At 40.7% G+C, this 127,140-nt stretch overlaps 1 protein-coding gene and 1 pseudogene across 3 annotated transcripts; one reads left to right on the top strand and one right to left on the bottom strand.

Moving 5' to 3' along the window:
• The first annotated feature begins 36,425 nt into the window (after positions 1-36,425).
• Positions 36,426-103,988, top strand: CD38 (CD38 molecule). 3 transcript variants are annotated; one of them, XM_050791666.1, is made up of 9 exons: positions 36,426-36,551; positions 40,682-40,964; positions 76,190-76,319; positions 84,267-84,402; positions 94,480-94,565; positions 97,098-97,171; positions 99,006-99,098; positions 99,422-99,508; positions 102,918-103,988. In XM_050791666.1, the coding sequence occupies exons 2-9, from the start codon at positions 40,729-40,731 to the stop codon at positions 102,979-102,981; spliced, it is 906 nt and encodes a 301-aa protein (XP_050647623.1). In that variant the 5' UTR covers positions 36,426-36,551; positions 40,682-40,728; the 3' UTR covers positions 102,982-103,988. The 3 variants fall into 3 exon arrangements, with proteins under 3 accessions (XP_050647623.1, XP_050647622.1, XP_050647621.1); XM_050791665.1 differs by lacking the exon at positions 36,426-36,551 and adding an exon at positions 40,261-40,484; XM_050791664.1 differs by lacking the exon at positions 36,426-36,551 and having other exon boundaries at positions 40,261-40,964.
• Positions 63,825-64,585, bottom strand: LOC126955276 (cell division control protein 42 homolog; annotated as a pseudogene).
• Positions 103,989-127,140: the final 23,152 nt, after the last annotated feature.

Raw genomic sequence — 127,140 nt, 5'->3', positions numbered from 1 at the left:
CAGGAGACCCCACTGCACTCTCCATGAACTCTCAGAATACTCTCAGTTCCCTATTCTCAACATAAGCCTTTGGATCTGGTACCTTTGCTCACCTCCTCCTTGAAGCCTTACTTAGTTCTAGATCCATTTGTTTTTATATCTCTCTTGAGGACAGCAACTTTACCTCTTTGTCTTTGTGTCCGTCATAATGCTTTACCCTGACCAGCCACGACCTCATCGGCATTTGATCAGATTGAGTGAGATCCTTGGGTTTAGGGAATCAAGACAAGGGAAATGTGGAGGCAGCCTAACATTGTGGCAAAGAGCATGGACTCTGGCACCTAACAGGTTGGCCCACGTCCTGCCTTCAGCACTTGCTCGCTCTGTGGCCTTGGGCAAGTCACTTACCTGACCTGAGATGTATCACCTTGTGTGTAAGCAGGGAATATAAGTACTCATAATTCAATGAGTGAATGTGCATAAAGAACCCAGAACAGTGCCAGGTGTATAGTAGATCAGCCCTGTGTAAGTGTCATTTGCTAGTATTGTTGTTATTACTACTAGAGTTGTTTGATAGCTGTCTAAACACCATCTGCAATACAGCACTCTCTGCAGATCAGAAGTTACTGTGCACTGGGCATTCTGTGAAGTATTTTCATACACGGCCCCTTTCAATCCTCACTCGACCCCATGGAATCAGTTCTCTTATTATTCTATTTTACAGATGAGAAAACATAGACATAGAAAGCTTTTCTTACGTGGCCAAGGTCACCTCTCTTGGCCTCGGTTCCTCCCTGGTCTGGGCAGCAAGGGTGGGTGGCAGGGAGCCTTGGCAAAAACAGCTAAGAAAACCAGCCTCGTGTGTCTTCAACAAACAGGTCCCAGCACCAGCTCCATGCCTGGCACACTTAATGGGTACTTAATGTTTTTCTACCAAGTGAATGAACAATGCTAAGCATTTGACCAAAAGAGAAATGCACATGGAAGACCCCTGAGCACAAGGACTATGTGGGCACATGAAGAACTGAGGTCTACTCTTTCCTCTCCTGCCCTAGGTACCAGGTACTTTACACTTGGCTGTATTCCCTCTAGCACGATAGACTTGGTAACAAGGGACTTTCTGAACCTGAAGAGGAAACTGTTCAGGTGAGGAGTCTATGATGTTGGTCAATATAAAAGGAGAAAAAAAATCCTAAAAACATTCCTAAATATTGGTTGATTTAAAAATATATGTTGGAAGGTATAAGAGTTTGATAAAAATAAAATTAACTAAAAAATCCTTGATGACCTTGATGGGAAGTGGGAATGGCCACGCCTTGGCCAGCTGATGGCTTACCTGTTTGAAGTTCACCTTCAACACAATTGTTACAGACTGAACTGCGTTCCCTCAAATTCATAGTTCGTTACGGCACCCTACTAAGCCAACATGACAATGAACATTTCCAAAGTAAAGACTAGAAGCAGGCATGTGCCAAGTGAACACTAGCTTTTTAAAATTTCTTCAGCTGTGAAAATTGAGGTTTGCCAAAAGGTGCCAAATGAACATGGCTGATTGAGAAGTAATCCCGGTTCCACTAACCTGAGAGACAGCCCAGGCAAGCTGACCTGGCTCCTAAGGCTCATTTCCATTTAGTCAGTCTTTCTGAAGTTTCCCAGGGTGAGAAAGTGGAACTCAGGACAATGAATCGTCATTGGAGACTCTGCAGTTGCTGGAACTTAATTCACAGGCATTTGAAACCCAGAACTCAGCTTTACTCTTCTCAGGAGACTTTTGGCACCAAAGAGAAGGGCAAATTGAAAGCCCATGCTGGAGAACAGGGCACAGCTGTTGCTGAGACTGGGAGCTTGTTTTTAAAGACCTGGTGAGGGTTTCAAACACCCACATGCATAACCAATGAAGCAGGTTGGAAAATCTGAGCTATGCTTATTTCACCATAATTACTCATTACTTGAAGTCTTATGTATTCGTGTTTTCTTGGTAGTCTCTTTAAAACATATTTCAATATGAGACGTATATGTATTAAATCACTCCACTTAACATTTTAGGAATACAGTTTTGTTTTTCCCCTAAAAGATGTGTAACACAGCAGGTTCTCTAAAGCACATGTACTCATTGTTATGTGATTTGGGCCTTTGAAAGTTCTTTTATCATGTAGCTATTAAAGGGTAGCTGTCAGAATTACCCAAACTCTTCACTGAAAGGACTTACTTATTTGAGAAAAATACATGTTAAAAAGCCAAACCAAGTGTGTGTGTGTGTGTGTGTGTGTGTGTGTGTTTCTCCCCTGCACAAAAGTAGAAGGGTTTTCATTTGGCTTGTGCCAGCTGTACCTTTATGACTTTGCTATAGGACATGTGACATAGTAACTCTAAGACGGTGCTTGTAAAATTTTTAAATAGTTAACATACAGTGGCAAGCTCTCAGGGGAACACATTAAACTTGATTGAATTTTGTAGGGTACAATGATCTGTACAGAATTATAATCAGAGTGAAGTCATTGTTCACCATTGCTGCTATTAATAAAATTTGGTGATAGGAGGGGGAAGGAGAAAGGGAGGGAGGGAAGTGGGTGAGAGGGAGAAAAGGAGAGGGAGAGACAGAGAGAGAGAGAGACAGAGAAAGAGAGGGAGGAAGGGAGAGAGAGAGAGATAGAGGGAGGAAGGGAAAGAGATAGAGATAGAGAGAGAGAGGGAGAGAGTGTCTCTCCTGACCCTCACTGGCTGATAACTAAATTAGTTGGGGGAGGGGGGTACTGAGTCTCGTTCTGTCACTCAGGCTGGAGTGCAGTGGCACCATCTCGTCTCACTGCAACCTCTGCCTCCCAGGTTCAAGTGATTCTCATGCCTTGGCCTCCCTAGTAGCTGGGACTACAAGGGAGGCGCCACTATGCCTGGCAAATTTTTTGTATTCTTTTTACTAGAGATAGGGTTTTGCCATGTTGGCCAGGCTGGTCTCAAATTCCTAACTGCAGTGATCTGCCCACCTTGGCTTCCCAAAGTGCTAGGATTATAGGCATAAGCCACCATGTCGGGCCTAAATTAGTAGTTATTATCTACTTTCATTTGTGTGATGAAGATGAAACAGAGTCCTTTGGGATTGTGCACTAGGGGAAACCTTAGATAGTCTAGCATCAGGAGAGGAGGCTTTCCAGAAAAAGTGTTCCTTAAGTTGAGCCTGGAAAGATGAGGGCTATTAGCCAGATGAGAGGTGAGGCTGTGAGGGAGTGGACTGGAAGTATTTTCAGGTAGGGAGACTCATCTACACAAAGGTTTATGTTCCCAACTACTGAGTTTGTCTTCAGCATTTGCGCTTTATTTATTTAACAGATTTATTAATTTGTTAAATTATAACAAATATGTGACAGCAGAGCTGAGGATATTAAAATAAAATGTAATTTTATTTCTTATATCATATGTTGGTGAAGAAGGAGCAGCAACAGAGGCTGGAGCATTATTTACAAACCAGATTATTTGTCTGGAGATTCCCAGGGCAGCAACTGGGACAGGGGCTCCTGAATCCCTCAGACTTTAGGCCATAAGCCAATGACCATTTTCTGTAAAAGGTGAAATAATATTTTCAGCTTTGCTGGCCATGCAACCTCTGTCGCAACTACTCACCTCCACGGTTCATGAGGGGTCCACAGGGTTCATGATCCCTCATGAACGGCAGAGTTGAGTAGCTGCGACAGAGGTTGCATATATTTACTCAGTCAATATTTACTGATGATATTGATTAGGAGTCTTGGGAAGAGCAGTGACAGTGTTTGGCATTATATCCAGGGACAAAAGATTGGATTTGGCCCTGTTACTTACTCCTCCTCCAACAAAGTTGTCAAACGGGGTTGCTACAGACAAGTCGAATCACAGATTGGAGATCAGCTCCCATTATGTAACAGCTGGATTGTCAGGCTTCCCTCTAGGGGCCATCCCTGTCTACAGCTGGGGTGGACAGGCCAGGGAGGACACCATACTTGGAGTAGAGTAACCTTGTCCAGGAGTAAAACATGGTCCAAGAATTCTGTGCTCCTAGCAATCCTATTATTATAGCAGTGCTTCCTGATGAGAGAGGAAAGGTAAGAAGAGGAAAGCTGAGGCAGATAGATGGGGAAAGTACTGAAACATTCTGTTCACGTCCTCAATAACCTTCATGAAAAATCAGTCATAGGTGCTCCAAACCTCCAAGGGGCTTCCAACATTGTGTGCAGGGAAAGCTGTAATTCACAGCCTTATTGAGAGCACGTGTCAATGGCCCGTAGCAGGGGTCCATTCTGGCTTTTGTACAACCCCAGAGACACACGTGGGTTTTCCGTTTTTAAATGGTTGAAAAAATCAAAAGAAGAACATTATTTCATTGCATCTGAAAACTACATGAAGCTCAAATTTTAGTGTATAAAGTTTTACTGGAACTCAGCCATGCTCGTTTGTTTATGCTTATCTACTCCGCTTTCGAGCTACTGCAGAGTACAACAGAGGTTGCCACAAAGCGAAAAGTATTATCTCACCTTTTAGAGCAAATGTTCATTGGCTTATGGCCTAAAGTCTGAAGGATTCAGGAGCCCCTGTCCTGGATGCTGCCCTGGAAATCTCCAGATGCATAATATGGTTGGTGCATAATGCCTGGGTCTCTGTTGCTGCTGCCTCCTTCACCGGCACACAGTATAAACAAATAAAACTCCATTTTATTTTAACATGCTCAGCTCTGCTGCCAAAGCTGTGATAAGCTCAGAAGCAGTGTTTCAGGGTTTGGGATGGAGAAGAAGGTGGTCTCTTCTCTTGCGCATCAAGGGATCCTCTATATTATTTAAGCCAGATTACATTTGCTATGGTTTGAATGTTTGTCCCTCCAAACCTCATGCTGAGATTTGATCTTCAATGTGGCCACGTTCAGAGGTGGGGTCTAGTGGGAGGTGTTTGGGTCATGGCGGTCGATCCCTCATGAATTCATTACTGCTCTCCCTTGGGGGTGGGTGAGTGAGTTCTCACTCTGTTAGTTCCTATGAGAGCTGATTGTTAAAAAGAGCCTGGCACCTGTCTCCCTCCCTCCTTGGCTTCCCCTCCCGCCACGTGATCTCTTTGCACACTCTGGCTCCCCTTCCACTTCCACCATGAGTTGAAGCAGCCTGAGGCCTTCACCAGATGCAGATGCCCAATCTTGAACTTTCCAGCCACCAGAATTTTGAGCCAAATAAACCGCTTTTCTTTATAAACTGCTCAGGCTCAGGTATTCTGTTATAGCAACACTAAACAGGCTAAGACACAGTTTTTGACTGACTTTGAATTTCTTTAGAAAGCAGACCCTGTGACAGAGAATAGGTCCAGGGAGCTTATTTGGGAGGTGATAAACTACCTGAAGATACAGGAAACACTGACGAAGAAGTGGGAATTGAGTTAGGGACGGCAGGAAGCCAATACAGTGTTATCAGGCTGTTAGCACTGAAGGAAACTAGGGTTGAAGCCTGCCGGGGAACTAAGGTGTACAGTGCAGAATGTACCTCAGACTGATTGTACCTGAGACAGGAGGAGGTTGAGATATTTATCCATTTGTCAGTCATGGGTTCAGGACTGTTCCCAAGAGGACATGGGCCTGCCCTTAGATGGCAACTGGCACCAGCTGCAGCAGAGATGGGATGGACAGAAAACAAATTCATATGAAGTTTCAGATGAACCACTTATTTACAAGGAGGACAGTTTTGAAATTAATTTTTCCTTATAATTTAAGGTACATAAAGGATGCATAAACAGACCTTTTGAAGTATGTGCAAATCATGAACCCACTTTCAGTTTGTTGCACCAACTTCCACAAGTTACAATGTCAGAGGAAACAACAAAATTCCCTTGCATAACTTTACATTTAAATTAAATTCAGACACCAAGATAGTGACCCCCATGGATCTTCACAGAGCTTCAAGCCAAAGTTTTTGACACTGAACACAAGGTGAAGCTTACAGACATACCGACTAGGCAGCTAAACAGAACAAAAAAGCATGCACATCTTACAGATGCAGAGATCATGACTTCAGTGGATGAGACTAACCTGTATGAAGGTGTAGGATATATGTATGAAGACAAAGAATGTTTATTCTTCAATCCAAGGAGGCAGTTCACAATAAGCTGTTAGAAAGTCAGAAAATAGAAGAAGAAAAGAAAATTAAAGAACCAAAACAGAAAAAATCCTACCTAGAGCAGAATGTTAAGGAAGCTGAGGGCAACATCTGGGAGATGCTGATGGCACAAAACGCCCAGTTAGGAGCCTCTGGGGGAAGCTCTTCCTCTTGCCCCTCCTATTCCTGGCAAGGGCAGAGAGGTCTGTGCAGGGAAACACTCTCTCTTCTGCCCTGATGGATGTTTTACCTAGATGGCCTAGCAATATCACATGTCCTACATAATCCTGAGCCCCTCTTGTATCCCAATCCTGAGATTTTTACCCTGGCTTTGCCTCCCCTGCTCAGAACACTCTTTTCTGTTGGTGTGAGTCATGAGCTCCCAGGAAAGGGAAGATGGGAGCCAGGACTGATAGGAGGCTCTGTCTGAGGCTTCCATTAGGGACGTTGGTCAGGCCAATAAACGGCATCTGTCCCACTCTGCTACATCTGCTTTTCTTGAGCCGAGGGATAGGAATGGAAGGTGAGAGAGGCAGTGCTTATCTCCATCACAGCTCCTGCTCCCTCTGCATTGGAGTCTTTCTTTCCTTGGAGGATGGGATCTTGTCCTCTTACTTTTCCTTTTCTGGATCTTTGACTGACCCCTTCACCTTCTGGGCCTCTGTGTAGTATACAGATGAGGAAGAAAGAAGACTTATACCCGTAACTGAATTTAAGTGAAAAGAAGAGTGGTTCCTTTATGGCAGTCTGCCTACAGATTCCTTTCCCTGCTTTCTCTCATACCTTCTGTATTAGTCAATTTGAACACTGCTATAAAGAGCTGCTCGAGACTGGGCAATTTCTAAGGGAAAGAGGTTTAATTGACTCACAGTCCTACATGGTTGCGGAGGCCTCAGGAAACTTACAAATCATGGTGGAAGGCCAAGGGGAAGCAAGGCACATTCTTCACAAGGTGGCAGGAAAGGGAATGACACAGAAGGAACTACCAAACACTTATAAACCCATCAGATCTTGTGAGAACTCACTCACCATCAGGAGAACAGTGTGGGGGAAACCGCCCCCATGATGCAATCACCTCCACCTAGAGTCTCTCCCTTGACACATGGGATTATGGGGATTACAATTTAAGATGAGATTTTGGGTGGAGACACAGGCAAACCATATCACATTCCAAAAGAAGGTTCAACAATAAGCAGCACTTCCAAGACTCTCTCCCTCTGGCCAATATTATAAGATGGACACTGTAATCATGAGGCTTAGGGGCAGAGTAGTGCTGGAGCTGGCTTATACCCGCTCAGGAGGGCTGGTTGTTCAATTTACATGAATTTTGTTGCAAGCCACTTGTTAAATACACCCATTACAAAAATTACATAAATTTGAAAACCGTGTTAAAAACAAGGATAATGAATGTTCAAAGCTCAAAAAAAAATTCAGACTAACACAGAACTGATTTGTATGAAGAGTTAAATTTTTTGGAAAAAATTTTCTGTAAGTCATTGCTTCTAGATGTACTAAAATTTATATAATGAAATATTTTTTCAGATTTATTCCAATGCTATAAAACATGTTTAGCATTTCAGTAGCAGTTGTATTAGCAGAAAATTCTTCTAAAATTTAAAATTATTAAAATTATCTTCAACTTTGCAGGTTATAAAAGTGTTTGATATAACTTTCAATTATATTGATCAATAATGAAGTTGCAAAAAGCATAAATGTTGATACCTAATAAATAAATTTACAGAACAATGAATTAGAGAAATCTCATAATAAATCAAGGTGTCACATTAAGAAAGTATTATTGTTTACTATATCATATAAAATTATATATTATACATTGAATTATATACAAATATAAAATTATGACACCAATATTTTCTTGCAATTTGTAAGTTTGTGTTATTATTCATGATCACTATTACTCTGATTACATTTTATTAGTAATATAATATTTTTAAAGGAAAATGTATTGTTTTAGTATATTTAGCTTAGCTGTACTTTTTTTTCTGCTTTTTGAACAAAGTGCTTCACATTTTCATTTTGCATTGCCTCCAAAATTATGTAGTTGGCCCTGCCTTTAAAATCATGGTTTCTTCTAGGTAATATAGCTGAAATGTCAGGATCCAGGTTGTGCACTGTCTGCAGAGCCCTCTCTTGTTCTTAAGGTCGTTCAAAATCAAGAGCCTTCTGAATTACACGATTAATGGATCAGAACCATATTCCCAAATGTGGTTTGTGCTGTCTTCAAAATCCAGAGAACCCTTCCATGGGCTGTACTTCTTTCATAGTGGTAGGAAGATGAAATAACATATCCTTTATTTTGTAGGGGATACTCTGGAATGTCCCCAGACCACTGGCTCACTATAATCTCAGTCCCAAATCTGTGTAGGGTTTATCTCCCACCCTCTGGCCTGCATGTGTTTTAGTAGGGCATCTCGAAGCCTTGCCACCTTATGATTACTAATTTTACTTAACATGATGTTATCAATATAAGGGGGCCAGACTGACGTTACATAGAATGTTTAGACAAAGATTAAGGTTCTTTTAGACTACACAGGGATGGAGGAGAGTAGACCTAACATAGCCCTTGGGCAAGATGGTGAGTTACCTGCATAGTCAAGGTGAATGAACTGCATCTTATTCTTCTTCCCAAAGGAGACTGAAAATCAGGTATTTGCAGTATACCAAGAGTCAAAGGCTGTTATAATTTGCTGTCATAAAATACCACCATCTGGTACTGCAACTGCAAACTGGGGCTACCACTTGGCTAAATTATCTGACATAGTCCATTTAGTGTTTGGTTTTTTTCCAGGGGTTAGATTGATGAATTAAAGGAGGATATGATGAAATCACCACACTGTTCTTTCTTTTTGAGTCTCTAAGGGTGGTTCCAAGCCCTTGCATTACACTGTGTCTTAGTTTATTTCCTACTGCTGTAACAGAACACCATAGACTGGGTAATTTGTAAAGACAAGAAACATTTCTCACAGTTCTGGAGACTGGGAAGTTTAAGAACGTGGCACTAGCAACTGGTGGGGCCATTCCATGGCAGAAGGCATAGCAAAGTGAAGAAACATGTGCATGAGGCAGGGAGAGAAGTGTGCCAAACTCATAATTTTTACCAGGATTCCTGCAATAACCAGCCCACTCCTGTGATAACACCATGAATCCCTTCATGAGGGCTCTGCCTCTTAAAGGCCCCACCCCTTAATATGGTTACTGTGACAATTGGATCTCATCATAAGTTTGGAGGGAACAATCAAGCCATAGAAACCTAGGATGTGGTATTGCTTTGGAACGGTGGTCACCTTCAGGGTGTTTACTACATCTTTCCTACCATAATGGCTCTTACTCCACAGGTCAAAGAACAAATGTGAGAGGGGGCTAGGGAAATTATCACAGGATGGGTCCTGACAAACTTAGTCCTGGAGTCCATTTGTCATCTAGCCTCAGTAAGTCCTTATTTGACTGAGCGGACCCATGACTGTGTTTTGGGTCTTGTAGCACTGACAGCTCGGACTCTGTGATCAAGTCATTAGAAGATCTCAGTATTTCCGTTCCTCCAAATATGCAGGAACTCCAATAAATGGGTATGGGTCCCTTTGGGGAAGGGTTGGGAGAATCACTATGTTATATGCTTGCTGTGGCTTACAGGACTCTTCTTCTCCCATAAGTGATTAAATCTGGGCCTGAGGAAGTCTGGGAACTGGGTATCAGACTGTGATCGTCCATTGTGGTAGCTGACATCATCAACATTTGGCTCTCTTGCTCTTGACCACTTTTGATTGTAAAGGTCAAGCAATATCCTTATGAACTGCACATCTGAGAGCTCTTAGGAACCATGGGATATATTAACCACAGTTTCAGATTCCTGTCTGTCAGGCCCCTTTTTGCCATGTTGCTTTTGTGCCATTATGGTAGTCATGGCTGCCTTGCTACCACCAAGCCTCCACTATTCTGGAATCCTATTTTGCTTTTGGTACTAGGAATCCCAGTCCCATGATAATATCGCTATCATCAATCCTGCCCTTCAGAATATAAACCACTTTGGAGCTTTTCCGTGAAGCCAGTACCCGCATCACTATCACATTCTTTTTTTTTTTTTTTTTTTTGAGACGAAGTCTCGCGGTGTCGCCCAGGCTGGAGTGCAGTGGCGCGATCCCCGCGCACTGCAAGCTCCGCCTCCTGGGTTCACGCCATTCTCCTGCCTCAGCTTCCCGAGTAGCTGGGACTGCAGGCACCCGCCACCGCGCCCGGCTAATTTTTTGTATTTTTAGTAGAGACAGGGTTTCACCGTATTCTTGATCTCCTGACCTCGTGATGCACCCGCCTCGGCCTCCCAAAGTGCTGGGATTGCAGGTGTGAGCCACCGCGCCCGGCCACTATCACATTCTTTATTGTTTTAATGAAGAGCATCTTCTTGGACTCTCCTGGAAACATTGTCAACTGGTATGTTATTCTATGTCATTCTTTGGAGTAAGCTTATCTCCCTGAGCCAAAGCACAGTAGTAAATAAATCTCATCTAGTTTTAAAAAACATTTATTTATTTATTCATTAGAGACAAGTTCTCACCATCTCCCAGTCTGGAGCACAGTGGTCCCATCATGGTTCACTGAAGCCTGGAATTCCTAGGCTCATGTGATCTTCCTTCCTCAGTCTCCTAAGTAGCTAGGACTACAGGCACAAGTCACCATGCCCAGCTAATATTTTAAATTCTTATTTTTTGTAGAGATGGGGTCTTGTCATGTTGCCAAGGCTGGTCTCAAATTCCTGGCCTCAAGCAATCCTTCTTCCTTGGCCTCCCAAAGTGTTGGGATTACAGGCATGAGCCACCATGTCCGGCCAATCTTATCTAATTTATTTCAGGCTAGCTTTTCTCCAGATTTCAATGAGCCATTCCTACAGTTTTATTAGGGCCAGCTCTAAGTGCCTTGCCAGGTCACTAAATTTTGAGTCATGAGAGAGTACCCTTTTATCAATTCATTCTTTCTTATCCAGCCTTGTATACTCCATACCACCATTACCAGTCCAACACTATACTTACGCATGTTTTTCCAATTCCTGACATGTATTTAGGCAAATCCTACAATTCTTTTGGTTAACAATCCCTTTTCTCCAAAATAAGGGACAGTATTTCCCAGGAGCATGATGCCGATACTAGAGCTTAGTTATTGGTCTAGAAGCAGTGAAGGGAGCCAGGTTCTGAAGAGGGCAAGTGTCCTCTTGCAATGCAAGGCTGTGCACAGTTTCCAGGCAAAGGGAGCTGCTATCCTTCAGTAAGACGGGGAGAAAGCGACTCCTGCCAACTTACTGGGGGGTCATGGGAATCTGGGGGTTCAAGGTTAGCCATTACATAGGCAAAGATGTCGCTATCCCATCTCAGAGTCTTACTCCTTCCCCACCAAGGCCTTGACTTTAATGAAGGATATCTGCCAGGGCTGGGAATAGGGAGCAAGTTTTCTTGATTATTCTGCCGTGATCACAATGAACATGCTGTGCTTGTAGGATTTTCAGTCTACCCTCTGGCTGCAGGCGGTGAGGGCTCGTTCAGTGTTGAGGGCCATTGAGGTCTTCTGACTTCACACTACACCCGAGTTGATAGTTGGTAGTTGATCTGATCCTGTTATTTTCTTCCCTCAGCACATGATGGTAGTGGAAAGCAACAGCTAATTCCACATTCCTTATCATTACCATTTTATGACATCTCTCAGTTGCTGTAAATAGCATGTGAGTCAGTGCATCTCTTCCTCTTTTTTCCATCATAGTTCACTTCATGCAAGAGTCACAGTAATTGAAATGCCACAGCACACCAGAGGAAGGCAGGATTGAGACAAGAGAGGGAAGCGGCCCATGAAGGATGCATTACCAAGTAAGTTGTCACTGAGGGCAACTGGAGCTTAATCCTGTGGGGACCTTTGGCTGGCAGTGTAGCACATTTCTCAGAGTTAATTAATCAAAGGCATGGGGAAGCTGAGGCCTGTATCCTGCATTCCTGCCAGTCATTGGTTGCTCCCAGGGAGGATATTAATTCCTGACACTTCCAGGCTGCCCTGTGTGGGGGCAGAACAGGTGTTGGAAGTCAGAGAAGGCTCTCAGGCAGTCACAGGTGCTTCCTATTGGAAGCTGGGAGGATGTGTCCAGAAATGGCCATTGCCAAGATGGATAAGCACGAGACACCAGCACTTTCTGCTACAAGTGGGTTTTCTGTCACTTGATCCAAATGCTTCCCAGTTGAGAGTCTGGATTTTATTGTTGTTGTTGTTATTTTACTTTATTCAGGGGATCTTTTCTGGGATCCTTTCAATTTTGCCTCTACCTCACAATTCATTATTGCTACAGATCTCCCTTCATTAATGAAAGAGTTACTACTCTATCACTCTCCTGGTCATTTTTTTATTTTTTCAAAGCAAAGAATACCTCTGGAAATAACTTCTTCAATTAGGATTAAAGAGCTTCCCTGTTTAGTAGCATAACAAACCTGAAAGGTAGCAGATGTGGCATTCATGAGCAAATGACAGTAAAGAGTATTTTTCATTATTTGAAATTTCTTTTTTGTGGGTACATAGTAGCATATATTTATGAGGTACATGAGATGTTTTGAAACAGGCATGCAATGTGAAATAAGCACATCATGAAGAATGCGGTATTCATCCCCCCGCCGAGCATTTATCCTTTGAGCTACAAACAATCCAATTACACTTTGTAAGTTATTTTAAAATATACAATTAAGTTATTATTGACTATGGTCACCCTATTGTGTTATCAAATAGTAGGTCTTATTCATTCTTTTTTTTTTTGTATCCATTAACCATCCCCACCTACCTCTCATCCCCTCACTACCCTTCCCAATCTCTGGTAACTATCCTTCTACTTTCTATGTCCATGAGTTCAAGTGGTTTGATTTTTATTTTATTTTATTTTTGGAGACAGAGTTTTGCTCTTGCTGCCCAATCTCCACCTCCCAAGTTCAAGCGATTCTCCTGCCTCAGCCTCCTGAGTGGCTGGGATTACTGGTGCCCACCACTATGCCCGGCTAATTTTTGTATTTTTAGTAGAGACGGAGTTTCACTCTGTTGTCCAGACTGGTCTCAAACTCCTGGCCTCAGTTGATCCACCAGCCTCAGTCTCCCAAAGTGCTGGGATTACAGGAGTGAGCCACTGCGCCCAGCCTGGTGTGAATTTTAGATCTCACAAATAAGTGTGAACATATGATGTTTGTTTTTCTGTGCCTGGCTTATTTCACTCAACATAAGCAAAGAGTATTTGAAAATCCATTCCCATCCCTTCAGGTGGAAGACTTTTAATATGTCTCTGCTTAGAACTAGAGAGATGTTTATTAATTAACTGTGAAAGAGAGCTGGGCGAATAAGACAGATGTTGCTCTCAAGGAACTACTATCCAGAGTTATGCTGTCCAGTATGGTAGCCACGAAACACTTGCAGCTACTGAGCATTTGAGATATGGCTAGTGCCAGCTAAGATGGGCTGTAAGTGTACAATGAACACCGTATTTCAAAGACTTAGTACAAAGATAAAAGAATATAAAATATCACATTAATAATTGTTATATTGGCCGGGCGCGGTGGCTCAAGCCTGTAATCCCAGCACTTTGGGAGGCCGAGACGGGCGGATCACGAGGTCAGGAGATCGAGACCATCCTGGCTAACACAATGAAACCCCGTCTCCACTAAAAATACAAAAAAATTAGCCGGGCGTGGTGGCGGCGCCTGTAGTCCCAGCTACTCGGGAGGCTGAGGCAGGAGAATGGCGGGAACCCGGGAGGCGGAGCTTGCAGTGAGCCGAGATGGCACCACTGCACTCCAGCCTGGGCGACAGAGGGAGACTCCGCCTCAAAAAAAAAAAAAAAAAAATTGTTATATTGATTATGTGTAGAAATGATCATGCTTCTTTTGTATATGTTGGGTTAATTAAAATATATTTTAACATTAATTGTAACTGGGTTTTTTTGTTCCTTAATAATATAGCTACTTATAAAAATGTAAAATTTTATACATGGCTCACATTATATTTCTATTGGTCAGTGCTGATCAAGAAAAAATTATCAGGTGGTCCACCATGAATTATAATATCAGTCAAAACTCATTATAGTAGGTTCTGGAAATACAAAGGTATTTGTATTTTCTATCCTCTAGTAGCTCTCAGCCTAGTGTTTGGAGAACACAAACAGTAACATTTAATTGAGAAGACAGGCCTACCAGAGGTGTGAATCAGGTGTAACAGAGTTCATGTTCTAAAGAGACTTACACTAGGGTGGGGGTGCATGGAGTGGATAGACAGGTGGGTGAGCAGGTTAGAGAAGATTTTAAAGAGGAGGGGATATATGAATTAATTTGTCGCAAGAGTGGGGTTTTACAAGGTAGAAAAGTGTGTAGTGTGTGTGGTGTTAAGCCTGTGAGTTGAAATAACTTCCCCTTACAATCCCCTTTAATTGAAAAAAATCTCAGGGAACATTCTGATTGGCAGGGCTGGAGTCACATGATCACCATGGGCCAATGACTACAGCTAGCTGAGTTGACTATTATAATTGACTAGCTATGACCAGGAAGGTGGTACCATGAAAGAAGACAGGTATTTTTATTCAGAAGAGAAAGAGAAGAAATTCCTCAAAAGAAAGGTAGCACTGGTCCATAAAAGGAGGCTGCTGGGAAGATTCAATACTCTTGCTACATAGTGGAGATCTAGATATATACATTATAGTCACTACTGTGTATACAGTATATATAGATATACACTATATCCATGTATGTAAATCTATGTGCATACACTATATGTATATCTATAGATCTATATTTAATTACTGTATGTTTATCTTATAGATATACATAGATATAATGTATACATCCACATATAGTATGCATACATCTATGTATATACATCTATGTATAGATGTACTGTGTATAGTGCATATAAATATACACTGTAGTCACTATTTTCTTTATCTTAATATGTTTATGTCTTAGTCTCTTTTCTCATCACAGCACACAAAATCCAGCACTTCTTCTCCTTTGTGTATTATGACAATTTATTTCTTGCAACGACTCATGGCAGTGGGGAATGTGGCTTGCGTAAGACTAGAAAATGAATTACTGCCGTTTTATAAACATGTTAAGGAGAGTTAGTTTTGTCCTGAAAGCAATGGAAAACCATAAAAGATTTAAAAACTTTGACAAGAGAGATGTATGATCAGATTTGTGCTTTGATCCTTAATTCATTAAACAGATATCATTGTTTGTTTATGAGTTCCAGGTGTTCTTCTAAGTGCTAAGATCTACTCAGTAAATGGGCAATTGTGCATATGTTCTTGTAGCGCACATACTAGTGGGTGGAGATAATAAATAGCTTGTATAAGGAATAAATTGTATTTTCGAAGGTGATGCATGCTCCAGGAAATAATACAACATGGAAAGCTAGGCTGGGGGCTATGGTTTTAAATGAGAAGTCTGGATAGGCCTCATCAAGAAGATGATGTTTAAACAAAGATTTGAAGGAGTGAAGGAATCAAGCCTTTTTTTTTTTTTTTTTTGAGACAGAGTTTCGCTCTTGTTGCCCATAATAGAGTGCAATGGCACAATCTCGGCTCACTGCAACCCCCGCCTCCGGGGTTCAAGTGATTCTCCTGCCTCAGCCTCCTGAGTAGCTGGGATTACAGGCGTGCACCACCATGCCCAGCCAATTTTGTATTTTTAGTAGAGACAGGGTTTCTCCATATTGGTCAGGCTGGTCTCGGACTCCTGACCTCAGGTGATCCACCGACTTGGCCTCCCAAGCCATTCTTATATCTGTAGAATGAACATTTCAAGCAGAGGGAGCAGAAGCAAAGGCCCCGTGGTAGCCACGTGTCTGAACTATTTGAGGAACGGCAAGGAGGCCAGGATGGCAGGATCAAGGTGAGGGAAGAAAATAGGCTAGATCAGGTCAGGCCTTGCAGTCTATTTCACTGTCTTTTGTTGGAATGAGATGGAAAGCCAGTAAAGGCCCATTGGAGACAGCCTTCTGGCCACTGTACATTGATGCTGGTTGACAATGTAAATAGTAAATATAAATCACTAAGAAGATATAAATCACTAAGAAGATAAAGTGATTTAAATATAAATAACAAAGAAATATTTAAATATAAATCACTAAGAAATATAAATATGAATCACTAAGAGATATTTAAATATAAATCACTAAGAAGATAAAGTGGCTGTTCTCTTAGCATGTCATCTGGCAATATATCACCCTCCATCTTCATCTCTCTGATATAAATGTCATATCCAAAATACACCACACTGCATTCTTCTCTAAAATTTCAGATTAGATATGTTCCGGCCTTTGTCTAAGCTGTCTCTATCTCTGGGGCTCAGATACATCAGGGCTAATAGCATGGGGCTTTCAGAAGTCCATTTGTGGGAGGGACAATTTTCAGATAAAGGCGGTCTGGAAAAGGGAGAAGAATTAGAAGGTATCCATCATATCTGTAGCAGATATTTGTTATGTATGTGTGTGCTCCTGTGTGTATATGTAGAAACCAAACATCCTGAATGGCTCCTGATCGCGCCAGTGGGTGTCCTCTGTCCTTGCATCATTATTAGTAGCATCCCTCTCCATTAGGTGAGGAGATGGAGTAGGGTCTTTAAGAATGTTACGAGACACAGAGCCACAAACAGTATTGGAATAAAACCCGGCTCTCAAAGTGTGGCCCAGCCATGGCACAGCTGGAGGTTCACAGAGATGGTGCCCACCCAAGGCAATGATGGGACATACATAAACTGCCTTGCAGGCAGGGAGAATCCAGTTCGGTCAGGCCCTATCCAGACACACAAAAGGCACACTCAAATCAGGAAAATTGGAGGAGGTTTAATAGGGACTATCTGCAAAGCACTGATGTGTGCAGAGATGCACCAACGCCTCACGGAGTAAGGCATCAGGCAGGTCGTGGGAATCTGGAAGGAGAGAGTCCCACGAAGAGGTTACCTCGAGAAGAGCAGTGGCCTCTGTCAAGGAACCCAGTGGCCTGAGGCAACCCTGCAGGGAGGAAGCCAGCTGAGGGAGTGGATAACGGGACTTCAGCCACCTTCCTTCCTCTGGGAGAGCCTGCTGGGGCTGGATCCAGGGCAGAGAGCCAAAGGGAGAGGCTGGAGGATCTGGAAGGCCAAGCGGGGGGTGTGAAGTCACAGCTTCTTCGTGTGTATCACCAGTGGGGATTGAGAGGAGAGGAAAACCACGATGGAGGCCATGGGACTGTGGGCAGCTTTTTTGAGCACAGGTGAGATAATCCCTGCGATGACTCCCAGAAATATTGAGAGGGAGGCTCTTTGAAAGGGGATGGTGTTCTGCAGAACAATACAGGCTTCATGAGCCACTGAAATAGAGATTGTTGGATTAGTGTGACCCCATTGTGAACCCTGGCCTAAAGGGACCCAAGGAAACAGGGGTATGTTTAGTTTAGGAACATTGCTGAATTTCCAGATGTTCTTCTCTGAAACATGCACAGATCTATGATTGTCTCCTCTCTAAGGGTTGTGTGCAGTTTCTCACCTTCTGTGAACCGGCTGTGAACTCAGTGCCCCTGGGTGGTAGCAGAAGCATGAATGCTGAGAGGAAGGATGTGGCCGTCAGCACTGTGTGGTTTTGAATGAGATAAAGAATCAGCGACGGATGTAGCTGCACACATACTTTATTTTGTTGATTTTCCAATTGATGAAGTATTTGATAAGCATGCCTGATAAGATGGAAAAAACGGGCTCTTTCCCAATGGTCCATTTTTGTAATTTAAGTACATCGATTTGTTTTAGATTACATTTGGTGATTTTTATGTTGTTTCTGAAAAAGGTAATATAGACACATGGCTTAAAAATAAAACACTATGAAAAAATCTCATTCCCACTCCTGTCCCCTGTTCTGTTCCCACACCTCTTATTCCGATGACCATTTGTTTAAAGATTCATGTAGATCCGTCTAGGGTTTCTTTGCAAAAAGGCAAGCACATAAACACATGTTATTACTCCCTACCTTTTCTTACACAGAAGGAAGCATTCAATACAAAATACTTTGTACCCCTTAATAGTACATCCTGGAGATTATTCCGTATCAATACATACAGAGATCCCTCACTTTATTTTTTACAGCTGCATAATATTCCATGGGAGAGATGTTTTGTAATTTATTTAACCCACCCCGTTAGGAACATCATTCAGGTTGTTTGCAATCAGTTTTTCTCTTTAAAAAAAATTTTTTTTGAGATGGAGTCTCGCTCTGTTGCCCAGGCTGGAGTGCAGTGGTGCAATCTCGGCTCACTGCAACCTCCGCCTCTCAGGTTCAAGCAATTCTCCTGCTTCGCCTCTTGAGTAGCTGGGGTTACAGGCACGTGCCACCATGCCTGGCTAATTTTTGTATTTTTAATAGAGACGGGATTTCACCATGTTGGTCAGGCTGGTCTCAAACTCCCGACCTCTCGATCTGCCCGCCTCAGCCTCCCAAAGTTCTGGGATTACAGGCGTGAACCACCGTGCCCAGTGCCAGTTTATCTTATAAACAATGCTGCAATGACTAATCTGGTATATTTATTATCTTTCATGTGGGCAGAGATATTTGTAGGTTGAATTCCTAGAAATGGGGTCAGTAAGTCAAAGAGTAAATGCATTTACAATATTAATGTATTCACTTTTCACTGAATCTCTGTAGTTTAGCAATGAATTGAACAACTGCATATTATTTATGGGTGAAAATCCCCAAAGAAAAAAGAAATGCTGTGTCCAGATGTAACTTTCAGTCAATGTAGAGTGATGGTTACCACCAGTGATGAATGTCTCGGAGTGTTTGTGCATCTGTGAGTGTGTGTGTGTGCTCACTTGTGTACTCTGAAACCCTATTTGGAAAAAAAAAAAAAAACACTTCACCATCGGGTTATTAGACAGATAATCACTTCACTCCACTTTCCAATCAATGAGTTTCTTATTCCAGCTTATATTCCGATAGTCCAGAGTTTCCAGGGAATAAACGTAAAACAATCCGAGAGCTCTGAAGTTCTCCACAGGGCAAGTACCATGTAAACTGATAGATGATGTTAAGGTTCTCAAGGTGGAGACTAAACAGTTCTCCCATTCTCTGCGACATAAACGTAAACTTAAAAATTACATGGTAAGCTAGATCTTCATTTTGAAAATAACCATGGAATTTAAAAAAATAAAACTAAAACAAAACATACCACCATGAACAAAAAAACCCACAACAAAACAAGGGGAAAAACCGACTTTCTGGTGTTTTTGCTAAAAGACAGCAGGGTGGATTGGGGGAAGCTCTTCTCATAAAAGTGCTAGACAATCTGGCCTTTTAAAGGGTCTTGAAACAGAGTATGCAGTAAAACTGAGCTGTCGAAGACCCTCAGAGATGGTCTCACCTGGCTAGTTCTATGAAGCGCCTAGCAAGAGGAAAGTTTTTCTTTCTCATTTTCGCTAATGTGGTTTGTGGTTAAAGAGGTGCATACCAACAGCAGGTCTGGGATGTGAGATGTGTTCGAAAAATTGTTGAATTTATACAATAAATTGTATTTACCAGGCAATACCAGCCTGACTCAGGAAATGACACTCAACTGCATTTTCTTGACCTGAGTGGAGATTAGTTGAGGATATGTTTGATAGGTTAACAAATGTCGAGAAACATTTTGACATAGGCCGTGTTACATGTAATTAGTTTTGTGAAGAAGATGCCCTTAATGGGTGTATTTTCTCTGAATGACTCAGGCCTTCATCATGGGCTTGGGTTATTGTAACATCCAGCAGGTATGTTGGGCTGTGGAGAGCTGTTTTTCCCCTAGTGGCCTTGGAGGGTGAGGTTTGGAGGGCTATTCACATTTTTCTGTGCACGGCACAGCTGTGCAGTGGCCAACCATATCTTTCGAAGATGCTCATTTGTTGGGGTTCAGGATGCACCACCTCAAAACATACTGTGGGACATAAGATGTGCCACCCCAAAATACACTTCTTGGCATATTTCAAGCTGGTTACTCAGATAAACTGCAGACGCAGGAGTATCTCTGAAAAGCTGCCCTTTGTAAAAGAAATTTTTGCCTATTGTAAATTGAAAGTTACGTTTCTTGTAAAAGAAATCTACATTAGTAAAACTAGCTGTATCAGGAAGAGGGCTGTTCCTAGATAATTTTTATTACCTGAGATACTTCATTTGCATAACAAGACAAACTTTTACTCACCTTATATTTCCTCCCTCCCCTTCTCATAGCTTGTCTCTACCACCCCGGGAAGCCCCAAGCTCCTCCTATTCCTTTCTGTAGCTCAGGCTACTATATAAGCTTCAATCATCTGGTCTTTCTTCAACTCTCACATTTTCATGGGATCCCTGTGCCAATGTATGTAGTTAGACATAGTTTTTTTCTTGCTAATCTGTTATATGCCGATTTAATTCATAGCCCTGCCGAAGAACCAAGGAGGGTGGAGGAAGACAATTTGGTTCTCCCTGCACGAACTGCAGTGTATTTTTGTGGGCACAAGGTCAAATACCAGCTCCACTGTCCTAGACCTGTGACCTTGCCTGAACGGAATAATAATCCTCCTGTCTAGAAAGAGGACAAAAGCACACGCCTCCTAGACTGTTCTGAATAGTGGTCCCCTGTTAAAGAAAACTTCTTCTCAACCTCACTCCCTCTTCACCACTTCTTTCCATTAATATTACAGAGAATCCTTTACAGGGAATTTCTTTTTTTAAAAAATTATTTATTTATTTTGAGACAGAGTTTCACTCTTGTTGCCCAGGCCGGAGTGCAATGGCGCGATCTCGGCTCTCTGCAACCTCCATCTCCTGGGTTCGAGCGATTTTCCTGCCTCAACCTCCCAAGTAGCTTGGACTACAGGCATGGGCCACCACCCCTGGCTAATTTTTGTATTTTTAGTAGAGACAGGGTTTCTCCATGTTGGTCAGGCTGGTCTCGAAGTCCCGGCCTCAGGTGATCCGCCCTCCTCGGCCTCCCAAAGTGCTGGGATTACAAGCATGGGCCACCACGCCCGGTGGGAATTTCTTAAATATTAAATGTTTAATGTTTTAAAAACCCAATAACATCAGCATTTTTAATAATAATTTTTATTGTAAATTGATAATTTATAATTGTGTATATTTCTGGGGTACAAAATGATGTTATAATTTATAAATACAATGTAAGAAAATTAAATTAAGCTGGTTAACATATCCATCACCTCAAATATTTAGCATTTTTTTTCAACTTTTATTTTAGTTTCAGGGGGTACATGGGCAGGTTTGTTACACAGGCAAATTGTGTGTCACTGGGGTTTGGTATGCTACTGATCTTATCACCCAGGTAGTGAGCATAGTACCTGATAGCTGGTTTTTCAACCCTCCCTCCCCTTCCACTCTCTCTCCTGTAGTAGTCCCCAGAGTCTATTGTTTCCATCTTTATGTCCATGTGTACTCAATGTTTAGCTTTCACTTAAACGTGAGAACATGTGGCATTTGATTTTCTGTTCCTGCATCAATACACTTAGGACAATGGCCTCTACTATCCTAAGCTGCATCTTTTGCAGCTGTATCCATGTTGCTGCAAAAGATGTGGAATACTATGCAGCCATAAAAAAGAATGAAATCATATCCTTAGCCTTTTTTGTCATGAGAACATTCGAAATTTACTCTTAGCAATTTTGAAATGTACAATACTGTTTATTAACTATATTCACCACACTATGCAATAGATCTCAAAAAAACTTCCATATTCCTCCTGAGATTTTCATATCTTATTCGTCATCTCCCTAATACCCTTACCCTCCAGCCTCTGTAACCACCCGTCTATTCTCTGTTTCTATGAGTTTGATTGTTTTAGATTCTTCATTTAAGTGAGAATATGCAATCTTATTTAAGATCAATTAGTTAAGTTTCAGTGTGTATAAAGTATTTGGTGTCAATGCCTATACATTTCTATAGAATGAAACAGGACAAAACCTTTCCCACCTGAGCCACAACCTGAATGCTGGTGTTGTCTTCACTGCAGGTGGGCCATGGAGCTACGGCCTACACACCTCACTGCCTTTTGTAGGGAATCATGGCTAAGAGTCAATGCTTGGAATCAGGTGCACAGGGATCAAGTCCCATTTCCACCACATATATGTGTGTGTCCTCAGTTAAGTTACCTGACCTCTGTCTGCTGTAGGCAAAATTCTTAGTTACAAATTCTTAGTATATCAAAACCATCTCCTGGTGCATATTACAGAATATTAGGAAGCTCAAGCATCTCAGGGATGGGGAAGGACTAAGGAAATAGCCAAGAATAACATCCAGATTATACTACTGGTCCGCTACAGAGCCCACTACCCAGATTTCTGGGTGAAAGAACATGATGTGCTGCTCAGGGTCTGACTGGTAGAACTCCCAGCAGTGGTACCTCTGAAATGCTGTGTTCACCACGCTCAAGTTTTCAAATCTGTAAAACGGGTATAGTAATAATATTTACCTCATGGGGTTATTTTGAAGCTTTAATAACATGGTGTACAGAGACCTCAGTATGGTGTTTGGCACTTAGTCAATGCTCAGTTAATGTTTCCTCTTCATTTCCTCCTTCATTTTCTTCTACCTAAACTTCTCTATTTTCTTTTTTCTGCTTTTCTTTTTCTTTCTCTACCTTCTTCCTCCTCCTCCTGTTTTTCTCACTTTTTCACTTCTCTTCCATCCCCTTTCTTCTTCCTCATTCCTTCTTTCTCTTCCTAAGAGTTGGTAAGAGGCAGCGTATGACTATTCTGCCAATGGAAACAATTTTCCCTGTTTCTGTGACAGGGGGTGTCATGGGGTACAGCGCCAAAGAGCTACTATTTAGTTGGATAGTACCATAAATTAATAAATGCTCAATACCCCGCTTTCTCCTTTTCTTTCCCCCCTCCACTCCCAGTATTTACCCACTGGCATCAAATCTGGAATGGGCTATCTTCATATCAGAACCAGGAAAAATGGTAGGGAGTTGCACCAGAAACTATAAACCCTATGCGAGGAGGGATTTTGTTTAACATCTTTTTTTGAGATTGAATTTACAAACATAAAATTTACCCTGAAAGTATATGATTCAGTAGTTTTTAGTATATTCAGTTTTGTGACTATCACACACGTTTACAACATTCCTCTCAACCCCAAGAAAATCCCATTCCTGTTGGGCTGTCACTCCTCATCCACCACCATCCAGCCCTAGGGAACTTCTAATCTACTTTCTGTCTCTATGGATTTGCCTATTCTGGATATCTCATGTAAATGGGATGATACAATATGTTACTTCTTGTGACTAGCTTCTTACACTTAGCGTGTTTTCGAGGTACGCCCATGTTGTGGTATGTGTAAGCACTTCATTTTTTTTTTTTTTTGGCTCAATAATATTTCACTGTGTGGGCAAATCACATTTTGCTTATCCATTCATCAGTTAAGGACATTTGGGTTGTTTCTGTTTTTCAATTATTATAATTCCTTTATGAACCTTCATGTACATTTCTGTGTGAACATATGTTTTCATATCTCTTGGGTAGATATCCGGGGATGGAATTTCCAGGTCATGTTCACTCTGCTTAACATTTTGAGGAATTGCCAGATTATTTTCCAAAGCAGCTGAGGACAGAGATTTTTGTCTGATTTGTTCACTGCTGATCAAGTGCTGACATATGGTAAACTTAAAACTATTTATTAAATAAATTGAATAAATGAATTAATAGTTGTCTGCTAAAGATATTATTTTTCCTTATAATATGTAAGCATGCATAAACAAATATATACATATATAAATATAAATGTAAGAAATATAAATACATATAAATATATATGTATATTTTTATTTATTTTTCCAGATAAGATCTCCCTCTTTTACCCTGGCTGAAGTGCAGTGGTGTGATCTTGGCTCACTGCAGTCTCCGCCTCCTGGACTCAGGTGATCCTCCTCCTTCAGCCTCCTGAGTAGCTGGGACCACAGGTATGCACCACCATGCCTACCTTTTTTTTTTTTGGTATTTTTAGTAGAGATGGGGTCTCACCATGTTGCCCAGGCTGGTTTCAAATTCCTAAGTACTCTGCCTGCCGTGGCCTTTCAAAGTGCTGGCATTACAGATGTGAGCCCCTGCACCCAGTCAACATATTTTTGTTTAAACATTACATATGACATATAGTTTTGTTTTGTTTTGTTTTTGAGATGGAGTTTCACTCTTGTTGCCCAGGCTGGGGTGCTGTGGCGTGACCTTGGCTCACCTCAACCTCCGCCTCCTGGGTTCAAGTGATTCTTGTGCCTCAGCCTCCTGAGTAGCTGGGATTACAGGCATGCGCCACCACGCCTGGCTAATTTTCTGTATTTTTTAGTATAGACGGGGTTTCTCCATGGGCATATAGTTTTTTAAAGTGGCAATTGCTGTTTGTTAAAAATGGAGTTTTAAAATTCTACTGTAGCTGTGCATTTCTAGGAAAGAGGTTTTTTTTGGCATGTTGTCCTGAGTGCCACCTTCTCACTCGGAAAGGAAAAGAAATTAACTGAGCATGAAACTTAAGTGAGATAAAATTGTATGTGGCAATACATGTATACAATAAAACAGGGAATGTATTGAAGTGCTAAAAAATAAGAAAGTAGTTCCTTTATTGTTATCTTCCAGTCTGTTGCTAGCTTGGTAGCTAGAAAACCAAGCTTTAGGACATAAAATATGATAAAATAATTTATGAATGAGAATCTGGATGAAGTTGTAATTTTAGTTCATTCACCATTCTCTCACGTTTGCCACCACATTTCTGTGCTTGAGCTTGCATGATGGTGTGCACAGTGATAGATTATTTTTATGTGATAGAAATTCCTTCTCCTGGATAGAATATAGACATGCACAGAACAGACACCTTGTCTTGAAGGTCTTTATATTCCTGGAACCCGGCCCACAGCCAGGTAAATAGCAGAGGCTCAACACAGGTTTTGAGTGTATAAATGAATGAATGAGTGAGCTTTTGTTACATGATTTTCATGTTTATGTGCTATTTTCTTTTTTTGTAGATGGTTTTAAGAACTTAATTTGGCTGGGCACAGTGGCTCATGCCTGTAATCCCAGCACTTTAGGAGGCCGAGCCAGGCCGAGGCAGGCAGATCAGGAGCCTGGCCAATATGGTGAACCTCCGTCTCTACTAAAAATACAAAAATTATCCAGGTATGGTGGCATGTGCCTGCAGTCCCACCTACTGGGGAGGCTGAGGCAGAAGAATCGCTTGAACCCAGGTGGCAGAGGTTGCAGTGAGCCGAGATCGCGCCACTGCTCTCCAGCCTGAGCGACAGAGTAAGACTCCATCTCAAAAAAAAAAAAAAAAAAAAGAACTTAATTTCAAAACTGTGCATACATATGCGTGTGTATGTATGTATACAACTTTCCTTTTATACACATATACCCATATATACATATATATACACACACACACATAAGTAGAAGGATAAGTAAAAACATAATTTTCTCTAGGTACTATGATTATGGGTGGTTTTTATAATCTTATTTGTAACTGCTTATATTTTATTATATTTAAAGTTTATTTCATTTAAAAATATTTAATTAAAAATAAAGATTGAATACATTCAAAACATACAAGCTTACAACAATCAAATGAACACATCCATCACCACCCATGTTGTATATTAGATTCTCTGAACTTAGAACTGAAAGTTTGTACTTTTTGACCATTTCTCCATTTCTGCCAACCCCAACCTGCTGACAATCAACATTCTACTCTCTGCTATGAGTTTGGTTTTCTTAGAGTCCACATATGAGTGCAATCATACAGTATTTATCTTTCTGTGTCAGGCTTATTTCACTTAGCATAATGTACTCCAGGTTCATCCAAATTGTCACAAATGGCAGGATTTACTTTTTTTTTTTAATGGCTGAGTGATATTCTATTGTATATATGTACCACAATTTTTTAATGTATTCATCCCTTGATGAATACGATGGATACTTAGGTTGATTTCAAATCTTGGCTATTGTGAATAATGCTATAATGAACATGAGGTTATTTTCCTATTACTTTTCAAAAAACCACGCATTACACTATTGATCTGGAAATGTATAATAAATGCATTTTTGAAAAGAAAAAATGATTTCTAGGTACTTGATGATGTTTTTGACAATCTAATTTAAAGAGCTGAGTTACTTTTTTCTACATGAATTTTAAAGATTATAGCTTTAGAATATGTTTTTAAATCAAATAAATAAAAATGCTATTTCAGAAGAATATTTGTCCATGTATGTATAGAGGAGGAAAAACAATCAAAAAGGAAGGATATTTAAAGATAAGCTAAAATATGTATCATATAATGTGGAGTTAAAATCTTAGCATATAAATTCCAGGAAAAATGTATATATAATACACCAAAATATTAATATTAATGCTATTGATTTCTGATTCTTGAAGTTACAAGTAGTTGTATTTTTTCTTTGTACTCTTATTTTTCAAAATTATATGTAAGCACACAATTGCTATTACAACCTGAAAAATTATTTGTAGAGCTTACTACTTTTTACAAAGGAATGTCTTTCTGAAATATACATTTGAACTTTGCTTTGATTACTAATTATTTAGTAAAATATTAATAAGCAGAATTTTACAATTTATTAGAGTAAGAAAAATTTACTGTCAGGAAACAAAACAAAATAACCAAGACATTCTTCAGTTGGCAAGTGGATAAACTGTGGTACCTCCAGATAAATGAACATTATTCAGTGCTAAAAAGAAATGAGCTCTTAAGCCATGAAAAGACATGGAGGAACCTTAAATGCATATTGCTAAGTGAATGAAGCCAATCTGAAAAGGTTACATGTTGTGTGATTCCAGCTGTATGACATTCTGGAAAAGGCAAAACTGCAGTGACAGTAAACAAACAACAATGGTTGTCTGAGGTTGAAGAGAGGAAGTGATGAATGAGCAGTTTAACAATTCTGTATGATACTATAATGGTGTGTGGAAGTCACTCTACCTTTCTTAAAACCTCTAGAATGTACAATATCAAGAGGGAGTGCCAGTGTAAACTATGGGCTTTGGGTGATAATGACATGTCAATGTTGGCTCATGGATATTAACAAATGTACCCCTCTGGGTGGGATGTTGATAGTAGGGGAGACTGCATGTGTAGGGAGAAGGAAGAACAGGAAAACATTCTGTATTTTTTGTTGGATTTTGCTGTAAACCTAAAGCTGCTCTAAAAAAATAAAATAAAATAAAATAAAAACACAGTGAATGATATTCAGTATCCTTATTTTCAATGAATTATACTTGGGGCTTTCTTTTGGAATTTTTGTTTGCGTTTGTTTTTCGCTTGCTCTGAAAAATGCTGCATTGAGAAAGCATTGCACAGTCGCTTCTTAAATATTCAAGAATGTGTTCCTCCCCTCAGCTGAGGTATTTGACCTTCAGCCTCTTCGTGTTAGAATATAAGAGTGGCAAGTGTAATTGTCCCAGGGAATCAAGTAAACATCTTATTAGAAAATCTTTTGAGAAAATTTTGGCGCAAGTTGGTGTTCTGGGTGTGTTTAAAATGCATATAAAGAATGGATCATATATAAACTTTGTCCATGTGCTATGATGGGCTAAATTGGATATCAGAATGGGTTTTAAGAAATAGATATATTCAGCATCTATTCACCCTATTTCTGGTGACGACACCCTGATTTTCCTCTGGACAGCTGCTCATTACTTTACTCTCAGCCGATGTGAGGCTCCACCCCCAAGATCAGGCCCACAGAAAGTGACTCGGACCCAATCTAATTAGAGCACTCCAGTCCCTTGCCACAGTGACGGGCTCATAAATGGGCTCAATGAATGCTCATGGCAAGAAATTTATTAAGTGACTGGAATGAGGTGGTGTGTGTGTGTGTGTATGTGTGTGTTTTGCAAAGTATAGAAGAGCATGAATTCCGGAGCCCTATTGCTTAGGTTTGAATCCCAGTTCCCCACTTCCACCACCAACCAGCTAGGTAAACTTGGAAAAGTCACTTCTCTGGGCTTCAGGCCTCAGTCTCTTTCCTGTAAGATAGGGTCAAAAATACTACTTATCTCATGGGGTTCTGATGAGGATTGAACAAGTTAACTTTTGTGGAGCACAGCACGGTGTTTGTCTCAACATTTTCACTTGGATATGTAACAGGCATCTTAAACTCGACATACCTCAAATGAATTCTCCTTTCATAGTCTTTCTCCACTCAGTAAATGACAACTCCATCCTTTCAATTGCTCAAGCCAAAAATCTTGGAGTTGTGTCTGACCACTCTCATTGTCTCTTTACTCCATCAGTAAATCCTGTCTGTTGTACCTTTAAAACATATTCAGAATTTAATTGCATCTGCTGATGCCAACCCAGTTCAAGGTACCATCATCTCTTGTCTGGATTATGGCACCATGGCTTCCAAAATGGCCTTGTTGCTTTTGTCCCCGCCCCACTTCCGTTTCTGCTCAATAAACAGCCAGAGTGAGCCTGACAAAACACGTCAGGACATGTCACTCTTTTGCACCAGTGCCTGTCTATCTCCGGGTCCCAAACACACAATTACATCTCTATCCTTATCTCCCACATATTTCCTCCTTGTTCTTCCTGTGCCATATACCTGTTACTTGACTTCTGCTGTTCTCTGAACACACCAGGCTTGCTTCTAACTTAGGGCCTTTGCAATTCAGAAAGCATTGCATAGTTGCTTCTTAAATATTCAAGAATGTGTTCTTGAATACATTCTTCTGTCTGGAGCCCTCTTCCCCCAGATTTCACCTCACCTTCTTCAGATTCTTACCCAAGTGCCACCTTCTGAGTAAGACCTTCCTTGGTCCTTTACCCAAAATTGCAACCTTCCCCCCAGTCCTTATCCTGTTCTCTGCTGAGTTTGTTTCTTAGCCCTCACCATCACCTCACATGTGCTATGGTTTACTTATCTTGTCTATTATATGTCTATTTCCCTTTAAAACATAAGCTTCTGGCGACTGAATTTGTTTAACTGCTATAAACCCAGTACTAAAATAGTTCATGGTGCTCAGTAAATATTTAATGCACAAATGGCTGAATAAGGGGATGCAAGTAAAAAGAATAGGATTACAGTGTGATACTCATCAACATATAGTTGTGCAGTGCCCTCTAAGCACCAGGGACTTGCTAGCCACTGAGGATGTACCTGAGACAAAGATTGTTTGGCATCCTTCTACAATCTAGTTGGGGATGGAGGTGGGGTGGAAAAACTGTCCCAAAAAATCAGGAAGTGTAGGATGCATATGTTTATCCATGATATAAGCTTATAATCCAGACATGAAGGGCTGTAAAAGATGTCTCAGATTTGGAGTGTCTAAACTGTCACCTGAAGGTTAAGGAATAGCAACTGGGTGAAGGAGGTGGGGCAGTGGGAGAGCTGAAAAGTCACCAGCTCTGTTAAGCTGTGGTCAGACCTAAGGGAGGATGTGGCTGAGAAGTTGACTTCTGATGAACTATCTTTACTCTGATGAAATAAACAAGGAAGCCTAGAATGAAGGGCAGGCAGCCCAAGTGAATTAAAAGCATTCTGAGGCATCTTGCCAAGTTCTATTTACTCTTATTTCATTAAAAATACAGAAAGAGTAGTAAATACAAGATTCAGCCTTGCTCAGTTTCAGGATGTGGGAGGAGAAATCATGCAGCTGTCTTACATGAATCTGCTAGAAAGAAGCAGGTCACAGGTGCTCTGTGTGGCATCAACGAGCATGCTTTTCTGCTGTTTTTGATATTCAGCATTTATCTATTAGTCTTTTCGTGATTGTATCCTGCATTTCAGGAGGCACAAAACATATTAAGGAGACAAAGACCTCCCTAAAAAAAACCAGGTTAACCCTGAGCTTCCTGGTGACACTCAAAGCCTTCTGACCAGGAGAAGTGTGAAGAAAAGGCGAGAACAATCCCTGGACCAACCAAAGCCCACACGCCGCTGCATCTCGCGCCCAGTGGCCACGTCCCACCGCCATTGCCAGCATGCCCGAGAGAATGGCGGAAGGGGATGCTATAGGAGATAAGGCCAAGGTGAAGGATGAACCACACAGTAGATCTGCAAGTTGTCTGCTACGCCTGCCCCTCCAAAGCCAGAGTCGAAGCCTAAAAAGGCCCCTGCAAAGAAGGGAGAAAATGTACCCAAAGGAAAAAAAGGGAAAAGTTGATGCTGGCAAGGAGTGGATAACCCTGCAGAAAATGGAGATGCCCGAACAGACTAGGCACACAGAAAGCTGAAGGTGCTGGAGGTGCTGAGGAAGTGTGTGCATTTTTGAAAACTATGTACTTCTGGTGGCTGCACAGTTTGAAATGCTGCTTTTTATCTTTTTTTAGGTTTTTTTTTGAGACGGAGTCTTGTTCTTTCGCCAGGCTGGAGTGTAATGGTGTGATCTCAGCTCACGGCAAACTCTACCTCCGGGTTTCAAGCGATTCTCCTGCCTCAACCTCCTGAGTAGCTGGGACTACAGGCACGCGCCACCACGTTCAGCTAATTTTTTTGTATTTTTAGTAGAGACGGGCTTTCTCCATGTTGGCCGGGATGGTCTCAATCTCCTGATCTCATGATCTGCCCACCTCGGCTTCCCAAAGTGCTGGGGTTACAGGCGTGACCCACCGTGCCTGGCCCTACTTTTTTTTTTTTTTAATCCAGTTTTATAAAAATCAGAATTTTGTTTTACTCTTTTAAAGCTATGTTGTTAGTACACAGAACACTTTATTGTCTTTTGGGGAAGGGGCATATGTCACTAATAGAATGTCTCTGAAGCTGGATTGATGTGGGGAAAACATCTTTCCCTTCTAGTTTTTAATTTTTTTTTTTTAATCTTTAGTAGACATGGAATTTCACCATGTTGGCCAGGCTGGTCTCGAACTCCCGACCTCAAGTGATCTGCCCATCTCGGCCTCCTCAAGTGTTGGGATTACAGGCATGAGCCACCATGCCCAGCCCCCTTCTAGTTTTGAAAGATTTCCTCTTGGCTGCCAGGAGGAGGGATTCCCTGACTTTGACCACATGGTCACCTTGGCACAAAAGCCTTGTAGTGTGGAAAAACAAATTCATTCATTTTTAAGTCCTCTTCTTCCTTTCCATCTTTCAGCATAGACTTATCTCCCTTAAATCCAGACACCTGTTGGGACCTGGCCCCCAATAATTGGTTACCAGTGTGTCAGGCAATCTGAACTTTCCAGTGATGCCACTGAGATGGTGCCCCTCAAAAGAGCAGCGGTTCCGATTCTAGATTGTGGGTCTTCAGATAACCCTGACTTTCAGGGAGTGAAATAAAAATGACGGAATTCAAAGTTGTTAAACAATGTGCTAAATGTGAAATGTCAACCCTCACTCTAAACTTTCTCTGTGCGGAGCATCAGTCAAAGACTTCATGGGTTTTACAGTGGCTTTCTGATTTTTGGTAGTCCATGGAAGAAGAGAGTTTGAAAGTTGTTGCATACTGTTAATGACTGTCTGCCCATGTGCTGCTGAAATACCATGAGTGCTGATGGACAGTATCTTTAATAAAGCTGAATACAGTTTGGCTTGGGGGGAAAAAAAGGCTTCCTGAGAGCTGCCACAGATCTGTACCCGAGAGCATGTTTCCAGAAGTTCCTACTATGGACCGTAAGTCCCATTTGAGAACAGACTGAGCCTGTCAACTGTAAGCCTTTGTTTTCACATTTACAAGATGAAAGTCATCATATGTTTACATGATGGCAGTGTTGTGAGGGTACTGTTCACAAAGGACCTGACGCTCAAAGATGTTAGCAATTATTGTTGAAAGAATAAAACAAGAATTATGTATGAATTGTAGCATCTCCCTTTTCTCCCTTTAACATTGTGCTTTATTCCTCAGCAAATGAGCCAACAGATTCTTGTTGATAGATGGTTTTAGCCGGTGAATCCGATGAAGACCTTGGATCTGTTGGTGAATGTCCAGCCTGTTGTCACTGAGTTTGAACTGTGGGAGAGGGAGTTGTTTATTCCGCCGGCGTTGCTTGAGTGCCAACCACATACTGGGCACGGTTCTGGTGCTAGGGACAGAGAACTTGGTATTTCTGGTGAACAAAGCCAGGCAATGGCCCTGTTGGCATGGAGTTGACCTTCTAGTAGGGGAACTGAAGACAGGAGGCTCCCCCATTTCTAGAGGCTTTCCCAGGGACATTGGCTGCTTTTTGCTTGACATATACACTCACATATTCTTGCAGCAAGCCTGAGCCACAGGGAGATTACATGAGATGCTCAGGCTCAAAGAGCTAGTGGGGGTGGAGAGCTGGTATTGGAGTCTGGGCTCTGGGTTTTATATGGACTGGCAGGAGCCATGTATACACAGTGAAGTAGAAAGAACAGAATTTCTCTCTCTCTCTCTCTCTCTCTCTCTATATATATATATATATATGTATGTGTGTGTGTGTGTGTATATATATGTGTGTGTGTATATATATATGCCTCTTGTCCCCAGGTGTCCCCAGATCTGTTGTTCTCCCCACCGTTCTGCTTAAATGCTGTTCCCTCCTTTCTGCAAACCTTGCTTGCCCTTCAACAGCCTGCTGTGGTGTCACTATATTTTCAAAGACTTCCTAAAAACTACTCCAGGCCAGGTGTGGTGGCTCACATCTGTAATCCCAGCACTTTGGGAGGCTGAGGCGGGTGGATCACCTGAGGTCAGGAGTTCAAGACCAGCCTGGGCAACATGGTGAAACTCCGTCTCTACTAAAAATACAAAAATTATCTGAGCACAGTGGCACGTGCCTCCCAGCTACTCAAGAGGCTGAGGCAGGAGAATCGCTTGAGCCCGGGAGGCAGAGGTTGTGGTGAGCCGAGACTGCATCATTGCACTCCAGCCTGGGCAACAGAGTGAGGCTCTGTCTCAAAACAAACAAACAAACAAACAAACAGCACTCCGATTCCTTGTGATTCCCCCATTTTCTACATCACCACTGCAATATTAGTGCTTATTTGTTGAATACTTGCCAGGGGCCAGACATTCAGCTATGTTCTCTATACACATTACCTGATTCAACTCTCAAAAGAATTCAATGACGCCCACAGATATTTTGCAGCCTGTTCGACAGATGAGAAACTTGTCCTTCAGAGAAGCTTTATTATTTGCCCAAATAGCAAAGCCTACCCAGGTCTACCTGACCACAAAGTGCTCTTAAGTGCTGGGCTATATAGGGATTCCTCAAAGCCAGTTTATTTCTGTGCTCTCAATACCCAACACAGTACCTGGCCCATAGTGGGTCCTTACTATTTGTTGAATGAATGAATATCAGAATATGCCATTTTTCAAGCCTCAGTGCAGTGTAACTATGTACAAATAAGTCTGCAATAATGATACTACCATATGTTGAATGTCTAGCCTGGTCTAGGTGTGTATATTATCAATTAATCCCCACTTCAAGCTGATGAGTAGACGTTGCACTGTACCTATTTTACAGATGAGAAAATAGAAATTAAAAAATATTGATAACGTGCCCCAAATCATACCACAGAAACAGGGTGTGGTAGGAGGATCTGGGTAGTTTCTTGTACATTGTTATCTTCTTACTTCCCAAATATACCAGAGTGTTAGAAGCTTGTAACCAAGCTTCCTGCTGCAGAAAGAGAAAATGCAAAATGAGAATATTCACAAACCAAGTAATGTAGCAGAAGTAAAGGGCTATAGGGTTCCTTTAGGTTTTATTTCCTCAAGTGTTTATTACATTTCACAGAAAGAGAAACTAACATCTGTAGTTGCCCCAAATCCCTGATGATTAATAATCAGAAATGAAATCAAAACAAACTTGAAACTGTAACCGTGTGAGGGTTGAAAAACCAACATTCTCAGGCACCGTCAGTGAGAGGGCCAACTAGTACCACCCCTTTGGATGGCAATATATTTCAAAATTTTAAGTGCTTGTGTCTTTTGACCCAGGGAGTCTACTTTTAGGAGTGTATGTACTTGGACACCTAAAAAATATGCCGCCACAAGAATATTTGTTGTAGTATTCTGTGCTTATTTATATAGGTCTAGTTAAGTAAACTCTAGTATACTATATGATAGAATTCTAGGGGTCATGTAAAAGAACTGGGTAAACAATACATGCTGGTATTTAATGTCTTCAACACACATTACTATGTGAGGAAAGCTAGGAAAACAACAGGATATGTCTTATGCTATAATTTTAATGAAACAATGAAGATCTCTCTCTCTCTCTCTCTCTCTCTCTCTCTCTCTCTGTGTGTGTGTGTATATGCTGCTTGTTCATTAAAATGGGAAGAGGGGAGTTCAGGGAAGAAGAAAGAATCATTTTCTGAATCTAGCACTTCGATCTATTTGACATTTATTCCATGTGTGTTTATCATATTTATTGTCAGAAACAAATAGCCCTTTCAAAGGGGTGTGTTTTGTGTCAGGTATTAGATGTTTCATTTCACAAGCTGGAAAGCTATAATTTCCAACGGTTCAGTTTCATAAAGAGCAGGTGGCAAACCTTCTTGCATGGTAACTGATTTTGAACCTTGCACTACAGGGATCATGAAAGAAAGCACATGCCCAAGAACAAGAGAGTAGAAGAAGGCAGGGAACACAGTAAGGTCAGAAATTACAGAAATGAATCCAGAGGCAAAACCCACATTTCTGTCATTCACTAACTGGTTTGTTCAACCAGCATTTAGACATCAACTTGATCGCAGGATACTTAGAGAATAAATTTCAATTGCTGACAACCTAGCCTTGTGCAAACTCCTAATTTCCTGAGGAGGAGACACCTTGAAGAAATTCTCAGAGTGTGCATTCCCGGGCTAAGTGGTCCAGACCAGAGCCTCTGAGATGGGTATTGTCTCATGAGATCTGCTGGCATCTATGTTATTCAGCGAGAAGAGTGCACAACAATTTGCAGATCGAACTTATCTTGGGAGGTGAGTGTGGTTAGAAAAGGCTTCCTGAGGATGTCTCATTGAAGTTGAGACATGAAGGGTCAGTAGGAGTCAGCAGGGTGAAGGCATGGCATCTGTGAAGGCCCAGAGGCAGAGGAGAGCTTGGGCTCGCTGGGGGCAGAGAGAAGGCCAGCAGGAGTGGAGAAGCATAGGAGCTGTTGGGGACAGAGGTGCCCATGGAGGCTGGAGAAGCAGATGTGGGCTGATGACAAGCTGCTTGCCACGTCCAGAGCAAGAGGGGAGGGAGTCAGAATTATGTTGTAAAAGTTATGTCTTTAAAAGGAGTGACTTGGAAAAAAAAAAAACCCCACCAGCCTATACTAGTGGTACAGACAATACGTGGAGGAAGGTGGAAAGAGTGGAATCAGGAGAACGCTGGGGAAACTCTTCCTAGGGAAGAAAGGAGGTGAACTTTTTCTTGGACTAAGGTAGTGGTAGTGGAGATGAAGAAATGGATATTTAATGAATAATTTGCAGGCAGTAGGAACTGTCGTCCATGTGGATACGTGGAATGAGGGAGAGGGAAGAGTAAAAGACTGGGAAACTTCTAGCTTGAGTAACTGCAGGAGATGTTGGTTCTTTTCACTGAAATGCAAAGGACCAGAAGAGGAGCTGGTTTGACAGAGAAAGATTAACAGTTCAGTTTTGGACAGAGTAAATCTGCATCGCCTATGAAAGCACTCGAATGCAAATGTTGTCTTTTCTAACAACTCTTTGGTCCCTTCAGGACCTCCCAGCCATGAGCTCTCTCATCTTTTCGTGATCTCTCACCCTTCTTTTGCCCCTGCTTCAGTTTCTGTGGGTCTTAGATGCCACGGATCATTATTAAAATCCTATCCTTGAGGTGAGTGGATGGCTTGAATCCAGGAGTTTGAAAACAGCCTGGGCAACATGGGAAAACCCCATCTCTGCAAAAAAAGACTATAAGTTAGACAGGTGTGATGGTGCACACCTGTAGCCCCAGCTACTCGGGAGAATGAAGCAGGAGGATCGCTTGAGCCCAGGAGGTTAAGGCTGCAGTGAGCCATGGTCTCAGCACTGCTTTCCAGAGCCTGGGTTACACAGCAAGACCCTGTCTCAAAAAAATAAAACAAAACAAAAACAAACAAACAAACCAAAAACCAAAAAACAAAGAACAAAAAACAAAAACAAAACAACTCACAAAAACCAAAACCAAAACCAAAAACAAAACCCATTCTTGCTTAAAGTTTCTGCTTCCTTGACCTTTTATTCTCCATTATACTTACCAGTGTTAGGGGCTGAATGGTGTACCCCCCAAATTCATATGTTGAAATCCTAACCCTCAGTGCCTTAGAATGTGACTGTATTTGAAGATAGGGTAATAGCTTTAAAGAGGTAATTAAGTTAAAATGGGTCATTAAAGTGAGCCCAAATTCATTATGACTGGTGTTCTTATAAAAACAGGAAAACTGGACAGAGGAGTTCACAGGGAAGACCATGTGAAGACAGAGTGAGAAGACGGCCACTTACAAGCCAACGGGAGAGGCCTCGGAAGAAATCAGCCTGGTGACGGCTTGATCTCGTACTTCTAGCCTCCAGACCTGTGAGTCAATACATTTTTGTTGCTTTAGCCACCCAGTTGTGGCACTTTGTTATGGCAACCCTGGAACACAAATACATGCAGCAAATCCCAACCCTGTCAAATCCAACTCTGTTCACTTTCACCCTTTTGTTTAAACAGTGGTGAGTGGCTGGGCAAAAGAACACAACCTACTAACTGACCTTTTAAAAAATTCCTGACCACTTGATGATACCCTGAGAACCCACAGTCCATTTGCTCTCCTGGTCTCCTTCCAGGTCTACCAGCACCCCACCAACTCTTAGAAGACAACTTTTTTTTTCTCATTTCGCTGAGAAGCAGCAGAAAAGTACATCCACATCATCATCATCAAATCCATGAACTTCCCAACCCTGAAAGCTGTTTTCCAAATTTCTTCTGTGAGGTGGTGGAGCTCCTACCCACACTCTCACCTGTGCTTTGGATACCTACCACCAATATATGAGTCCAGGAGTTCAAGACCAGCCTGGGCAACATGGTGAAACCCTGTCTCTACATAAATAAATAAATAAATAAATAAATAAATAAATACAAAAAATTAGCCAGGCCCATGGTAGTACGTTCCTGTAGTCCCAGCTACTTGGGAGACTGAGGCAGGAGGATCACTTGAGCTCAGCAGGTCGAGGGAAATTACTGGAGCAATTGTCAGTTGTTGCCTGCCTACTGAGTCATCCCAGCATCCTGCAAACGTACTGTGATAATCTCATCTGAGAACAAAATATTCTCTCCTGCCTTGACTGCCCAGCATCCTCTGGCTATGGCTTTATTTCTTGATTCCATTTTACAGAAAAGCTCTCCACACACACACAAACTCCAGCTAACTTACTGATACCACTTACCTTCTCACATAGTCTCCTAAACCTACTGTGGGTGGGCTTTGTCCTCATCATTCCTCTAAAATTATTTCTCTTGTCAATATCATCAATAACTTTCAGGGTACCCTTCCTCTTGTCTCAGGGATCATCCTTCCCAGTTCTCTTTGCTGAAGCTCTCTCATCTTTCTGACCTCTGCCACAGGAGTAGCCCATGGCTGAGCCTCTGGAACTCTTCTGTTTCTGCACACACTCTTCACATGATCTTATATATACTCTTGGCTTTAAAAACTGTCCATAGCTAAGACCTCCCTTATTAGTGTCTCCATCATTAATCCCTTGCTCAAACTCCAGAAGCTTATACCCAAGTGGCTCCTTGATGCCTCCTGTTGGGTGTCTAATAGACATCTCAAACTTAGCACATCAAAAACCAAATTCTTGATTCATGCCTCTTCCCAAGACCAAATCTACTTCACCTCCCATTTTCTCATCACTGGAGATTGCAGTGCTTTCCTTCCTTTGGTCAGTTACACAAATAAAAAATCTTGGCATCATCTTTGACTCATCTCTTTCTTGCAAATGCTACATCCAATTCATCAGCAAATCCTGCTACTGCTACCTTCAAACTCTATTCAGAATCCATCTTTTTTTTCTTTGCCACCTTCATTACTGGTATTACAGCCATTGTAACTGTTGTCCATCCTTATCCTCCTACAATTTATTCTCAATATCAAGCCAGATTGAGCCTTTAAAATAGTATGTCAGATCAAGTCATTTGGTGACCTTGTATGGGTTAAAAATAAAATGCACATGAATGGGTTAAAAATAAAATACAAAAACAGACACACAGACCAATGAAACAGAATAGAGATCTCAGAAATAAGACTTCACATCTACAACCATCTGATCTTTGACAAATCTGACAAAAACAAGCAATGGGGAAAGGATTCCCTATTTAATAAATGGTGCTGGGAAAATTGGCTAACTATATGCAGAAAATTGAGACTGGGCCCCTTCCTTACATGTTTTTCAAAAATTAACTCAAGATGGATTAAAGATTTAAAATATAAAACCCAAAACTATAAAGGCCCTAGAAGAAAATCTAGGCAATACCATTAAGGACATAGGCAGTGGCAAAGATTTCATAATGAAAATGTCAAAAGCAATTGCAATAAAAGCAAAAATGACAAATGGGATCTAATTAAACTCAGGAACTTCTGCACAGCAAAACAAACTATCATCAGAGTGAACAGACAATCTGCAGCATAGGAGAACATTTTCACAATCCATCTGACAAAGGTCTAATATCCAGAATCTACAAGGAACTTAATTTACAAGAAATAAATAACCCCATTAAAAAGTGGGCAAAGGACATGAACAGATATTTCTCAAAAGAAGACATTTACACGGCCAACAAACATATGAAAAAAAGCTCAACATCATTGATCATTAGAGAAATGCAAACCAAAACCACAATGAGATACCATCTCATGCCAGTCAGAATGGTGATTATTAAAAAGTCAATAAACAACAGATGCTGGTGAGGCTGTGGAGAAATAGGGACACTTACACTATTGGTGGGAATGTAAATTAGTTCAACCATTGTGGAAGACAGTATGGGGGATTCCTTAAAGATCTAGAACCAGAAATACCATTTGACCCAGCAATCCCATTACTGAGTATATACCCAAAGGAATATAAATCATTCTATTATAAAGATACATGCGTGCATATGTTCATTGTAGCACTATTCACAATAGCAATGACATGGAATCAACCCAAATGCCCATCAATGACAGACTGGATAAGGAAAATGTGGTATATATACACCAGGGAATACTGTGCAGCCACAAAAAGGAACGAGATCATGTCCTTTGCAGGGACATGGATGAAGGTGGAAGCCATTATCCTCAGCAAACTAACACAGGAACAGAAAACCAAGCACTGCATATTCTCACTCATAAGTGGGAGCTGAACAATGAGAACACATGAACACAGGGTGGGGAACAACACACACGGGGGCCTGTTGGGGAGAGGGGAGGGAGGGAGAGCATCAGAAAGAATAGCTAAAACGTGGGGCTTAATACCTAGGTGATGGATTGATAGGTTCAGCAAACCACCATGGCACGTATTTACCTAAGTAACAAACCTGCACGTCCTGCACATGTATCCCAGAACTTAAAATACAATAAAATAAAAATATAAAATATAAATAAAACGCACAGTCCAAAAAAGTCATCCTGTCCTACAGGGCCATGGGTGATCTGGCCTCCTGCTACTTTCCGAACTTCTGTTCTGTTTTCCTCAATGCTCTAGCCTAACTACAATTGGCCTCCTTGCTGCTCCCGAACAGGCAAAGGGCTTTTCTGCCTTAGAGTCTTTGCACCTGCCATTTCCTCTGCTTGGGAAATGTTTGTCCCAAGGGAGTTGGGTAACTTGATAGCTCACATTACTTAGATTTCTGTTTGAATGTCACAGATGTTGTCTTAACAAAGAAGAGGCAAGAAAAGCCACTTTATTATTTATTAAACTCCCACAGAGTGCAGTATTACTGTGTGCCAGACCCTGCTTCAAACACATTTCATGGACTATAAAACTGCATCTCTGAGCAACTCCATGGAGCTGGTAGGAAAAACTTACACTTAATGGGTGATTACCATGTGCCAGGTATTATGCTAAACACGTTGTAGATATTAACTCACTTAATTCTCGTAACAATCTCATGAAGTAGGTACTGCTACCATCCTGGCTTTACATCTGAAGTACAGAGTTGGGTAACTTGCCCCATGTCATCCCAGATGAACTAAATTTGAACCCGGAGCTTAGCCACTGATGCCACTTCAGAGAAGGAGTCAGACTTGAGTCTTGAGTCTTTAAAGGTGGTTGACCAGGAATTTGTCAGAGTTAAGAAGAAGACGTACGACGACACCCTTTTCCAGGCAGAGGGCATTGTGTACACACAGGTATAGAAGCGGGCAGCCCGCCCTCATGCGTTCCAGGAAGCAAATGTGGCTCAGGTGTAAAGTGCCCAGTTGATGAAGGGAATTAGGGGAGGGAATATAAGGATGTACTGGCTGCCCTCTTACCACATCTGCAGAGGATTAAGGTGGCTATTTCTCCCTAGAGGTGGAGTGGGTGGGTCACTGCACAGGAGCCTTGGTCTTTTAAACTCTTATTGGTGTAACCAGCCACTGAACTCTGAGGCAGGGGGTTGGGGGTGGGAAGGGAAACAGAGAAAAGGCAAGTGAAAGAGAAGGGGAGGTGCAGTTTCAGAACCCAGCCAGCCTCTCTCTTGCTGCCTAGCCTCACGCCGGCCTCATCTTCGCCCAACCGACCCCACCTGGAGTCCTATGGCCAACTGCGAGTTCAGCCCGGTGTCCGGGGACAAACCCTGCTGCCGGCTCTCTAGGAGAGCCCAAGTCTGTCTTGGCGTCTGTCTCCTGGTCCTCCTGATCCTCGTCGTGGTGGTCGCGGTGGTCCTCCCGAGGTGGCGCCAGCAGTGGAGCGGGTCGGGCACAACCAGCCGCTTTCCTGAGACCGTCCTGGCACGATGCGTCAAGTACACTGAAGTCCATCCTGAGATGAGGTGGGTTGGCGACTAATGCCCACCGGTGGGCACTGCGGGGACAGCAGGGCTCGGCGCGCGGGGGAGGCGCCCAGATCGCCCGGAACCGAGCATGTTCCGTGGCGGGTCAGCCGAGAGCCCGCCGGGTGGTGCTGAGTAGGGAGTCCCGGGCTCGGGGCTCCGCGGGCCGCTTGCAGGAGCAGCTGACCTTGGCATCGAGCGTGCCCACGGGGGGGAGGGGGGCGCTGCTCGGTGGCTCTGCTGCGTAGCCGGTGAACACCTGGCACCGATGCCTGCCTTCTGGGCAAGGTGCCCTGAGCCCAGCCCCTCGCCGGGCTGCAGCCCACCCTCGGCACGCTCAGCCCCACTTCACCGCTTTAGGGACAGAAAATAACACGCAGACGCAGGCGGTCGCTGACATTTTCAACTTTTTCTGCGGTTTGCGCCCTCTGTCTCTGACCCGAAAGTGCCAGGACTGTTGCAGAGGACACTTGATTGTAGCTTGCAAAGCCTGTGGTCGGAGAGGAGGGTGTAGAAGGGCTAAACCACGGAAGTTAGTTTTATTCATTTACATAAAACAGCATTCCGATTCTTTTTGCGCGGGCTGAAATACATGTGACCAGAGAAGTAATTAACAAAACAATGTCAGCTTCTAAAAAGTGAGACATTACTTATATGATAAGGCGCAGCAACTCGGTGAATCTGTACAAACCTCGGGAAAAAACCACCACATGGGACCTTCCAGTTTTCTCATGCTTCTTCCCAGCTACTAACCTCTCCTAAAGGGAACTGCTTTTTAGATTTGATTCCCAGGGCTTGCTTTCACAGGCAGGACTCATTTTCGTTTCTTGTAAAACAGAACAAGCCGGGAAGGGGTGAGCTGCTACTTTAGGTTGTGTGCTTGTGATAGCAAAATCCCGCATTTAAGCAATCCCAGGAAATGAGGGAAAAGACCTCCCTCGCTTCTCCGAGCACACACAACGGTTCCGGTTGCAAAATGTTCGCCTTCTGGGATTCCCAGCGTCCCGTTAGTTGTTCTATTTACACATAATTAGATACTTAACGGAGAGAGAAACTAGAAGTTGAGGCGTTCCTCCAGGCTGCATTGTAAAGTATGAAGTGAAATCCAAAATGAAATGGTAATGTCAGAAAGCAACCTCATGCCAAAACAAACAAACAAACAAACAAACAAAAAAGGAAACTAACACTGGAAAAGGAAACTAACACTGGTCTTGAAGATCTTTCAATGTGAATACATATAGATTTATCTCATTTCTTTTAACAGCCCATAGTATTTCATAAACTAGATGTAACCATTTCCTATTGACAGGAAATTAGCTTATCTCCAATTTTTCAATCCCACTCATCCAACAAGTATCTGTTGAGCACACACTCTGTTCCAGGCAGTGATCTAGCTGCTGATGACACTAGTAAATGACAAAGTTCTCACTCACGAAATTTTCACCTTAGTTGGGAGAAACACCATGTAATGAAAATCTTCATACATATATTGTGTGTACATATGGGAGTATTTCTGTAGGATAGATCTCTAGTGATGAAATTGCTGAGTAAAAGGGAGAATTAGGCTTATTTTAAGTTTTGATTTTTCCAAATTCCAGTTATTCCAAATATCCTCCAAAATAGTTGTGCCATTTTACTCTCCCATCATCAGTCTATCAGAGGGGATGCTTTCCCACAATCTCTTCAATGCTGAATATTTTCAACTTTTTTACGTAAGAGAAAAAAAGCATCTCATTGTTCCCTCAGTATCAGTGAGTCTAAACATCTTGTGTATGTTTATTTGCCACTTATATTTTTTTCTGTGATTTTCCTGTCCAGATACTTGATACTTTCTATTGAGCTGCTTATTTATTTCTTCTTGTGGGAGCTTTTTATATATTTTAGATAATATTCACACACACACACACACACACACACACACACACACACACACACAGAGTCTTAGATCCCTTTTGGGATCTTGGGGAGGATTCTGCTGGTGAGAGAGTGTGAACTTCATCTTGGCCTGTCCACACCTGGACCTTCTCAGCACACAAGAGAGTATAAGGGTGACCATTTTGCACAGGACAGAATTCCAGCATGTTTGCCCCCTGGAGTGATGGAATGGCCACGTGCTCAACATCAGTGTCCCCACTGAGACCATGAGATTCATTAGAGCACTGGAAAGCATCATGCTCACCTGTGCTTCTCAATGCTTAGTGTTATGATTGAAGGCTTCCTTCAGTCCTACCTTTTGTTCTGGGGTTCTAAGAATCTTAGGTGCAGGCCAGGCACGGGGGCTCACACCTGTAATTCCAGCACTTTGGGAGGCCGAGGCAGGTTGATCACGAGGTCAGGAGATTGAGACCATCCTGGCAAACATGGTAAAACCCAGTCTCTACTAAAAATACAAACATTAGCCAGGCATGGTTGTGTGCACCTGTAGTCCCACCTACTCAGGAGGCTGAGGCAGGAGAATCGCTTGAACCTGGGAGGTGGAGGTTGCAGTAAGCCAAGATCATACCACTGCACTCCAGCCTGGGTGACAGAGCAAGACTCTATCTTTAAAAAAAAAAAAAAAAAAATCGCAGGTGCATCTGGGACAGATTGAATGTGGAAGCGGAAGGCCTTCGAGGTGTGGGGCCTGGGTGCTGCTGTGGTAACAAACGGGGAAGTGAGACCATAAGCCTCAGTTGTGGAAGGAAAGGTGGAGTACTTATGCAAATTAGCTGATTCTAGGGGCTTAGCGTGCTACCACCAGAATATCAGGGAATAGAATCTTCTAGAAGCAAAAGCTATTTGGAAGCCCCCAAAGTGGATGAAAAAGCTGAGTGGGAAACAACAGAGATTTCAGGAGAGGGAGAAGAAGATACCTACTTCTGTGCCTTTTGGCCTCGTATTTTGCTTCAGACATTGTTCCCAGGAAGGTCAGTGGAACCCACTGCTCAAGACACACACTTGCTCCTTGTTCTGGTGTCATAATAGCTGCAGAAAGTGGTGGTGTTTAGCCTGGAGAACATTTCTTTCTTTCTTTCTTTTTTTTTTTATCACAATGAACACTCATGGCTTCTCTGCTTCCTCCTTTTCTCTTTATCTTAGGACTCTTGAAAAACAGCTGCCAAATGTCAGTTTAGATATTTTGGAGGGAAAAAAGTTGAGAATCAATGTTTACGGGTTGCCTGCAATGTACTGAAACTACATAGTTGGTTCTTTTCAAACTTTCTCCTAATCCTGTCAGGAAAGTCCCAGGAACCACATTTTAGGGTTGGGGAAATGGACCCCGAGAGAGATGAAGTAACTTGGTGATATGCTCTAGTCCGGCTGGCTATGCAATTTATGGAGCCTAGTGCAGAATGAAAATGTGGGGCTCATTTTTCAAAAAGCAGGAAACAGCTTTTCCTTTCTTCCAGGGTCTTTTCCTCCAATTGCCATGGGGGTGTTTGGTTGCTATTTAATGTTGAGCCCCTTTGAGCACAGTGTCTCCGGAATTGGTGGGTTCTTGGTCTCAGTGACTTCAAGAATGAAGCCAAGGACCCTCGCAGTGAGTGTTACAGTTCTTAAATATGGTGTGTCCACAGTTTGTTCCTTCAGACGTTCAGATGTGTCTGGAGCTTCTTCCTTCTGGTGGGTTCGTGGTCTCGCTGTCAGGGGTGAAGCTGCAGACCATCAGGGTGAGTGTTACAGTTCTTAAAGGCAGCGTGTCTGGAGTTGTTCGTTATTCCCGGTGGGTTCCTGGTCTGGCTGGCTTCAGGAGTGAAGTTGCAGACCCTCATGGTGAGTGCTACAACTCATAAAAGTAGAGTTGACCCAAAGAGTGAGCAACAGCAAGATTTATTGCAAAGAGCAAAAGAACAAAACTCCCACAGCGTGCATGAGGACTCAACCGGGTTGTCCTGGGCTGGTGGGGGGTAGCCTGCTTTTATTCCCTTATCTGGCCCCACCCACATCCTGCTGATTGGTCCATTTTACAGAGAGCTGATTGGTCTAATTTACAGAGAGCTGATTGCTCCATTTTGACAGAGTGCTGATTGGTACATTTACAATCCTTGAGCTGGACACAGAGTCACAGAGTGCTAGTTAGCTAGATACAGAATTAGCTAGATACAGAGCACCAATTGGTGTATTTATAAACCTTGAGCTAGACACAGAGTGCTGATTGGTGTATTTACAAACCCTGAGCTAGACACAGAGTGCTCATTGGTGCACATACAATCCTCTGGCTAGATATAAAAGTTCTCCAAGTCCCCATCTGGTTCAGGAGCCCAGCTAGCTGGCTTCACCCAGTGGATCCTCCACTGGGGCTGCAGGCGGAGCTGCCGCCAGTCCCGAGTCACGCCTGCACTCCTCACCCCTTGGGCTGTCGATGGGACCCGGCGCCACTGAGCAGCGGGCAGCGCCCGCCGGAAGCTCAGGCCTCGTGGGGAGCCCACCACAGGGGGAGCCCACCACAGGGGGAGCCCACCACAGCAGGAGGAGCTCAGACATGGCTGGCTGCAGTTCCCAAGCCCTGCCCCGCCGGGAGGCAGCTAAGGCCCTGCCACAATTTGAGTGCGGCGCCGGCGGGCCGGCACTGCTGGGGGACCTGGCGCAACCTCCGCAGCTGCTGGCCCAGGTGCTAAGCCCCTCACTGTCCTGGGCTGGCCCGGCCGCTCCGTGTGCGGGGCCCGCCGAGCCTGCGCGCGCACCCGTGCCCGCCGGAACTCGCACTGGCCCGCGAGCGCCGTGCGCAGCCCTGGTTCCCACCTGCGCCTTTCCTTCCACACTTCCCCACAAGCAGAGGGAGGCAGCTTCCGCCTCAGCCAGCCCAGAGAGGGGCTTCCACGCGTGGCGGGCTGAAGGGCTCAAGCGCCGCCAGAGTGGACACTGAGGCAGAGGAGGCGCTGAGAGGGAGGGCTGCTAGCACTTTGTCTCCTCTCAACAGGGATACTTGCAGGGACAGGGTATCTGCTCCTTGTTCTGTAGACCTCAAAGGTGAGTCCTGAGGCTTCAGGGTCACTGGCCTCCTTTTAGGGAGCCACAACGCCTTGTCTTTGTACTTCAGGAATGATTACGAATTTCTGCAGGTAAAGCAGCAGAATGCCATGTCCTCTCCTGGTTGCCAGGACGTGTTCCTTGTGGTATGTTTGCCGGGTCTGTCCTGCAGACCCTGACTGAGCGACAGATGAAAGGAATACTCAGACACAGATATGCAGTGAAAGAGCGGCTAGGGGACTGCCTGATGCTGCTCGCTTTTATTCAGTACAGACCTAATGCCGAAAACCTGGAGCCAACCCAGTCTGTGGGTAATTAACATGGTTGTTCCCCCTTGCAGGGAGCAGTCTCGCCCAAGGGTGACCAAAGGTCGGTTTCCGGAAGTAAACAAGCTTATGTAGACAAACCCCCTACATTCCCTTGTACCTACTCCTCGCCCTCTGCCTCAGGGTAAGAGAATAGCTGCCTTCAGCTTATCCTCTCCAGAAGCTTTGCAGAGCCTTCTGACCTTTCAAAAGGTCTGCTTCTTTCCCATAGCTTCTCCCACCACTCTGACCGATCTCCTATATTTGATCTCACGTGTTTAACAATAACTTCTTAGAGCTGGGTCAGAAAGTATGCAGCATGCACCTGGCACTCCTAATACTGTGCCCATGATGGGCATTGCTGATTGTTCAGAACATGTTGGATGAGCCTGAGTCAGCCTAAGAATCTTCCACCCAGCGCACCATGGAGATGCTACCAGTTGGTTGGCGTTGCTCTGAGGTGACATTTCTTTGTGATTCTGGGTTAGAATCATGTTGTTTGTTATCCGAGACAGGGAAACCTAACACATTATCCGCCCCCAGGAAGATCCCATCATCATTCCATGCACCTTGAGTCCTGGGAGCTTACTTTAAAAAAAGTGACTGACACATGAATGCAGGTCTCCAAACAGAGGGGCGGCAGGATGAGGAGCCAGATGAAGAGAGTCAGGGGCCTGGGGCTGCTTGGCTTGGATGAATCTGATGGGAGGTGGGGTGCATCCAAGTGTCCTCTGCTGATGAAGAACAGACTTGTTGCAAGGGGGTAGGTGTGTGCTGTGTAAACAGACACCTCAGAATCAGGACCTCAAATAATAAATAGGCAAGAATAACAGCTGAGTTTGCCCAGCTCATCACAATTTAAAATCGGTTTTCAAAAAGTTAAGAGCGTGGCTTTCATAGTATGCAGAATCAACACACATCAAAGATTTATTTACTCATTTATGAAAGAATCAGCAAAATGACAAACTTAGTTCAAAGAATATTTTGAGGCACTAAGTAGATATAAAACTGGTTAATGTTTCTCGGGGCAATAAAAAGCCATAGACTTTGGGGATTTCTTTTTTATCAGACAAATTATTTGCATCCTTAACAGAAAAGATCTCCAAGTTACCATCTAACTTCATAAGGTTTGAGTTATTAATCAATGGTAAATAGAAAAGACAAACAAATATATGTTTTGCCAGATAATTAAATAGTTCTTGGTAAACCTGGCAAACAGTGCCCCAGTGTGACTCTGAAAAGACATGCCTGCCCATCTTTTTGCCTTATTTCCATGTTTTAGGTATTTTTGTAACATATTTATTCAATAAATATGTATTGAGCTCCTATGGTGCCCCAGAAACTCTTTTAGATCCTGGAGATATAGCACTAAACAAAACAGATGAAATTCTTGCTCACATGGAAATTGTATTCTAGTAGGGGAGACAGACATTAAGTGAAACAGAAAAATATATCGTATGGCAGATGGTGGAAAGTGTTAAAAAGAGTACTGTGTGGTGTTTACAATTTACCCATTTATGAAGGAATTTGCAAGATGATAAACTCAGTTCAAAGAACATTTTGAGGCACTGAGTAGATTTAAAAGTGGTTAGTTTCTCAGGGCGATAAAAAGTGATAAACTTTGGGGATATCTTTTTTAGGTATGGTAGTAAAATAAAGAAGATGCTATGGTTTGCACGTTTGTCCCCTCCAAAACTCAGGTTGAAATGTAATCCCAAAAGTGGCAGGATGAGAGATTGGCCCTTTAGGAGGTGATTGGGTCATGAGAGATCTGCCTCATGATTGGATTAATCCATTCATGGAATGCTGATTAATATGCTAACGGGTTAATGGATTGGGTTATCATTGGAATGAAATGGCAGGCTTTACAAGGAGACGAAAAGGGACTTGAGCTAGGATGCTTACCCTCCTCACCGTGTGATGCCCTGCCCTGCCTCAGGACTCTGCACAGTTCTGGTAAGCAAGAAGGTTGTCACCAGATGTGCCCCCTCAACCCTGGATATTTTGGCCTCCATAACTTTAAGGAATAAATTCATTTTTAAAATAAATTACCCAGCTTCAGGTATTCTGCTATAAGCAACAGACAGAGACTAAGACAGAAGGCTTTACTGGAAGGTGGCATTTTAGCAAAGACCTAAAGAAAGAAGGCGAGCAAAACATAGAAATATCTGGGGAGAACATCCTAGGTAAAAGGAACAGCATGTACAAAGGCCCTGAAAAGCAGCAAGCCAGCCAGTGTGTTTGGAAAAATTTTCTCTTATGGAAAATTTCAAAGATATGTAAAACTGGGGCTAATAATACAATTAACCCCTACTTACCCATTACCCAGCTTCAACAACTATCAACATTCTGCTGTTCTTATTTCACCTATTTACCCATTTTTTAAAAAGTGTACTTTAAAGCAAATTCCAGGGTTTATATAATTTTGTCTGTAAATCTTTCAGTCTGTATCTCTAATTCTTTCAGTCTGTAAATCTTTCAGTCTGTATCTCTAAAACGAACATTAAAAAACACGACTATCATACCATCCTCCTACCTGACACAACTAATTTTTCATATCAAACAATATTGATCATGTTTAATTTTCCATGATTTTCTTTAAAATGTAGTTTTATAACTGATTTGTTCTAATCAAGATTTGCACATTGCATTAAAAATAAATGTATCTTACATTTCCTTTAATTTACAACCATTTCCCTCCCCCATTTAAGAATGCATATTAATTTATTAAACAGAGTGGGCAATTCATCTTGTAGAATTTCCAACCTTCTGGGTTTGGCCAATTACATCCTTGTGGTGTTATTTAAAAATCCTTCTCTATTCCCTTTATTATCTGTTGACTGAGAGCTTGGCCAATCAGAATCACTTGAATGAGCTGATTACACCCCCTCTTTCTGAAATGTTTTCTTCCCTTGAGTCTATACACACTGTTGACTTCCAAATTTATATTTCTAGCCCAGACCTCTCTCCAGTACTTCTGCTTGCTACTGTGTTTTTCATAACTTTCTGATTTTTTTTAGTATCCAATGCTAGAAAATACATCCATTTCGAGAAAGAGACAAATTATGAGCTCATATTGATAATTTCATTTCAAAGTAAAGGGCACAGAGTTTTTATTTAACATTTTAATTTTATGCTTGTTTCTCCTTTACACTGAAAATCTTAGTTCCCAATGACATTAATGTAATTATGTATTTACTTCCCATATATATGTTGTATATAATTGTTTTATATATACATATGTGTATATATGCTATTGCTAATGAAATGTCTACTGAATGATGTAAGTTTTCTCTGTGTTTCTTTTGGTCCTTGGGATACAGGACTTATCCCAGTAATGATGTATAGTCAAAATACTATGTACCAGTGTCTGGTACCTTAATTAAAGGATCTCTCTGTCTGCTGCATTGAGAACAGGTGGTAGCAGGACAAGAACATCAGCCTGGAAGCCATTTGGAAGCTCTTTAGTAATTCAGATAAGAGGTGATTTTGGCTTGGATGGTGATGGATGATGCTGAGAAGTGGGTGGATTCTGGATATGTTTTGAAAGTAGATCCCATGTGATTTGCCATGGGCTAATATATGGAATGTGAGAGAAAAAGAAGAAACAACAATGCTTCCAAGATTTTGGGGCAGAGGTGCTGAAAAAAATGAATTTCCATTTATCAGAAAGAGAAAGACTGTGGTAAAGCAAGTTGGGAAGGAAGCAGCAGCTCGGTTTTCCACATTCAGTAACCCTCCCTTATCTAGGGTTTCACTTTCTGCAGTTTCAGTTATCCATGGCCAGCCACGGTGTGAAAATATTAAATGGAATATTCCAGAAATAAACAAGTCATAAGTTTTAAATTGAGCCCTCTTCTGAGTTAGCGTGATGAAATCTCATGATATCCCACTCTCTTCTGCCCTGGATGTGAATCATCCCTTTGTCCAGCATATCCATGCTGCATATTTTACCTGCCTGTTACTTGCTTAGTATCCATCCCAGTTATCTGATTGAAAAAGCAGTACATATACACAGGGTTTATATGTACTATCTGCAGTTTCAGGCATCACTGAGGGGCTCGGAACATAACCCTGGCAGATAAGGGAGACTACTGTTTTAGTGGAGATGTTGATCAGAAGACTGGTTCATATGAATATGGGAGTCCTGGAGAGAGGTCTGGGCTGGAGATATAAATCTGGAAGTCAACAGTGTATGCAGACACAAGGAAAGAAAACATTTCAGAAAGAGGGGGTATAATCAGCTCATTCAAGTGATTCTGATTGGCCGAGTAAGATGAAGATTGGAAATTGACCAATGGATTGGTGACTTGACAAGGTCAGGTTGGGAGGAGTGGTAGTGATGAAAGCCTATGTGGAACAAATTCAAGAAAAAAACAAATGAGAAGAGAGAGGAATTAGAGACTGTTGCGCATAGACAACTCTTGCAAGAGGTTTCGCTGGCCAGGAGAACAGCAATACAAGTGAAGTAGTGGCTGGATGTTTTCCAAAACATGCAACTTACTTTTCATAGAAAAGAAATGGTTTTTCTTTTTCTACTTATTCAGTTTTGTGCACAATTTAATTAAATTATATAAGTAAAAACCACAAGCATGAACATGTTTATAAACAGGTAAATAAATAACAAAGTAGATAGAAACAAAAATTCTCAGGTGTGCAAAAGAGTAGTTTATTAGCTGTGTAGAAGATAGAAAACTTGCTTTTATAGAGGGAATGAATAGTGTTGATTAGTGTAGTGAGTCAGTTAAATAGGTATCAGTTGAATTTTTGAGGCAATAAGTACATTTAGAATTGGCTAGGTATTATTCTTACCATTAAAGGAAACTCTTAAAAATAGATCAGGTCAGAAAACCACCAAGACAGTTTTCTTAAATAAGGGGGTGGTGGAAAAAAATGGATGTAAGATGCTGAGAAAAAAACAGGAAACTCAACAATAGGTGAAATCAAGAATTAGTTTCGTGTGTGTGTGTGTGTGTGTGTGTGTGTGTGTGTGTGTGTGTGTGTGTGTGTGTATTTCACAGAAAGGGGCTGAAAGGGGAGGAATGGTTATATTCACAGATTTTTGTGGCTGATCTTAGTAGGGAATAGGAGATTATCTTTTTTCAGCAAAATATTACCAGCAAATGTCTATTCTGGAAAAAGAGGATAAGAATCTTGTATTTAAATACCAAAAAGGTGAAAATTGAGGTCAGAAATTTAAAGAATAAATGTAGCAAGATGCTAACATTCTTGTTCCATCTAATAACTCTTCTTTTTAAAAAATTATAAAAGTAAAAACATGCCCATTGAAGAACATTTGGATGAATACAGAAGTATAGAAAAGAATGTAAAATCTCTTAAGCCTCAAAGTAGAATTCTAAATAGTGGAGAAACCCACAATTTAAAAAAATAAATAAGGAGATCCACAAAAGGAAGATATATACCTGCTTAAATGGATGGCCTCAACATAAGTAGTCTTATAGATATAATTAATTTTTTTTCTATTACGTGATATTTTTAAAAACTGCTAAGCTCAGTTGTCTACTCCCTGTTGGAATATATCAAACATGGTGCATCCACATTGTGGACAGTTATTCTACATTTTTAGTCTTTGGATGTTTTGAAGCAATTAGCTAAGTTTGATTTGAAGAGACATTATAAATTTCCCAGGGCATATTTTCCCTGGTTATGATCCATATTCGCCTTGATATTGTCCAAATGTTCATTTTCTCTTATGACTGTCAAGCAAATATTTTAAAATTATTTGTGAATTTGGCACTTGATAGATGAAATATTGTGAAATTATGAATAAAACTGCTTCATTGATTATCTTGGTTCCTAAGAGAGATAGTATATGAGTCAAATTATCTCTAGCAGTGTCTAAGTTGGGAGTAATTAAATCTCCATGGGAATTCTTCAAAGGCAAAAAAGGACTGAAAACACCTTGTTGAAACTGAGAGAGATTTAAAACCACACACAAAAAAATATAAGATTTGGTTCACTGTTCACGTTTTGGGGACTTGCTTTTATGTGTTAATACTTCCAGATAAAATTTTTTCAAAGGTACTTTTGAACCCTAGGAGCTGAACATATTAATTTATTTATCTCTGAAAACTGCACACTTTGTATTTCCCAGGTCTGGCTTTCTTCATTTTTCCTACTTGAGGGAACTCCTTTTCCTCCTTCAGTATCTTCATATCCTCCTTCAGTGCTTCTCAGTCAATGTCTCCTCTCAATTTTTCCTTTTTAAAATTAAAAATGTTAAATTATTAACATTTTAAATACACTGAAATGTTAATGGAATAGTAATACAAATACCCATTTACCCACCACACAGCGTTAACAGACAATAAAAATTTGCCATATTTGTTTTACATCTTTTTTCTAGTTTTTAAAGAAATAACGTTACAAATAAAATCAAAATACTCCTTCCCCCAATTTCCTTGTCTCCTCTCAAAGAGGCAAATAATGCTACTTGCTTCTCTTGTATCTTTTTAGAAATATTCTCTGCATATATAAGCATATATCCATGTATTTTTCCACACATAGTATCTCTTCCATGTCTTACTTTTTTTCATTCTACAATATATCTTGATGATCAGAGTAGCTTTGTTTCATTCTAATAATTATATAGATTCCACTTTACAAATTTACTCTACTTTAGACTTGTATCTATGAACATTTAGATTGTTTTAAGCCTTTGGCAACATTACCGACAATGCTGCAATGAAATCTTTCTGTATGTATACATACGTGGATCTGTGTATAAGATAGAATTCTGGAAGTAGAATTGCTAAGTTAAAGCATATGCTGCTTGCAATTTTGAAAAAATTGTCAAACTTCTCTTCACAAGGCAATTATCTTCTTGAGGTAATGAGAACTCCTATTTCCCTGTACCCATGCTACATAGAATATCTTCAAATGTTCTGATTTTTGCCGGTCTGATAAGGGAATGTTACCTCAGTTTAATCTTTATTTGCATTTACTATGTGTTCTTGCCCTGTAGAGTGAACTTTACTTTTCCAGCTAACAATATATTGTTGGGATTTTAATGACATCACTTTTGAGATTTACCCCTGCTAACATATAAACTCTAGTTCATCAATTTTAAGTGCTATATGGTATCCTATTGAATGACCATACTACTCACTTATTTATTATTATCTATTTATTAATTAGTCTTTTATCTTTTTTGTCAGTTTTTGCGGGCATGAACAATGCTAAAGCATACATGTCTACTTGTGCATATGATTTTTTCCCAGTGTGTTTAATAGAATGACTAAGGTAGAATGACTAAGGTTGTGAGGTGTGCCATCTTCACCTTTACTGGGTATGCTAGTGTGCTGCAGCTGCCGTGATAAAGTACTGCAAGCTGGAGGCTTCAACAATAGCAATGTACTGTCTCACAGTTCTGGAGGCTGGAAGTCTAAAATCAAGTCAGGAGGGTCAGTGCCTTCTGAAGGCTGTGAGAGAGAATCTGCGTCATGCCCTCTTCCAAGCTTCTAGTAACCTCAGGCATACCTTGTGTTGTTGATGGTGTTGTCCCAGTGTCTTCATATTGTCTTCTCTCTGTTTGTGTTTGTCTCAATGCCCAAATTTTCCCTTTTTATAAGGACCCAGTCATATAGGATTAGGGTTCACCCTAATGATCTCCTTTTAACTTGATCATCTGTAATCTTACTTCCAAATTAGGTCATATTCTGAGGTACTGGGGGTTAGGATTTCAACATCCTTTGGAGGGGGTAAAATTCAATGAATAACAACAGGTATACTAATTAACATGCTTTTGGCTGCAACTAACAGAACACTCAACTGAAAAGGTTTAAATATATTTTAAATTTTAAACAAATGTTTTATAAAGATGAGGTCTGACTGTGTTGCCCAGGCTGGTCTCAAACCCCTGGCCTCAAGCAATCCTCCCACCTTGGCCTCCCAAAGTGCTGGGATTACAGGCATGAACCATAGAGCCTGGCCACTTTAAAATGTTGTTGACACACATAACAAGACATCCAGAAGTGGGGTGGTCATAGGGTCGGTTCAGCAGCAAAGTGATCGCCGAGGCTCTTTCCTTCCACTCTTCCATCTCCCTTGAGTGGCTTTCAGCTTCTTGTCACAAGACGGCTGCATTATGCCCTCATATACCTGGAACAGAGGGCAGGGAGGGGGGCAAGAGCACACCCCCATTTCAAGTCTCTTGAATAACATATTTCCCAGCAGCCCTCTTTCAACCTTCTCTAGGCTTCTCCTTAAATTTCACTGGCCAGAATCGAGCCACATGGTTACCCAAAGCTATAAAAGAGGCTTAAGAAGTGAGAATTTGATATTTTGAATCATAATAGGAGACATGCTTTGCCAATAGGAAAGAAGGGTAAAAGAAATCTTCTGGAGTGAGGGAACCAACTGCATCTGCCACATTGCATATGGCCAAATGGTCACCAAATTTGTTATATCACTTTATTTTCACAAAAGCGGTGTAAGGTCCTCATTGCTATTCATCCTCGTTATCATTTGGAATTCTCAAAGAAAAAAAAAAAGCCCATTTCCTTGTTGTTTTATCTTTTTAATTCCCTGATCATTAACACAAGTAATTATCTTTTTATGTGTTTATTTGTCATTCAGGTCATTCTGTGAAAAGCCTGTTTCTGTCTTTTGCTTGTTCTTATGTTGAATTGTCTGGTTACACGTTCAGGATAATCTTCTGTCAGTTATGTGGATTGCAAATATAGTCTCCCAGTCTATGGCTTAACTCTTGACTCTATATTTATCATGTCCCTTATTTACTAAAGATTTAAATATGATCAAATTTATGTTTTCTTTTATGGTTTTGCCTTTTGTATCTTATTTAAGAACCGATTTCTTTAATGTGAGATCACAAAAGGGTTATATATATTCTAAAAATGTTAAATGTTTGCTTTTCATAGTTAGATCTTTAATCCACTTGGAATTTTTTTGTGTGTGGTGAAATTAGGAAGCCCATTTCATTTTCCCCCAGATGGATAGTCAGTTGTGTGAGTACTGTTAATCAAATAATCCATCCTTTATCGAGGGCTTTCGGATACCACTTCCACTGCATCTTGTGTTTCTTTATGTATGTCAGTTTATTTCTGGACTCTCCAATCTGTTTTATGGTCTGTTTGTTGCTATACCACTGCCACGTTGTTTAAATTACTAATGCTTTGATATCCAGTAGAACATGTCTGCTTTCTGTTACTGGAGATAAATTTACATTTTTAAGAAGTTTATATAAATGGAATACATATCATGTACTCTTTTGTGTCTGAGTTGTATGTCTTTGTCATGATGTTTTTGTGATTCATCCATGTTGTATGTATTAATAGCTTGTTTCTTTTTACTTTTGAGTCTATTGTGTGTATATATCACAATTTGTTTATCTATTTACCTGTTGATAGACATTTGGCTTGTATTCACTTTTTGGATACAATGAATATAGGTTCATTGAACATTAGTGTACAAGTTATTGTATGGACATACTGGCAGAGCAGGAGCACTGTCATCGGACAAACACTGCCACTTTAAGTTCCAGCTCCATTTTTAGCCTCATGCATCTCAAGGAAATCACTTCTCTTCTAACTACAAGTAGCCAGAAAGAGCAAACAGTAAAACACAGATAAAACAGCTCAGGCACAGAGGGAGGTGGGAGAAAAATCTCTTGGGTAACTGCCAAACTTCACCCTCATACAGTGGGCCCCAGTAAGACAGTGGGCGTTAATAAACACATTCTTTTACCTTCAGGTGCACTAAAATAGGGAAGCGAAAAGCAGACTCGGGGGGTATGCCTGCAGCTACAGAAAATGTATAAAAACAGACACACAACTCTCCCTCCCAGATAAGCACAACAAAAAACACAAAAGCAGTCCAAGCTTCTAATAAACTCTCCCATCCTAAATCCTTAAAAACTCTTAGTCTGTAAGAGAGTGTGCCTCTTACCTAGCTCGGCCAAGAGCTCCTTACGGGTTTTCTCTAAAATAAACCTGTCTTAACTGGCAAGCTACCTTTCGTGTTTCTTTCCTCTTTCTTTAATTCTTACACATACGGTTTTATTTCTCTTGAGTGAACTCCCAGAAATAGAATAGCTGAGCCATATGGTAGATAAGTTGATTAACTTTTTGAGAAACCATCAAACCATTTTATAAGGCAATTGTATAGTTTTACATGTGTAGTATCAGCGTGTGGATATTCTGGTTGTTCTATGTCCTTGTTAACATTTGGTATTGTCAGACTTTTACATCATAGCCATCTAAAAATTTATAATGTTATTTTATGGTGGTTGTAGTTTGCATTTCCCCCATGACTAATGATGCTGAGGATCATCTCATAGGCTTTTTGAAGTATGTGTTCAAATCTTTTGCCCATCTTTAAAAATTAGGGTTTTTTTTTTTGTACAAATACTTGGAAATTAAGCAACATACTCCAGAATGACCAATGGGTCAATGAAGAAATTAAGAAAAATAAAAAAACTTACTGAAAAATGATGAAAACATGCCTACCAAATAAAAATGGATACACAACGTACCAAAATCTATGGAATACAGTAAAAGTAGTACTAGGAGAAAAGTTCATAGTAATGATTGCCTACATCAAAAAAGTAGAAAGATTTAAAACAAACGACAGTGAACCTCAGGAAACTACAAAAGCAAAACAACAACAACAGCAACACCCCCAAACTCCAAATTAGTAGAAGGAAGTAAATAATAAAGATCAGAACAGAAATAAATGAAATAGGTTGGAAAAGTAATACAAAAGATCAACAAAATGAAAAGTTGTTTTTCAAAAAAAAATTGACTAAGCATTACCTAGACTAAGAGAAAAGAGGGAAGAACCAAATAAATGAAAAAGGAGATGTTACAATTGATACCACAAAAATATAAAAGAGCATAAGAGACTATTATGAACACCAATAAATTGGAAAACCCAGAGGAGATGGATAAATTTCTGGCCACCTACAATCTACCAAGATTGAACCAGGAAGAAATACGAAATCCAAACACAGCAATAACAAGGAGGAACCTCAATAATAATATTTATTAAATAACAACAAAATGTTTCCCAATTTTTTTAAAAAAAACAACTCACGACTGGATGGCTTTACTGCTGGATTATACCAAAATTTAAAAAATAGCTACCAATTCTTCTCAAACTATTCCAGAAAATTGAAGGGAAGAGAATTCTTCCAAACTCATTCTATAAGGCCAGAATTAACCTGATACAAAACCAGACAAGGATACAACAACAAAAAAATAATATTGCAGGCCAGTATCCCTGATGAACATAAATGGAAAGTTCCTCCACAAAATACTAGCAAACTGAATCCAACAGCACATTCATAAGATTATTTACTAAAACCAGGTGGGATTTATTCCAGGGATGCAAGATTGGTTCAACATATGCAAATCAATAAACATAATACATCCCATCAACAGAATAAAGGATAAAAATCATGATCACCACAATAGATGCAGAAAAACAGTTGATAAAATTCAACATCCCTCCCTGATAAAAACTCTCAAACAATTAGGTTTAGAAGAAGAAACACACTTTATCTTAATAAAGGCCATATGTGACAAATCCACAACTAACATTGTACTGAACAGGGAAATGTTGGAAGTTTTTTCTCTAAAACTGGAAGAAGACAAGAATGCTTACCCTCACTACTCTTATTCCACGTAGTACTGGAAGTTCTAGCCAGAGCAATTAGGCAACAGAAAGAAATAAAGACATCCAAATTTGGAAGGAATAAGTCAAATTGACCATGTTTGCAGATGACATTCTCTTATATATAGAAAAATCTAAAGACTCCACCCAAAAACTCTTAGAATTGATATACAAATTCAGTAAAGTTGTGAGATACCAAATCAACATACAAAAATCAGTAGCATTTCTATACACCAATAATAAACTATCTGTAAAAGGAACCCCACTTATAATAGCTACCCCCCCCCCAAAAAAAAACCCACCTAGGAGTAAATTTAACCAAAGAGGTGAAAGATCTCTAGACTACAGAACACTAATAAAAGAAATTGAAGAGGACATAAAAATTGGACAGATAGACTACGGAACACTAATAAAAGAAATTAAAGAGGACATAAAAATTGGATAGATATCCCATGTTCATGGCTTGGAAAAATCAATACTGTTAAGATTCCATACTACCCAAAGCAATCTACAGATTCAATGCAATCCCTATCGAATTTTCAATGGTATTTTTCACAGAAATGGAAAAAAAACCTCTTAAATTTGTTAGGAACCATAAAAGACCCCAAATAGCCAAAGCAATTGTTTGTTTTATTTTATTTCATTTTATTTTTGAGACAGTCTCCCTCTGTCACCCAGGTTGGAGTGCAGTTGCATGATCTCATCTCACTGCAATCTCTGTCTCCCGGGTTCAAGCAATTCTCCTGCTTCAGCCACCTCAGTAGCTAGAATTACAGGCATGCACTACCATGCCCTATTTTTAGTAGAGATAGGGTTTCACCATGTTGGCCAGGCTGGTCTCAAACTCCTGACCTCAAGTGATCCACCTGCCTCAGCCTCCCAAAGTGCTGGTATTACAGGCATGAGTCACTGCTCCTGGCCAAGCCAATGCAATTCTGAGCAAAAAGAACTGGAGGGATCACACTATTTTACTTTAAAATATACTATAATGCTATAGTAAAACAAGATTGTGTTGGCATTAAAGCAGACACGTAAACCAATGGAACAGAATAGAGAACCCAGAAATAAATTCACATATTTATGGCCTACTGATTTTCTACAACAGCACTAAGAGTATAAACTGAAGAAAGGACACGCTTTTCAGTAAATGTTGCTGGGGAAACTGGATATTCATATGCAGAAGAATGAAACTATGCAGAAGAATGAAACTGGAGCCCCATCTATCATAATATACAAAAAGTAACTCAAAACGAATGAAATCAAAGACTTAAATGTAAGGCCCCAAATGAAACTACTAAGAGAAAACGTAAGGGAAATGTTCTGAGCAAAGATTTTCTGGATAAGACCTCCAAAACACAGTCAACAAAGGCAAAAATAGACTAATGGGATTACGTCAAACTAAACATTTCTGTGCAGCAAAGGAAACAGTCAGCAGAGTAATGTGACAAACTACAGAATGGGATAAAATCTTTGCAAACGATTTCTCTGACAAGGAATTAATATCTAGAATATACAAGGAACTTAAACAGCAAAAAGTCAAATAATCTGATTTTTAAAATTGGCCATTGATCTGAACAGATGTTTCTCAAAAGAAGACATAAAATGGCCACTAAGTATTTGAAATAGTGCTCTGTGTGACTAATGATTAGGGAAATGCAAATCAAAATCGGTGAGAGATTATCTCACGCCAGCTAGAGTGGCTATTATCAAAAAGAGGAAAAAATAACAAAGCTAGCAAGAATGCAGATAAAATAAAACTTTAAAAAAATTCAGCTTTTACTTTAGATTCAGAGGGTACATGTGCAGGTCTGTTACAAGGGTACGTTGCATGATGATGAGGTTTCAGAGTATGACTGAACCCATCTCCCAGGTAGTGAGCATAGTACCCAATATGTGGTTTTGCAACCCTTCCTTCCTCCTTCTCTCCCTCCTCTTATACTCCCCAGTGCCTAGCATTGCCATTTTTATGCCCATGTGTACCCAATGTTTAGCTCCCACTTATAAGTGAGAAACTATAGTATTTGGTTTTCTGTTTCTGTGTTAACTTGCTTAGGATAATGGCTTCCAGCTGCATTCTTGTTGCTGCAAAAGACATGATTTCATTCTTCTTTTTATGACTGCATGGTATTCCATGGTACATACACACCACCACATTTTCTTTATCCAATCGGCCATTGATGGGCATCTAGGTTGATTCCATGTCTTTGCTATTGTGAATAGTGCTGTAATGAACATATAAGTGCATGTCTTTTTTTTGGTAGAACAATTTATTTTTCTTTGGGCGTATACCCAGTAGTGGGATTGCTGGGTTGAATGGTAGTTCAGATTTTATTAACAGTTCTTTAAGAAATCTCCAAAGTGATTTTCACAGTGGCTGAACTAATTTACATTCCCACCAACAGTGTATAAGCGACAAAGAAAATTCTCACACAGGAAGGAATGTAAATTAGTACAGCTATTATGGAAAGCAGTATGGAAGTTCCTTAACAGGCTAAAAATAGAACTACCATATGATCCAGTAATCTCACTACTGGACCTATATCCAAAGAAAATAAAATCATATGTCAAAGAGATACCTGCACTCCCATCTTTACTGCAGTTTCATTTCTAATAATGAAGATATGGAATCCACCTAAGTGTCTATCAACAGATGAAGAGATAAAGAAAATGTGGTATATATAGACAATAGTATGCAGCCATAGAAGAGAATAAAATCCTATCATTGGTGGCAACATGGATGAGCCTGGAGGACATTATGTTAAATGATATAAGCCAGGCACAGAAAGACAAGTTTCATATATTCTCACTTACATGTGGGAGCTAAAGAAGCTGATCTCAGAGAAGTAGAGAGTAGAACAGTGGTTACTAGAAGCTGAGAAGGGTAGGGAGATAGAGGTTGATCAATGAATACAAAATTATATATAGATAGGAGAAATAAGTTTTAGTTTTAGTTTTCTATAGCATTGTAGGGTGACTATAGTGAACAATAATTTATTGTATGTTTTTTTTTAAGAAGTACCACTATTTTATGCGTTCTATGAAGGTAACAATTATGATAGCATAAATTTAGTGACAACTTGCAGGATAAAAGGAGAAAAAGTACTACTACATTAAATGTACACCAATGTTAAGAGGTATCCTGATTACAATATGAAAATGTGAGAAAAATACACCTCAGAATGAAGGAAATACTACAATTGTTCTTTCAAACCACAATCCTTTTCTTCCCCCTTAGAATGCACTCCCCTTGTGGCATGAAGTCCAGCTTGAAGAACATCACTTTAACAAACTATAAGACCAATTTCTAAGATGTTCAGTAAAACACTTACAAATAGCAATAAGATATTAACATTGTATTAAATGCTGTAAATTCGGACACAAACTAAGCCTGTAAGGACTTTTCTATAACCCTTTCCAGCCTCTAAATCATACTCCCTGGAGAATATCACTCACCTTCTAAGTCACGACTATCAACAAGTTTGTTAAGTCAAACAGAAAACAATATTTAAATGGGAAACCTAAGCTGCATCCATTTGCTACCCAAGTTCTTCTGACATGCAGAAATCAATTTGAAAATATTTAAGAAAACGTTAGCTTCAATCAATCCCCTTGTCATCCTTGTTCTTCTGATACATGGATAATTCATAGTATGACCTGCTTTATTTCACTTACTTATTTATAAAATAATACACCCATCCAATGACTATTTCTAGAGCCATATCATGTCAAGCATTGCTTTAGGACAAAGATATAGCAATAGTTAAGGACCTATATGCCCCTGACTACACTAAGGATACCTATGTCTCTGCTTTCCAGGGCGTCACATGATCCAGGTATCTCTCCCTAGTATGGTCAACGAGGAATAAATAAGATGCATTTCTTGGTTAGAACTGTTGAAGCTTACATCTGCCTCTTCCTAACCCCTTCTCAACCAACCCAGCTTAATTCTAGCACAGTATGCAAATCATGCCAAACATGACTCCATGCAGAGAACTATCAAAATGACACCACAGTGTATCAACCTTAACTGATTTTAAGGGTTCTTAGTTTCTAAGATTCTCAAGCAGATCAGTATAATGTCCTAAAGGTAAATAAACCATTCTTGCTACCTAAAGAAAATGTAGCCCATATTCAGATTCACAGCACACAGTCTGTATTCTGATAGAAGTAGTTTGAGATAACCACCTACGAGTGGTGGTTCCCAAACTTGGCTACATTTTAGAAAGCCTGGAAAACTTAAAAATCACATTGTTCAAGCGCACTCCAGTAAGCAGCCAAGTTTGAGAACCACTGATGTAGAAACCTTGGGAAAGGAGCTGCTTTCCAATGATCTATGGATTAAAGGTACACTAACATTTCCTTCCACCATGAGCAGTGAGCTTCCAGAACACTGCTTCACTAAGAATTATTATGGACCTACTTGGTATTTAAGGGAAGTGTCAAATGTAGGGGAGAAAGCACAAACCTGAACATATAGAGGGCCAAATATTATCTCAAACTAAATGCCAGAAAATAAAATAAAAATAATAAAGCTTTAAAATTTTATCTCAAAGTTTGTTAGAAATTGATGTTATCAAGAGTTAAGTTCCCACTCCTCAGTATCTGAAAAGTAAGAGACAGAGGGAAAATAACAACCCTCAGGCTGGCTTGTGGAAGGTTTTTGTTTGTTTAATACATCTGAAAAGAATGCATATACAAAGAATTGAGACACGAGAAAGCATTGGTTCAACACTAATGAATCTACAAGAATTAGGATTGGGAAGGTGGGAAAGATTACCTCAACATTTTTAAAAATTGGAAACTGCAACCAAAATAAGCTGATAAAATCCCTATTAACACTTATTAAGAGTCTTCATTAAGACCCTTTCCATGATTTTTATTAAACTAGAGAGCCTCACCTGGCTGCTCTAGTGTTCCTCATATGCAAAACAGAAATAAGGGGATTCCCCTGACTGGTCCCCATGTTGTTAAGTGTTCTCCCCACCCCCACCCTACCCCCAGCTTCTTAATGAAGCAGGCCTCTATCCTCCTAACTTGAGAAGATGTGAATCATTCCACAGATGTCTGTCTTCTAGCACCACCCCTCGTATTTCCTCTACATACCAGGTCTTCAGCTGCGTTCTAGGAACACCATATACTACTGAGCTGCAAATCTATGCTAAGCATATAAGATAATGACTGAGAGGGAAAAAAATTTTTAAATTACAAACTCAATTCATTTGGTGCATTTCAAAGGTGCAATACTTTTCTTCATTTATCAGTGAAAGAAGTTAGAAATCAACTTCCCCAAAAAAACAGTGAATGGCAAACAAATTGTCCTTGAAAGTCACAGTCACATATAGTGCGTCCTAGAAAAGAGGAGGGGCAAGACAGGCTCCACCCACTTTCATGAGTTTCATCAAATACTGGATCTACTCAAGGGTGGAGAGAAAAGGCAACTTTCAAAAAGGAGTATGTTATTAAATGAGGCATTTACTATACTCCTTCCTAAGAGCACCGGATGGAGAACATGTTTTCTAAACTAGATCTAGGAAGTGGAGTGTGGAATCAATCCATCCTCCTCCCCTTAAGGGCTATCCACTGGTTAATGAATTAAAAAAACAAGACTAAAAAACAAACCCCACACACACTCCCCCCCCAAAAAAAGGAGAAAAAAAACAAAACAAAACACTAAGATGTGCCAGATGTCTCCAGAGTGGAACCAGGGAGCAGCTTCAACAATTCCAATTAGTCTGTTACAGTCATCCACAAGCATGCCTTGCTTTTAAACAAAAAAAACAAAAAAAAAAAACAAAAAAAAAACCTTTTTTGTTTTGAAACAACAAAACAGAAACTAGTACTAATCACTTTTCTGACAACACACAATTACTCAAAGTTAACTAGTACTGGGAGGGGAAAGGGGGGCCATACCTATGGGCCTTGCGTGTGGGTAGGTGCAGGGCATTTGTCATTATTGCAAAAACGAATTTTAATTTTTAATCTTTAGTTTGATTTAAACATTGCTTTTAGTATGATGCCGACACCAGCTGTGCAGAAAGGGCTCTGGAGAGATGGTCATAGCAGCACACACCTGCGGCTCTTCTTCGGTTCTGGAGGCTCCAGGGCAGCCAATATTGCTTCGTCAAATACATTCTTGAGGCCTTTCTGTGTGAGTGCAGAACACGCCACATACTTGACAGCCTTCAGGTCACGGGCCAGCTTTTCAGCAGTCTCTGGAGGGATAGGCTTCTGTTTGTTCTTGGCAAGTTTCTCAATAGTGGAGGGGTCATCTCTGAGATCAATTTGAGTCCCAACAAGCAAGAAAGGAGTCTTTGGACAGTGGTGAGTTATCTCAGGCACCCACTTTTCTTTCACATTTTCAAATGAAGATGGAGAGAGCACTGAAAAACAGACTAGAAATAACATCTGTTTGTGGATAACTCAGCGGTCATAATCTGTCACCATCCTCTGGCCCTGCAGTATCAAAAAGCCCAAGAGTATATGGTTCTCCACCAGTCATAACTGTGACAGCATAGTTATCAAAAACAGTTGGTACATATTCCGATGGAAATTTGTTTGTTGTGTAGGATATCAGGAGACATGTTTTACCAACAGCACCATTGCCCACAACACCACACTTAATTGTCTGCATTGCTGAAATAGTTTTGTATCCACTTTAAATATTTCAAATCTGATGTTGACCTCAGCTTCTCCACCGGGGCGTATTGTATGTGTTCAAGTACTGAGAGGAGAAAATTTTGTACATTGCCAGCACAAAGAAATGATAAACCTTTGAGATAATGGATATGCCAGTTACCCAAATTCGATCGTTATGCATTGCATGCACGTATTGAAATGTCACCCTTTACCCCATAAATATGTGCAATTACGTGTCTTTAAAAGTGATAAGAAAAATTAGTTTTTTTGATGTTATTATTGACTTGTAGGAACCTTATATATTCTGAAAACAGGTCCTTTTTCAGATGTGTACTAGAAATATTTTCTTTCATTTTGTGACTTACCTTTCTATTTTCTTTAATGGAAACTTTTTAAAACTCTTAAAAAGCAAAGTTTTAAAAAAACCTACTTAAGGTCCAATTTGTTAATTTTTTTCTTACATGGTTTGCGATGCTTATTCTGCCTAGAATGTTCCTGAGATGTTTGTGGAGCTAAGTCCCTCGCTTCTTTCAATTCTTTACTCAGATATGTCCCCCCTATTTAATGTCAACTGTCCACCGTATTTAATGCCACCCTATTTAATACCACTGATACCTCCTCCCCCATCACTCTTGACATTCATTCTATTTTACCTTTTTCCAATAGAACTTATAAATTTCTAACATGCTTTATAACTTACATATTAATTATGTTTGTTGTTTATTGTCAGTCTTTGTTCCAGTAAAATGTCAACTCCTATAAGGACAGAGACCTGCGTTTTGTTCACTGATATACCCTAAGTTCTCATAAGTGTTTCTAGCACCTAGTATGTACTCAATAAATATTTGCTGGGTTGATGACTTCTAAGCTAATTAATGATTTCTAAGCTTTCCTTCAGCCTGAAGAGTTTTCTGATTTTAAGATTCTACTTAGATAATACTAATTGTCTCAGTGACTCTCACCAATCATTCACTTCTCCCACAAGGTGGCAGTCTTTACCTTAAACACAGGTTCTGATAGCCTTAAATTTGAGAATTAATAGCTTTTAACCTGCTTGTTTTCTTTGAGCCCAGACAGCCTGCTCTATGGGAATTGACAGCTGTAAAATTCAAAGGATGAATGTAATTACCCTGCAAGATCTGAGTGCTTTTAGGCAAGAGGATTTAGGGTGTGAGAGTTTTCCTGGAGAGGGACACATTATGAAGGTGATGTTTTTTAATTGACAGGGATTTTGAAGCATAGTTGCTCTTTGTGAGAATGGTACAGGTTTAGAGAGAGGTACCAGCATAGCACTATGACACCTGAAGTAGGCTGACAACAGACAAACTGGATGTAACCACTGAATAGATCTGTTTTCACCGCTTCCTGCCCTGTGCCCTCTTGCCTGACTCACTTTACCCCAGCACTGGGGAATAACTCTGCCCTATTCTGGTCTTGAACCTTTCGTACCATCTAGGGGAACGAGAACTCTTGGAGTCTCAGATCCTCATTTCTGTTAGAACCAATCCTATTCTGCGGGTAGGGCCATGATTGTAAATTTCCTGTGGGAGGCAGCATTGCTTTGCAAAAAGAACAAAGTTTGGCATGTAAGGCAGCTCTGCCACTTGGACAAGGTAATAAACTTCTCTAGCTTTAGTCTCTTTATTTCGAAAACAGGGGTGGTGCTAATACCCCGCCCATGGACTAGTGTGAGATTTAAATGTGGCAGGTGGTGAATGCTCTTTGGTGATCATGACTTTCCCTTTCTCCTGGTAGTGCTGCCTCCTCCCTCTGAGCACCTGGAGTCAATCCACCTTGGGTAGGTCAGAGAAGGTAGAAGGAAGTGGTAGGAGGTGAACTCGAGGGAATGATGCACAGGGGGATAGGGTGAGTGAGAGGTCTGGGATCTGTTGGCAGGAGCAGAATGGTAGGAAAGGGGAGAACATGATATTGACCTTGAATCTTGACATTTATGCCCAGCCTATGCTGTGTTGAGCCTCAGGTCACCGTTTGAGGAGGTGAGCAGAAAACTGCTAACAGATGAAGACTTGTCCAGTCTTCCAGGATAACTTTCATCAGTGGGTTAGTTGTCTTGTTCAGAAGGTGATCACGGAGCTTTGGCCAAGCATAAACACTGATTATGGCAGTCTGATTGTCATAATCCTTTTGATTCTTAAATATCCCATTCAAGATTGTTTGTTATTGTCAATGCCTCCGCAACCTAAGACCACCAGGAACACACTGTAATTGAAAAAGATGGGTTTATTGCTGTCTGCAAGAAGGGAGGACACTCAGCATAGGGACCCATGAGGGTGGGACAGGTTTTATCTGATGACATTAGAAGGACTTACTGAGGATTTGGGCTTGTTTTAGGAGATGTGGGGGAAAGGTTCAAGGAGGCTGGCTTTTCCTGGATGCTGCTAGGAAGTAGGGGGATGGTGGTAAGTCTGCGGTAGGATGTTTAAATAAATTTCCTCTACTGGGCTGCAAGAATGAGAAGGCTGAAGCTGTAATAAGTAAAGAAGCTGCAGTCACTCCTATCAGCTGTGATAAAAGGATGTTTGGCTGTTACTTTGTGGTTTGGATGCCGTTTTTGCTTGTGTTCACATCATGGCCTATCATGGTGACAGACCACGTACACAGTGGCCTTGTCTGATGCTAGTGTCCCACGGAGTTGATTATGCTCAGGTGGAGAACACTAACGCCCAGCTGTGGGGACCAGGCCAGCTCCTGAGTGTCGGGGGGTTGCACTGCTTTGTCATTACCAACATCTCCACTTACAATACAACCCGTGCATGTGAGGTCCCAGAAGGAAGGAGCTAAAACAGCTAGACTGGGATCACTTTACTCAATTTGAGGAGAGAGAGAGAACTCGAGGGAACCAGAGGAAGGCAGGTGAGCCGGTCTAATCTCCTTTTCTATTGGAGCTCTAGGCAGATAGACTGAAAATATTTGCTAAAACAAAGAGATCCATCTCTAGAATACCCTTAGCAGGATGTCCTTGATTAAAGGATTATTTCTGAAAACTAAATACAGAATCCATGAGGCATGATTCCCTGGAAGATCACGTAAACTGTACAATTCTCTCTGAAATAAATTGGAGACTTCATCCCTTAGATCCCTTTGACTGTGTGAGGAACCCCACGAAACCTCACTTAGTGGCCATATTCATTCTTCTGGGCCTGAACACGTGTCCCATGCAGGAAGGAAGGCAGGACCAGCGGGGCTTTGCAGGTCGTGCCATTCTCTCATTCTCTCCTTGCTTTGTTTAAGCCTCTTTATTCCCTGTCTCCCTGACGTTATTCATACTGTGATTCTGGGTATGTTCTGTGATTCTTGTGTGATTTGGTATCCAATTTTGCTTAAGGATGCAAGGAAGTGTTTGGGGAGAAAGCTGTATTGGAAGAGGTCTGTAGTCCTAGCCTCCCACTCCACTCCACATTTCACATCATTAGACTTCAGCACATGGGTCTGGGGCACCAACATTGTCTTACCTGGTTACACAGTATGGTCTTTATCTGGATGAGGGATGCGAAAGGATATATCATGGCCAAGAGACCTGGGAGAGGCACAGAAATAACAGGTGACCACCAAGGGTGCTTGGACCTGAGATGTTCCCATTTCCTAAGACCTTACCTCCAAGATTCTCCAACATTTGGTATAGTTGTCCAGGCAATTTAACAAGAAAATCAAAGTTTTGTCATGACCCCCTTTGTAATATATGCTTATCACAGAAAAATTGAGAATATAAGAAGGAGAATAGAAGATCACAAAACAACTCTATACTACTGTCCGGCGATAGCTATTCTTAAAACATGGATTGATCAGTGTGGGGTGATTTCTCCAAGTTTTTTTGTTTTGGACAGAAAATCATTGACGATGCCCTGGTTTTAAGGTATTAGGATGAAGGAATTATAGTTGAACAGTTCAAAATGATGTTATGAATTACTTTCAGATTTGTTTGCTTGATTGCATTAGCCTTGTCTGGGCTCTCTGGTAACTATTTGGTTCCATCATGGTGGCTGGGTCAGGTGGCTCTGGAAAAACAGCTATTTAAAAAAGCTTTTCTTTCTCTAAAAATATTGTAGAGGGCTCCTCTCTGTTCTTGGAAGCAGTGTTTGGGATGGCCTCTTGGGAGGCTGTCTGATGAAGTGTTTAAGGGTATGTGGTCTGGACTTGGACAGTACAAGATGCAAATTCTGGCTGGGATATTCTAGTTGTAGAGTGTTGGGCAAGTTATTTGGTCTTCTGAGTTTATAGGTAAACTGGAGATAATAGGTTTGTGTGAATGAGGACCCAATGAGATGCCTGTAAGACGCTTAGCCAGATGGCTACGTGAAGAAAGCACTTGGTAAATGTTAATCATTGTGGTTGTTATAATTGTTACAATGATTAGTCATTGCTGATTGTTGGCTAACTGGTTGTAAGAAATGGAAGTAAAGTAAGGCAGTAGCAGCGGAGGGAGGTGGTGGAGGGAATCAGGAGACACTTGTGGGTTCTGGTCTGCCTAAGTGCTGGGGAAAACTCAGTTGAATAACTGGTTGTCTAACATTTAACAGCTGTGTGACCTCGGGCTAGTCACATTTCCTTTGTAAACTTCCTTTTCCTCATTTGCGAAATGAAAGGGTTTCATTAGGTTACTTGTCATCACCCCTAGTTGACCATTAGAATCATCTGGGAGATCTCTTTAGAAATTCTTAGTTCTGGGGTCTTCCACTTTCCCCATTCTGACTTGGTGGGTCTGAAAGCAGGCACTGCATCTTTTCCAAAGCTCTTCAGGTGAACTTGAAGTGTGGCCAGGGATGAGAACCTCTGACTTTCAACAGCACTTCTGGTTTAGGAAGAAGTGAATCACAGGCACAGAATGAGCTCTCAGGAACGGCTGCTGAGCTAACAATTGCCACGACACTGTCTCCCCGTCCCAACTGCAGGTATTCCTAGACCTCTCCTGATGAAGGTTTCCAATTTTGGAACAGAAGAATCTTTGAAGAAAAATATTATTGAACTTCCAGAAATGACTCAGTCCTTCTCTGCTGCTTCTTTAGTCGGAAAGATCTGCCCCCATCCCTGTCTACTGCAGTCCCAATCCCTTTTTATTTCAACATATATATCTAAACCAACAACAAAAAATTGACTTGCACAACCAAGGTGAGGTGTTTGGCTTTAGGATAAAAGAAATAGCTTCATAAAACCTGCCCCCAGATTTCTCATTGGCTCTCCTCGTTTTCTCTTATTTGTAGGGCACACTGAAAGCTCGGATTCATAAGATGTAGAAAGGGCAAAGAGTTAAGTTACAAACTCTTCCGAGGTCTGTTTCAACTCTAATGCTCTATAGCTCTGCTCCATCTAAACAAGGAATTCTGTTAAATTTGTAACCTGGACTTTTCTTGAATGCTGAGGTAATGTTTCTTGAAGTAGGGTATATATACCCAAGAAGAATAAAAATAATTTTGGAGGTTTTTTAATTCTCTGTGGGATTCAATACAAGTTTTGGTGATTATATATGAACACACTCTTGAAAGCATCTGGTACATGTAGGTGCTCAGTGCACATGAATTTCTCTTTCCGGCCAGATCTTTTATAGCAGAAAATTATCTTATTCTTCCATCTTTGTCTGCAAAGATGCTGCTAAGGAAAGATGTAGAAGAGTTTTATGAGGGAGTTGGAGTATGGGAACAGAAAGTTCCCGAGAAGGCCACTGCATTAATTAATGGAATCAAAACAAGATCCCCTAAAGCGAAATTGATGCCAAATCTCTTTTCTCTAAACTATCCACAATGGTGCCCCATAAAGTTTGATTGACATTGAAATACAAAATGTAATAAGCTTTTTTTCCCTTAAATATATAATGTACAGAGAAAACCAGGTTAATAATGGTTTCCTGGCAGGGCTGTCAAAGGCGAGTGTGGATCAAGTAGAAATATGGTGCTCAGATATTGGAAAGAAACCACTGTTGAACTCTTCACATTTTCGTGTATAACCCAATGATTCTCGAACCTAAACTTGCATCAGAATTGCCTGGAGGGCTTATTAAAACATGATTGTTGGATGCCACCCTTGCATTAATTAATTACACCTGCAACTGTTCTATTTTTAAACGGTCACATTTTAAGGTACTGGACTGAGGACTTCATCATGTGAATTTCAAATGGGACATAATTCAACCCCTAACCCAATCCTAGTGAGTGGGTAAGTGGTATCTCTTGGTTTTGATTTCTACTTCCCTAGTGACTAATGATGTTGAGCATTTTTAAATGTGTTTATTAGCCATTTTTGTATCTCTTATAAAAAAGTGTATAAAATTATTGGCCTATTTGTTAATTGGGTTATCCATTTATTATTGAATTATAAGAGCTCTTTATTATTCTGGATGCAAGTCCTGAAACATAAATAATATTTGCAAATATTTTAATCCATTCTGTGAATTTTATTTTCACTTTCTTGATGGTGTCCTTTGAAGAACATAGGATTTTAATTTTGATAAAGTGTAGTTTATATATTTTTTCTTTTGTTGCTGTGCTTTTGATATCATATTTAAGAAATAATTACCTAATCTAAGGTTATGACAATTTCTTTATTCTATGTTTGCCTCTAAGAATTTTTAAATTTTACCTCTCATACTTAGGTCTTTCATTCATTTTGAGACAATTTTTGTATGTGGTGTAAAATAGGGGTCCTAATTTATTCTTTTGTATGTGGATATCTTGTTGTCCCTGTACCATTTGTTGAAAAGTGATTTTTTTCCCCCATTGAATGGCCTTGGCACTCTTGTCTAAAATTAATTGATGATAACTCTAAGACTTTATTTCTGGACTCTTTATTCCATTGATCTATATTTCTGTCATTGTTACTGAACAATGTGCTTGCTGCCTGACAGATAGAGAAGCCAATATTATGGAACTGGTTTTTGAGAAAAGCAAAACCTTTATCGTGAGGTTGGCTTGCAAGGAATTAGGAGGCAAAGTTCAAATCTGTCTCCCCATCTGGGATCTGGGACAAGTTTTACGGGTTAGGGAGGGTAAACTAGTATGCAGAAGCACTGGTGGGGCAGGTTTCGATTAGAAGGACTTTAAACAGGACCATTTATGGTAAGGTTTGGTAAGGGGTCTTAACACTGGACATGCTTGGGCTCAGGTTTCTTGCTTTTAAAAATGTTTGGGCCCTCAGGTTCCAGTCATGTCTTGACCATTTGCTTCTGTGGTGGGGAGGAGAGGAATTTTTCTTCTGGGTGTTATTCAAGGTTGACGTCTTCTTTTCTGCATTCTTCGGCTGCATGACTTACAACTTTTTGGCTTTGTGCCTGTAGAATAACTTGACATACTATTATCAACAGAGTAGGGCCAGTTAGAACTGGTCCTGTGATTACATCATTATGCCAGTACCAATTGTCTTGATTACGAGCATTGTAGTAAGTTTTGAAATCAGGAAGTATGTGTCTCTTCAGCTTTGGTCTTCTTTTTCAGGATTTTTGGCTCTTCTGTGTTCCTTACATTTCCATATGAATTTTAGGATAAACTGTCACTATCTGCAAAAGAGGGAACTGGGATTTTTATGCCTATTGCATCGAAGCTGTAAATCAGCTTAGAGAATACTGTCATCTTAACAATATTAAGTCTTCTGGCCGGGCGCAGTGGCTCACGCCTCTAATCCCAGCACTTTGGGAGGTCGAGGCGGGTAGATCACGAGGTCAGGAGTTCGAGACCAGCCTGGCTAACATGGTAAAACCCCGTTTCTACTAAAAAAAAAAAACAATAAAAAACTAGGCATGGTGGTGTGTGCCTGTAATCCCAGCTACTCAGGAGGCTGAGGCAGGAGAATTGTTTGAACCCGGGAGGCGGAGGTTGCAGTGAGCCAAGATTGCGCCATTGCACTCCAGCCTGGGCAACAGGGTGAGATTCCGTCTCAAAAACAAAAACCAAAAAACAAACAAAAAAATACTAAGTCTTAAGTCTTCTGATCCATGAATGTAGAATGTTTTTCCATTCTTTCAGGTCTTCTTTACTTTTTAACAGTGTTCTGGATTTTTCAGCATTCCCGTCCTACAGTTCTTTGTTATATTTACTCCTGAGAATATTAGTTGTTTTGCTGCTATTATGAATGGAATTTTTTAAATTTCAATTTTATATTTTTCATTGATAGTATATAGAAATGCAATTGACTTTTGTATACTGATTTTGTAACCTGAAACCTTGCTGAACATGTTCATTCGTTCTAACAGTTTCCTTTTTGTGGATTTCTTAGAATTTTCTATATACAGTATCATGTCATCCATTAAGGGGATAGGTTTACTTCTTCCTTTCTAATCTGGATGAGTTTAGTTTCTTTTTCTCACCTAAATTCCTTGGCTAGAACTCCAATACAATGTTGAATATAAGTAATGAAATCAGACATCTTTGGACTGTACTTGATCTTAAGGGGGAGCATCCAGTCTTTTGCCATTATGTATAATGTTAGCTGTGGGGTTTAATAGATGAATTTTATCAGGTTGAGGAAATTTCATTTTATTTGTAATTTCTCACTGTTTTTTTTTTTTCATCAGAAGAGTGTTGGATTTTGTCTAATATTTTTGTGTGTCTCTTTAGAGATGATCATATGGTTTTTGTCATTTATTCTACAAAATACAGCATATTAAATTGATTGATTTTTGAGTTATCTTTTTTTAAAGTTTACTTTAAGTTCTGGGATACATGTGCAGAACGTGCAGGTTTGTTACATAGGTATACATGTGCCACGGTGATTTGCTTAACCTATCAACCCATCATCTAGGTTTTAAGCCCCACATGCATTAGGTATTTGTCCTAATGCTCTCCCTCCCATTGCCCCCAACCCCCAAATAGGTCCCAGTGTGTGTTGTTCCCCTCCCTGTGTCCATGTGTTCTCACTGTTCAACTCCAACTTATGAGTGAGAACATGCAGTGTTTGGTTTTCTGTTCCTGTGTTTTTTAGCTGAGAATGATGGCTTCCAGCTTCATCCATGTCCCTGCAAAGGACATAAACTCATTCTTTTTTATGTATTCCATGGTGTATGTGTGCCACATTTTCTTTATTCAGTCTATCATTTATGGGCATTTGGGTTGGCTCTAAGTCTTGTAAATAGTGCTTCAATAAACATACGTGTGGATGTGTCTTTATAGTAGAATGATTTATACTCCTTTGGGTATATACCCAATAATGGGATTGCTGGGTCAAATGGTATTTCTGGTTCTAGATCCTTGAGGAATTGCCACACTGTCTTCCACAGTGGTTGAACTAATTCACACTCCCACCAAGAGTGTAAAAGCATTCCTATTTCTCCATAGCCTCATCAGCATTGGTTTTTTCCTGAGTTTTTAATGATCATCATTCTAACTGGCATGAGATGGTATCCATTGTGGTTTTGATTTGCATTTCTCTAATGACCAGTGATGATAAGGTTTTTTTCATATGTTTGTTGGCTGCATAAATGTCTTCTTTTGAGAAGCATCTGTTAACAACCTTTGCCCACTTTTTGATGGGGTTATTTTTTTCTTGTAAATTTGTTTAAGTTCCTTGTAGATTCTGAATATTAGACCTTTGTCAGATGGATAGATTGCAAAATTTTTCTCCCATTCTGTCAGTTGCTTGTTCACTCTGATGATAGTTTCTTTTGGTGTGCAGAAGCTCTTTAGTTTAATTAGATCCCATTTGTCAATTTTGGCTTTTGTGGCAATTGCTTTTGGTGTTTTAGTCATGAAGTCTTTGCCCATGCCTATGTCCTGAATGGTATTGCATAGGTTTTCTTCTAGGGTTTTTATGGTTTTAGGTTTTACATTTAAGTCTTTAATCCATCTTGAGTTAATTTTTGTATAAGGTGTAAGGAAGGGGTCCAGTTTTTGCTTTCTGTTTATGGCTAGCCAGTTTTCCTGGCACCATTAATTAAATAGGAAATCCTTTCCCCGTTGCTTGTTTTTGTCAGGTTTGCTGAAGATCAGATGGTTATAGATGTGTGGTATTATTTCTGAGGTCTCTGTTCTGTTTTTTTTTTCTTTGAGACGAGATCTTGCTGTGTCACCCAGGCTGGAGTGCAGTGGCATGATCTCGGCTCACTGCAACCTCTGCCTCCCTGGTTCAAGCAATTCTCCTGCCTCAGCTTCCTGAGTAGCTGGGATTACAGGCACGCACCACCACGCCTGGCTAATTTTTGTATTTTTAGTAGAGATGGGGTTTCACCATGTTGGTCAGGCTGGTCTTGAACTCCTTACCTGTGATCTGCCCGCCTTGGCCTCCCAAAGTGCTGGGATTACAGGCATGAGCCACTGTGCATGTCCAAGGCCTCCATTCTGTTCCATTGGTCTATATATCTGTTTTGGTACTGGTACCATGCTGTTTTGATTACTGTAGTCTTGTAGTACACTTTGTAGTCAGGTAATGTGATGCCTCTGGCTTTGTTCTTTTTGCTTAGAATTGTCTTGGCTATATGGACTCTTTTTTGGTTCCATAGGAAATTTAAAGTAGTTTTTTTCTAATTCTATGAAGAAAGTCAATGGTAGCTTGATGGGAATGGCATTGAATCTATAAATTACTTTGGGCAGTATGGCCATTTTCACGATATTTATTCTTCCTATCCATGAGCATGGATTTTTTTTTCTATTTGTTTGTTTCCTTTCTTATTTCCGTAAGAGGTTTGTAGTTCTCCTTGAAAAGGTCCTTTATGTCTCTTATAAGTTATATTCCTAGGTATTTTATTCTCTTTGTAGCAATTCTGAATGGGTGTTCACTCATAATTTGGCTCTCTGCTTGTCTATTTTTGGTGTATAGGAATGCTTGTGATTTTTGCACACTGATTTTATATCCTGAGACTTTGCTGAAGTTGCTTCTCAGCTTAAGGAGGTTTTGTACTGAGATGATGGGGTTTCCTAAATATACAATCATGTTGTCTGCACACAGAGACAATTTGACTTTCTCTCTTCCTATATGAGTACCCTGTATTTATTTATTTTGTCTGATTGCTCTGGCCAGAACTTCAATATTATGTTGAATAGGAGTGGTGAGAGAGGGCATCCTTGTCTTACACCACTTTTCAATGGGAATGCTTCCAGCTTTTGCCCATTTAGTATGATATGGGCTATGGGTTTGTCAGAAATAGCTCTTATTATTTTGAGATATGTTCCATCGATACCTAGTTTATGGAGAGTTTTTAGCCTGAAGGGATGTTGAATTTTATTGAAGGACTTTTCTGCATCTATTGAGATAATCATGTGGTTTTTGTCATTGGTTCTGTTTATGTGATGGATTATGTTTATTGATTTGTGTATGTTGAACCAGACTTGCATACCAGAGATGAAGCCTACTTGATCATGGTAGATAAGCTTTTTGATGTGCTGCTGGATTCAGTTTGTCAGTATTTTAGTGAGGATTTTTGCATTGATGTTCATCAGGGATATTGGACTGAAATTTTCTTTTTTGTTGTGTCTCTGCCAGGTTTCAGTATCAGGATGATACTGGCCTCATAAAATGACTTATGGAGGAGTCCCTGTTTTTCTATTATTTGGAATAGTGTCAGAAGGAATGGTATCAGCTTCTCTTTGTACCCCTGGTAGACCACATGTGAGATGAGATGATAGGTATGGACTACCTGGCATATGATAGATGCTTCCTAAATGAGATTCTAAAAAATAATTATGCTCCAAAAATATTTTTTAAATAGAATAATTTATGTTTTATTTTCTGTGTTTTATCTCACAGACATGTAGACTGCCAAAGTGTATGGGATGCATTCAAGGGTGCATTTATTTCAAAATATCCTTGCAACATTACAGAAGAAGACTATCAGCCACTAGTGAAGTTGGGAACTCAGACCGTACCTTGCAACAAGGTAATTGGGGGTATGCCATTGATTTTAAAACTGGGGATAAAAGCCAGTGGTAAAAATTCATGGGTCCAAATTTTGATTAGAATGAAGGAAGAGGAAAAATCCATACATTATAGTGTGAGTGTGGTTGGTAGGAATGGAATTTGCAGGCCATTGAGGGGCCATGATATAATCAAGATTTAGTACTTCTGGAGAAGGGAGATAAGAGATAAATGGGGATAAGATAAATGGGGATACAGAAATAGGAAAGGGGCTTTGGCCAAAAACTAGGCAGAAAAAACCTAACACCAAACCCAACTCAAACAAACAAATTAACACAACCTATATAATAACAAAACTTTCCCCTGACTTAATGATAGTAGTAGTAGTAATAATAACAATGCCAAATTACACTTGCAGAGTGCTTTTTTTCTTTTTCTTGCTTACAAAAGACTCTCCTAATCCTTATCTTCTTAGGCCTTCATAGCCATTCTGTGGAATGGGCAGGTCAGGTGTCAGCATCCCCATTTTACCAGTGAGAAAACTGAGGCTTGGTGTGTTTAGGTGACCAGTGTTGCCCAAGTGTGGCAGGCTTGAAAGTGACCAGTTTAAATGTAAGTAGTATGAGACTTGGAGCCACAGAGGCCTGGATTCTAATACATTGGTTATATTGGAAAAGGTCTATCAGAGTGCACCTTTTCTATAGTCGATGTTTAAGGCAAAATTCCGCATGCCTAAAATTTTCTTTGTGAAGCCCTTAAAACCACCCAGAAATTTCAGCCTCTCATTCCATTGTTAGTGAGCTGGAGTCATTGTGAAACTTCTCCATTCACCAGGCATGATGCCCTATGCAGAAAAGGTGTTTGGCAAATAATAACCCAGGCTGACATTTGTCAAATAAGTGACTATGCGATGGATAGTATGCTAAGCAATTTACTTGCATTTATCTCAGTTAATTTCCCTAGCACCCCAGTAGTTTATTTCAGTCATTATCGTTACCATTTTACAGGTGTAGAAAGTGGGGCTTAGTGATGTTTTGGTTGCTCAAGGTGAAACATGTGATAAGTGATGATGATGCTGGGCTTCAATGAGGACTGGGGTTTTCGGTCCCATGCTTTAAACCAGTATCCTTCACTGACTCCCATTAAGAATGAATAGGGGGAGGAGCCAAGATGGCTGAATAGGAACAGCTCCAGTCTGCAGCTCCCAGTGAGACTGATGCAGAAGGTGGGTGATTTCTGCATTTCCATCTGAGATCAGGAGGTTTCCTCATGTGTCTACACCACCAGGGCCCTGGATTTCAGGCACAAAACTGAGCTGCTGTTTGGGCAGACACCAAGCTAGGTGCAGGAGTGTTTTTCCTACCTCAGTGGTGCCTGGAACCCCAGTGGTGCCTGGAACCCCAGTGGGACAGCACTGTTTACTCCCCTGGAAAGGAGTCTGAAGCCAGGGATCCAAGTGGTCTCGCTCAGCAGGTCTCACTCCTACAGAGCCCAGCAAGCTAAGAACCACTGGCTTGAAATTCTTGCTGCTGGCACAGCAGTCTGAAGTTGACCTGGGATGATGGAGCTGGGTGGGGGAGCAGCATCCACCATTACTGAGGCTTTAATAGGCGGTTTTCCCCTGATAGTGCTAAGGAGGCTGGGAAGTCTGGACTGGGTGTGGCAACGTGGCTGTGGCCAGACTGCTTCTCTAGATTCCTCCTCACTGGGCAGGGCATCTCTGAAGGAAAGGTAACAACCCCAGTCAGGGGCTTGCAGACAAAACCTCCATCTCCCTGGGACAGAGCACCTGGCAGAAGGGGCGGCTGTGGGCGCATCTTCAGTGGATTTAATCATTCCTGCCTGCCGACTCTGAAGACAGCAGCTGATCCTGACAAAAGGGATTCTCCTAGCACAGCACACCAACTCTGCTAAAGGACACATTGCCTCCTCAAGTCAATCCCTGACCCCTGTGTCTCCTTACTGGGGGAGACTGCCCAACAGGGGTTGACAGACACATCATACAGGAGAGCTCCGGCTGGCATCAGGCCGGTACCCCTCTGGAATGAAGCTTTTAGAAGAAGGAGCAGGCTGTCATCTTTGCTGTTCTGTAGCCTCCACTGGTGATACTTTCAGGTGTGGGAGGAACCCAGGTGAATAGGGTCTGGAGTGGAACCCCTGCACACTGCAGCAGCCCTATGGAAGAAAGGGTCTGACTGCTAAAAGAAAAAACAGAAAGCAACAACATCAATGAAAAAGACCCCACAAAAACCCACCCAAAGGTCAGTAGCCTCAAAGATCAAAGGTAGATAAATACATGAAGATGAGAAAGAATCAGTACAAAAATGCTGAAAACTCAAAAAACCATTGTGCCTCTTCTCCTCCAGATGATTTTAACACATCTCCAACAAGGGCATAGAACTCGGCTGAAACCCATAAAAAAGAATGAGTTCATGTCCTTTGCAGGGACATGGATGAAGCTGGAAACCATCATTCTCAGCAAACTATCACAAGATCAGAAAACCAAAGACCACATGTTCTCACTCATAAGTGGGAGTTGAACAATGAGAACACATGGATACAGGGAGGGGAACATCACACAACAGGGCATGTTGGAGAGGGGAACTAGGTGAGGGATAACATTAGGGAGAAATACCTAATGTAGATGATGGGTTGATGGGTGCAGCAAACCACCATGACATATGTATACCTATGTAATAAAACTGCACATTCTGCACATGTAACCCAGAACTTAAAGTATAAAAAAACTAAAGATACTAGCTACATTTACCCAATGTTAAAAAAAAAAGACCTGGGCTGAGGCTGAGATGGATGAATTGACAGAAGTAGACTTCAGAAGATGCGTAATAATGAAATTCACTGAGCTAAAGGTGTATGTTCATACCCATTGCAAAGAAGCTAAGAACCATGATAAAACACAGGAGCTGTTAAAGAGAATAACCAGTTTAGAGAGGAACATAAATGACCCGATGGAGCTGAAAAAGTTCCAACATGGGAACTTCACGATGCAAACACAACTATCAATAACTGAATAGATCAAACGGAAGAAAGGATATCAGAGCTTGAAGACTATCTTGCTGAAATAAGACAGGCAGACAAGATTAGACAAAAAAGAATGAAAAGGAATGAACGAAACCTCTGAGAACTATGGGATTATGTAAAAAGAACCTATGACTGATTGGGGGTACCTGAAAGAGACAGGAAGAACGGAACCAAGTTGGAAAAAACCCTTCAGGACATCATCCAGGAGAACTTCTTCAACCTAGCAAGACAGGCCAACATTCAAATTCAGGAAATCCAGAGGACCCCAGTAAGATACTCCATGAGAAGATCAACCCCAAGACACATAATCATCAGATTCTGCAGGTCACCTATATAGGGAAGCCCATTAGACAAACAGCAGACCTCTCAGCAGAAACCCTACAAACCAGAAGAGACTGGGGGCCAAAATTCAACATTCTTAAAGAAAATAATTTCCAACCTTGAATTTCGTATCTAACCAAACTAAGCTTCATAAATGAAGGAGAAATAAAATCTTTTTCAGACAAGCAAAAGGTAAGGGAATTCATCACCACCAGTCCTGCCTTGCAAGAGCTCCTGAAGGAAGCACTAAATATGGAAAGGAAAAACCATTATCATCCACTACAGAAACACACCGAAGTACACAGACCAATGACACTATGAAGCAACTACATAAACAAGTCTTCAAAATAACCAGCTAGCATCATGATAACTGGATCAAATTCACACGTAACAAAATTAGCCTTAAGTGTAAATGGGCTAAATGTCCCAATTAAAAGACATAGAATGACAAGCTGGATAGTCAAGATCAATTGGTGTGCTGTATACAAGAGACCCATCTCACATGCAAAGACACACATAGACTCAAAATAAAGGGATGGAGGAATATTTACAAAGCAAATGGAAAATGGAAAAAGCAGGGGTTGCAATCCTAGTTTATGACAAAACAGACTTTAAACCAACAAAAATCAAAAAATAAAAAACGGTATTACATAATGATAAAGGGGTGAATTCAACAAGGAGAGAGAATAATCTTAAACATGTATGCACCCAATATAGGAACACTGAGATTCATAAAACAAGTTCTTAGAGACCTACAAAGAGACTTAGATACCCACACAATAATAGTGGGAGAATTTAACACCCCACTGTCAATATTAGACAGATCATCAAGACAGAAAATTAACAAAGATATTCACGACCTGAGCTCAGCTCAGGATCAAGTGGACCTGATAGATAATCTACCAAACTCTCCATGACAAAGCAACAGAATATACATTACTCTTGGTGCCACATGGCATCTACTCTAAAATTGATCACACAATTGGAAGTAAATTACTTCTCAGCAAATGCAGAAGAACTAAAATCGTAACAGTCTCACAGACCACAGCACAATCAAATTAGAACTCAAGATTAAGAAACTCACTGAAAACCAATTACATGGAAATTGAACAACCTGCTCCTGAATGACTCCTGGGTAAATAATAAAATTAAGCCAGAAATTAACAAGTTCTTTGAAATTAATATGAAAAAGACCATGTATCAGAATCTCTGGGATGCAATAAAAGTAGTGTTAAGAGAGAAATTTATAGCACTAAATGCCCACATCAAAAAGCTAGGAAGATATCAAATCGACATCCTAACGTCACAACTAAAAGAGCTAGAGAACCAAGAGAAAACAAATCCCAAAGCTAGCAGAAGACAAGAAATAACCAAGCTCAGAGCAGAATTGAAGGAGATAGAGACACAAAAATCCCTTCAAAAAATAAATGAATGCAGGAGGTGGTTTTTTGAAAAAAAAAAAATTAATAAAATGGATAGATGACTAGCTAGACTAATAAAAAAGAAAAGAGAGAAGAATCAGATGGATACAATAAAATGATAAAGGGGATATCACCACTGATCCCACAGAAATACAAACAACCATCAGATAATAATATAAATACCTCTATGCAAATAAACTAGAAAATCTAGAAGAAATGAATAGATTTCTGGATACATACACCCTCCCAAGACTGAACCAGGAAGAAGTTGAGTCCCTAAATACACCAATAACAAATTCTACAGTTGAGGCAGTAATAAATACCAACCAGAAAAAAAAAAAGCTCAGGACCAGACAGATTTACACCTGAATTCTACCAGAGTTACAAAGAAGAGCTAATACCCTTTCTTCTGAAACTATTCCAAATAATTGAAAAGGAAGGACCCCTCCCTAACTCATTTTATGAGACTAGCATCATCCTGATACCAAAACCTGGCAGAGATAAAACAAGAAAAGAAAATTTCAGGCCAATATCCTGAAGAACATCGATGTGAAAATTCTCAATAAAATACTGGCAAACTCATGATCCTATAACTGGAAAACATGTCATCTGCAAACAAAGACAATTTTATTTCCTTTCTTCCTATTTGAATAGACTTTATTTCTTTCTCTTGCCCGATTGCCCCAGTCAGAACATCCAATACTATGTTGAATAGGAGTGGTGAGAGAGGGCATCCTTGTCTTGTGCCAGTTTTCAGCCCCAAAGCTTTTTAAGCTGATAAGCAACTTCGGCAAAGTCTCAGGATACAAAATCAATGTGCAAAAATCACAAGCATTCCTATCCACCAACACACAGGCAGAGAGCCAAATCATGAATGAACTCCCATTCACAAAGGGAATAAAATACCTAGGAATACAGCTAACAAGGGAAGTGAAGGACCTCTTCGTGGACAACTGCAATCCACTGCTCAAGGAAATCAGATAGGACACAAACAAATGGAAAAACATTCCATCCTCATGGATAGGAAGCATCAATATTGTGAAAATGGCCATACTGCCCAAAGTAATTTATAGATTCAATGCTATTCCCTTTAAACTACGATTGACATTCTTCACAGAATTAGAAGAAACTATTTTAAAATTTATATGGAACCAAAAAAAGCTCATATAGCCAAGACAATCCTAAGCAAAAAGAATAAAGCTGGAGGCATCATACTACGCAACATCAAACTGTACTACAAGGCTACAGACACCAAAATAGCATGGTACTGGTACAAAAATAAACACGTAGACCAATAGAACAGAGTAGAGATCTCGGAAATAAAACTGCACATATACAGCTGTCTGATCTTTGACAAACCTGATGAAAGCAAGCAATGGGGAAAGTATTCCCTATTTAATAACTGGTGCTTGAGAACTATTTAGCCATATGCAGACAATTGAGACTGGACCCCTTCCTTGCAACTCATAAAAAAATTAAGATGAATTAGAGACTTAAATGTATAACCCAAAACTGTAAAAACCTTAGAAGAAAATCTACGCAATACTATTCAGGACATAGGCACAGGCAAAGATTTCATTATGAAATTGCCAAATGCAATTGTAACAAAAGCAAAAATTGACAAATGAGATCTAATTAAAGTGCTTCTGCACAGCAAAATAAACTATCATCAGAGTGAAAAGAAAACCTACAGAATGGGAGAAGAGTTTTGTGATCTATCCATCTGACAAAAGTCTAACATCCAGAATTTACAAAGAACTTAAACAAATTTACAAGAAAAAAATAAACAGCACCATCAAAAAGGCAAAGGACGTGAACAGACTCAAAAGAAGACATTCATGTGGCCAACAACATATGAAAAAAGCTCAATATCACTAGTCATTAGAGAAATGCAAATCAAAACCACGATATCATGCCAGTCAGAATGGCATTATTGAAAAGTCAAGAAACAACAGATGCTGGTGAGATTGTGGACAGATAAAAATGCTTTTACATTGTTGGTGGGAATGTAAATTAGTTCAACCATTGTGGAAGACAGTGTGGCAATTCCTCAAAGATCTAGAACCAGAAATACCATTTGACCCAGTAATCCCATTACTGGGTATATACCCAAAGGAATAAAAATCATTCTGTTATAAAGATACATGCACGCATATGTTCATTGCAATGCCATTCACACAATAGCAAAGATGTGGAATCAACCCAAATACCCATCAATGATAGGCTGGATAAAGAAAATGTGGTACGTATACACCATGGAATATTATGCAGCCATAAAAAGGAATAAAATCATGTCCTTTGTAGGGACATGGATGGAGCCAGAAGCCATATCTTCAGCAAACTAACACAGGAACATGCAAGCACCACATGTTCTCACTTATAAGTGGGAGCTGAACAATGAGAACACATGGACACTGGGAGGGGAAAAACACACACTGCAGCTTGTTGGGGTTGGGGTGAGGGGAGTGAGAACATTAGGAAAAATAACTAATGCATACTGGGCTTAATACCTAGGTGATGGGTTAATAGGTGCAGCAAACCCATGGCACATATTTACCTATGTAACAAACCTGTACCTCCTGCATGTGTACCCTGGAACTTATAAAAATAAAAATAAAAAAATAGATTCATAAAACAGAATATAATTCTGAACTTTGACTCTCTGTACCTTTAAGAGGAACCCTTAAATACAAAAAATCTATTGTATTTTTTTTTTTTTTGGTAGGGGTAGGGAATATTTAGGGAATTTGGAAGGGGTTATATAGTTCTTTAAGAATCAAAGAGCACATCTTCTTGAAAACAGCATGTAGACAAAGTTTTTTTGGAGATAAGCTTAGGAATATTGTAACTCTCTAATGCCACCTCCAGATGTGATCCCATGTTGATTATAAGATTTTGATCAGTGACTTTCAGACTTTTTTGACTGCAACCTAGAATAAAAATAAACATTTACATTATGACCTAGAACACACGCGCACACACACACACGCACACCCACACTCTCTCTCTCTCCCCTACACTCTCGTGCACTCAGAAATCGTTGATGCATACAACAATTCTTATTCATACTATGGGTGATTTACTTTGATATGCTCTGTTCTCTTTTCATTTACAAAACCATGGATTTATTTTGTTTTGTCATGCTAAGTTGATCTCAGTAATAGATTGTATTTATTCTTCCTTAGACTCTTCTTTGGAGCAGAATAAAAGATCTGGCCCATCAGTTCACACAGGTCCAGCGGGACATGTTCACCCTGGAGGACATGCTGCTAGGCTACCTTGCTGATGACCTCACATGGTGTGGAGAATTCAACACTTTCGGTGAGGCTCTGGGCCCTGTGGGATTGCCCAGGGATGTCTAGGGTGAACAGAGTGAGTTCTGCTGGGGGCCCTGAACGGTCAGTGTGGAGGACAGAGCCACAGGTACCCACCCTGATGCCATCTATACTTATCTTAGTCCGTTTGTGTTGCTATAAAGGAATACCTGAGGCTGGGTAATTTATAAAGAAAAGAGGTTTATTGGGCTCGCAGTTATGCAGGCTGTACAAGAAACAGGGCACCAGCATCTGCTTCTGGTGAGGGCCTAAGGCTGTTTCCATCATGGAGAAGGGGAAGGGGAGCTGGCATGTACAGAGATCACACGGTGAGGGAGGAAGGCAAAGAGACGTCAGGGGAGATGCCAGGCTCTTTATAATGACCAGCTCTCCTGGGAACTAGTCGAGTAAGAACTCACTCATTACTACAAAGAGAGCACCATGACATTCATGCGGGATCATCCCTATGACCCAAACACCTCCCACTAGTCCCCAGCTGCAACACTGAGGATCCAATTTCAACATAAGGTTTAGAGAGTTAAATATCCAAACTATAGCACTACCCTTAATGGCATCTCAGGCTGATGTAAAGTAGCATTCCCTGTTTTCTTGAAAAATTGACTTCAGAGTTTGGGATTGCCCATGCCCCCTAATTCCCTTCTTTTGAGTGCTCACATAGCCTGCTTCTGAATTCTTGGTATTTTGCTCTCTATAAGGTCATCATTCAGGTCCAAAGAATTCTAGAATGGGATGAGGTCTCAGTGGGACCTAGACCAAGGTTCTTGTTCTTCAGAATTATCACAATAGCCATGGACTGGACTCTTCCATCTCAGGCACTGGCTTTGCCATCATTTTTCAGATGTAGCCTTATCCTGCCCAGAAAGTCTCAATACCTCACCATGGGAAGGGATTTCCTACAACCAAAACCCTATTGCAGTTTTCACTTCTTTTTTTTTTTTTTCCTTTTTGTTTGTATGGTGGATATTTTTACTTTATATAGTTTTATTCTTATTTTTACTACTTTTCATTGTTTGTTTTTAAAAGCTTATCTTATTATAGCTTCTTCGTCCTAGGTTTGCATTATTTTCAATTACAAAAATAGACCATGATTATTTGAAAAAAAAAATACTTGCACATTACAGAAATGCATAAAAGAAAAAAGCAAATGTCACTCTGAATTTTCCCTTCCTGTCCTACCTCCACATCACTTCTCAAAGGGTAACTATTGTCAACAATTTGATATAGATCCTTCCAGACTTTTCCCTATGCTAATGTAAGCATGTATGTTTAAAATGTACACATACTGTTGTGCAACTTGCTTTATTCACTTAAAATTAGTAGGTATAAAGATAGCTATACTTTTTAAAAAGGCTTTATGGTTAAGAATCCTATTAATGGATATTAAGTTGCTTTAGCTTTGGTTGCTATTGTATCACTGTTGTAAGAAACACTTTTGTGTACACACACACACACACACATACTTGAATGATAAATTTTTATAAATGAAACTTCAATGTTAAAGGATAAATTGTAATAGAAACTGATAATGTGTAATTTAAAAGATGGTAACTATACCTTCATCAAGAGTATATATGAGGCCAGGTACAGTGGCTCATACCTGCAATCTCAGTACTTTGGGAGGTGGAGGAGGGAGGATCACTTGAGCCCAGGAGTTTAAGACTGGCCTGGGCAACATAGTAAGACCCCATCTCTATTTTATACTAAAAAAAGAAAAATAAAGAATGTATATGAGATAGTTTATTTACCTATATGCCCACTAACACCAGATGTTGTTACTTTAAATTTTTTTGGCTCATTTGAGAAAAAAATAATACCTCAATTTAGTTTGAACTTCTTTGATGGTGAGGCTACTATATATACATAAATGGTAGATTTTCTGTTTCTTCAGTGAGCTGGCAGTTCATATATTTCGACCATCTGTACTGGGATATCTATTATTTTCTAATTAGTAGAAGTTCTTTATAAATTAATAAGAGCTACTATGTATTAAGTACTTAAAAAGAGCCAGTGTTCCATGTGCTATGTATGTAGTCACTCATTTAATCCTCCACGGCCCCACGAGCTCATATGGTGATCCCATTTTAGAGATAGGAAGTCTGAGACATGGAGTTAAGTAACTTGCCAGCCAGTAAGTGGCAAAGCACGAAGCAAACTCAGACTAACTTGAGAAACGTTGCTCTTAACTGCCACGTTTTTCTGCCCACTTTCTGGCTCAAGGTGGAAATCTGTTTTTCTTACTCTGGACTTTACATAGTGTTTATGGTCTGTCTTTTGCCACCCAGAAATGCAGAAAACCCCCCCACCCAGGGAAAGGGAGACTCCCTTTCCTGGTCTGCGCAGTAGCAGGTGTTTTCCTTGGCACTGACGCTACTGCTAGACCACGGTCTGCTTGGCAACGGGTGTCTTCCCAGATGCTGGCGTTACCGCTAGACCAAGGAGCCTTCTAGTGGCCCTGTCTGGGCGTGACAGAGGGCTCACACTCTTGTCTTCTGGTCACTTCTCACTATTGTCCCCTCAGCTCCTCTCTCTGTATGGCCGGTTTTTCCTAGGTTATGATTGTAGAGCGAGGATTATTATAATATTGGAACAAAGAATAGTTGCTGCACACTAATGATTAATGATATTCATATATAATCATATCTATGATCTGTATCTAGTATAACTATTCTTATTTTATGTATTTTATCATACTGGAACAGCTCGTGCCCTCGATCTCTTGCCTCAGCACCTGGGTGCTTGCTGCCCACATGGCTATTTTGAATTCTCTGTCTCACATAGCTCTGTTTCTTCAGGATTGATCTCTGATGTCTTATTTAATTCATTTGGTGAGGTCATGTATTCCTGGATAGTCTTGATACTTGTAGGTGTTTTTCTGTGTCTAGGCATTGTATTTATTGTAGTGTTTACAGCCTGGGCCTGTTTGTACTTGTCCTTGGAAAGACTTTCCAGATATTCTAAAGGACTTGGATGTTGTGATCTACGCTGTATCTGCTGTAGGGGGGGCCCTGCAAGCCTAGTAATACTGTGGGTCTTTCACACACTCATAGAGGTACCACCTTGATGGTCTTGGACAAAATCTGGAAGAATTCTCTGGATTACCAGGCAGAGATTCTTTTTCTAGTCCCTTTACTTTCTCCCAGAGTCCCTCTTTCTGTTCTGACCCACATAAAGCTGGTGACACACTCCACCACAACTAGGACTTTGCTGGGTAAGACTTGAAGCCAGTACAGCACTGGGTCTTGCCCAAGGCCTGCTGTAACCACTTCCTGACTGCCATCTATATTTGCTCAAGGCTCTGGGGCTCTACAATCAGTAGGTGAGAAAGCCAGCCAGACCCGTGTTCTTCTCTTCAGGGTTGGTCCAGAGGTACCATCCAGGAGCCAGGAACTAGAGTAAGAAACCTTAGAAGTCTACCTAGTATTGCACTGTACTGTGACTAAGCTGGCATTCAAACCACAAGACACAATCCTTCCCATACTGTCTTCCCCTTTTCTAAGGCAGAGGAGCCTCACCTCATGGCCACCACCACCACAGGCCCACAGGGAGTACTGCCAGTGTACTGCAAATATTCCAAGGCCCAAGGGCTCTTCAGTCAGCTTGTGGTTAATGCTGCCTGGCCTGGGACTCACCCTTCAAGGCAGTGGGCACCCCTCTGACCCAGGGCAGGCCCAGAAGTGCTATCCAAGAGCCACATCCTGGAATCATGTACCCCAAGTCCAGCTAGTGCTCTACCTCTCTGTGGCTGTACCTGAAGCCAGCAAGTCACAGAGTCTTACCCAAGGCCCATGACATACTAATTGGGTATCACTTCTGGTTTTTCAGGGCCCGAGGGCTCTTCAGTTAGCTGGCGATGAATCCCGCCGGGTCTGGCTGCTTCCCTTCAAGGCAGCAGGTTCTCTTCTGGCCTAGGGTGTGCCTAGAAATGTCATCTGGGAGCCAGGGCCTGGAAATGGGGCCTCATAATTCTGCCGTATCCTGCTGTGCCTGGAGCTGGTATCCAAGAATGCAAGACAAAGTCCTCCCCACTTGTCCATCTCCTCTTCTCAAGCAGAAGGAAGGGGCATCTTTTGGATGCATGAGCTGTCCAGCCTGGGGATAGGGGAGGGGCAATGCCAGCACTCCCTTGGCTACCCTGGCTGGTGTCTCAGTAGGTCACATGTACCCCTAGTCCACTGGCTTTGGGCCCAGTTCAGCATTATGACTAGCCTAGGAGTTGCAGTCGTTGTGGCCTAGGCTGCCTTTTAAGTTTACTTAGAGCCCCAGGGCACTTTAGTCTGCAGTAGTAAGGCTTGTGAAAACTCAAGTTTCTAATGCTGGGATTGATAATTCCTTTCTGGCTAGGGCTTATTTAAATGTTCCCTCCGGGGACAGGCATCAGTTGAGTTTGGTCTGGTATTGCTTTCTGCTATAACAGGGCAGCCCTGAGTTCAATGCCTCGGAATTGCTATGCTTTCCCTCTCCCTGGCACACAGAATCACTCTCCACACCGAGCAGCCACTGCTTGGAGGGTGGGAGAGGGGTGGCATTGGTGATTTAAGACTGTTCTTCCTACCTCTTCAGTGCCTCTTTCAGTGATAGGAAGTTAAAACCAGGTACTATATGTGCCCCTCTGATTCTTGGTTCTTATGAAGGTGCTTTTCTTGTGTAGATAGTTGTTAAATTGATGTCTTGTGAAGGGGATGTTTGGTGGAGCCTTCTATTACTCCATCTTGTTCCACTCTCAAGTCTGAGTTCCTTATATATTTTGGATATTAACCCCTCATCAGATGTATGGTTTGCAAATATTTTCTCTCAATTCATAATCCCAAGTTTGTCTCTTTATGCTGTTAATTATTTCCTTTGCTATACAGAAGCAATTTAGTTTGATGTAATCCCATTTATTAATTTTTGCTTGTGTTGCCTGCACTTTAGGGGTTAAATCCAAAAATATCATAGCCCAGACCAATTTTCTGTAGTTTTTTTCCCTATGTTTTTGCTGTAGTTTAGATATTTGATCCTTTAAACTTCATGTTGAAATTTGATCCCCAATATTGGAGGTGAGACTGCTGGAGTCTTTAGTAGGGTTTTTAAGTATATAAAATTATGGCATCAATAAGCAGTGGCAATTTCACTTTTTTTTTTTTTTTTTTAGTTGGATGCCTTACCTTTCTCTCACCTAATTACTCTACAAGAACTTCCATTATTATGTTGAACAGTAGTGACAAGAATGGCATCCTTGTTCTAGATATTAGAGGAAAGGCTTTTAAATTTTCACCATTGAGTATAAGGTAGCTGTGGTCTTCTCATATATGACCTTTATTTTATTGAGGTACATTCCTTGTATACCTAATTTGGCGAGAGTTTTTATTATAAAATGATGTTGAATTTTTCAAATGCTTCTTCTGAATCTAATGAGATGATCACATGGTTTTTGTTCTCTAGTCCGTGAATGTGATATATTACGTTTATTAAAGTTTGTGTATGTGGAACCATCCTTGTATCCCACTGATAAATCCCATTTGATCATGGTGGATGATCCTTTGAGCATATTGTTGAATTCAGTTTGCTAGTATTTTGTTGAGTATCTTTGCATCTGTGTTCACCAAAGATCTTGACCTGTAATTTTCTTTTTTTGTAGGGTCCTTGTCTGGCTTTGCTATCAGGGTAATGCTAGCCTAATGAAAAGAGTTTGAAAATATTTTCTCCTCTTCAACTTTTTGGAAGAGTTTGAGAGTTTGAGGAGGATTGGAATTAGTTCTTTAAATGTTTGATATAATAGCACTCAACAGTGAATCCATCAGGTCCTGGGCTTTCATTTGACGGCTTTTAAATTACTGGTTCATTCTTATTCATTATTCCTATTCAGCTTTTTCACTGCCTCAGGATTCAGTCTTGGTAGGTTTTATGTGTCTGGAAGCTTATCCATTTCCTCTGTGCTATTTAACTTGTTGGCATATATTAATAATTGTTCATAGTGTCTCTTACAACCCTTTGTATTTCTGTGATATCCATTGTAATGTCTTTGTTTTACATTCCTGATGTTATTTATTTGAATCTTCTCATTTTTCTTAGTTAAGCTAGCTAAATATTTTCAGTTTTGTGCATCTCTTCAAAAAAAAATCCTAAATTTTGTTAATCTTTTGTGTTATTTTCCTAGTCTCTATTTTATTTATTTCTGTTCTAATCTTTATTATTTCCTTCCATAATGTTGTGTATTTTTTGAGATCTTTCTTCTTTCTTAATGTAGGTATTTATTACTATAGCTTTTCTCTTAGAACTGCTTTTGCTCCATCCCATATGTTTTGGTATATGGTATTTACGTTTTCATGTCTCAGTGTATTTTTTAATTTTCCTTTTAATTTTTTTTATAGGCCCGTTGGTTTTTCAAGAACATGCTGTTTAATTTCCATATATTTGTGAATTTTCCAATATTTCTTATTTTATTGTTTTCTAGTTTCCTACCATTGTGGTCAGAAAAGATACTTGATATGACTTTAACCTTCTTAAATTTGTTGAGGCTTGTTTTTGTGTCCTAATATGTGCCCTAATCTAGAAAATACTCTGTGTGTGCTTGAGAGGAATGTGTATTACATTGCTGTTGGATAGTGTCGATGCTGATGTATAAGGTCTGTTAGGTTCATTTTGTCTAAAGTATTGTACATGTTTGTTGTCTCCTTATTAATTTTCTGGTTAAATGATCTGTCTGTTGTTGAAAGTGGATATTGAGGTTCCCTACTATTTTTGCCTTACATGTATCTCTCCTTTCAGATCCTTAAATATGTGTTGTATTGAAGTTCGCTACTATTTTTGCCTTACATTATATTTTTCCTTTCAGAACCTTAAATGTTTGTTGTTTTTATTTAGTTGCTCCAATGTTGGGTGCATTTATATTTACAATTGTTTTATTTTCTTGATGACTTGACCCCTTTATCATTATACAGTGTTCTTTGTCTCTTTTTACAGTTTTTGACTTAAAGTCTATTTTGTCTGATATAAGTGTAGCTACTCCTGATCTCTTTTAGTTTCCATTCACATAGAATATGTTTTTCCATTCCTTCACTTTCAGTTTATATGTGTTCTTAAAAGTGAGGTGAGTTTCTTGTTTGCAGCATATAGTTGGATCTTAAAAAAAAAAATCTATTCATTCCCTCTTTTTGTTGAAGAATTAATCCTTTTACATTCAACATAATTACTGATAGGAAAAGAATTGCTACTGCCACTTTATTAATTGTTTTCTGCTTTTTTAGATACTGTGTTTCTTTCTTCTTCTCTTACTGTCTTCCTTGTGGTTTCATTGTTTTATAGCTGCTGGCTGGGTGCTGTGATGGCTTCTAGTCACATCATTCATAGGTTGTATTTCCTGGCCAGACAGTTATGATATTTGGTATCTTAAGTTCAGCAGCACTTCAGGCTGGGCTCCAAGGTTAGGTAGACAGGCAAGATAAGAGGCTATGCTCCTTAGAAATGTGCAGCTGAGGATCACCTTCCTGAGAATGGAGCCATGCGGTTGGCTTTGGCTGAAGTGAGCAGCTGTTTGACCTTCCAGATCAACTGGGACTAACTCTGATGCTTCTCCAAAATGCACTGAGGTAAAAGTTTCCCTGCCTGGGTAGGTCATTGGCAGGCATTTTGGCTGAGTGGAGCCACTGCTTGACTTCCTGGATCAATTAAATCTAGCCTTTATGTTTCTTTAGGATGGGCAAAGGCAGTCATCTACCTGCCTGGGTTGGGTCACTGGGTTGGTCTCTGAGTCTAGGCATGGAATCTAGCTATCTAGGAACTTAAGCTAGACTGAACTTCCCCAAGTGGTTCTGAAGGAGACCAGCTCAGCTTGTTTGGGGCCATGAAGTTGGCTGCTGTTTCCCATAGGATGCCACAGCTGGCAGAAACACAGAGATATCATCAAGGTCCACGTGCTGATCACTGTGACTTCTGCATCCTTTCTTTGTTTCTACCTAAGCTGGTGCAGTCTAGTTGTCCTGGTATCCTCAGTGTTCCCCATGAGAGGAGACTGGAGTGAGCTTTCCTGGGAAGCATCTTGAAATGCTAGGGAAGATGAATGACTGCATCTGGTTCTCTTTCCCCTTATAGAAACCATGGCCCAGGAAAATTCTCTCCATCTGGCTTTATGTCCTCTTTTGAGGGAGGGGAAGGGGTAGCATAGTCAAAGTGAGATCATTCTTCTTACTCATCCAATTTGATTTTCATTCAGTTCTATGGACCATGTAGGTGTCTCAAGTTTGTTTACAACTATTGGAGCCTTTAGAAAGACATCCTAGTCTGTGGATAATTGCTAGTTGAACTTTAGTGGGAGTAGGGTCTGAGACTTTCTACCCTGCCATCTTGCTGATGTCACTCCTCTAGGCTTTAAGTATTCAGTTCTGGAGGCTAAGAAGGCCACGATCAAGGCACTGGCAAAGTCAACGTCTGGTGAAGACTTGCTTTCTGCTTGTGGCTACGTCCTCACATGGCAGAAGGCAGAAGAGTAGAAAGACCTGATTTTTATATTTTAATTTTTTAATATTTTGGCTTACTTTTTTCTCAACATTTTAACCAGATTTAGTTTTGCCTTGTTTCTTATTTATGTATTTGTTACCATTTTTTCATTGTTTCTTTTATCTCTTTCTTTCTCTCCTTCCTTTTCTTTTCTTTTCTCTTTTCTCTTTTCTTTTCTTTTCTTTTCTTCCTGTCTTTTCTTTCTTTCTTGTCTCTCTCTCTCTCACCCAGGCTGCAGTGCAGTGGCACAATCTCAGCTCACTGCAGCCTCAACCTCCTGTGCTCAAGCAATCCTTCTGCCTCAGCCTCTTGAGTAGCTGGGACTACAGCTGTGCACCACCATACCCAGCTAATTTTAGTATTTTTTATACAGACAGAGTTTACCATGTTGCTCAGGTTAGTCTCAAACTCCTGGGCTCAAGTGATTCAACTGCCTTGGCCTCCCAAAGTGGGAATACGGGTGTAAGCCACTGCATTCAGCCTATTCGTTTTACTATGAAGTTCTTAATTTATTCCATAACCTTCGAATCTCCTTTTTTTCTCTTGCCTTTTTTATATTCTTGATTTTGTTTCTGTTCCTTGTCAAATTTTCTTCTTTTTGTTTTTATTCCTAACTTTAAATTTTTATTTAATGGTATGTTTTTATAATGGCAGACAGCAATGGGGAAGAATCCTATTAGGAGAGGAAAGATGACAAACTGAGAGAATTCTCTCCAGATGTGGTTGTGAAGATAAAGAGGTTTATATTCATGAAAACATATATACTTAAACCACATTACAAAATGTATGTCCATTTCACCATCAACATCTTTACCTCTGTTGGGAAGATAATTCCTTTTGACTCCACAATAATTATTTATATCTATACACGGGAATGTTTCTTTTATATTTGTGTGGTTTTGGTTTTAAACATTTAATCATAATAAGACTCCTAGAATTACTATATCATGTGCTCTCTGAAGGCAAAATTCGCATCTATTTTATCTTTCTATTTTATCTTTCTACCTCTAAGAACTAAAACTCAATAAATGTGCATTAAAGCAGATATCCTTGGGAGAAGTGACACAGAAACTATGTATTCATGTTCTATGTCTATTGTACTTCGCTCAGGGATAAGACTGCTTTGATGAGGGCAAGTGTAGGAAGACCCTGAGGCCATCTGAGAGTAAGTGATGAAGACTTAAGAAGGTGGGACAGGAAACTCAGCAAGAGAGAGTTGTCAGGAAGCAGAAAAGCAGTTGGCAAAAGCAACCACTGAAAGACTGGTTTTACCTCTTAATTCTTCCTGGACTGGGGATAATGTGGAGGGCTTGTCTCTGTCAGATGAACTTTTGCTAGCATTTCCCAGAATCATGACTCAAAACTTGCCACTGTGTTCCCATCTGGGATTTGGAAGATTAGGTAAGAACTTGGAAGGAATTCAGGGGACACTTAGTTAAATTGGGTCAAAATGTGTCCATTCTTCAGCCTCCGTCTTGGCAGTGACACATTGGAAAATGGTTTCACTATGATTGAACAGCCAGGGAAGAGTAGAGCTTATTTATACTCTCTCTTTTCCACTTTATTTTCTCCAAACTGTGTCTTTTAGAAATAAACTATCAATCTTGCCCAGACTGGAGAAAGGACTGCAGCAACAACCCTGTTTCGGTATTCTGGAAAACGGTTTCCCGCAGGGTAAGTACCAAGCAGTGAAATTCTAGAGCTTTGGAGACCACAGAACTTAAGACGTCATCCAGTCCGTGCTTGGTTTTAACACTTTTGGATTACAGATACTTTTAGAAATGAAAATATAGGATTCATTCCTGAGAAAAAGGTTCAGAAGCACATGCCAGAAAATTTACACATCCAATTTTAGAACATTCTTAGAGGGTCCATGGGCTCCAGTTGCAGAATCTTTGTGCGTACACATGGTGTCTGACTTTGGCACCAGCAACCTGGGGCTTGATTTAATCCTCTGATTCGGGTATTAGTCAATCTTAGATTCCTGGGACAGTAGTAACAATCTACATGTATAGACCCCTTACCATGTGGCAGGTACAGTCCTCAGATATTTACATGAACTAAGAACTTGCATCTTCACCAGAACCCTGTGAAGCAGGTGCCGTGAGTATTGTGCCCATTTAACACATAACAACGTGAAGGTACAAGTAAATAAGGAATCTACTAAATGTGCAGAATTAGTAAGAGGCATATGTGGGAGTTTATCCCAAGCTGTCTGACTCCAGATTCAGAATCTAGGCTGGGAAATACTCACCACTCCGCCCTCTACCTATTTTTTTAAAAAACTGATACATAATAATTTTACATATTTATGGGGTATGTAGTGATGTAGTGATACATATAAGGTATAGTGATGAGATCAGGGTAATTAACATAGCTATCATCTATGGTGCCTTCTTGCTGTGTCCTCACATGGCAGAGGCAGAGGGACTAAAGGAACCTAGCTAGTTCCCTGGAGCCCTTTCATAAGGGTGTTAATCTCATTCATGAGGACAGAGCCCTTAGGGCCTAATTATCTCCTAAAGGACTCACCACTTATTAGCATCACATTGGTCTTAGGTTTCAACATAAGAGACACATACATTCAAATCCTAGCAGCATATCTGTGACAAGCCTTGAAGTGCGTTCCTCTGTCATTCCCATTGAGTCATCCTCATAGGTAGTGTGACAAATCCCCACATTAAAGGTGAAGAAACTAAGACTCAGAAGTTAAGTGACTCATCCAAGTTCCCTGGGCTAATAAGTTGCAGACCCAAGAGCCTAACCTAGGTCTTCTTGATTTCAAAGCCATGCTCTTCAATTTTGTTCTTTGAATCTGCTTATTGGTTCTATCTTTTACAGGACAGGTTTGATCTTAACTTTAGGTTGGTACCTAGCTAAACCTGTGTCTTAGGGGGATTTATATAAACCCTGGTATGATGGAAACAGAAAAACAGCCTGGAAGTTGTAAGGTTTAGACTTGGGCAGATTCCTTTACTCATTCTGATCTTCTGATTCCTCATTTGTCAAATGGAAATCAAAATTTGCCTGTTCCATAGGGTTACTGCAATGTTTAAATGAGATACCACTATCCTATAATGTAACTCAAAATCCACCTACTTCGAAAATAATTTATTGAGTACTTACTATGGACAGTGGACAGTCATGTGTACTTTATAGTTTTTGTTTGTTTGGTTTTTCTGAGAATAGTTTCCATTTCACTACTCTATGGTATGTTTTAGGACAGTGCTGTTGCTAAAATCTTTTAAAGCCAAGTCATGTTTTATGTGTATCAAGAACCTCCTTGTGTTCCCCACTCAGTCCCTGGTACTAGGAATACAGAGTTGCATGTGATTGAAGGCGTCCTGCCCTTGTGAGCTACCAGCACCTTTATTTTGCCAATCACTCATGGACATATGTGGATGGCCTTCTTTTTTCAGACTTGTCCCTTTCTTTTTCTGATAACAGAGGCAGGGTTTTTTTTTAATTTTTAATTTTTGTGGGTAGGTTAAACCCATCATTATAATACAATACAGTTGGATAATGTGGAGGGAATGTAGGATGCTGTCAGAGTCAGAGAAGGGGACCTGAGCTAGTCCCAGGGGTTGGGGAGGCCTCCTGGAGGGAGCATATAGAACACTTTATTTTGTTCATTTCATTTTTTCCAAAGTCTAACAAAGATTCCTGCTGAATGTTTCTTGCATGAAGAAATAAGACTCTTTGCTCAAGCATATTTATTCATTCATTTATTCAGCCCTCCTTTCTCTCTGTGCTTTTCCAGGCCTGAGGGTCCCCTGTTCTCTCCTCAGTTTCCCCTTTTGTGGTGTTCCTATTTCCCTTATCCCTGAATCATCCACCTGCTCCCACTAAATGAAGCATAGTGTCCGCAGTGCATGACACTGAGAAAACACTTTCATCTTCCCCCTCTAGACATTCTTCTTATTCATTTGGACTTCTGACTTCTGAACCACTGAACCACCAGCTCTATGAACTATCACACTGAACATTGTTCACTTACAGATTGGAGCAACTGCTTCAAGAACTCTGATATGAAGCATAATCTGTCCAGTGGCTTGGAATGAAAATTGTGTAGACCTGACATTCCTGTGCTAAAACCATATAGAATATCCTTCCTTAACCAGCTATTGCTAAGTATTGTTTTGAATGAAACTGCTGGAGGTTTGTGATTAAGTTTGCATGATGAATGGTGAGCTTTTTTTTTTTAAGTTTGCAGAAACTGCCTGTGGTGTGGTCCATGTGATGCTCAATGGATCCCGCAGTAAAATCTTTGACAAAAACAGGTAACACATTTATTTTGCATCTTGTTTGCAAGTATCATGCTGCAAATATCACAGTGGATATTTTATCTCTAGAAAGAATATGCTTTTCATGTTTCAGGTCAGTTCTGAAGATTTGGGCTAAAAAAGGTAAAAATTTTTGGAGAGAGTTGTCTTCTAAGTCAATGTGTTTGTCTGATTTCTCCTTTGCCAAAAATCATCTACCAGGTTCTAATGACCACTGCACTATATCTAGCCCCTGCTCTTAACTTTTCCGGTCCTGGTGTAATTTTCTCAGCTTTCTCTGCCGTTACACTCCACCCTACCTGTTGCTCACCACTGTTCACACAGTTCCCCCATATGACCTACTTCCCCTGCTCCCTTCTGTCTAAATCCTCGCCATCCATGAAGACCTGCCTTGACTCTCCTCAAGGAAAATTGTGTACCCCAGTTCAGTAGTAAAACTACTACTGGGAAATCGGGAACTGTGCTGGGCTCTTGGCCTTCACTATCTTTTTGCAGACATTGTCAGCAATGTACTGTAGTGGTTAAAAGCAATTACTGGAGGTCATTACATATTATCTGTGTGACCTTAAGCAGGGCAGTCAACCTCTGCGAGCCCCTGTATATGTACCTGAAGAGTTGATGGTGATGGGAAGATTAACTGAGACAACAGATGAAAATTGCTGAGCTCTGTGCCTGACAACAGAGGAAGTGCTCAATGCGAATCAGCTATTATTCTCATTTGAAAATGATCCTCACCACTGAATCTGACCACACCTGTGCCTTTCTTGTCTGATCTCCTTCTATACTTCAGTTTTTACTACACTGATTGCCTTTTTGGCCTTTGTTCTCTAATTTTTGTTCTCTAATCCCACCTAAGGCTGACTGAAAGGAGGAAGAATATATTAATTTGCCTTCTAAACTCTAGGTGCCCCAAATTAATTTTTCTTCTCTCCTGTTTTAATATTTAATTCTACAAGGAAGCATTTGTCCTTTTGTCTTCTGATCCCAAATTATTTGGGTAAAAGCATTAACATTGCAGAATTTTATAATCTGATGTTATGGTTCAAATACTTGCAACAGGAGTGTCGGTTGTCAGAGACTAACAGGGAAGAGTTTAGGAATGGGATTAGGGCAGGCCACAATAGTCTTTCAAAGCATTGCCTCTCAAACTTCACTGAGCATATGAATCATGTGGGGATTGTTTAACTGCAGATCATTTCAGCAGGTGGTGGTGGCTGAAATTCTACATTTCTTTCTTTCTTTTTTTTTCTTTTGAGACAGAGTCTCGCTCTGTCGCCCAGGCTGGAGTGCAGTGGTGTGACCTCGGCTCACTGCAAGCTCCACCTCCCAGGTTCATGCCATTCTCCTGCCTCAGCCTCCCTCAGCTGGGACTACAGGCACCCACCACCACGCCCAGCTAATTTTTTTGTATTTTTAGTAGAGACAGGGTTTCACCCTGTGTTAGCCAGGGTGGTCTCGATCTCCTGACCTCATGATCTGCCTGCCTTGGCCTCCCAAATTGCTGGGATTACAGGTGTGCGCCACCGCGCCTGGCCGAAATTCTACAGTTCTAATGAGATCCCAGGTGATGTTCATTAGGTCGGTCTAAGGACCACTCTTTGAATAGCAGATATTTAAAGAATCAACATTAATGCACAACTTAAGAATTTTATTTTGCGAATCTTGTTAACCAAGGGTCATGCTGAATAAGAAAAGGTTATTGATTTGCAATTTGATGCGTCAACTCCAAAGGATAGGTCCTAGCCAGTGCCTTTCTGCCTGCTGGTTTTTAAGTGGGGGCGTGGATGCTTTTGTTTGGGGTTGACGTTTGCGGTTGTTTCTTCTGTTTTAGCACTTTTGGGAGTGTGGAAGTCCATAATTTGCAACCAGAGAAGGTTCAGGCACTAGAGGCCTGGGTGATACATGGTGGAAGAGAAGATTCCAGGTATATCTTACTACTTTGTACCCAAGGGTTATTTTATGAATCAGTCCACAAAAGAATCCACAGTCACAAGAATGCATTGGGAACAAACTGACTCAGGAAATGAATGTACATGAATCTCAACAGCCTCTTAACTTTATCTCCACAAACGATATTTACCTGCTTGACATTTCAGCTCCCCTGCTGACCCAGGAGCTCTTAGAGGCTGGGCCTTTACTCTGCCTCTTTATCCAAGGGCCTTGTCCAGGGCCTGCTACAGAAACAGAGAGACTCCAAAAATGTTTGTGAGATCTTGTAATTTTAATACTTTCTTCTTTCTTCCCCAGAGACTTATGCCAGGATCCCACCATAAAAGAGCTGGAATCGATTATAAGCAAAAGGAATATTAGATTTTTCTGCAAGAATATCTACAGGTAATGAATTTCTTCTTGAATGAAAAAACGACTGTCTTGTCAACTGTAGAATGTCCTTTATTCCTCAGCCTCCTCTGAGCTTGGAGGGCTGTGTGAATCTTTCTTGGGCCTTGATGATGATCACAGATGGCAACCTCTGGTGATCTCTGTCCCTCCTTCCAAGCCTAGTCCAGAAGGTATCCTAGCTAGTGGCCTTCACTTGGCCGCCTTTCCTCATCCGTCTCTACTGGTCCCAAGTAGGACTTGCCTCTAAGGCTGATACCACCTTTGACGGCATATTTTCTGATTCCCAGTGTGAGTGGCCCAGCCCAGGGTTCACTGGCCTACTAAGTTTCAGGGGAGAAAGGGAATGTTTTGCTAAGCCCTTTCTTCCAAGTTGTAAAATGCTTGTGATTTGACATCATTTTGCATGTGACGCTTCCTTAGTTGGATCTGAGCACAGATGCCTAACACCTGATAAGGTGTCACATGGCAGTCTACCAAGATCTATCTTTTTTAAATTAAAAAAAATTTTTAAAATTGTTTCTAATAATTTGCATTTATTAGAAAACAGTTTAAAATTACAGATAGATATATATTTCTAAAAGTCACCTATAATTCTAGTTTCAAAACTGAGACCCCTCACTCACTTTTAAGCAGTTGTGACCAATGGTGTAGGTAGGGACTCATTGGTAGAAGCATCTTTGGAGATTTTCCCACATGTAATAGCTTGGAACAAGATTGATGCAGAGAGAGGAAAAGCTGTTCAAAGGAGGTAGAAGCTGAGATGCTAGAATATTGTTCCTGTCTCCATGTCACTACCTTCTCCCACTAACCATATCAAAAAAGCAGAAGGATAGAGTCTGGGGACTCTACTGATGGCTTTTGTTTCCCACATGACCGGAATTCCCCATCAGTCAGCTTGCTTCTATCTGGAAACTGCCAGAAAAGGCCATGAGCAATCTACAGCAGTTACACAGGAAAACAGAAAGAATGAATGAAGGAGCAAGTGTAAAAGAAATTTTGCAGATATCTGACCAGTCTAAGCTGTTCAAAGATATGTTGCATGGAGAAAATAGAATAGTAGAAACCTAGACAAAGGCTGGAAAATAAAGATGGTCTTATCCCCAATACTCTTTTATCTTTTTTGTCTTATTAAACATTAACCTTTTTCTCATAAATGCCCAGAAGACTTTTATATTATAATTAATCAACTCCCCTCTTTTGTGTCTGCTGTAGGCTCCAAGTGAGCTCACTCATTCTCCATCTGGAAAGAAAATATGGGCATGGCTTCCATTTGGACTTGTACAGACAGTGGCCCATATGGGAACCAGGTCATTTATAAGCCAACACTTGTTATTCAGAGCATCAGATCATGTGACTTTAAACTTGGGGATCATCTTTGAAATCACTTCTCCTTTTCTCTGACCATGAAGTTGTAATATAGTCAGTATGACTCTTTGAATGACTGGACTGGCAGGACCCCTTGTGGTGTCTAACTGCCGTGTGGCTTTGAAGAACAGTTGTTTGTCTCTAGGGGATCCCAGGGTGAATGTCATGGATACAGACATAGATTGTAGTTTAAATCTCTCCATCCCAAGCACACCTTCTAATTTTAGCAAACTTCTGTCTAGCTGTTTTGGTGTGATTATTTAATAATTAAACAGAAGTATAATTAAATATATATGTGTATATATTATATATGTATATAATATATGTGTGTATATATTATATATGTATATATAATATATGTGTGTATATATTATATATGTATATATATTATATATGTGTGTATATATTTTTTATATATATATATATATATATATAAAGACCTATACAGGTTAGACTTCCTAATGACTCTAATATTGACCCCTTAATAAATTTCATCACTCAGAGACAAACACTATTAACATGTATATTTCCAAGACTCTTTTTTTTTAAATATACACACTCATGGTCCTGATACGATGTATATGGAATTTCTTAACACATGTTTATATGTTTTAACCAGTGGAATGAACAGAAGGTAACAATACTTTTTGTGGATATCATAAAATTAGCAAACGGTCAGCGTGCTTTATCTGGCTAGTGCCCTCTAGTGGTGCTTAAAAAAAACCCTAGAGGGTACATTAATTCTTTTATGTTGCTTCAAAACACAGGGCACGTCCATTTTATGGGGATATTGGATATGAATACTTACATGGTCATGGAGAGAGATCATCTTGACAGCATAATTGCTACTTCTTTTCCAAAATTGAATTCCCAATTAGAAACTAGAATTAATAAACATACTCACATTCTCCTCATTTAATATAAAGCAAAGGTAGCTTCAAAAATCCTAAATAGGCCGGGCGCGGTGGCTCAAGCCTGTAATCCCAGCACTTTGGGAGGCCGAGGCGGGCGGATCACAAGGTCAGGAGATCGAGACCACAGTGAAACCCCGTCTCTACTAAAAATACAAAAAAAAATTAGCCGGGCGCGGTGGCGGGCGCCTGTAGTCCCAGCTACTCAGGAGGCTGAGGCAGGAGAATGGCGGGAACCCGGGAGGCGGAGCTTGCAGTGAGCCGAGATCGCGCCACTGCACTCCAGCCTGGGCAACAGCGTGAGACTCCATCTCAAAAAAAAAAAAAAAAAATCCTAAATAGTCTTTGAAAGATTTCTTTTCTATAGCAGCATTTCCTTAATAAAGAGGATACTTTGTGTTCCTAGGATGTCTTCATGTGGGGATCCCAGGTTACCGTATTGATGAGGATGGAGTAAGTCTATACTTAGAGCTGCTGTGTCCAGCTGGTCATGACAGTTGACTAGGGATGGGCCTGAGGTGATCCATCACAAGGGCAGGTTCTGACACCTCTTCCTTCCAGAAGCCCAGGGGTGCTGGCAGCTGCTTCTGAGGATCTCTCTCTTCCTTGGCTCATATTTAGCAAAATCAAGTTTAAAGAATCTCATTCCTCACTATCCACCATCTCCCGATTCACGTGCCAGCCACTCCCATTGGCTCCTGTTGCTTTAGCTAATTTTTATGCAAATAAGAGTCATTCGCCTGGTAGGTACTTATCTAAGGTTTGTTTCAAAGCAAGTTTGGTCCCCTTGCTGAGGGTCTCCAGCTTTTTCCCAGATAGTCTATAACCTCTGCCTCTGACCCTGGGTTCAATACTCAGCCTCAGGAAGCTTCTGAAGAGAGGAAAGCAAATTAGCCACAGAAGCTGTGGGGGTCCCTGGCCTTGGTTGCTGCTCCTGCTGTTTTTTGACCACAAGCTGACATGGACAGCTCCCCTCCTGACACGTCACTGCAGGAGAGGAGTTTGTATGGATGCTCAGTGGTCTGTGCATCTTGTCGTCGCTAAAAAAGGGGCTTCCTTCATTAGCGAATTGGACCACAGATGTATCCTATGGCCTCTTGATTTCCTTCTTTGCTTTCTTGTCACAGACCTGACAAGTTTCTTCAGTGTGTGAAAAATCCTGAGGATTCTTCTTGCCTATCTGGGATCTGAGCCAGTTGCCATGGTGGTTTTAGCTCCTTGACTCCTTGTGGTTTATGTCAACAATACATGACTTGGCCTACTTGCTGGTGCAGAGCTGAAGATTTTGGAGGGTCCTCCACAATAAGGTCAACGCCAGAGATGGAAGCCTTTTTCCCCAAAGTCTTAAAATAACTTGTATCATCAGCATAGCTTTTATTGTGATCTATCAATCGTCAAGACAAATTATTGTATAAGATTAGAATGAAAATTGTGTATTAAGTTACTTCATTTGATTCTCATGTGATCCTTTTATGTTGTTTATATGTTGGTAACATCCTTTCTACTGAAAAATGACCACACCAAACCTCTCTTACTAGAACAGTCAAGTGAAGAAAAACGAATGCTCAAGTTTTTCAGAAAGCATTACATTTCCAAATGAATGACCTTGTTGCATGATGTATTTTTGTACCCTTCCTACAGATAGTCAAACCATAGACTTCATGGCCATGGGTGATGTTGGTGAAAATTACTCTGTAGGATATAAGCTACCCATATACTTGGTGCTTTACCTCTAACCCTTCCAACAGTGCTGTGAGGTTGGTATTATTGAATTTTTTAGATGAGAAAATAGGAACTCAGAGAGGTTATATATTTAAGTTGGTGCAAAAGTAATTGCAAGTTTTGCCATTGGAAGGAATGGCAAAACCACAATTACTTTTGCACCAACCTAATAATTTGCTGTAAGTCCTACATTTAGTATCAGGCTAGAGACTGAATCTGAACTCAACTCTGTCCAACTCCAAAATTCATGTGCTTTTTCCTTCTAGGCCTTTCATACCAAACTAATAGTAGTTTCTATTCTCTTCCAACAAATGCATGTTGGATTAAATTGACTAGAATGGAATCTGGAATGTAATTCTTCTGGATGGCTCCAAAACACGTTTTTCTTCCCCTGTCGTCCTCCTCCTCTTCATGCTCAGTGTTTTATATATGTAGTATACAGTTAAAATATGCTTGTTCCTGATACTGGTAGCTTATGTTTTCTCTCTTTTTTCATGGATTAACCTTGCTTGAGGGCTTTAACAATTGTATTACTTTTTCAAAGAACCAAACTTTAGCTTCATTGATTTTTTTCTATTTAATTGGGTTTTGCTCTCCCTTTATCATTGGAAACATAGAAATGCTTTCTAATTTCTTTGGGTAGATTTACTTATTCAGCTTCTTGAGATGGAAGTTTAGATCATTGATCCTGCAGCTTGTTTTCTTTTTGTATACATAGATTTTAGGACGATACATTTTCCTTTGAGCTCTGCTTTAGCTGCAGCTCTTATGTTTTGATATGCCTCTCTTTATTATCCTTCAGTTAAAAATATCTTTCAGGCCGGGCGCGGTGGCTCAAGCCTGTAATCCCAGCACTTTGGGAGGCCGAGACGGGCGGATCACGAGGTCAGGAGATCGAGACCATCCTGGCTAACACGGTGAAACCCCGTCTCTACTAAAAAATCCAAAAAAAAAAAACTAGCCGGGCGAGGTGGCGGGCGCCTGTAGTCCCGGCTACTCGGGAGGCTGAGGCAGGAGAATGGCGGGAACCCGGGAGGCGGAGCTTGCAGTGAGCTGAGATCCGGCCACTGCACTCCAGCCTGGGCGACAGAGCGAGACTCCGTCTCAAAAAAAAAAAAAAAAAAAAAATCTTTCAGTGCATTGTTATATAGAAATATGTGCTTAGTTTTTAACATCTGGAGATTTTCTAGTTTTGAAAAAACAAGCCAGGCATGGTGGCTCACACCTGTATCCCCAGCATTTTGGGAGGCCTAGGCAGGAGGATCGCCTGAACCTAGGAGTTTTTACACCAGCCTGAGCAAAACAGTAAGACATTATTTCTTTAAAAAAATTACCTGACTATGGTGTTGTGCACCTGTAGTCCCAGCTACTCCAGAGCCTGAGGTGGGAGGATTGCTTGAGCTTGGGAGGTTGAGGCTGCAGTGAGCTGTGATCACACCACTGCACTCCGGCCTGGGTGACAGAGTGAGACCCTGTCTCAAAAAAAACAAAAATAAATAAAATAAACCATATGTGTGGAATAAAGAATTAATAAGTTAATTTGAGACTCCTTCGGGGAATGACCACAATTTATTGAACATAGCCTAAATGTTGGAGTCAGGCATTTCTGGATTCATATTTTGACATCATGCTGTCATCTTGACCAAAATACCTAAACTTTCTGACCTTCAGCTTCCTTGCCACTCAAATAAGGATTACAAAACTTTCCCCTGTTAAAATGTGGTAAGTACTAAAGATGACAGCAAAAATGGAGTCCAGCACAGAGCTTCCTAAATAAGCAAGCACTCAACAGTGCTGCTTCCTTTCTACCTCCCCTGCTTGACAATCCAGTTTCCCACAGGAGCCTTTGTAGCTGTAGCCACCATGATCGGTCCAGGGATTCTTCAATAGCCCCTTCTCCCCTTGCAGACATCCTCGTGGGAGTTTAGTCTCGGCTCGACATGAGGATAGGAGTTTGGGACCAGTTCTGAGTGACATTCAGACTTGCCCAAAGTTGCCATTAGCTCCCCCTGCAGAATGTCTTCAGAAATGGGGCCTGGTCAGTCTACCTGGTGACCTGGCAGTTTTCCTCTTAAGACCCTTTCCACTTTGGTTGCTGCTTTCTGGGCTCATCGTGTCCTTGCTCAACAGGATACCCCTTGAAGTGGCTGCCTGGGTCACATCCCCTTCCAAACAAGAAATGGAAATATTAGAAATCAATTTTTGAAATTTCCCCTAAGAAGACTCATTTGAGTGTTCAAGTTCAGAGCCAGTGGAGACCTTAGGGGAGGCTGGTCACAAGGTTTTTGCACCGTGCTGTAGAGGGCCCCAGGGAGCTACAGAGGTGGTGAGGGGCTGGGTGCTCTTTTCTCCGTGCAGGACCTTGTATGTCTATCTTCATTATCATGATGCCTCATCTCTACCTCCTTTCCCCCTGTAGTTCCAACGTGGGTATCTTTGCCATCTCTGACCCGAAGGACTTTCTGACCTACATGTATAAATACCCCCTCACAATATGTATTACTCTTCTTATAAGTGACTTCTCCACTGGATTACTGGTTGCTCATACACCTATTTTACTTGTAAATCTACTACTCACTGTCTCCCTACTCCATTCGCATTTGCTGTAGAAAATTCTGTTACCATCCTAACTTTCACCCACCATCATGCTTACCCAAAGGCTGTGGGAATGACCTGGGCCCTAATGCCCCTTTTCTAAGTTCCTAAGGCTCACCATTTTCCTATTGTAATGGTTCTTGACCTTATAATGTTTGAGGCATATTTTCAAATATCGTCCTTTGATTTCAGATGGAATACTTGAAAAGACACACACACACACACACACATAAGTGCATATGACTGTATATACACACATACACACACGTGCCTGTATACAGCCGTATGATATATATACAAACACACGCACACACATGCCTGTATACATCTTCTGTCACTTAACAATGGGAATATGTTCTGAGAAATGCATCATTAGATGATTTTGTCATTATGTGAACATCATAAGAGTGTACTTATACAAACCTAGATGGTATAGCCTACTACACACCCAGGCTACATGGTGTCACCTATTGCTTCTAGGTTACAAACCTATACAGCATGTGACTGTACTAAATACTGTGGGCAATTTTAACCCAATGGTAAATGTTTGTGTATCTAAACAGAAAAGGTACAGTAAACATGCAGTATTATAATCTTATGAGACCATCATCATATATGTGGTCCATCATTTGGTCCATCATTGGCTGAAAAGTGGTTATGCGGCACATGACTGTATATATACTTTCCTGTTACAAAAACAGTGTCTCTCAATCTACAGTAATTGCAGTATTCAGTAGGTCTACTTTAGCCCTGAGTCATCATTTGTGTCAACGTGCTTAGTGCCATGTCCAGGTCTCTCATGTAACTGGAAGAGCTATCAAATATTTTGGCAAAACACATTGTTTCTTTGGCTTTGTCTTGGCAACTTTCTGTGCCTTTTGTAGCTCTTGTCTGGAAGGAGCTCAACCCTTGTCTGCACACTGTGATACAAGGGGGACAGCCTCGACTTACTTCTTGGTGCCTTAGTCCTCCTTAGAACAATTCCTAAATCTGTAACTTAAGTTTCTCAGGAAGATTCCATACTGCACAGAAAAACTGCTTTTGTGGGTTTTTAAAAGGCAAGTCGTTATATGTGCTGGATAATTTTTATGTATGACAGATAAAAATTGTATAAAGAAAAATATTAAAGTACACCTAGAATACTGTATAACTTTGGGTCATTTTATCAACACATTGCTAATCCAGATATTTTCCCACAGTTTTTCTTAGAATAACAAAGCAATTAATTTACTTATACTATGAAGGTCATCATTTTAATATATATTTTAAGCAATCCACCAAGAACTCAGTAGGCAGCTGAGAGGTGCTGCCCAGAGAGGTGGTGATTAGCTTAGCCTTAGCTCACACACAAAAGCACAACAGACTTTGGACTATCCCCTAACAGGGCATTTACTCTTGAACTTGATTCAGAGAGGCACACATTACCATTCTCTAATCAGAATGCAAGTAGCACAAGGCAGTGGAAACTATGGAATTAAGAGGCAGATGATGCATTGGGCAAGTTTATTAACATCTGTGACTCTTTAGTTTGAAATATATATGTAACAGACAAAAATGAATTATACAAACAATAAAAGTATAATAAAGAGCCATGTTGAATAATTCTTTTAAAAGGAGTTGTCTGCGGGCTTGAAAGAATTAAGGGACATATTCAGTGGGTGGCACACTGCTGAAGACAACAGGACTTCCCACCTACTGCACCCCACGATTGAGTGAGTTAGGTAGCTGGGGAAAGGATGGGTCACTGTCCTGGTGTGTCTCACTGGTGGAATAAGTGGAAATAGATGCCAACAAGAGTCCAGTGCTGCTGTCTACAAAGACCTGAAAGTCCTTACTCACACCTCTTTATTCTTCAACACATTGAAGAAGAATGTTGTTTGCTTTTCAGTAGGAGTCTCACATTCGAGAATCACATGACACATCTTTTATTCTCTATGAAAGAGACTCACCTTGAGATCTCGCAGGATTTAACATAATGACAACAAAATGTGTGATTCTTTTTTTTCAAACTTTTATTTTAAGTTCAGGCATACAGGTGCAGGCTTGTTACATAGGTAAACTTGTGTCATGGGGGTTTGTCATACAGATTATTTCATCACCCAGGTATTAAGCCTAGTACCCATTAGTTATTTTTCCTGATCCTCCCCCTCCTCACACCCTCCATCCTCAAATAAGCCCCAGTGCTTGTTGTTCCTCGCAGTGTGTCCAAGTGTTCTCATCATTTAGTGCCCACGTATAAGTGAGAACATGAGGAATCTGGTTTTCTGTTCCTGTGTTAGTTTGCTAAGGATAACGGCCTTCAGCTCCATCCATGTCCCTGCAAAGGACATGATCTTGTGTGTGATTCTTAATAAGTGACATAAACATGAAACAACACTTAAAAGACTTGATGCAAAAGACCTGGCGGGGTGGCTTGTGCCTGTCATCCCAACATTTTGGGAGATCGAGAAGGGAGGATTGCTTGAGCCCAGGAGTTTGAGACCAGCCGGGGCAACCTGTTGAGATCTCATCTCTGAAAAAAACTAAACAAAAATTAACCAGGCATGGTGGCATATTCCTGTATTCCCAACTACCTGCGAGGCTGAGGTGAGAGGATTGCTTGAGCCCAGGAGGTCAAGGCTGAGGTGAGAGGATTGCCTGAGCCCAGGAGGTCAAGGCTGCAGTGAGCTGACATTGTACGACTGCACTCCAGCCTGGACAATAGATATTTAGATGCTGTCTCAAAACAAACGAACAAAACAAAAACAAAACAAAAAAACTTGATGCAAAATGCCAACCTGCAGAAAAGAGAAAACCAATGTTTATTGTAAAAGGCACTTCACACATTGTATCAGCCGGTGATCTCAGCTGTAACAACAGAGCATCACTCTGGCTGTGTATTAGGGTTCTCTAGAGGGACAGAGCTAAAGATAGATGTATATATGAAAGGGAGTTTATTAAGGTGTATTGACTCACATGATCACAAGGTGAAGTCCCACAACAGGCTGTCTGCAAGCTGAGGAGGAAGGAAACCAGTCCGAGTCCCAAAATCTCAAAAGTAGGGAAGCCAACAGTGCAGCCTTCAGTCTGTGGCCAAAGGCCTGAGAGCCCCTGGCAATCCACTGGTGTAAGTCCATGAGTCCAAAAGCTGAAGAATTTGAAGTCCGATGTTCGGGGGCAGGAAGCATCCGGCATGGGAGAAAGACGGAAACCAGAAGACTCAGCCAGTCTAGTCCTCCCACGTTCTTCTGCCTGCTTTTATCCTAGCTGCACTGATAGCTGATTAGATGGTGCTCAATCTAAGCTGATTAGATTGAGGGTGGGTCTGCCTCTGCCAGTCCACTGACTCAAATGTTAATCTCCTTGGGCAATACCCTCACAGATGCACCCAGGAGCAATACTTTGCATCCTTCAGTGCAATCAAGTTGACACTCAATATTAACCATCACAGAAGGAAAGTGAATTTTCTAAAATATATCAAGAACTTATAGATTGTCTAGGAGGGTGAGAAAATAGTTTAGAAGCCACTTAGTCAAGAACAACACTCCAAATTACTCCACTGGCTTGTCAGGTAGAAAAGTTGCCACTTGCCCTGCGGACACTTGGCTGTCACTCTATCACGGCCAGAACACAGACATGGCTATTTCTGGGAATAGAAGTAACCAAAGAGAATGGTGGATGGTGCATGACGCCTGCTTTCCTTCCTCACCAGCCACAGATTCATGGTTGCACAGATATGTTCAATGTGTAGGGCCTGATACAGGTAAAATGCTTAGGACAGAGCTCAGTTTCTCTGTCTGTAAAAGGGGAGTGATAAGACTGTCTATCATTTTGGGTTGTTTTGAGCATTGAGTAAGGTGATATGCGCAAAATTCTTAGGATAATGCTTAATACGCATGAAGAACTGTATCAATGTTAGGTTTTTAATTTTTTAATTTTAATTTTAATTTTTTATTTTTTGAGCCTGTTTTTATTCTGGAGGAAATTCCTTGACAAGCCTACCTAGTTTAGATGCTGAGACTGTGAGACCTTGGGGACAATGGAGAAGAGGGTAGAGAATGGCTCTCTTGCCAACCAACAGGATCAGCTATAGTCTGTCACAAGCTTTGAATCATCCTAGATGGTTAGAACTTTCCCACCTAAGAGAGAAATGGGCCAGATACCTTTCACTAAGAGCTGGCCCATCCCAAGCTGGAGGCTGACAAAATGCAGCAATAGACTCCACTGCTCCCAAATCTAAGAAGTTCACATGTATAAATTTCATCCTTCAAGCTGATCAAGAGTTCAACAGCCTCCTTTAGCATTGCCAGTTCAAGCCCCTGCTCTCCTAACCAGGTACTTACTGCTCTGATGATGCTTAAGGCCTGCAGCCTTCCTTGGTGCAAAGAAGCCAGAAGACAAGATGTGCTGAGAATAGAAATTTTCTCCCTGTGGAATCAGTGAACTGAAAGGACATTGAGAAAGCAGGAGAGCTAAGAAGAAATGGGACAGCTAACTCTGACCTTCTGCACAAGAACAAATCTCCTGTTGTGAATAATATTTAATAATTGGTTCAGTTTTCCCAGTCTTGTCTTCCAGAGAATTTTCCTGCACTGGTAGAATAATCAGATACAAGCTGAAGGGAAAGACACCGTGTGGGAGCTGCTGCTAAGTCCCAGATTCTTCTTAGACACTCAGAATTTGATGACTTTGGCGCTGGGCCACGGAAGTCATGAGCTTCTCCAGGCACAGCTTGTTTGGCCTGGTGATGTGAGAGGAAGGAAGCAAGGTGGATCTCATCAGGTGTCCTTCCTGCTGTCAGCCTTTTAGAACACGGGTGACTCTGTGCTATCAGATGGGATTATTTTTAAAATGTGTGTGTTTTTTTTGTTGTTTTTTTGTTTTGTTTTATTTTGTTTTGTTTTGAGATGGAGTCTCACGCTGTAGCCAGGCTGGAGTGCGGTGACATGGTCTCGGCTCACTGCAACCTCCGCCTCCCAGGCTGGAGTGCGGTGACATGGTCTCGGCTCACTGCAACCTCCGCCTCCCAAGTTCTGGCAATTCTCCTGCCTCAGCCTCCTGAGGAGCTGGGACTACAGGCATGCACCACCACGTCCAGCTAATTTTTGTATTTTTAGTAGAGACAAGGTTTCACCACATTGGCCAGGATGGTCTCTATCTCCTGACCTTATGATCCGCCCACCTTGGCCTTCCAAAGTGCTAGGATTACAGGCGTGTGCCACCACACCTGGCCTCTTGTTTTTCAAGTGTCACTCGTGACCATTAACATGTCAAATACTTTCACAGTAAAAGTAACAAAATAGACATTTCTGTAATAATTTATTACAGAATCATGAAAGAATCATGGAACATGATGGTGGCAGATCAGTGGCTCATCTACTTTACTTGACAAGTGAAGATACTAAGTCCTTCTTCTGGGGTTGTGGAGGGTATGTGTTGAGTTGTGAGCAATAGTTTAGGAGTCAAGGTTTTCTCCTTCCATGTCTTTCTTTCCTATCAAAAAGCCTAAGAATTCACAAACAGGTGTGGTGGAGATTGCTAACTATTGCATAGTATCTGTTCTTCTTTTTTTAAAAAACTAAACAGTATTTCCCCATCTGCCATTTTTAATCAGGGCGTGACTTCACAGCTAGAGAACAGATCCCAGCTCTGCAGCTGGCTCTGACCAATAGGGTGTGAAAGGACATGATTAATTCAATTGCCCAGTCACTTTGAAAACACTCACTTGCTCTAAATTTTCATTTTATTTTTATCATACTTTAAGTTCTAGGGTATGTGTGCATAACGTGCAGGTTTGTTACGTATGTACACATGTGCCATGTTGGTGTGCTGCACCCATTAACTCGTGATTTACATTAGGTATATCTCCTAATGCTATCCCTCCCCCTCCCCCTACCCCACGACAGGCCCCGGTGTGTGATGTTCCCCATCCTGTGTCCAAGTGTTCTCTTTGTTCAGTTCCCATCTATGAGTGAGAACATGCAGCGTTCGATTTTCTTTCCTTGTGATAGTTTGCTGAGAATGATGGTTTCCAGCTTCATCCATGTCCCTACAAAGGACATGAACTCATCCTTTTTTTTTTATGGCTGCATAGTATTCCATGGTGTATATGTGCCACATTTTCTTAATCCAGTCTATCATTGATGGACTAAATTTTCATTTTTATCTCCTTTCCTTTGCGGAAAAACAACGAAATTTCAGCAGCAGCCTTGGACTTAGAAAATGGAAACCATAAGCAGAGGGTACCAAGCTCTAGAGAAAGACACTTCTCTCTTCCTCTCTTCATCTGATCTAGTTTCACCCAGAATCTCATTTCCATGATGGCTAGACCTGGTCTTTTTGTTCCTTGCTTTATCTGCAATCCCAGACACATAGCAGAAACTCAGTCAGTATTTGCTCTTAGAGCTCTTGTCTCCATAATGCCCTCTTTGATCCTCACCTCTTAGCTCAGTTTCTTCGTCCAGACTTGGCTTTGCTGGCCACTTTAGCCTCACTATTAAATAATTGACCTATTGATTTTTTGATCACTTTTCTAGGTGCAAGGTGCTGATGATAGAGTATTAACAGAAATCGACATGGGCTATGCTGTGGAGCAGATGGCCCACTCCCTGTGTATTCAAGGGGGAATCTCTACTTCAGCCTGAACTTGGTTAAAGTCACTTACCCCATACCCCTTCCCAGTTGCTGCCTACTGTGTTGTCTGGAAAACTCTGGTCTTTTAGGAGGACTGAGGATGAGATGGTTAGGACTGTCAATGACACAAACATGCCCCATGAGCACAAAGTACAATTTAGGGTGATGTGAGAGGAATGATGAAAGCTTCCCCAAACAGGGGAGATTGAGAGTTTTCCTTTAAAATGTTTTTATTTTTAACCAAGTTATCATTTCTTTGATGTAAGCAATACAGATAATAAAAAATAAAGATAAAATCATTGAAATGTATCAGTGCTATCCTTCTACTCATTGATAATCTTACCACCCAGGGGTAACCACTGATAACATCTTATGTATATATTGTACACTTTTCCTATAAATCATATTTTTCATAGAAGAACAATCCTAAAATTCACATGGAACAAAAAAAAAAAAAGAAAAAAAAAAGAACTAAATAGTCAAAGCAATCCTGAGCAAAAAGAACAAAGCTGGAGGCATCACACTACCTCACTTCAAAATGTCTTACAAGGCTATAGTAACCAAAACAACATGGTGGTATGGCTCATGCCTGTAAACCCATCACTTTGTGAGGCCGAGGTGGGTGGATCACGAGGTCAAGAGATCAAGACCATCCTTGTCAACATGGTGAAACCCCATCTCTACTAGACATACAAAAATTAGCTGGGTGTGGCGGTGCAGGCCTGTAGTCCCAGCTACTTGGGAGGCTGAGGCAGGAGAATCACTTGAACCCTGGAGGCAGAGGTTGCAGTGAGCCGAGATGGCACCACTGCACTCCAGCCTGGTGACAGAGTGAGACTCTCTCTCAAAAACAAAAACAGAAACAAAAAACCGACACGTAGACCAATAGAACAGAATAGATAACCTAGAAATGAATACACATACTTATAGCCAACTGACTTTCACCAAAAGCTCCAAGAACATACATTGGAGAAAGGACACCCTCTTCAATAAATGGTGCTGGGAAAATTGGACATTCATATGCAGAAAAATAAAACTGTACTTCCATCTCTCATCGTATACAAAAAATCCACTCAAGATGCATTAATACTTAAACACAAAACCCTAAGCTATAAAATTACTAGAAGAAAACATAGGGAAAACACTTCAAGACATTGGTCTAGGCAAAGATATTATGGCTAAGACCTCAAAAGCATAGGCAACAAAAGCAAAAATGGACAAATGGGACTATATTAGAATACAAAGCTTCAGCACAGAAAATAATCAACAGAGTAAAGAGACAACCTGTCAAATGGGAGAAAATATTTGCAAACTATTCATCTGATAAGGGACTAATATTCAGAATATAGGAGGCACTCACAACTCGACAGTAAACAAACAATCCAACCCACAATTAATCCCATTTAAAAGTGGGTAAAGGATAGGAAGAGACATGACTCAAAAGAATACATACAAATGGCCAACAGGTATTTGAAAAAATGTTCATCACTAATTATCAAAATGCAAATGAAAACCACAATGAGGTATTATCTTACCTCAGAATGGGTATTATTAAAAAGACAAACATTAACAGATGCTGATGAGGATGTGGAGAAAAGGAAACTCTTATACACTGTTGGTGGAAATGTAAATTAGTACAGTCACTATAGAAAACAGTATGGAGAGTTTTCAAAAAGCTAAAAATGGAACTATCATATGATCCAGCAATCCCACAACTGCATATTTATCCAGAGGAAAATAAATCAGTATATCAAAAGACACTTGCACCTGTATGTTTATTGTAGTGCTGTTCACAATAGCAAAGATATGAATTAACGAGTTATCTATTAATAAATGGATGAAGAAAATGTGGTATATATACACAATGGAGTACTATTTGGTCATGGAAAAGAAAGAAATCATGTCACTTTCAGAGCATGAATGAAACTGGAGGTCATTATGCTAGGTGAGATAAACCAGACACAGAAAGACAAATATTGTATATTCTCCCTCATATGTGGGAGCTTAAAAAGTTGATGTCATGGAGGTAGAGAGTAGAATGATACCAAAGGCTAAGGGTGTGTGTGTGTGTGTGTGTGTGTGTGTGTGTATGTGTGTGTGTGTGGTGGAGGGGATGAAGAGAGGTTGCTGAATGGGTACAAACATGCAGTTACATAGAAGGAATAAGTTCTAATGTTTCATAACAGAGTAGGGTAGCTATAAGTAAACAACAACGTATTGTATCTTTCAAAATAACTAGAAGAGATAACTTGAAATGTTCCCAACACATAGAAATGATAAATAATCGAGGCAATGGATACTCTGATTTGATAAATATACATTCAATGCACATAACAAAATATCACATGTATCTCATAAATATGTACAAATATGTATTAACAAATTTAAAAATAATATTTTTATATCAACCACATACACACAAGCTAAGAAACATTTTTTAAAAAGATTTTAGAATTTCTGACATCAGGCTGTATCTTAGAATCAATGTATTTAGAGAGTAACATATGACAGTTTAAGTGGAAGCATCCTTTTTCTTAGTAATGGATAAATTAATAGTCTATCTTATACTTGATGACATCTTAGATCTAATGAAATAGGTATATGTTTAGAGAAATGCGATCATAGGTTTAGAGAAATGCTATCTCACCCTACAGTGACTAGCTTTTTTCAAACTAATATGTTTTGAATATCTTTCTAAGTCAATAGAGCTCTGTGTTGTTATTTTTCATTGGCAAAGAATATTGTTGTACCATAATTTATTCATCCCCTATTTTCGTACATTTATTTTATTTCCATTTTTTATAAAAACCATGGTTGGGATGACTGTGCACATGTAGGGGCAGGGATTATATGGAGGCTGTACTTTCTACTCAGTTTTTTGTGAACCTCAAATTACTCGAAAAAATAACATTTATTAAAAAGAAAAACAAACAAGCTGTTATAAACACTGTAAGTCCAACAAGTCACAAGTCACATGGCCAACCTCAGATTCAAGAGGTAGAGAAATAAACTTTACCTTGTGATTGGGAAACTATCAATTCACATTGCAAAGGAATGTGTATACATACGAACCGATGTGATACGGTTTGCTGTGTCCCCACCCAAATCTCATCTTGAATTGTAGTTCCCATAATCCCCACATGTGGTAGAGGAACCTGATGGAAGGTAATTGAATCATGGGGGTGGTTACCCTCATGCTGTTCTCATGATAGTGAGTGAGTGCTCACAAGATCTGATGGTTTTATAAGGGACTTTTCCCCCTTTGCTCAGCACTTCTCCTTTTTGCGGTCCTGTGAAGAAAGAAGTGTTTGCTTCTCCTTCTGCCATGATTTTAAGTTTCCTGAAGCCTCCACAGCTATGTGGAACTGTGAGTCAATTAAACCTCTTTCCTTTATAAATCTCCCGGTCTCGGGTAAGTCTTTCTCAGCAGCGTGAAAACAAACTAATACAACACGGAATTTGTGGAAATTGCTTTTACTATCAAAACACTTGGGAAGATTTTAAACATGGAAGAGACGTGATCAGAACTGCATTATAGAAACAGTACTCTGGTGATTCTATAGAGAATTAATGGGAAAGTAGCTTCACTGGACACAGAGAGACTGTGAAGAAGTTCTTCCCACAACACTCCTAGGCAGTGGGAGTCCAAGGAAAATGTGTGAGTAAGAATCTGAAAGGTAACAGCCAGAGGGGTAGAAGGAAAGCCACTTATGAAAAGTGAGGGGAAGGGAAAGGTTCATAGATGGTCGAAATGTTAGAAATTATCAAGAAAACCTCGGGCAGAAAGGTAGCCCTTGAAATTGGCAACAGGGAAGTTAATGACATCCTTTCTGGAATACTCTTGAGAGTTGGGGGTAGTTGAGGAATTTAGAAGTTTAATGCATTAAAGGATTTCAGAATGCTCTAAATCTACATAGAAAGACTTAAGAGGTGCAAGACTGCTTGTGGTTCCCCTCGACTGAGGAAGGTTAGTATCGCAAATCCTCACAGTGGCTGTGTGCAGGTGACCAGAACAGGGTGGACAAACAGACTCCACTGCAGATGAGGGAAACTGATAAAAGAACATGTCTCACCCGGGGAGCCATTTTTGAATAAGAAATTCCCTCTTTTTGTCCTTGAGCAGAGAGAAGCAAGGTAATAAATAGGATCAGTGGTGACTACTCTGGGAAAGGTGTAGCCCTGCTCATCCTTCCACTCTCGCACTCTCTCTCCCTCTTGCCCTCAACCCCAGCTTCCTCCATGCCTGCTCTTCCACCACCCTCAGCACACACTGCTTTCTGGCTGGCACACTCTTGTCTGGCAGTAACATTTAGTGGTTGAATGAGGCTCCGGGCTGAATTACTGAGCTTAAATTCTATTGCGACTCTTGTGAGTTGTGTGACCTAGGCCAACGCGCTTAACATCTCCAGTCCTCAGCTTTCTTAAGCAGAAAATACTAAGCGCCTAGCTTGCCATAAGGATTCAGTAAATAGCTGCTATTAGTATTACTACTTTCTAAAGCCTGTACTGCCTTGTAGAGTTCCAATTTGAGAGACAATGAGTAAGAATGAGAACAGGGCCTTCATGGAGCTCCTGTTCTGGACTAGACTGTGAGGATTCCAGCTCTTTCTCCCTTTGGCTGTAAGCTTTTTTGTGCTTCAGTTTTCTCATCTGTAGAATGGGAATAATAGCAGTAATTTCCTTTGTTGGGTTGCTGTGAGGGCTGAATAAGAATTAGTAAAAACTAGGCTTATCTCCAAGAGGCAGGAAATCTGTAATCACAGTGAGTTAAATCTGATAGATGTTTACATCTCTTTGGTGGAAAAGCCCAGAGGCTAATTGTCTGGGACCTGTAGGACAGCTCTGTTCTGTAAGATCCTCAGAATACTGGCTGTCTTTCCTTATCACTAAAAATCATCCTTTAATTTTCATGGTCCAAGATGGCTCTCCAGTCATCAAACCAATGCTCCAAGTAATGGAAGGGAGGAAAAAGCATGACAAAGAACCAAAGAGCAACTAACTTTGCACTGTCTTTTAAGGCAGTTTCCAGAAAGCTGCCATAGGACACCTGTAGTAATACCTCATTGACTAGAAATTAGTCACGTGACTTTACCAGTCAGAGAAGAGGTAAGAAAATGAAAGTTTTATTCTGTCCAGCCATGAACCACCTAAAAATGCTATTCCTTTAGATGGAAGTAAGAATGGGTGTTGGAGAGACAGTCAGTTTGCTGAGACACATGTTTACCATTTTATCCTTGGCACATAGCAAGTGTACAATCAATGTCCATTATCATCATCATTACCATCATTATCCATCTACACACACTTGCTCATATGAAGACCATGTAGCTTCCTCAGAAGAAAGTCTCTCAGCTCTGAGGTTCCTGGGATTTCACTGTTTGGGTTCACAATTATTGTGTTTGAAAGGCTAGGTGTGTTCTTGATGACATCCCTCCTAATGCTTCTCCCAGGTGTTTAAAAATTATCTGAAGGAGATAGATAAAATTGTGTTATTTCTATAAATTAAGACATACACGCTTTAAAATGTTTTGGGATAGAAATGTTTGTGGTCTTTTTGGTTTAAAATATAGTCTAGTATCCTAATTGAATCAAAAGATCAGTATATAGTTTTAAAAAGTACCTGATGGGGAGATATTTTATCTGAATAAATTACGTATGAAAGAAAAAATATTGGTAGAGTGAAATGGAAAGCTGCATAAATAATAGAGTGTTTGAAAATGGAGTTTTCCTCTTAATTCAACTCAAGTAAGACATTCTCTTCAAGAACTATCACCAATCTGGGAGTACGCATGTATGTTTTGAATCAGAAACTTCAAAGGGAATATGAAACTTCAGAGCCAGGTAAAGGGTATTTTCCAAGTCCATTCTATTCAGCAGGTTCACGACTGTGGTAAGCAAGAGGGGCTTCGGGAGCACAAAATCGAAGGAAACGTCTTTCTCAGGGTTGCACAAGTACCCTAAGCATCTCATTCATCTCACCCTAATCTTGTCCCTGCCATTCAGCATGTACCTTATCAACAGATGGTGTTTTAAAAGGTTATTTCTTGCTTAATTTTTAAAAAGGCAGTCTTGGCCGAGCGCGGTGGCTCATGCCTTAATCATAGCACTTTGGGAGGCCAAGGCGGGCAGATCACCTGAGGTCAGGAGTTCGAGACCCGCCTAACCAATATGGAGAAACCCCGTCTCTACTAAAAATACAAAATTAGCCAGGCGTGATGGTGCATGCCTGTAATCCCAGCTACTCGGGAGGCTGGGGCAGGAGAATCATTTGAACCCAGGAGGCAGAGGTTGTGGTGAGCCGACATCACCGCACTGCACTCCAGCCTGGGCAACAAAAGCAAAACTCCATCTCAAAAAAAAAACCCAAAAAACAAAACACAAAACACAGGCAGTCTTTAAGGATTTTTTATAGAAGAATTCTAAATGTATAAAAGTTTTTTAAACACACTAACATATATTTAAAGAAACGATAGAAAGAGACCAATCCATCAGAAATAATCTCAACAAATGAAAAAATTCAGTTAATACTATTGAAACACTGCTAAGATGATTCCAGGAAATGTGGTTTATACAATACAATAAAACATCTTATATGCTGTAGGATAAGAAAACTGACTGCTTTTTGGTTTTTAAAGTGGTGTAATAATTAACTGTATTTAATTACTTCTGTTCATAAATTCATGACTAAATAAATATTAATATACCAAACAATAAATGAATATATCTTCTCTTTCAATGTTTCTTAAAGAGATTTTTATTTGTTTTGTTTTTTTTTTTCTGAGAGATTTTTTATTTACAAGTGGAACAACAACCTATCCAAAGGGAACTGATGATCTATTAGTTCTTAGTGCTAACAATGAGTTTAGGATGGCAGCAACTGTTATATCTAAAACACACAACAGATAAAATTCTCAGAAGATCCATGCAAAAAGCTCTACTATGCAGATGACTGCAGAAAAGTGACATTTGACACTTTTACTGACAATGTCAATGAGACTCCAGATGTTCCCAAACTCTGCTAATCAATTTGACCCTCATTTTTGCCTTTGTATTTTGCTTTTCCAATTTTGCTAATGACACAAACGTGATTCAAATCCTTAAAGTATTAATTATAGTCAAGGACATATCCTACAACAAATGGGTCTGGAATTTCACATCCATCTCTGTCTGGTCTGTACCCAACAGTTCCGGTGCATATCCCTCTGGCAATGTTGATCATCTTTGGATTATTCTGCTTGGTCAAGGGAAGCCAGGTTTGCATTGTTTTGTCAGGGGCAATTGTATCTTTTTCAGTCAAGACATTCTTCTCATTCCCATCGAGATTGAGGATGGTGAAAATAAAGTAATTTTTAAAAAAAGACATTCTTTCCAGTTAAAGTTGTAAAATCATCTTCCTAAATTACTTTTCTGTCCTGAATTGACTGGCCATTACAGTAACTGTTTGGTCTGATAAAATCTGCAGTCATAGAATGGATATGTCCTTATTTCTGCTAAGTGCTTTGCTGTTCATCAAATCGGCAAATAATTTATGGTCTCTTGGCATACACAGAGGGCTGCAATCTGATTGCCTCCTACCTCCTTCACAGAATTTCAAGAACAAGTCATTTTGTCCCATCTGTGATTAATCTATGAGGAATAAATACCTTTTCTAAATCCTCAACATAATGATTAGATATAGAAAATCAGCCAGGCATGGTGGCTCACGCCTGTAATCCTAGAACTTTGGGAGGCTGAGGCGGGAGGATCACCCAAGGTCAAGAGTTCAAGAGCAGCCTGGCCAGCATGGTGAAACCCTGTCTCTACTAAAAATACAAAAATTAGCTGGGCGTGTTGGTGGGCACCTGTAATCCCAGCTACTCAGGAGGTTGAGGCAGGAGAATTGCTTGAGCCCAGGAGGCGGAGGTTGCATGAGCTGAGATCGTGCCACTGCACTCCAGCTTGAGCGATAGAGTGAGAACCAATCTCAGTCATAACCATGACGTGGAGCTGTGGGCCGCCATGATACAACTGGCTAAAAGGAGGCGCATGAAAGTGTACTTTTAACTAGGTGTTTGAAATTCCCATGTTTTAAACACTGGTTGGATGACCAGACCACCTCACAGCAGCCCATGTAACCCCTTAACTAGAGTTGTCTGGTAGAAGGAGCACAGGCCTTGAATAGACAATGGCCTAGTTGTCCCAGTTTGCACCCCCAGAACTGTCCCGGTTTTAGCACTGAAAGTCTGACGTCTGGGAAACCCTCACAGTTTCAGGCAAGTGGGATGACTTGTCATCCTTACTTGGAGTCAGAGCCATAACCTAGTCGTGGGACTTTGAGCACATCACTTCATTTCTCAGAGTTTGTTTCCTCATGCATAATACAGAAAAAGTGGCACCTCTGTCCCAGGCCTGTTGTGGAGATCTCATGTGCAAATGGTGCCTGGGACTCAGGAGGAGCTCAAGAACTCATGGTTTATTATTGACTTCTATATCAAGGCATTTATCCCTCCCAGTGACTGTAATGCTCTGCCACTCAGTGAAACGGGATCCTCCACCCCTCAGATATTTGTAACTCAAGGACGCCTTTCCCTTAATTAACAAAAGAAAATTCTGAGCCTTAGTAGATTAAGCTACGACCCAAGCTGAGGCCTGACATCTGATTATGCTGGTAAATGTAACTTGTGTTTGGTTTCAAGGCTGTAGTATATCTTTGAGTTTTTGAAGTATTCAATGTCATATCAGGGAGATTTATAAGACAAACCATTAATGTTTAATTTCATTTGCAGAAAACCATGTTTTTGAGTTATAACATGGGTGTCACCTGATTTCCTTGAAAATCAGGAGAAGCAAGGCCATGCTTCAACTTGAAAAAGGGATCTAGGCTTTTTCATTTTCTGTGTCATTAAGAGCACTGACCTGGGCTCATTAAAGACATATAACCTGGAAACTCGTTACTAGATGTCCTGCAGATTGATATGGAAGGGCAATTGGTCAGTTTTTCTGCATGGTGTTTTAGAGTTTCATTTCTTTGCTGAAGACTAATGATTATTTTTCAGCAAAAGCCAGATAGGAGAAGGCAGCAAGTATTGCTGAGCAAGTGAGCCAAGTGAATGGGGTTTGGGTATAAGAGCATTCTGGAAAGTTAGAAATGCCACACAAAGGCAAGCTCTTACCTGATTTCTTCAAATCCAAGAAGCCCGTTCATTTTATATGATCCCATTTCAAAAATTGGGAGTGTCTTAAAATTGACGTGATTATTTTCTGTTTTTTTTTTCTTCTGAAAAACTTTTATTAATGACACATCTAGCAACGAAAGGTCACTTACAATAGAGGAAATACGTTATTCTAAATTCTGATATCCTACTGCTTCCCATGTTTATCCAAGCCAAGATAAGCTCAGTGGTTTTTTAAATCCATAATATCCACATACAAGAAAGATAAAACTTACAAAGCTTGGTGAAAGAAAAAAATATATAGCAGATAGTCATTAGCTTTATGGGAGATGAATGTCAAGGCCATGAATCTGCACCAGGCTTAGAGGTCACAAGAACACTGTGATCTCGTGATCACAAGTGTCTCTTTAACTCACCTGCCTAAAGACAACTCACCCAGACCTGTAAACTCTCTAAACAAGATGTTTCTTTACAGCCTCCATCCCCACCAAAAAAAGACCTCTTTGGATGACTTAGAAATTCCCTCAATGACAAATGAAAATGTTAACTTTGAAAACTTAGCAATTAAGATAGATTTTAAAAAGTAAATTTAAAAAAGAAAACGTAGAATTAGTGTGAGATTTTCCTGTTCAGTTATTCTGACTTAAAACCACCTGGCGCAGACATCTCCCAGAGTGGGTGCTCAAAACACATTAGCTCCGTTCCCTTCTCCCTCCCAATTCAGCAGCTTCTCTCTACTTCATATTATGAAACCGCCAGAGGGAATGTGTCTTTTCATACAGTCCCACTCAGGGCCTCGAAGAATAACAAAACAATGATAATAATTGCAACAAGGACAGATATTTGTTCAACACTAGATGGTGTGTGCTGACAACTTTTGACATACTCATTTTCTCACTTAATCTTCATCGCACTCCTAAGAGGTGGCTGCTATTACAATTTCCTTTAAAAAAGGGAACAGAAGAGGAACAAGGCTTACAGAGATTCAGTAAAGTGCCCAGGGACATGAATGTGAACTTGTGGAGCTTGGATTTGCATCTGGAGAGTCTGATTCCAGAGCCTAATTCTTAATCACAGTAGAGTCAACACAAAAGAGTCAATAAGGGTGTGAAGAGCACTGCACAGTTGCCGGTAGGCTTTTATGTGCATCATGTCATTAGGTTCCCAGAAGAACTCTGTGACTAGAATTAATGTTCCTATTTTGTTTTGTTTGTTTATTTATTTATTTTTTAGAGACAAGGTCTTCTTCATCACCCAGGCTGGAGTGATGACATGATAATAGCTCACTGTAACCTTGAACTTCTGGCTGGAGCGATCCTCCCATCTCAGACTCCCGAGTAGCTGGGACTACAGGGCCACGCCATCATGCCTGGCTATTTTAATTTTTATTTTTGTAGAAACAAAACCTGGTCTAGAACTCCTTGCCTCAAGCAATCCTCCTGCCTCTGGCTAAATATGTTGGCCAGACTGGTCTAGAACTCCTTGCTTCAAGTGATCCTCCTGCCTCGGCCTCCCAAATTGCTGGGATTACAAGTGTGAGCCACTGTGCCGGCGGAGTGTTCCCATTTTATGGATGAGAAACTAGAGTCCCAGAGATTTAGAGCGACCTGTCCCATGTCACACAGATAGTAAACAAATCTGGATTTTAAATGTGAGTCTTCTGATGCTTAGTTAAGGGAGATTTTCCGGCCAGCAATTAGGTGAGCTTTATTTTCCTCACCTATAAAGTGAAGACAGTACCTACCTACACAGTAACCCGACACAATAACACATCTCAGAGCACAGGGTAGACACAAAGCCAAAAAGTCCTAGGAGTCAATACAAGCTTGCAAAAGATCACCTTCAATTGGTATTAGAAGTTGTCTATTTGGAAGGAGAAAGTGCAACGGCTTTCTGAGAGAGACGTGCCCCCAGCCACACTGTCTAGGAGTCAGGGTGGTGATAGGCTCAGATGTCCAGATAGGAAGAGAAAGCCACAGTCTGGGATGCTGAGAAAACATTGTGAGGACTGTAGACCTAGCTTCAAATCCCAGCTTTGGTGTTTATGTAATAGGTCGGGAACCACAGGCAAGTTTTATATCCTGTCTACATCTCCCAGAGCTTACATGTAAAATAGAATTAATAATGACACTTACTTCATAGAGATGTTGTGGATATTAAATGGCCTGGTATATACTCATTGCAATTAATGCAATACCTGACATGGGGGAGGGATGCAATAAATAGTCATTATTGTTAGGAGAAATTAGAAAAACACTATGTAAGACATAAAGAAATGTTATGGTGGTCTCTAGTTTTGTTTCTATATTATCCAAGGTTCCTGGTCATACAGGGCATATTTTTCTGGTGACAAGAGGCTTGGATTCATGGGAAAACATTCTAGCTGAGTCCTAGAGCCGGCAAGTTGCTTCACGTTTCTGAGCCTCAGTTTTCTCTTGTATGAAATGGGAATCATGCCTTACTGACCTCACAGAGGAGGTGACATCTAATCAGATAAAGCATGGGAAAATTTGGGGGAAAATGTAAGACAAAGGTGGATTATGAGTGTAATGATGAAGATAATGATATGACTTTTCAATTATCTTTTTTGAACATAGGCCAAAAACGGAATTTAAAAAAAAAACTTTTATTTTAGGTCCAGGGGTACATGTGCAGGTTTGCTCTATAGGTAAACTAGTGTTGTGGGGGTTTGTTGTACAGATTATTTCATCATCCAGGTACTAAGCCTAGTACCCAATAGTTGTTTTTTCTGCTTCTTTCCCGCCTCCCACCCTCCACCCTCAGGTAGACCCCAGTGTCTTCTGTTCCCCTCTTTGTGTCCACAAGTTCTCATCATTTAGCTCCACTTATAAGTGAGAACATGTGGTATTTGAAATACAGAATTTTTATAAATCTGCATAAAATGCCCTTATAAAAACTGAATATTTACAGGAAAGCTAGGACAAATATTTGAGGTAAGTACAATATCAGAATAATTAGGAAATAGCAGCAAGGCACACCAGAGCCAGCAGAGGAGGCAGTCCCCTTGGTATGACCCTTCCCCCAACTCAGAAAGGACCTGAGCAGCCCATTGCCCACGGACGGCAGAGCAGCAGAGCATCCGTGGGCTTAGCTTTGCCCTTGCTCGGCACACTTTTAGAATTCAATGGATCAAACATGAACACTAATAATGGGATGGCCATCTCAGACCCCACATTTCAACCGCTCTTCCTTACTCATTCCTGCCCTGGGGTCCCCCCCACTGTCTGCCTTCTCCAGTCCCCTCCCAGAAGGTCTTCATGCCTTCATAGCATCTGGTACTTCTCCTCTGTTATGCTGCTCAACCCCTCTCAACCCCATGCCCAACCCAACAGAAAGGTCAGCTGGCTCAACCTTCAAACTACACCTAGAACCTGCCTGTGAATCACCACACTGGTAGAGCTCCCAATTTCCGCACCCAGACTCCTGCAAAAGTGTCCTTGATCGGTTTCCTGTTTCCACTTCCTCATGGCACTTCTCCCCTGAGCAGCTGGAGTGGCCTTTTGGAACACAAAGCAGACCCCGCCACTCGCCACCAACACTCTCCAAGAGCTCTCAGTGCACTTGCAGCAAAAGCCAATTTCATGGATTACACAGCCCTCTGAGGAGCTCCTCTCCCATCCATTCTACACCCCCTGACTTTATCCTCGCTTCTCTCCTTGGCCCAGCTGCTGCAGCCTCACTGGCCTCCTCACTAATCCCTTGTCCCCATTTGGGGTCTTCCACAGCCTCTTCCCTCCATCTGGAATGCTTCCCAGATAGCTGCATGGCAGTCTCCCTTCCCATGTCTTGACTTAAATGTCTTCCCCTCGATGAAGTCTTCCTTGACCACCCTACATACGTGGTACCCTCCATGCTCCTTAAAGCCTCTGCCCTTTATCTGCATTATTTTTCTCCATATTTAACGTAAAGCTTTCATGGTGCTTCTATGTGCTAGGTACAATTCTAATATACCTCACTCAATTCTCACAAAAATCCCCATGAGGTAGGCCTTACTGTTATTTGCATTTTACAGACAACTAAAATAAAGCACAGAAAAGTTGTGTATATTGATCCAAGTTCCAGAGTTAGTGTTGGGTGGAGCCTGACTTCAAACACAGGAGGTCTGGCTATGAACTTCCTGCTCCGAACTCTACATGGCTGCCTCTCATTGCATGTAGGATCACGTGACATATTATTCAGGCACCTTCGTGTTTATTTTCTATCTCCTTTCATTAGAGTGTAAGCTCTAAGAGGGCAAGGACTTTTGTCTTTTTTATCCATTGCCATATTCCTGGTACCTAGAAAAATGCTGGCACACATTAGGTGTTTGGTAAACATTTGTTGGATGAATTAATAAGCTCATCCTAAGTAAACTACATAGTGAACATTGCATAAGGTCCATGAGGGAGGAAGTATCTGTGTTGCTTGCTGCTAAAACCCCAGGATTTATCAGTAAATGCACTAGGTGGCAAGCCTGCATTGCTTTAATTTGTGCTTACTTTCATATAACAAGCATTCGGGGAGAGAATAACTGATGACATAAGATGGGGGCAGTCATAATCTCCTTCTGCACAGCTGTGTGGACTCTGCTATGGATTGGAAGGAACGAAAGCAGAGGATGGCGTGGACCAACAGAGGTGCCACAGAGATCCAAGTGGGAGGCAGGGAAGGCAGAGGCTATGAGAGGCAGTGCAGGAGTACCAGTGAGTTCTAGGTACAGGGCATTGGCAGTGCTTTGAACTGGGGTGACAGAGTGAGGAGAAGATACCTTCTTGGAGGGGTGGAGGGAGAAATTGGTGCTGGGTGTGCTGGGGAGGCTCAGTAGGGAGGTGGGAAATTAAAACCAGACCTGGGAGAAGAGCTTTGAAGAAGTAAGAGTAGATGAGATTGTTGGAGAACAACTTGAAGAAAGAAAATGGAGGCAGAAACCATAATCTTGAGGGACTGCCCAGTTTTAGGGAATGGTAGAAAGATCATAGGAAAGACAGCAGGTGAATTAGAGTATAAAATGCTGAGGAAACCAGTTGTGAAGATGTTTCTTTCCACAAAGAGAGAGGGAGGCACAGCATCAAAGTCTGCCAGGAGATCAAGACAAATATGCTCTGAAAAGGTAAGCCATTGACAAGCCTCAGCTGGAGAGAGTTGTGCTGGTGGGTGCCGGAGTGCGAGAGTGAAGGAGAGAGAAAGCAGCTGATGGAGGCTTTCTTTGCTATTTTCTAGCTGTGACTTTGGGCAGGTTACATATTCCATGGACTTCAGGGTTTGTTTG

This window comes from Macaca thibetana, chromosome 5 (assembly GCF_024542745.1).
Source record: "Macaca thibetana thibetana isolate TM-01 chromosome 5, ASM2454274v1, whole genome shotgun sequence".
NCBI lineage: Eukaryota > Metazoa > Chordata > Mammalia > Primates > Cercopithecidae > Macaca > Macaca thibetana.
The sequence above is the reverse complement of the archived record's forward strand: the minus strand, read 5'-3'. Positions and strand labels throughout refer to the sequence as shown.

Bases quoted from the DNA above. Each gene is read 5' to 3' on its own strand.
- CD38 (XM_050791666.1), top strand. From the start codon at position 40,729: ATGGCCAACTGCGAGTTCAGCCCGGTGTCCGGGGACAAACCCTGCTGC. The intron at 76,320-84,266 runs GTAATTGGGGGT...ATTCTTCCTTAG, and splicing joins AGACCGTACCTTGCAACAAG to ACTCTTCTTTGGAGCAGAAT. The intron at 99,099-99,421 runs GTATATCTTACT...TTTCTTCCCCAG, and splicing joins GGTGGAAGAGAAGATTCCAG to AGACTTATGCCAGGATCCCA.